The 139658-nt window shown below is 43.2% G+C and overlaps 2 protein-coding genes across 2 annotated transcripts; one reads left to right on the top strand and one right to left on the bottom strand.

Annotated features, from left to right (window-relative positions):
- The first annotated feature begins 29815 nt into the window (after positions 1 to 29815).
- On the top strand, positions 29816 to 61662 carry clic2 (chloride intracellular channel 2). The gene is made up of 6 exons (XM_078547270.1): positions 29816 to 30138; positions 34110 to 34219; positions 38846 to 38971; positions 49050 to 49156; positions 56726 to 56907; positions 58854 to 61662. Exons 1-6 carry the CDS (start codon positions 30085 to 30087, stop codon positions 59013 to 59015), a joined length of 741 nt encoding a protein of 246 aa, XP_078403396.1. The 5' UTR covers positions 29816 to 30084; the 3' UTR covers positions 59016 to 61662.
- A 1616-nt stretch (positions 61663 to 63278) lies between these two features.
- Positions 63279 to 79761, bottom strand: urp1 (urotensin-related peptide 1). The gene is made up of 5 exons (XM_078546250.1): positions 78302 to 79761; positions 68898 to 69047; positions 68447 to 68481; positions 66190 to 66295; positions 63279 to 63506 (listed from the first exon to the last, which is right to left on the bottom strand). Exons 1-5 carry the CDS (start codon positions 78399 to 78401, stop codon positions 63475 to 63477), a joined length of 423 nt encoding a protein of 140 aa, XP_078402376.1. The 5' UTR covers positions 78402 to 79761; the 3' UTR covers positions 63279 to 63474.
- Positions 79762 to 139658: the final 59897 nt, after the last annotated feature.

The raw sequence follows: 139658 nt of genomic DNA, 5'->3' as shown, positions 1-139658 counted from the left end.
AAGTAATACATTTCTTGTATTCTTTTCTTTTGCCTTTTCTTTTCATCACTATACCTTTGGGATGAAAATCATATTTACCTAAAGAAACTAAGTCAGTCTGTTTGATACTTAACAGCTCAGGATACAAGCAGCATAATTGTTACATACATGTCATGCAGGGAGACATTAATATGTAAATTATACCCATGTTCAGCTTATTTGTTCATTGATTTCACTGGGCTGTCACAACATGGTGACAATTAGATTAATTTAGCAGCTGTTAGCTGAGCAGTGGTCCATCTCTATTATCTGATTGGGAGTGTCAGCCTACATTTCTAGGAAAGCAGTTTGCACGCAGATAGAAATTGACCAGGCTTCTGAGTTATCACCTTGGAGACAGTCACTGCGAAACTCAACCATTATCTAGAGCATCCTGTGCATGTTTGACAGAATGCTGCAGTTAGGAGATATGGATATATTTTGATTTCCTTTGTTCACCAGTTGTATTTCAAAGAAACTGGAACATCTGTCTCACGCCACTTTGCATTAGTCAGCAGAGGGAGGGAGAGACAGACATGCAAGAAGCTCAACATAAAGTTAGTCAGTGAGTGGGTGAGCATGTGAACTTGGGTGTGGGTGGGGGCCATTATGTGTAAAAGGCAAGTGTGTCAGGAATGGAGAGGGATTGCAGAACTCTGCAATAAAGATCTGAGTGTTCTGGTACATGAATCACAAAAAGTTAGCATACAGCAAGTGATTAGGAAGGGAAAGAAATGTTGTTTATTGCAAGTGGAATGGAATATAAAAGTAGGGACGTTTTGCTACAGTTGTACAGGGGGTTGGTGAGATTACGTCCAGAGTACTGCGTACAGTTTTGGTATCCTTACTTAAGAAAGAATATAAATGCATTATAAATGGTTTGCAGAAGGTTCACCCGGCTGGTACTTGGGATGAAGAGGTTATTTTATGAGGAAAGGTTGGACCTGTATCCACTGGAGTTCAGAAAAATAAGAGGTGATCTTATTGAAACATATAAGATCCTGGGGGGACTTTACAGGATGGATGCTGAGAGGATGTTTCTCGATGTTGGACAGACTAGAACTAAGGGACACCATTTTAAAAAAGGGGGTCTCCCACTAAAGATGGAGACAAGGAGAATTTTCTTCTCTCAGAGGATTTTAGTCTTGGAATTCTCTTCCCCAGGAACAGTGAAGGCAGGGCCAGTGAATATTTTTAAGGCTGAGTTAGATAAATTCTCGACTGACAAGAGTGTCAAAGGGTATAGGGGGTAGATAGGAAAGTAGAATTGAGGCCACAATCTGATCAGCCATGATCTTATTGAATGGCAGAGCAGGCTCGAGGGGCTGAATGGCCAAATCCTACTCCTAATTCATATGTTCATATGTTTGTATGTATGCTCATTTGTTCGAATCTGTCTCTAAATAACCGACTCCACAATTAACTCCAGAGCATCAGTCCGTGAAGGTGCAACCCGTTTGGGAGAGCTGGGTTTTCAACTTCAGTAGGTCCATTGCTCAATTACGGCAATACTATCACGCCTTTTCCAATTTGATATGGGTTTCCATGGGTTTCCAAGGTTTCCTGGAACTCATTAGTGAAAGCAAGGTGAGAGCAGCAATTTAGGATCTGTGATTGCGCCTATGTCAGGCTGTCACTTAACTAGGCTGTGGGCCAGCCCTGCAAATTTGGCACAAGTCCCCAGATGCTAATGAAAAGGACTTTTCAGGTTTGCCTGGGTTAGCTGTGCCTTTGCTGTTTTTGGTAGTGCCTAGGTCGATCTAGGTGATTTGTTTGATTTTATTCTCATTCAGCTTTATCGTACTAGTTTGATACAATATGAAAACATGGAAATATGCCACTAAGTGCTGACATCTCACAACCGCTTCTTTACCTACGTGTGTGAAAGGTTTTGTCCAAAGTGATATGTGGGAATGGTCGTAAAGTGGCTATGTTACTCGACTAGTAATCTAGAGGCCTGAGATAATTCCGCTACTTGGCATGCATGTAGTCCTTGTAGCTTCACCAGGTTGACATCTGTGTGGGCTGTTTGGTTTTATTTTTATTCAACTTTATTGTAGCAGTTTGATACAGTTTGCTAGGTCATTTCAGAGGCCAGGTAAGAGTCAATCATTTTACAATGGTTCTGGAGTCACAAACCGGATAAGGACAGTAAACTTCCTTCCCTGCCGAGCATTAATGAACCAAGTTTTGCAACAATTCAGTGATCACCAGTACTGATATCACTTTTTAATTTCACTTTACCTGGAGGCACAGGCTCATGTCCCACAACAACAGCTGGAGAATTTAAATTCAATTAACTAAAGTGAAATTAAAAAGTGATATCAGTATGTCCTCCCATCACTATCCTCCATTAGAATTGGTGACAGTGATATACAGTTGGGAGGGAGTGGCTCTGGGAGTGCTCAAATTTGACTTCGAACCCCCATGAAATCTCCTGGCATCAGGTCAAACATGAAAAGGGAAACTTCCTACTGACCACGACCCATTTCACTCCCTCAGCCGATGAATCAGATCTCCTCCATGTTGAAGGTCACTTGGAAGAGTCAATGAGAGTAGCAAGAGCACAAAATGTACTCGAGTTGGGGGATTTCAATACCAATCATAGAGATTGACTCGATAGCACCACTACTGTCTGAGTGGCCAAGTGCTGAAAGACATAGCTGCCAGATTGTGCCTGCAGTAGATGGTGGAAGAACCAACATGAGGGAAAACCTGCTTCACCTCATCAATCTACCTGTCACACATGCATCTATTGATGGCAGTATTGGTGGGAGTGACCATCATACAGTCTTTATGGAGACTAAGTCCTGACTGTACACTGTAGAGTCCCTCCATTGTTTGGTATGCATTACCACCATGCTGAATGGGATAGTTTCAAGATAGATCTAGCAGCTCGAAACTGGGCATCCATGGAGAGCTTTGGGCCATCAACAACAGCAGAATTGTAATTCACCATCATCTGTAACCTCATATTCTGGCACATCCCTCATTCTACAATTACCACCAAGCCAGGGGATCAACCCTGGTACAATGAGTAGTGCAGGAAAGCATGGAGCATCACCAGGTGTATTTATAAGTCAGATGTCAACCTGGTGAAGCTACAAGGACTACATGCATGCCAAGTAGCGGAATTATCATGTTATAATAGAGGTAAGTGATCTCATAACCAATGGATCAGATCAAAAGCTCTGCAATCTGCAATCCTGCCATATCAAGCTGTGAATGGTGGTGGACAATTAATCATAAAGGAGGATAAGACTCCATGAACATCCTCATCCTCAATATTAGTGGAGCCCAGCAGGTGAGTGCAAAAGACAAGACTGAAGCGTGTGCACCAGAAGTGCTAAGTGGTTGATCTATCTTGGCCTCCTCCTGAGATCCCCAGCATCACAGATGCCAGTCTTCAGCCAATTCGATTCACTCCACATGATATCAAGAAACGGCTGAAGGCACTGGAAGCAGCAAAGGCTATGGGCCATGACAACATGCCAAGTTTAGGACCAAAGACCTGTGCTCCAAAACTAGTCACTACCTTCACCAAACAGTTTCAGTAGAGGTGCAACACTGGTATATACCTGACAAAATTGCCCAGATATGTCCTGTCGACAAAAAGCAAGACAAATTTAATCTGGCCAATTATAGCCCATCAGCTTCTTCTCAATGATCAACAAAATGATGGAATGTGTTGGTGACAGTGTTATCAAGCGGCACTCAGTCACTAAGAATCTGCTCACTGATGCTCAGTTTGAACCATTCTGCTCCAGACCTCATTGGTCTTGGCCCAAGCAAGGACAAAAAGAGCTGACTACCAGAAGTGAGATGGGACTGGCTGCCCTTGACATCAAGTGTGGCATCAAGAAGCCTTAGTAAAATTGAAGTGATTGGGAATCAGGGGGAAAACTTCCACAGGGTAGAGTCATACCTTGCATAAAGAAAGATGGCTGTGATTGTTAGAGGCCAATCATCTCACCCAAGGCAATGTCCTAGGCCCAACTTCAGCTGCTTAATCAATGATTTTTCTCCATCATAAGGTTAGAAGTGGGAATATTTGCTGATGATCACACATTGTTCAGTACCATTTTCAACTCCTCAGATAGTGAAGCATTTTATATACGCATGCAGCAAGGCCTGGACAACATTCAGGCTTGGCCTACTAAGTAGAAAGCAATGGCCGGGATTTTCCGTGCCCGTCAGCATGTATTACAATGAGGCCAGGCGTGTTCGGTGGCGTGAGTGGACAATATGGCGAGAAGGCCAGAAATCAGTTTCACAACATCATGAAACCAGCTTGCAATTGTCTGCTCCGCTTGCCATTGGCAGACCGTGTTTCCCACCATCGACGGGCTGAGCGGACAATCGCAAACTGGTTTCACGACATCATGAAATCGATTTTTGGCCTTCTTGCTATATTGTCCGCTCACGCTACCGAACACGCCTGGCCTCAATGTAATACATCAGCATATCATTATGAGGCCAGTCCGCCTTCTCACCCCTACCTGCTGGACCGTTCGCCCACATCGGCAGGAAAACATGGCGACATGTTTCACAACAGCACACAAACGACATGAACTTGGCAAGCTGCATTTCGCTTGGGACTTCAAGGTTTGTTTACCTACCTTGCTTCAGTGAGCACTCACAGTCATCAGCGCCAGGATTCACAGACAGCACCACATCACTTTTAGGGAGCTCACGGGCACGCCTCTACCTACCAGATAAGCCATATGTGGGTGGCTTTTCAATGGTTGCAGGGCAAGATCTTGCTTGGGGAAGGGGGAGAAGTGGCCTCAGGCAAGGGAAGAGGCTGCAGGATGAGAGCTGTACTGGGGAAAGAGGGTATCACACGGTGCCACGGTGTGTGTGGGGAAACATGTTGACCTGTGCAAGTGACCTCAAGATAGTGAGGGATGAGGAGGCAGTCTCAGGAGATGAGGCCAGATGGAGATGTGAGGGTATGTGTGTGAGAATGGGTGGTGATGTCCCTTGAACTGGCAGTGAGTGAGATGTCAGTGAATGTGTGATGGGCTTGAGTGTGTGAGTTTAGAGTGAAGAGATGGTTGCCATATGCTGGCTGCACAAATGAGATCATTCATCCTCTATCTGCATTGGGTGGCCAACCTCTTCTGTGCTGCATTGGCACTGACCACTGCTGCCACTGCCCGCCATGCTGGATTGGTGATGCCGCTGCCCATCCTGCGGCCAGAGCAGGTGTAGAAGACATCATGGCGAGCCTCCACAGTGTCCAAATGGCATTCCATTGACACGGCATTAAACCTGGGGGGGGCTAAAGACTTTTTGCTTTTCGTGGACATCTTCCCTGCAGTAGTCGCGGGCTGGAAGCACTGAGATATGTGCACGTGGCTGGGCTTTAAATATGGTGCCCGGCGTGATGAAGTGGTGGGGTGATGGAGGGCGGGCAAATGAGAGTCCACCCACTATTGAAATGGCGGTTTTCCCAGGAATGCATAAGTAATGTGGCGGATTTGGGACAATACGGCTTGAAAACCTGCCATCGCAGCCGGCTGGTAAAACGTCATTTTACCTGCCTGCTACTGCTCTCAGTGCAAATCTGGGACAATTCCGCCCAATATTTGTGCCATAAAAGTGCCAAGCAATGACCATCCCCAAGATGAGAAAATCCAACCGTCTCCCCTTAACATTCAATGGCATTACCATTGCTAAATACCCCACTATCAACATCCTGGGGTCACCATTGACCAGAAACTGAACTGCACTAGCCATATAAATACTGTGGCTACAAGAGCAGGTCAGACGCTAGGAATCCTGTGGCAAGTAACTTACCTCCTGACTCCCAAAGCTTGTCAATCATCTACAAGGCACAGTCAGGAGTATGATGAAATCCTTTCCATTTGCCTGGGAGCTCCAGCAACACTGAAGAAGCTCAACACCATTCAGGCCAAAGCAGCTCGCTTGATTGGCACCCCATTCACCACCTTAAATGTTCATTCCCTCCATCTGCAGTGCAGAATGTGTACCATATACAAGATGCACTGCAGCAACTCACCAAGGCTCCTTTGACACCATCTTCCAAACCCACAACCTCTACCATCCAGAAGAACAAGGGCAGCAGGTGCTTGGGAACACCACCACCTGCAAGATCCTCTCCGAGCCACACCCCATCCTTACTTGGAACTATATTGCCATTCCTTCACTGTCATAGGGTCACAATCCTGGAACTCCCTCCCTAAAATACCCTAACTGTGGGTGTACCTACACCACATGGACTGCAGCAGTTCAAGAAAGTGACTCACCACCACCTTCTCAAGTGCAATTAGAGATGGGTAACAATTGGCCTTGCCAATAATGCTAACATCCCATGATTAAATAAAACATTTGTGCACAGAGGCTACTTTCATCTACACCTTCAAGGTTTGTACAGCTGATCTGCACTTTGGAGATCTGACCTATCAGAACAACAAGGATGTTACTGCTGCTGTGGCACTTTGGGCTTCAGCTGAGGACCAAGATGACCAAGACTAAGAGCAGGAGCAGCAGGAGCAAGGGCAGCAGCAGCCTGCTGTTCACTCCCTCTAACTCCAAAGGAGAGGAGGGTGCATCAAAGAGGTACAACTTGCAGGAAGCCATACCTGAAACACAGCATCTACAGACAGAGATTCAGCTTCTCAACATGTTAGAAAACCAGTGTCTCAGGGGCTTAGGATGCAGATGTTTGCAACATTCTGGAACAAAACCTGCTGCCAGCTAACCTGGCGGCCATGTTTTACCAATGGCTGTCAAAGCCACCACTGCCCTCAACTTCTTTTCCTCTGGATCCTTCCAAGGCTTTTTTGTCCAGCTGGCAGCCCACAAATGCGTAAGACAGGTGAGTGATGGCTTGTTTGCCAGGACTGCCAATTATGTCAACTTTGCCTGCAATGACCCCAGTGAGAATGAACAGAAGCTCAGGTGTATGGCTTCAGTTGGCCTCCCACAGGTGGAGAAATCATCAACCGCAAGCATCAGGCAATTAGGGGATTCCCCCAGAAATGTTCAACATCCAAAAGGGTTTCCACTCCAACAATGTGCAGCAGCTGTGCAACTACAAAAAGACATTTATGCAAGTGTGCACAAGATTCTCACGCAGCTGCCATGATGCTTTCATCCTGCATGAGTCCACCTTCCCAAAGATCTTTGTATCTGGAAGCAGATTTACCAGCTTGTTGCTCTGAGACAAGTGATATTCATTTAAAAAGTTCCAACAGTCCGCCAATCTGACAACACAAAAACAACATCCCCAACCCTCATGACACTAACACAAATAACCAATCCTTCCTTTCACAGTACCCCCATTGCTCAGTGCTAATTCTGTCACCAGGTATCTAGGAGGCCTCCATCTCCCCATCTCTGACAGCCAAGCATGCCAAGACTCCACTGATGTCCAGCACGTCCTCCTCTGCAGCTGCCAGTTGAAAGGTGGCTTCAGGACCACCTCTGGTTCTCTGCCTCTCCTTTGTGATCCATGCTCTCCTGTAAGAAGTGAAAGAAGAGACTCATGAGTGAGTGCTATGGCATGTGTTGCTGGATGGATGGACAGCATTTATCAATGGTGACTTTGAGGAGGAGGCTCTTGAATAAAGATGAGGGCTATAGACTGTGTTGGATGGACAGATGGAAATATGAGGAAATGAATAAATTGAGAGAGATGGGTGGACCTGGAAGCTGAGTTGGTGCGAGGATGATGTGCAGGAGCAAGCCTGAGAAGGCAGAGTGGCCGGGTGTGATGATAGGCACACCAAGATAAATGTGCCACTATATTCACCTTTTCTGCCATTACCCACTTTTGGTATTAAATCTGTGAATGTGGCACCACTGGTGTTGATTTCATGGGTACATAGGATCATAGGAATATAGGAAGGTAGGAGCATGGGAAGAGGAAATGGGATCCTTAGCTCCTTAAGCCTGCTCTGTCATTCAATGAGGTCATGGATGACCTACGACCTAACTCCATATGCCCGCATTTGTCCCTTACCCCTTAATATCTTTGGATAACAAAAGTCTAACAAACATAGATTTAAAATTTACAATTGATTTAGCATCAATTGCAGTTTACAGAGGAGAATTCCAAACTACTACGATTCCCTGTGCATAGAAATATTTCTTTATCTTCTTCCCGAAATGTCTAGCTCTAGTTTTTAAACTTTTCCCCTTAGTTCTCGACTCTTCAACCAACAGAAATAGTTTCTCTCTATCTACCCTATTCGTTCCCCTTAATATATTGAAAACTTTCTCCAAAAGACCCCATAACCTTCCAAATTCCATGGAGTAGAACCCTAGGTTGTGTAATCTCTCCTCTTACTGCTTGGAGTCCAGGTATTAACCTACACTCCCTCCAAGGCCAATATATTCTTCTTAAGGTATGGTGCCCAGAGCTGCTCACAGTGTTCAGGGCTTAGTATAGCTGTAGCATGACATCTAATTCCGAGTCTTCCAAATATAAAGGTCAGCATTCCATTCATCTTTTTGGTTATTTTCTGTACCTGTTTGACATCTAATGATGAAATGATGAGTATCTGGACTTCTAAGTCTCTTTAGACCTCTACTTGTTGCAGCTTTTCACCATTTAGAAACTTCCCCATTTTTCCCTTTTTATGTCCAATTAGAGCAGCTGATTTCCCATGTGCCTGCACTGAAATTCATTCACCATGGTTTTACCTATTCACTTAGTCTATCAATATCTCTTTGTAATTCTACACTTCCATCAGCACTGCTTATAGCCACCTATCTTTGTGTAATTGGAAAATTTGGATATGTGGCTTTCTATCCCAACATCTCAGTCATTAATAAATACAGTGAGTAGTTGAGGCCCCAACACAGATCCCTGCAGTACACCATGAGCCACATCCTGCCAGTTACCTGCCCATTATCCCAACTCTTTTTCTCCTGTTGCTCAGCAAATTTACTAAACAGGTCAAAAAAATTGCCTTCAAATCTACAGGCTTCAAACTTTTTATGAAGCCCTTTATCAAAGGCCTTTTAGAAATCCATATAAATAACATCTATAGACAATGGCCGGGATTTTCCATGCCTGCCGGCGTTGGGCGTGTTCGGTGGTATGAGCAGACAATATGGTGCAATCGGTTTTACGACGGCCTGAAACCAGTTCGCGATCGTCCACTCAGTCCGCTGATGGTGGGCCGCATTTCCTGCCATTGGACATCGGGAGCCTCATTGTAATACATCAGCATATCATTATTAGGCCTGCCTGCCGGAATTGTCCGTCCATGTCGGCGGGAAATCACGCCAGTGTAGAACACGTCTTGACAAGTATGACGTGCAGAAGTCAGGACTTACCTGCCAGATCTTTGCTCACATCGCGGACAACCGAGGATGCTGGAGCCTGATACCAGCAGCACGCTGGAGGAGCATCCACGACATGCTGGGTGGATTCTCATGGACATGGCTCTGCTACAAAGCAGTGCATGCAAGTTGGATAAACACCGTCGATGCTTACAATGGGTGATGGTCGAGTGGGTGGGAGAGGAAGGGCTAGGATCAGATGGGAGAGGAAGATGTGTCGGGGGCAAGTGAGGTTGGGAGTGGGCGAATGAAGGTGTCAGTAGAGTGAGGTTGGGAGATGGAAATTAGGGTGTTGGGGGAGGTTGGGAAGGGGTGAGGGAGAATGGGGGAGGAGGGAGTAATGGGGGAGAAGACGGTAACTGGGGAGATAGGTCTAAGGCGGGGTGGAAGGCACAAGGGAAAGAGTGCAGAGAGGGGAGGGTGTCCGTGGAAAGGAAGGGGTGCCAAGAGGGGATGGTGTTCGGGGCGGAGGAAGTGGTGTTGAGTGGGGAGGGAGCAAGGCTGGAGGAAGAAGTAAGAGTGGAGGAAGGAGTCAGGAAGGGGGTAGTAGTAAGGCTGGAGGAAGAAATGAGGCTGGAGTAATAGATAAGGCTGGAGGAAGGAGCTGAGAGGAAGAAGGGACTGAGGGTGGCGGAAGAGGTGAGAGTGGCGAAAGGAGTTAGGAAGGGGGAGCGTCTAAGCAGGGGGGAGTCCAGGGGGTGGGAGGACAGATGGGGAAGGTGTTCCGGGGAGGAAGGGGTTCCAGGGGGGAAAGGGGTGTGAAGGGGAGAAGGGGTGCAGAGGGGGGAAGGGTTGCTGAGGGGGGATGTGCAGGTGAATGTGCATGGGAGCAGTTGGATAGGTCCATGTCTGCCTCCTGGAGAGTGAACTGAGGGTGGGCGTGGTGTAAGGGAATGGTGAGAATGACAGAGGGCAGAGTGACGTGGTAGGGTGGGAGGGTGAGAGTTCGATGGTAGCAATAGAAAGGATGGCAAGGGTGGTTGGCAGGGACCCAGAGGCAGACATGGACGGTGGGGGCTGGGAAGGAGGAGGTCGGGGAGGTGAATGTGGATGGGGGTGGGATTTCCAGGAAGAAAGGGAGCATACACGTTCATCTGGGCATCCCCGAAGGAAAAGGGTTGTGGCTGGTAGGTAACAGAGGGGACGTGGAAGGTGATGCTGGGGGAGGGTAAAATACGGGGGAGTGCACAATGCAGTGAAGCCAGACCATGCTTGCTAAATCAAAAGTGGAATGAGAGTCATGGTGGGCGAGATCAGGTGCTACATGGGAGTGTGATCAGTGGGGTGGGTGGAGATGCAGGTCCGCTCAGATGGACAACTGAAAGTGAACCCCAGCAGGCAGCATTCAAAATGCTCAGGACATTGAGATGAGTGTGATGGATTGAAGCTCCCCAGGCTCCAAAAGGCCCTGCCACACACACTTTTCTCTCTAGAATCACTCATGGGCCGGCTTCTCCCTCTACGGTGATGGGTCTTCCGGGCTGCTCATTTCCACCTCTTCACTGGAGGAGGAGTCCTCTTGGCTGCAGATGAGGATCTGGATGGAGCTGAGGAACTGGCTGGCTGAGGGTTTTGGTCCCTTGGCAGAGCTCACTGAGAACCAAAGTAGAGCTAAGTAGTGCATGGCAGCAGAGTCAAAGGCAGGAGAGAGAGCACTCACAGTTGCATTGAGAGAGGGATGATGTGATGCAGGATCCGCAGGTAAGCGTTTGCCACCGACCTCACTGTCGTTGCAGGCAGGGTCCACATCCTCACCAGTCAGCACGATGGCACACTCCTCAAAGTGAGTGAGGGGCCTAATGTGGGCCACTCCACCCCTGGTCTGGGACTTCTCCCTGCTGATGTGAGCAGGCTTCTCCTGCATGAAAGCAAATAGAGAGACTGTGAGCAGGATGCATGGCACTGTGTGGAGTGCTTGTGTGGTGAGCGATGCCATGGACAGTATTGAGGATGTGAGCGTCAGAGGATATGAGCCTGATGGAGATATGAGGGTGTGTGTGAGAGTTAGTGGTGTTGTCCCTTGAAGTGTGAGATCCCTGTTAATGTGTGTTGGGTTTGTGAGCGTGTGACTTGGGAGTAATGAGAAGAGTGAGTTACCCTGGCAGAAAGGATGAGACCATTCATCCTGTAGTGGCACTGGTAGCTGTCCTCTTTTGCAGGGCATTGGTGCTGACCACCACTGCCACCGACTCCCAAGCCTGGTTGGTAATGCCGCTGCCCATCCTGTGGCCAGAGCAGGGATATAGGACATCGCAGTGGGCCTCCATGACATCCAACAGGCCTTCCAGTGACACGTCATTAAATCTGGGGGCTGCAGTCTTCATGCCTTTTGTGGACATCTTCCCTGCAGTAGCCGTGGGCTGGAAGCACTGAGATGTGTGTGTGCAGCTGGACTTTAAATATGGCGCCCGGAGTGATGAAGCGACTCTCTCATTCACCCGCCCGTCATCGAAACGGTGTGTTTCCCAGGAATGCATAAATAATGTGGCGGAATTGGGATAATACAGAGTGAAAACTCGCTATCACGGATGGCGGGTAAAACATCATTTTATCTGCCCACTACCCTACTTAGTACAAATCTGGGACGATTCTGCCCAATAATACTGCTTTATCAGTTATCAGTAAGGAGCCTATATTGCTTCAGACCACCCTCTTTTTTGTCATGTATTTGTAAAGCTTTTGGGTTGATTTTCATAACCCTCCTAAATTTTTTTCATACTCCTTTTTTGTAGCTTTTACTACCTATTTTGTCACAATTTGCAGTACTTTGCATCTTTCCCATTTCCCAAGATTTGAGCATTTTTTTGTATGCTTTTAGTTTTACGTTGTCTCTTTAGTCCTGCATGACCTCCAGCCATGCCTCCTTTGTTTTGCCTGCAAGCTTATTCCTCCTACCTGTAAAGGAAGAGGGTCTCCCTGTTGGCTCTTTCAGCCTCGAGCAGAACTAAAATGAAGCACATCCTCTGAACATCTGGCCTCCATTCTGCTCATTCCTTTTGTTGTGCTCCCAACTCCAAAAATCCATCAAATTGCAAATTTGGATTGTCCTCTTTAATACTTGCGTTGAAATTGCCCCTTACAGCTGGGAATGACTGGGTTACATGAAGTGACTGGATTAAAAAACCACTCAGAAAAGTGCTGCACTTACTTTTGGATTTCCCATTAATTATTGGATCCCACATCTCTCAACACATTGCAAAGTTACAATGCAGTCCTTACTTTCAGGTCAATTTGTACATTGTGTTTAACATAGCAGGCATGGCTGTTTAAACAGGTTAAGTTCTGTATATTATCATAAATCTGCCTATCTATTAATTGAATAACCATGATCTGGTAGAGCGTTTAAGCAAATGCTTTCCAAAGTCAATTGGCTACATTTTGCGAGTCCCTGCCAGGCAGGTTTTTTGCAGGGGGGCACATCGAATAGGGCGGGTGCCCACCCCACCACCTTCTGACCTGCCCACCTCCAAGCTCACCCCCATTATACTGCTGGGGTGTGGTGGTCTGGTGCCGGAATCAGCAGCCTGCCCGCCATATTTAAATAGATAATCAAAGGTCAATTAGATGTTACCAAGCCAATTGACCCTGATAATACACTGCCCACAGCATAAAACGTTTGGCATAGGCAGCTGGACGGGAGCAGGCAACACAATTTTAAAAAATAATCTCTTCAAAAGGGCAGGAAGGAGGGGTGGGGGGATCGGTGGGTGGGGTTGTATCTTCAGGGGCTGCTCTTTGCTGATCAGGACACAGCCCCCCTAATATAGAACCCCCCCTTTCCTTAAACCCACCACTCCTTCGGCCTGCCCAAACCCTCCCTACCCAAGACTCTGGATGTACCTGTTTCCGGGGATCCCTGGGCCTTCTTCCTCCTCCCCTTGCAGTCCCGGCAGTACCCACTAACGAATTCTTGGCACTGCTGGGACCGATGGAGCTGCCGGCCAATCGGAGTGAGGACTCTTGTTTAGCCGGCCCTCAGTATGTCATGGCTGCAGGGTGAGCCAATGTGGAACGGATCAGCTCCACGCCAATTATGCTTCTGGGTTAAGCCCAATGTGATCGCATGTACATCCATGCACTAGCCAAGTTCAACGGCATGGATTTCTGTTGGACTCTTAGGTTTGCTGCAACTACTTACATATTGAACACTCTAGTTTGGTGAAGTCCCGAGAGGATTAATCTCCAACATTAATCATCTTGAACGTGAAACAATGATAATACATGAAGCATTTACAAACAAATTTATGAAGTCAATCTAATATCATGACATGCATGGAACACCATCCAAATGGGCCTAGCGGTGTGAACCAATCCCTCAGGCAGCATTTATTCACTGATAGTAGTTGGTGGTGGGGAAACCCTGTAAAATTTGGAATGCTATCAAATCTGCCAACTTATGTACAATAGCATGGATCTATTCTGCAATCAAGTCAAAATATAGCCTGAGCTCCAGACACTTGTGGTGCACCATGTTTATTTTATGGTCAGCTGATCACACTGAATTCAATAGGATCAGCTAATTTAATGCTTTTTTAAAAAGACTGAACATTCTAGCAAGATCTCAGGACTGAGGAAGAAAGAAAAGCCTCTGAAAGACTTGCATGGAGCATTCAGTTTACACATGGTACAAAATTTACAACGCAGCTGCAAAGCGCAGGCCTAAGGCAGTCACCTCTAACATGCTCTCGGTATCATCTTACTGAAGCCTCAGCTCCAACTTGGCAATAGAGGAAGGCCTAGGCTTTCTTTTTGCTACAAAGATGTGCGTGCTTGTTCACTCACTCACAGCGGGAGGAATGTGGGTGGGGCAATAGAGCCACATCTGGGGCCGGATTTTCACGGAGGAGGTGGGTTCATTTCTGGATCATCAACTCTCCCCCAGTGCGAACTTGGAACTGACTGGCATATGTGTCAATGGGGGGGAAGCCTAATTGGTGAGGGGTCGAGAGTGGCAGCAATTTAGTGGCTGGACTGTTTGGGAATGGAGGCGGGACACCAGGGAAGTGGGTTACATTCTGGCCTGACTCAGCAGGCATTGCTGTGGCTTCTTTCTGTGAATGAATTAAAAAAAGGAAAGAATCTGTATCTTCGACTTGGCCAGGGAAAGCTGGAACCTGGCGATAGGGAAATGTTAGTGTTACTCAGGTTTAGTTGTGGGAATCAATTTTCGTCAAAACTTTCATTTTTGTAAAAGCACATAAACGTTTTTCGATGCTACCAGACCTGTTCCCGATAGGCTGGAGCTGTTAGCTTTATGCAGCTGCCAACAATTGCCTACCCCCCATGAAAATCTCAGGATGTTAGAAGACGAGCTCTTAATGAATGCGCCCAATTAGCGATGTGCGTGACTTCACTTTTCTGCCCTACCCTTGCCCTCGGGAAAATTGGCAGAGTTGGGAATGGAGGTGGCAGGCAGGGACGCAGACAATTGGCGTTGCCTGCCACTATGCCAACCCCTCATTCAGCGCAAAGAAATCTGATCCCCAATCTGCATTGCTAATGAAGAATTTCTATGCACTGTTTTGAAAGTTACACACAACCCTCAGCAGCAGACATTCATTGAGAGGGGGGCACTTAACCTTTTTCAAAGAGCTTGCATAAAGGCCATTGTGGGAGTAAGTGAGGGAATACAAATGGGCCCATGCCAGCTAAACAAAGTTCAGCTTCCTCTTCTTGCCTGCGTTTAGCGCTTCATCAACAGTTAAGGTCAGGCAGCCACATCTTTCCTTCTGCTGCCAGGAACCATTTAGACCATTTTACACCAATCTTTTGTCAATATGCTCCCTTTTCTTCTTCCAAGACTCTGCCCAGATGAGGTCACTATCATCAGAGAGCAGCAGGAAGCAGTCCTGCCACCTAATCACACGTCAAGCATTGCAAACTCTGCAAGCACAGTAACGTCCACTTAGGGAGCAGATAGAAGGGAATCAGCAGGAAACATCTGGTGAGGAACTGAACAACAAAGGGGTGGGCAAGTGGAGTTGGCAGAACAACAGCAGCTTAAGGATGAGGCAAGGGATAAGGTCGGATGGGTTACATCCCGAGCTAAATCATGAATAAGGTGAAACTCTTCATGGAGACCTTGGAGAATCTTTAGGCCTCTCTGCATGGAATGTCCCAGCACATGCAACAGTGTTGCCCAGTCATCCATGTAAGCATTCAGGAGGGTTTGACAGAGTATCCAAGCACTGATGCAGTTTTATTTGTCAACTCTGTGGTCTGTCATGATTGATAACTCAGGTTCCATTGCACAGAAGGTTTTCACTGGTGGCCTACCAAGAGTGGGGGATTTTCTTGAGATATCCTTGTTAGTAGGCTTCACACTTATTAGGAATGGTCAGAGATCCTGACTGTTGCATCAAGCAGTGAGGGTATAACAAGCGAAGAAACAGGCAAGCACCTGACTTTTCAGGGTGTGATGCCGTCTATCCTTCCTAACCAGCAGCTGTCAAGCAGAAGGGGCAGGTGGAGAATGGCAGCCAGATTGGCACAAGATGCTGGCAGCCATGACAGGACCATCTCGTGACTTAGCTGAAAAATGGCATTCAGCACAGGTGAATCACAGGTCCTTGCTGAGGAGCAGCATCATGCCACCACGCCTGCTCCACCTATTGAAGTGACACTGAGAAGGAGATTAGATCCGCTGTGGAGATTGACACAAGTTTCACCTGCCTGAAAGACCATGTCAGTAAAAAGTATTATCATTGCAGAAACCAGTTTTAGTGGAGAGTGTTTAATGAAATACTGTACCGATAAGTCAACAAATATAGAAATCTGATAACAGAAGGGCAGAACTTTGATAACCTTGCAAAATACCTTGGTTTCACCTTGCAGAAGAAGGAGCGGAAGTAAAATCTATGGCCTACATTGTGATAATTAATACACTTCATTTTGTTCAATCCTTTGAGATGTTTTGGCATGAAAAATACAATATAGATGTATAACCAAAATGTATAATGAAGAATAGTCAGCATGGATTTGAAAGGAAGGTCATGCTTGGCCAGCCTTATGTAATTCTTTGAAGAAGGGACAGAAAAAGTAATTCAGTGTGTCATATTGTTACATTATTCCAATATGATTTAGGAACTATGCATATGTATACATAACCAGAGTGCCAGATCACTCACTACTACACTACAGTCTGTGTGTCGAACTAACAATGCATCAGCCTGCAGCACAAGGTGTGATTTGGGAAATACATTTAATGAAGCTCCAACGTTTGAGTCTAACTGTGTGATTATTTTGAACTTCTGGAAACCACAAGACATAACACAGTAGATGTAATAAACTTGGATTTCAAGAGGCTTTCGATGAGATATTGCCTAGTTAACTCATGACGAAGATCAGGGATTTGGGGTCAGGGCAAGTAGCAGAATTGATTGCAAGCTGGCTATAGAACAGAAAGCAGAATCAGCAGAGGTTAAATTTATTAACTCAGATTGGTTGAAGGTGAGAAATAGTGTTCCCACAGGGATCAATGCTGAGGCTATGGTAGTTTACCATTTAATTGTGGGGGGGCGGGGTCTTGTGATGCAGTGGGCAGTGCCCTTGCTTCTGAGACAGAAGCTCAAGGTTCAAGTCCCACTTCAGGACTTGATGGCAAAGGAAGGTGTATTCTTAATGCAATCAAACAGGTTGAGTATCAATCTGCAAATCCTTCCAATTTATGCCCATGCAGGTGGTAAGAGTAGGAGGATTCCTGGTTATCCATGTGATGGAAAGAGAATTGGATGGGATAAAGGTGCATGTGCAAGCAGATGTGCAACTGTCCTGACATTACCGGCTCCATTGTGGAGTGAGCAATTCAGACCTTACAATTTTAAATGATATTAAGGGATATGGAGATAGTGCGGGAAGATGACGTTGAGGTAGAAGATCAGCCATGATCTAGTTAAATGGCAGAGCAGTCTTGAGGGGCCAAATGGCCTCCTCCTGCTCCTATGTTCCTAATGAAATTATTTGGGCTCAGAAATTGGAAGTACAATTTCAAAATTTGCTGATGACACTAAATGGGGGATGGGGTGGGTACAGTTAATACTGAAGAAGACTATGGTAAAATACGAGTACAAACCTTTTAAAATAAACTTGAAGAATGTATATGTCAATGGCAAATTAATTCTAATATTGGTAAGTGTGAGGTGGTGCTCTATGGGAAAAGAAATGAGGAGGTCATGAACACCCTTGAAAAGAAGAGTCTAAATGAAGTACAGGAACAAAAGAGCCTCGGGTTATGAATTCGCAAAGCATTATAAGTGGCAACACAAACGCCATAAAAATATAAACAAAGCATTGGATTGAAAAGCAGAGGGGTTGTGTAAAGCAGATGCGGTACTTTGGTTAGACCATATTTGAGTTACTGTGCAAAGTTCTGAAGTGTGAAATTGCCTCACATATTACCAATTGCAGCAGCACTATGGAGGCCTTATACCACTTCTCCCTTGTTGTCCATGCTGTCAGCCATTCCCTGCTCGGGCCCACGCGCTGTTTTTGAGGATATGGATGCATACAGGTGCGTCTCCTGCATGCAGTGGAAGATGTTTGTTTGGCAATATCCTAATGTTATTACAACCCAACCAGCTGATGTGATAGCAGGGTCCAAAATTTGGGCAATGCATGGGCAGACAGCCTCTTCATTGTTCACTCAAGAGAAAGCTGGTAAGAACTGGAGGATGGGCCTTGCATTAGTGTTATTTAAAGTACCAGTCACCCTAATTACCAGCAAAGTAATTTCTCTGAACTTTTTCTATTGCTAAGTGTCTGGAAGTACTCTGGAGTGTTTTGGGGAATGTTTGGTGAGTTCCTGGATTTGCCAAAGAGGGTTGCCACATCCTCATGGGCGGGGAGTTTAGGGGTGGGGTGGGGGGGAGCTGTTGGCATGTGCGGTGGTGTATGTTTGGGCAGTGGATTAGGCAACCTGTTCTCACAAAGGCTGAAGAAGTTATGGGGACAGCAGTGACAGTGTCCCTGGATCTGCAGCACAACAGAGAAGTGGAGCAGAGGGTGTGTACAGTGCAAGCTCTGTGTGGTGCCCTCTGCCACATTGGAGCCAGATTCTCCCATGCTCCTTGGCAGTGACAGGAGGCTATCTGGCAGGCCAGGCAATGCACCAGGCATCTCAACGTGCATGGCCATTAAGCGTTTTCCTGTATATTGGCCCTTTAAGGTCCCCATCTGAGTCCTCTGCAGCAGAACTCATCAGCCACATCACCCTCTGGTGAGCTGGCAAATAAACCACCTTTACCTCTGGCCTGGTTACATGCCATTCATGCCGAGATAACTCACCATGTGCTGACCCCATTTCTGTACTGGCCTCCAGGGTAAGTGCAGTGCCAGTGTTCATGTTGGTGGCTGTGAGTATCGGTTCAAGTGATGAGGCCTCTTCATTAGTGCTGAGCTGTTACTCCCTTTCTTCTTCCAGTGGATATCATGGCTGGTCAAGTGGCAGTTCTTGGGGTCTGAAAACAGAAAATCAAAAGGGGAAAATAGCTGAGAGGGAAGGGGTTGGGTGGAAAGCAAGAGGCCCGTGGTGACAACACCAGCAGCTAGCTCAGCATGCCAGATAGCAGGATGAATGTCAATTGGGAGTTGAAAAGGGGCAAAAGACTGGAACATACCGTCACTTTAATATTCTGAGTGGCATCGAGTGCCACTGCCCCGTTCCAGCCAGCCAGCTCCATGATGCAGAAAATCATGTCCTCTGTAGAGCTCAGGAGATTTAAGTCTCCTTGCCCCTTTCCTGTTCTACTCTACTGCTTTCTATTGTGTGTCATCTTGTTCAGCAAGACACGTGGATAAATGTTATTGATTGTGTAGCATGGAGTTTGGGTGATGTGCCTGTCATAGTTGAATGGTTGGGGTATGTGGAGACAGTGAGAGGTGGGTACGAGGCTGGCGGCACTGGTAGGTGTGTGAGGGTGAGGTGGAGTATCTGGATTCAGGATGGTATATGTGAATCCTGAGTGCCAGGGACTACTGCTGGGTGAGTGATGGTGGTATGGTGCATTGAGCAGTGTGAGAGATTAGTTGTGTGATGGTTAGGAAATCTCATGTGAATCTCATGACTTTGCACATTCCTGTGAGTCTGTGCTCTTGTGCCACTGCAGCCAGATCTCTCTAGCCACCTGATCCCACTTCCTTTTGTGGCTGGCACTTGGGGGTCTTCTGGCCTCCCGCTGAACAGTGGCATCTCTCCTCCTGCCCACTGCCTCTATCCCTACATTTTTCACTCTAGAACCTCTTGTCTTTCCTAGTGTTCTCTTTGCATAAATTGTATTGCAGCAATATTTTTGTACAGCTTCCCTCACTTACCTTTGAGGAAAGCAGGCTGGTTGTACCATGTGATCGGCAACAATGCTGCCAGGGTCTCCTGCTGTGCACAAAGACCACAGGAAACTTGAATAAACTTGAGGGGAGGAGGGGGTGGAATAAACTTTTGAATAAACTTGAGGTCATCTAAAACTGTCAGCCGTGCCTTAACTTGCAGCAAGTCCTGATGTTCCCCGAACATCCCTGTGCTCACTGACTGACATTGGCTCCAGTCAAGCAATCTTGATATTAAAATTTTCATCCTTGTTTTCAAATCTGTCCATGATTTTGCTCCTCGCTATTTCTAGAATCTCCTCCAACCTCACAATCCTCCGAGATATCTGCGCTTCCTAATCTTTGTGCATTCCCAATCATAATTTCTTTACTATTGGTGGCTTTGCCGTCAGTTGCCTAGGCCCGAAGCTCTGAAATACCCTCCCTACACCCCTCTGCCTCTCTACCTCTCTTTCCTCCTTTAAAACACTTCTTAAAATCTCCCTCTTTGGCCAAACATTTGCTCATTTGTCCTAATATCCCCTTGCGTGGCTCGGTGTCCGTTGGCAAACTGTAGGTACAATACACCTTTAAGAGAATGTGAACAGATTGACCACAGTGTCATACTTTGTTTTATAATTCTCTGTGAAGTGTCTTGAGACCTATGTTCTCTCTAAGGTGTGTGTGCATGTGCACAGCTGCACAGCTACTTGGACTGTTCTGAGCATTGTAATAGACCGCGTAAAAAAACGAGCTCAAGCAGGGGAAGGGCAGAGCTGAACGTTAAACCTCAAATTCAAAAGCTCAAGCAGCTGGAGAGAGAGAGAGCAGGAAGTGATATTGTGCTTGGAGGAGCTTCAAGTGTGGGAAAAATGTAGCCTTGATTGGACAAGCAGCAAGTTTGAACAGAGGGAGAAACAGATGTGTCCTGAAATGAGAAGGCTGGAACACGAGGGGCCAGATTAGGTCTCAGAACCTTCCGTGATAGACTGTGCTTCAGAAGGTGAGGCTACTCCAGGTTCACAGGTCAAGGGTTGTGGGATGGGGAGCGACTTGGGAAAATAGCCTGGTAGTCGATGAGCCTGAGTGGCTCATGAAAGTGATGGACATGTAATTCAGGAGTGCTCAGAGCAGCCTATTCCCATTTCTATACCAATTACAGATGGGGACTTTGGTTGACTTTCCTTCTCTCTTTCCTATAAGTATAGTTGTGTTGCCCAGATAACTCCAGTGGCTGAGATCTGATAACTTAGTCCAGATTGGAGACAGCATTGGGGCTTTGCTGGTCTGCTTTTGTTGTGCAACTATCTTCAGTGTTGAGCATTTTTAAGGAGTTCAGCTTATTTATTTTATGGAAAAGCTAATGGCTTTATCTAAAAAGACTAACAACTTCAGGCCCTGTGCAATGAACCCAACAGAAACAATAAAATTCAGAATATGCAAGTATGCTTTTTTCATATATTGTTCCAGCTCTCTCAGGCATTGCAGTACAGAATCAAGTGGCTGCCAGTAAGCACTATTTCTTGTTACTTCTTATGCCTGACAAGACAATAAGCTTCATCAAGTAAGATTTATCAAGTTGCCTGAGACATTTTCTCTTCTCATTGTGCTTTTATTTTTTTTCTCTTTTATGGGGGTGGGGTGTTGGTGAGGGGAAGGTAAGCATCATTCCACTATTTCAATTTGCGATATGGGGCATTCTTCTCCTCCATTGCAGATAGTCAGGAATCTTTAACAATTAACCTTTAAACATAAGGCACAACACCCAACATTCCCCTCAATGAAAACAATGTTTTACTCAATGTGAGAAGATGAAATATGAATGATGTAAGGAATATTAGCCTGTCGGCAACAAGGTGATTTCTCAGACAATGCTGCGACCTGCAAAAGTCCTGACAAGTTGATAATGGGCATTCCACTGCAAATTAGACTGTATGTAGGCATTAGAGAGGGTGCAGAAACCATTTATGAAAATGGTTCCTGGGATGGACAGGTTGGAGAAGCTGGGGGCTGTTCTCCTTGGAGAAGAGAAGATTAAGAGGTGATTGGATAGAAGTGTTCAACATGATGAGGGATCCAGACAGAGTAGATAGAGAGCAACTGTTCCTGTTGGCAGTAAGGCCAAGAACCAGAGGACATTAAATTAAGTTGATTGGCAAAAGAACTAATGGCGACGTGAGGAAAAATATGTTTATGCAGTGAGTGTTAGGACCTGGAATACACTGCCTGATACTGTGGCGGGTACAGATTCAGTCATGGTTTTCAAAAGTGAATTGGATGATTATCTGAAGAGAAATTAAACTTCTGGCCTACGGGGAAAAAGCGGCAGAGTGGAACTAGCTGAGTTGCTCTTGCAGAGAGCTGCCATGGACATGTTAGGATGAATGGCCTCCTTCTGCGCTATAACCATTCTAAAGAATTTTCATTTATATAGCATCTTTCATGACCTTAGATTGTCCCAAAGACAATTAAGGATTGTTCTTTAGGCGTGGGATATGAGGATTCCTGGTAAAGCCAGCATTTATTGCCCATCACTAATTGCCCTTGAGAAGGTGATGGTGCAGCCACCTTCTTGACAAGTGAATGGATTGCTAGACCAGTTCCAAAGGCAGGTAAGTAACAATCACTTTGCTGTGTGTCTGGAGTCACATTTAGGTCAGACCTGGTAATATATTCTAAGTTTTTATTTCTACTGGTAGAGCACATCAGCACATCACCTTGGAGGATTTTGGTGCACATAACAAAATTCATCCTGCAAACAGATGGAAAAAATTAAAGGGAACACAGCTTGGGACATTTCACTACGTTAACCGTTCTATGAATTTTTGTTGTTGAAGCTTGGAGGCAAGAGAAGCAGTGCTGGAGCTGTTTGGGCCAATGCTACAATCATGCAGATGAGGTGGCACACAAAAATTGTGTAGTTCTGACCTTGACCTGCATGGGCACAGACAGGTCACAAATCACAATGCCCATGCCTAAAAACCAGGGCAAACTAATTTTTAGCCCCAGGAATTAGCAATTTTCATTGTTCCTATGTTCCAATGATATAGAAGTACAGAAGGAGTTCCAAAAAAAATTATAAGCATGATACCAGAAATGAAAGGCTACGACTATTAGGGAAGAATGAATGTGCTGGGACACTTCTCTCTAGAAAACAAAAGGCTGAAGAGTCACTTATTAGAGAACATGAAAATTATGAAGAGTTTTGATAGGTTGAGCATGAGACATTTCCACTAATGGGGAAGTCTAAAACCTTGGAATATAAGATAGATCCAATAAAGGATTCAGGAAAAATGGCTTTTCCCAGAGAGTGGTTAGAATATGGAACTTGCTACCACATGGAGCAGTTGAGGCAAATAACATGAATCCATTTAAAGGGAAGCTAGATAAATATGTGAGAGGGTGAGGTGAAATAGAGTGGAAGGAGGCTCGTTTGAAACATAACATTGCAGAATGGATGTGTACATGACTTGAAATATAGATGAGTTAGACCGAATGGCCTGTTTCTGCACTGTAAATTCTATATAATTCAACATAGATATTAATTAAGCACATATTTATTCAGCTCTTTCACCTATTTTTTGACAAGTTTTGTGCATCTTTTTGTATGACACTAGATTGCATTGAAAATGGATTTGGCACTTTTTCATTTCTAAGCAAATGTTTTCGTAGTTGTGAAGCTTTTGATAGGCGTGTTTTTATAAAACATCCTCCAAATTACAGGAATTATACTTCCTCTGGTTTTCTAAGATTTCTTCATCAGAGTTTCCATTTTCCTGTTGCTAACTCCCAAAGCCTCTTGTCATCATTGTTTCCATTGTCCGTCTTGCTGCTGGGAGACTTGGCAAGTCACCATCTCATTTGTTTGACTGGCTGACTGGTTTGTTATATTTGGCTCCTTAGATCTGTTAAATGCCTTCAAAACTTCAAAATTAGATGTTACAATAAACAATTTTAAATAAGAAATAAGAAGGAATATGGGCATCTCTGGCAAGACTGTCATTTATTGCCCATCCCTTGTTGGTCTTGAGAAGGGGTTGGTGAGTCGTCTATTTGATTGTCGCAGTCTGTGTGGTAAAAGTGCTACAATGCTGTTCCCGAAGTTCTATGATTTGACCCTGCGACCATGGAGGAAGAGTGATATATTTCCAAGTCAGATTCGTATGCAAATTAGAGAGGAACTTGGACATGATCATCTTCCTGTGCATCTGCTGCCCTTGTCCTTCCTTGTGGTAGAGGTCACAGGTTTAGGAGGTGGTGCCAAAGAAGACTTGACAAGTTGCTGCAGGTCATCCCGTAGCTAGTACAAAATATTAGTGGATGAAATGTGGGCAATGCTCAGCAGGCCTGGCAGCTTCTGTGTAGAGAGAAATGGAGTTAATGTTTTAGGTCAGTGACCTTTCATAGAACTGGACAGTACAAGAATTCCATGGAAAGTCAATGTCAAAGCTATGTGATGGAGTGAGAGCACAGGCCAAATAAATCATCACCTGCCTTCAAAATATCTCCACAGCAATTAGGGTGTGCTCTTGGTGAACCCTGAGTGAAGCAATTTACCAGTTCAGTAAGTAGATTAAAAACAACCTTGTCATTTGTCCTGCTACAGTTGCACCTTCTGCTAGGTTACAATGGAATTGATTGTAGTGGTGATTGTGGGAAAGTCAAAGCCATTAATTAAGGTGGAGCATCGAAACTTTTTGCATTTCAAAAGAAATGAATAATTTTTAAATACCTCATTTTGTCTTAGGAACCCTCTCTCTTTGCTGCGGGACAATCAAGGCTGAATTTTGCTGCTAGCATGTTGATCCCATTATTGTAATGAATTCTGGATCAGGAATCCAGAACAGCAAGTGGCAGGAGATCAGATGCAATCTTTTTGGAGGCCAATTAAGAAGCCGCTCCAGGAGTGCCACCCAATTAGGGATGGCGAGTGGGCACTAAATATGGCACAGCCAATCAGAATGACTGAAAGGAAGGGCAGCCGGCAGCCCCACTAAGAATCATGTGTGCTGCTCAGGCTAAAGGACAGGAGAGGGTGTCACAAAAAGGGGGTACATTACTAATACTGGAGCCAGCAGACAAATCCTAAGTCCCAGAACCATCAGATAGATCCATCTTCAGGGGAAACACTTCCACTTGAAAACATTTGGCTGCGGATGTGCTGAATGAAACCTATATGCTCATTTGAAGATAACTCATGTTGCGAATATCTAGTTCGTAGCTCATGTTAATATTTTAGAGGTAATTTTTAGTTCTGGGGAGATTAAAGTTGTAAATGTAAGGAAATTAAAATTCTGAGCTTTAGAGATTGCCAGAACACCTAAAGATATGGCAGTTCAAAAGGTAACCTATGTTTGTTCAATAAAGCCAGGATAGAAGAGATAGAGCTGTAAAACAGTAGGTGGGCTCACTTAGCTAAAGAACTGGAGGCATGATGTCTGCAATCCTTGCAGTAATGGCAGTCCAGAGAGAGGGTCTTTGTTTTGGGAGGTAGAGCTTAATTAGTTTAAGAGCATTCAATTAACCCTGAAAGGTTGTAAAACCCATTTATTTTGTCACATTAAAGAAGAATTTGTAAATGAGGGATGTTTAATCTAAGGGTAAGTTTGAGGACATCCCAGGGCAGGCTACATTGTCATGGAGATGGGTGGATCTTAGGGAGATTCTCTGGTCTCTGTTTTTCTGGGTGTTTGCTAAGGTAGTGAGTTGTAGCTTGGAACTGGTATATGCAGTTTGCAGCTCACTGAGAGAAGATAGTTGAAGTAAATGTCAGTTAGACCTGCACTGTAAGCAAAGTAATAACCAAACTTCACCATTCACCACGTGGATTGCGGGAGAGGCTTAATCTCATTTTGAATTTTGTTAGGGAACAGAAGCTAGAAGATTTCCTGGTTTGAAACTAGTGGAAGAATAGTGGTCCTCACAGTCTTGTGGCAAAGAAAGCAAACAGCAGAGCTAGCTTGGAAGTATTGAAAAAATAAACAGAACAAGGGTGTGAGGTGTCCACATTCAAGAGATGGCAAATGAAGGTTTTATCCCTGAGAATAGCTGGAGCTGAGGAGAATTCTCCAGAGGATTGTGGCATGCTTAGGCTTATACTTACGCAGAAGTAAATAATTTTAAGATTGATGGTACCTCAAGCACTAAATTGTAGATCTTTGTGTTACTGGGATGTTGTTGCATGATTATAGAAACTGTACAAGCTTAAGCCGTGGATTTAACCTAACCCGGCTAATAAAAACAGAGTGGGTTTAGGATAATTATTCAGTTTGACTTCAATGGAGTGTAAAATGGGACGGAGTAGATATGTACATCTGACTAGCCCTATACCTGCTAGCTGGGTGGGGTTAAAATCAAGGGTATAGTTTCTGTTCAAAGTACTCCCCTCCTTTTTACAGTAGAAAAATAATAATTTGAGAAGATATCATTTGATACTTCAATAAATTGTAAAGTTTCTTACTAGTCTGGAAAGCTTTAAGTTGGGGATTTCTTTTTGTGAAGGCACACTAATGACATCTGACTTCAGAACGTACAGTGCTGTACATTCTGCTTTACTTTTTATAAAAATAAATTTGCATCAGTGAAAGTACACTCAGATAGACCCGAGTCATCCCATGACACTATTTCAATGAAGAGCAGGGGAGCCCTGGCCAATATTTATCCGTCAACCAACATCCCTAAAGCTGGTTACCTGGTCATTATTACATTGCTGTTTGTGGGATATTGATACATATTAATTGACGATAGTGTATACTTACATTACAACAGTGGCTACACTTCAAAAATAATTAATTTGCTGTAAAGCCCTTTGAGATGTCCTGCAGTCATGAGAGGTGATATATAAGTTATTTTTCTTTATTCAATCGTTCACGGAATATGGCCATCATTGGAGATGCCAGCATTTATTCCCCATCCCAAATTGCTCTTGAGAAGATGGTGGTGAACAGCCTTCTTGAACAGTGTGGGAAAGGCTGCTCATCCAACAGCACTGTTAGACTATCATTGAAGCAAACATGACATATTTCCAGGTCAGGATAGCTTGTGATTTGGAAGTGAACTTGCAGGTGGGGCCCTTGTCCTTTTAGATGATAGAGGTTGCAGGTGTTTGAGGTGCTGTTGAAGGAGCCTTGGTGAGTTGCTGCAATGCATCTTATAGATGGTAACACTGCTGTCACTGTGTGTCGGTAGAAAAGAGAGCGAATATTTAAGGTGGTGGATGGGAGGCCAAGCAAGTGGGCTGCACAGCATTGAGTTTCTTGGGTGTTGTGGAAGTTGCACTCATCCAGGCAATTGACAGTATTCCATCATACTCCTGACTTGTGCCTTGTAGATCATGATCAGGTTTTGGGAGACAGAATCCCCAGACCCTGACCTGCTCTTGTAGCCACAGTAATTAAGTGGCTGGCCCAGTTAAGTTTCTGGTCATTGGTGGTGGGGCATTTACTGATGGTGATGCCACTGAATGTGAAGAAAAGCTGTTTAGACTCTCTATTGCAGGAGATAGTAACTAATGGCACAAATGTTACCATTTATCAGCCCAAGCCTGGATGTTGTCCAGGTCTTGCTGCACGAGAAAATTCAAATGTTACTGAACACTGTGCGATTATCAGCAAACATTGCGTCGGCTCTTATGATGGAGGGGAGATCATTGATGCAGAAGCTGAAGATGGCTGGGCCTAGGGCACTATCCTGAGGAATTCCTGCTGTGATGTCCTGGGGCTGAAATGTTTGAACTCCAAGAACGACAGCCATCTTCTTTTGAGCTAGGTATGATTCCTTCCTGCAGAGAGCTTTCTCCTGATTCGCATTGACTTCAACTTTATAAAGACTCCTTTGTGCCTAACTGGGTCAAATACTGTTTGGAATTCATTCTCACCTCATCTATTGAAATAAGCTCTTTTGTCCATGTGTGGGTCAAGACTGTAATGAGGTCTGGAGCTGAGTGGGTTTGGTGCAACCCAAACAGAGCATCAGTGATCAGGCTATTGGTAAGTAAATACCATCTGATCGCACTGTTGACAAACCTGTCATCACTTAGCTGATGATTGAGAGTATGCTGATGGGCAATAATTAGTTGGATTGAATTTGTCCTGTTTTTGTGGTCAGAAAATACCTCAGAAACTTTCCACATTGTTGTTAGATGCCAGTATTCTGCTGGAAGACCTTGACTAGAGGAACAACTAGGTCTGGACCACAAGCCATCTGTATTAATAGTCGTTTGGTAGCTCAGAACTTGAGTATTTCTGAAAAAAGAGAAATGTCAAAACTTTTCGTCCTGATCGCACCAGGACACTAAGCAAGAATATCAATATAAGGGGAAAACAACAATTTATACTGTATGGGAAGAGAGTGCTGATTGGCTGACAAGTGAACTCTGATTGGTAGAGGCATTGTCATGGAGAATGCATCAGTGATGGTGACTGACTGTTAACTGTCAAGCATTGTTTGAAATTTAAACCAGGGCAGCTTGACCCTGATTGGTCAAGGCATTGCCCTGAGGAATGAGTCAGCAAATGGCTGTCATTTATTTTGTTTGACTGAAACAGATGTGTGTACATGTTCTTTCTGTCTGCAAAGAACAGGGCCCTGTGTATTCATATATGTAGCTTCCAGTATATGCAAATGCACCACACTGAGAGCCCAACTGTATAAATTGTTTTTCCCTTATATTGGTATTCTTGTGAAGTATCTTGATGAATGCAAGACAAAAGGCTTTGACATGATTCTTTTTTCAGCAATACTTATCAATGTTATCGGAGTTCCTGCATCTATTGTGCTCAACCATTTCTTGTATTACGCGGAGTGAATCAAATTGGTTGAAAACTGGTATCTGTAATAGTGAACACTTCAGGATGAGGCCAGCACTTTTGGCTGAAGATGGTTGTGAACACTTCAGCATTGAATGTTGAACTCACATGCTGCACTCCACCATTATGAGGATAGGGACATTAATAGAGCCTCCCCCTCCCATTAGTTGTTTAGTTGTCCACCACCATTCATGACTGGATGTGGCAAAGTTGCAGAGCTTTGATCTGGTCCATTGGTTGTGGGACACTTGGCTCTGTGTGAAGTGTGTTGCTTCTTCTGTTTAGCATGCATGTGGTCCTCTGCTGTAACTTCTCTAGGTTGACACCTCATTTTCAAGTACGCTTGCTGTTGCTCCTGACATTCTCTTCTGCACCCATTGAACTAGGATTGTTTGACTGTCTCGGTAATAATAGTGGAGTGAGGGACATGCTGGGCCATGAAGTTACAGATCATGGGGTGCACAACTCTGTTGTTGCTGCTGATGCACAGTGACCCATGGCTGGCCAGTTTTGATTTGCTATATCTGTTCTGAATCTATCCCATTTAGCAAAGTGGTAGTGCCACACAAACATGGAGGTTAGTAATCTTAGCATCAACATGGGGCTTCACCTCCGTAAGAACAATGCAGCTGTCACTCTTGCCAATACTCTCATGGACAGATACATCTGTGGCAGGTAGACTGGTGAGGACTAGTCAACAAGGTTTGTCCTATGTGTTGGTTCTCTTTCCACCTGTTACAAGCCCAGTCTTGCAGATATGTCCTTTAGGACTGGGTGAGCTCGGTCAGTAGTAGTGCTAGTGAGGCGCTCTTGTTGGTGGACATTAAAATTCCCCATTCTATCCTCAGTGCTTCCGCCAAATGGTGTTCTACATGGAGGCATACTGATTCATCATCTAAGGGAGGGTGATAGATGGTTTCCTCGACCATGTTTGACCTGATTCCATAAAATGCCGTGGGATCTGGACTCAACATTGAAAATTCCCAGTGCCCTCCCAATAGTATACCACTGTGCCACCACCTATAGTGGGCCTGTCAAGCCAGTAAGACAGGCCATACCTAAGGACTTTGATGGAGTTATTTCTGTCAATTCTGGAGCCAATGTCTATTGACTGATAGGGTATTTATAGACTATGATACAATCAGCCTTAAAAATTCTGAAATTTATATGTTAGCTTCCGTTCTAAATATCTGTGACTGATTATAGAGTTTAGCAATAATACAACACATTAATAGGAATATATTTTTACATTTGTTGGCTTTTTGCATCTGTTTTCTGCTGCTCAAATTTCTTCCTGGTATTTTATTGTAAATAACATTGGGATAATGCTGTGTCATTGTTGTTGCTTTCTGCCTTGTTAAATTAGAGACCACCCTCTGATTTCTACTGAGGGAAGCACAGTGTTAAGACAGGCAGGACGTTACACCCTAACTAAAGAGAAAGCAAACTCTCGTGTGCCTTGTGGAGACTTATTGCTGCTGAGGTGACTGAGGTGTCCTGCGCTTTGAGAAAAGCCCGCAAAACAGTGTGTTAATCAAAGAAGCTTCCATACTTGCTTGGTGCTCCTTGTTCTTTATGAAACTCCTTATGAAGACTTTCCTTACACTTGGTCTACTTGTTTGATTATTCCACTGATCCAGCGATGGCCAAACAAGGGTCTGGCAGGGAAAAGCCAAGCATCGAACTTTTCATTAAGGTAAAAAAACTGATGAAATTTTTAATGTAGAAAATTATACAAAAGCCTTCTCTGTGGTTGTGTCTCAAGTGGATTTTGGTTTTCCTTCATTCACTGAGTTTATGTTTTAAATGTCAACATTCAATTAAGTAAAGATTTAACTGTTTCCTTAAATTCTTTTACAAACTCTGAATTGTGGTTTGATTTAGAATGACACTATATATCAATGAGTATTAAAAGAAATTGAAGTATTGTATGAATAATACATAATAAATGACACCATTACACTATTTATCTTTTAGGGGTGTTCAATACAAAGCTTGAAATTTACTTCATATTCTGTGGGGTTGGGAACTTAACAGCAGCCAGTAGAGAGTAAAATTGCCATTAGTGAGTGTTATGAGGCAAACTGAAGGTTTGACAGGATTAAGTGGAGAGTAATCTGTTCGCCTATATCCTATATTTCTTGTGACTGCATCAATGTTACAAGGAACACAGAACCCGGAGAGCAAATACTGTTAAAACTGAACCGGATCTTGGGTTGTGGCTAGGGGCTGGCCTGACTCCTTGAACCCAAACAGGAGCCAAACCAATAATAAAAGAGCAGAAAATCTCACTGTATTTCATTACCTTGAATGTTTGTAAATTAGCTGATGTAACACTTCTCATAATATAATAACCCTTTCCTGTCTTTGTCTATCATCAGTGGGCATTGATTGCCTCCTAAGATAAAAGCAAAATACTGTGGACATTGGAAATCTGAAATAAGAGCAGAAAATGCTGGAAAAGCTCAGCAGGTCTGGCAGCATCTGTGGAAAGAGAAACAGAGTTAACGTTTCAAGTCCGTATGGCTTCTTCAGAGCTGACTCTTTTTCAAAGCTCTGAAGAAGAGCCATATGCACTTGAAACGTTAACTGTGTTTCTCACTCCACTGATGCTGCCCGATCTGCTGAGTTTTTCCAGCACTTTCTGTTTTTATTATTGACCACCTCCTGTTCTTTTCCAATTTAACATTCCTTGCTAGCTTCGTCATCGTTTAAGAATGCATAAGCCTTCTTGTCCAAGGTGTGACTTGAATTGATCAACTTTTTGAGTCAAGTATTGATCTTCATTGCCTAGAAATAAAATACCTTAAAAAAACAGTGGAGGATGTGGCTTCAACTAAATAAATCGATTGTATAGTGCCCAACAAAGACTCTAAGTTTTAGCTCTCGCATATCGCATGTAAAATAATATGTAGCAAAGAATATACAAATCATTCTATAGATAGTTTCAAATGATGGCCTGACTATGTGAACACTATTGGATCTGAACACTGAGAAAGAATTATTGCTTCAACATTCTGGCAATATGGGTAAAGTTCCTCTGTGCTAGCATATGTGCTAAGCAATATTAGTGATAACTACTCAATTGTTCATTTTTACCCCTTCTTTTAGGCTTGCTGTTTCGTTGTTTCACATCTTGGAACATTTATGCTAAGTTTAGCATTGTGACTTCAACTTTGGATGGATGTTAAATTAACAGCGTAAATTCGGAGTCATGGCCTGAGCTGACTCCCAAGGGAAGTAGAGGCGTCAACTGTGGTTCAACTGGAAGCACTCTTTCCTGTGAATTGCAAGGTTCTGGGTTCAAGGGCTCCAGGGCTTGAGCATAAAGGTCAGAGCTGACACTCCAGTGCCTTACTAAGGGAATGCTGCACTGCTGGAGATGCTGTCTTTTGGATGAGATATTAAACTGATGCCCCATCTGCCTGCTTGAGTAAATGTAGAAGATCCCATGGCCACATAGGAGCAGGGGAAATCTCCCCAGTGTCCTTGCCAATATTTATCCATCAATCAATATCACAAATTATCTGGTGATTATCACATTGCTGTTTGTGGGAGCTTGATGTCTGCACATTGGCTGCCATGATTCCTACACAACAACAGCGACCATGCTTCAAAATGAAGTACTTTGAGATATCTGGTGGTTCTGAAAAGAACTATATAAATGCAAATATTTATTTTTAGAGAGTCATGGAGTGTAAATCTGAGTAACCTGGTTTGAAAAGTACTAAGAGGGTTTCCTGGACACTGTAAACCCACCAACCCTTAAAATAAATGGGGACAATGCTGGGACTTTCCCCTCCTCAACCCCAAATTCATACATTTCAAACTCTTGGGAGTCAGCTGTATGTGTGTATTTAGGTCCAGGTTGTTACATTCAGCGTACGGGGGCGGGCCCGACATGCAGGTGCATAAAATGACGGGCATGCATCCTGACGTCATTGCACGGTCTCACGATGTTTCATTCAGTGGGTGCGTGCCGGAGTTAGCAGTGCGCCCGCCGATATCCAAAAGGCCTATTGAGGCCATTGAGGAAGTAATCAAGGTCAACATTATGCTGCCCGTCCAACCTTACGGATGGTGGGCAGGCTTTAAGGCCAAGCGACCTTTATGTTTTTAAAGAATCCTCATCCACTAGCGGAATGAGATTTCCTAAAGCTTTTATGAATTAAATTCTAAAAATTTCTGAAATATAAAAACATGTCCCATCTCATGTGACACAGTGAGGAGACATGTTTCATTAATTTTTTATTGTTTTTATTTATTTATTTCAAAAGCGGTTCAATCTCCCTGAGGCAGCTCCGTGCTGCGCTCTTTCACGCGCATGCATGAAAGAGCACTGGCCCCGACTCTCCCTCCTCCCCCCGCCCGCACAGGTAGCACAGAGTGCTACTGCTCGCATCTTACGCTGGGCGGGCCTCAATTGGCCTGCCCACATAAAATGGCGGCGCAGAGCTGATCGCGGGCGGCAGTTGGCTCTGCGATCACCCCTGCTTGCTCCCGCCGAACCTGCCTGACTCTAGAAAAATTCAGGCCTAGGTGTGTGCAGTACTCTCTCCTAACTATGGGTCAAGCAATAGAGATTCTCCTTCTGGCTTGGAATCTAATCAACAAATGCAATATAAATGCAACCTCAGAGTGCTAACAGGATAATAAGCTTATTTCTAAATACTGCTGGTTACGTTCCGACAGTGTATATTTGAGAGGTCATCAGTGGACTTTATCAGTTGTTTCCTGATGGTGAAGTTTGGCAGCTACCTCTAAAATGGAGCCTTATCTGAAAAAAACACTGGTGTTAGAAAGTGAAGCTTCAAGCACTTTGAAAATTAAATGTTATTCAGGTATATATTATCACAAGTCGAATAGCAGAAAAATGTTAGAAACTCAAACTGGAGTGTTTAAATTCAAATACTAGAAATTTATTTTCTCCATACGTAGAAAGACATTAAAATAAATTATTAGTACCTCTGTTGCTGTACTGGAGGGATGGATTTGGTGCAAACACATTTGTGAGATAAAATCATCAGCAATAATTTCTACCCTTCTTTGACTGAAATAATCAGTCAATTATTTTCATTTAGAAATTAATATTAAACATTTTTGAATTTCTCAAGCAGTATTTGAATGCCAAATAATAAGAAATTAAGTTTTAATGTGTTTTGCATTTTTGAATTTCAAACACTGTTACCAGTTACTGACTTTGATCACTGAATTGAGACCATTACTTAACCATTTTTACAAGCGATCTAACCCTTAAAAGAATTTATGGTGTTATCTAAGAAGCAGGGAGTCAGAAATGAAACTTCAAGCACTTGCAAATTTAACGTTATTTAAGGTATATATATATTACCAGTCCAAAGATGCTGAAGTCCTGGTTATAATTCATTGACTCTGAAGCACTTTGAAACATCTTGAGCTTGTGAAAAGCACTATATAAATTCAAGTTTTTTTCCATCTTTACAGGACTGCGGGTAGCTAAACAGGAAGTTCTAACTGAGCTGTCCTAGTCATCCCTTACAACTGAAGTTATAAAATCACCCTCAGTTTTCTCTTCAATGTATGATATAATAACCATAATATTCAGCCTCTTACATAATTCTGCTAAAACAGAATACAGTGGACTACTTTACTGAGAACCTAAGATTCTATTATTCCTCTCTTCTCTAGGCTGGTTTCGATGGAGAGAACATAGGAAACTGCCCCTTTTGCCAACGTCTCTTCATGGTTCTATGGCTGAAAGGAGTTGTCTTTAATGTTACAACAGTGGATATGAGAAAGTAAGGTCCACAGAGCTGGGGAGAGCGTTTAATACTTAACATAATTTCAGTGACCCATGGGGACTGATCAATCACATTTTAAGTCAATCTATCATTTAAGTTATCTATAAACTCTATTAGAAACGTTGACCTCTGTGGTTTGTGAGCAAGGGATGGCAGATTAAAAAGAGTGCCTTGTACTGCTCCACTCTCAGACGTGGCTCAGGGGTAGCATGCTTGCCTCTGAGTCTGGGGATTGTGTGTTTAAGGTCTCACTCCATGGACTTGAGCTAACAATGCCAAAGCAGTACTGAGGGAGTGCTACACTGTCAAGTGTGCTGTCTTTCAGATGAGGTGTTAAACTGAGGTCCTTCCTCTCCTCTTGAGTGTTCATAAAAGATCCTAGTTCACACTTCCTCCAAATAAAAAGTGTGGCTATGGGTACCCATACGGGCCCCAGTTATGCCTGTCTCTTTATGGGGTATGTGGAACATTCCTTGTTCCAGTCCTACTCAGGCCCCCTCCCACAACTCTTTCTCTGGTACATCGATGACTGCTTTGGTGCTGCTTCATGCTCTCGTCTGGCTCTGGAAAAATGTATTAAGTTTGCTTCCAATTTCCACCCCTCCATCATTTTCACATGGTCCATCACTGACACTTCCCTTCCCTTCCTTGACCTCTCTGTCTCAATTTCTGGTGATAGGCTGTCCACCAATATTCATTACAAGCCTACCAACTCCCACAGCTACCTCAACTACAGTTCCTCACACCCCGCTTCCTGTAAGGACTCCATCCCATTCTCTCAGTTCCTTCGCGTCCGTCGCATCTGTTCTGATGATACCACTTTCCAAAACAGTTCCTCTAACATGTCTTCCTTCTTCCTTAACTGAGGTTTTCCACCCATGGTGGTTGAGAAGGCCCTCAACTGTGTCCGGCCCATCTCCCGCGCATCTGCCCTCATTCCTTCCTCTCCCTCCCAGAACCACGATAGGGTCCCCCTTGTCCTCCTTATCACCCCACCAGCCTCCGCATTCAAAGGATCATCCTCGGCCATTTCCACCAACTCCAGCATGATGCCACCACCAAACACATCTTCCCTTCACCCCCACCCCGGCGGCATTCTGCAGGGATCATTCCCTCTGGGACACCCTGGTCCACTCCTCCATCACCCCCTACACCTCAACCCTCTCCATGCAACCGCAGAAGGTGTTACACCTGCCCCTTTCCTTCCCCCTCCTCATCATCCAAGGGCCCAAACACTCCTTTCAAGTGAAGCAGCACTTCGCTTGCACTTACCTCGATTTAGTCTACTGAATTCGCTGCTCCCAATGCGATTTCCTCTACATTGGAGAGACCAAACGCAGACTGGGTGACCACTTTGCGGAACATCTTCGGTCTGTCCGCAAACATGACCCAGACCTCCCTGTCGCTTGCCATTTCAACACACCACCCTGCTCTCAAGCCCACATGTCCATCCTTGGCCTGCTACAATGTTCCAGTGAAGCTCAATGCAAACTGGAGGAACAACACCTCATCTTCCGACTAGGAACTCTACAGCCTTCCGGACTTAACATTGAGTTCAACAATTTCAGATCATGAACTCTCTCCTCCATCCCCACCCCCTTTCCGATCCTCCTTTTTCCAATAATTTATATATTTTAAATATATTTTTCTTTTCCCACCTATTTTTAAATCTATTGTTTTATCTCCATCTTTTAGCCCATTTCGAGCCCTTTCCCCACCCCACCCCCACTAGGGGCATCTGCCACTTGTTTGTCCTGCTTTCTACCCTTAATGTCACCATTAGTACATTCCTTAAAAATATCACCACCGTCAACACCCCTTTGCCCTTTTGTCTACAACATCTTTGGCAATCTCTTCTTTGCCTCCACCAATCATTGGCCCTCTATCCAGCTCTACCTGTCCCACCCCCCTCTACCATCTCATATTTCAGCACATTTCTATATTTCTTTAGTTCTGATGAAGAGTCATATGGACTCAAAACGTTAACTGTGTTCCCCTCTGCAGATGCTGTCAGACCTGCTGAGTTTTCCCAGCTATTTTTGTTTTTGTTTTTGATCCTAGTTCACTGTTTTGAAGAAGAGGGAGTTCTCCCTGGCATTCTGGCCAATAGTTATCCCTCATTCAACAACACTACCTGATCATTGTCATATTGCTGTTTGAGGGAGTTTGCTGTGAGCAAATTGGCTGCCCTGATTCATATATTATAACAGTGACTATGTTTCAAAAGTATTTAATTGGCTGTAAAGCACTTAGAGACATCATGAGGTTGTGAGAACTGCTATATAAATGCAAGTCCCTCTTTTCTTTTACATTTTCAAATCAATTCACGGATCTATATATTTTCCTGTTAAGTTTCCTTTTCAGTTGTGGCCAGCTCATAAATCTATACAACTAGGGGGTGTAGGAGGTAAGCCCTCAGAACTATTTTAATAGCATACTGAATGGAGATCAGCTGAGGATACTCAGTAGATGTAGAGACCCCAAAAATATGGATTTTTCGACATAATGGATTTGGAAAAATACTTTTAAATGTGTTTTAAAGCATAATGTATTCTGAAAAGTTTTATAAAGTCTATAAATAGCTTCTATAAAAATGACAGGTGGCGACAGTGTATGGAGACAGTGAAGTGACAAGGTAATATAGTGATTATATTACTGGATAGTCATGCAGAGGTCTAGATTAATAATTTAGAAATGTTAGCTCAAATCCCACCAGGCCAGTTTGAGAATTTGATTCAGTTTCAAAAACCTGTAAAAGCAGCCACAAATCTGTCAGATTGTTGTCAAAGACAAATTGGTTCACCTACGTCCTTTAGGAGAGGACAGCTGCCTTCCTCATCTGGTGTGGCTTATATGTGACTCCAGCCCCACATCAGTGTGGGTGCCTCTTTGAAGTGCCTATCAAACTGCTCAGCAGTATTGAACGATTGCAGCGGTTCAAGAAGAAGGCTCACCACCACCTTCTCAGGGCAACTAACAATGGATAATAAAAGCTCGTCTAGCCATTGATGCCCACAAAAGGTAAAAAAACGTATTTAAGATGATAATCAGTTAGCTTTGATGGTGTTTTCTCATGAACTGAAAATAACTTGTCATTCGTTAACTTGTCTTAGTGATCAATAAACATCTGTTAAGTTATTGGTCCAAGGTACAGGGTAGGGATTTGACAGGTTCCCTTTAAATACAGTGAACAGTGAGAGACTAAACATTGAAGCCAATAGAGCATTTTTTTTTAACAGAATACTGCGAACCGGTCAAGCCGTAGAAAAGTTGGAATTCAGGTGAAAATATTCCCACAGTACTGTCCTGGAGTGTCAAATTAGACCATGCTCTCCAATCTCTGGACTGAGGCTTGAGTTCACAACTTTCTAAGATCAGTCACAACATTGAGCCAAGTCAAATGCTTCATGTTCATTTTCTTGGTGATCATGAGTTTATTTAGGGCACATTTAGTATAACGTTTACACTGTTCATATAGCCACGTTCGAGAAGTAGCATGGATGATCAGGACTGTTAAGGAAATGTCTAGGAACGCCCTGGTAGTCGCACAATTCAAACTTGTGACAAGGAAGTTAGTTTAAAAGAATTGAAGTGTGTTTGCAGTTGGACACCATGCTGACTCCTTGGAACAGAGCCTCACACAGGACGCTTCTGGTGTTAGTTCTGTTATCCTGGTTTTCAAACGCCCTGAGAACTGGACCCTCATGGAGCACTATTTTGCAGGGATTAAACAACTCAGGATTTTGAAATTAGGCATCCCTGACTATCCAGCATCGCTAGTTACTGCCAACAATCAGTGAAAGGAGACTTTCATTCTGTACCTGAGACACAATGCCTTGGATAGTGAAAGTGGAGGGATACAGAGGTCAGAGTGGTGGGCTGGGGGTGGTGGTGGTGGTGGGGTCAGATGAGATACCCAGGTTTCCCTGCATGCTACCGAGTTTTAACCCCACAACACGTGTCTTTTGCCCTTGACAAATGCTTGCTTGGAAATCAGCTTGATTTACAGGCTTGACTGCCAGTTGGCCAGAGAGAGTTCTGGAGGAGGCTGCTGAAGCAGGCAAGGCCGATCAACGACATTGGTGGGTTCGATCCTAGGTGGTCCAATCCACGGCACCTGGACAGGGTCCAATCCCAGGATACGGGGTTTCAGATACCTGAACCTGGGGAGTCTGACCCCCGATGGGTATGATGGGGGAGGCTGTGGGAAGTGGAAGCATTTTTACCCCTCCTGGCAGTACTATAAAGACACTTACCTCCTCATCAAATTTCTCCTCGCCTCCCTTCAACTGCCGGCTTTCATGAGGCCCTAGAAACTTGCTGCCTGCTGTTAAACCTGTAAAACTAGTTAAATAGGAGGCTACGGACCACATTAAACTATTTAGTGGCCAACACATCTCCTGGGAGCAACTGGCTGCCCATATTACCACGCTCTACCCACTTTAAACCCAAAAGTTGGCGGCTTTGTGTCAGGTTTCAGATTTTTAAACTTTTACCATCTGATCTGACCCCAATCCACCCTCTTTTCGATTTTAAAATTCACCCCACCTTAATCTTATTTCTGTAACATGTTGGAGTCATGTATTTCCATTATTTTGCTGACAACAGTTCTCATTCTCACAGGAGACCAGAAGAGCTGAAACATCTGGCTCCGGGCACCAATCCTCCATTCCTTATCTTCAATGGAGAGCTGAAAACTGATTTCATCAAGATTGAAGAGTTTCTTGAGGAAACACTTGCTCCACCCAGGTATAAAATATGGACCATAATAGGAATGTCGCTGTTACTACGATATAGTAATTTGAACTCATTTAGCCAGACTAGTACAGTTCCTACTGGATGGTTTGGGCATTGGTTGAGAGGTGGAACATAGGAATAAAAGTGGAGAAGATGGCAGGAATGGAGAATAAGGATCAAAGAGCAGAACAATTAATGAACAATAGGATTGGTGGAAGTCAGTAATGAGTGGAGTCCATTTCCTAACACCTGGCAAGCCTGAGCGACAAAATCCAGAGCCTGGAGCCTGGTGAAGGGAGTAGAGATGGCCCTAGGGCTGAGAACAGGAGTGGAGATTTTCCTAGGGTTTAATTCAGGAGGAGGAACCTGAGGTTAAGACTGAGATGATTTTTTTAATGACTTAACTTTTACTTTTAAGTTTAACAACACATTTTAAAAGGTTAAGAGAATAAAAGGTTTTTATAGCTAAAGGGAGAGGAGTAGGACCAGCTAAATTGCTCTTCCAGGGGCTGGCACAGGCTTAATGGGCTGAATGGCCTCTCTCTGTACCGTAACCTGTCTACAATTCTATAAAGATAGCGAGACTGGTCATTCATAGAAGATATCAAGAATTTCTTTCCAGCCTGCATGTCCATTAAAGTCAGAATGACGGCGCATCCCCAAACTGCATTTTGGAAAAGTCACCTACCAGATTACTTATGTAGAGGCCCTTGAGGGCATTCAAAGAATCCAATAAAATTAGTCATGTGTGCTATTGGAATTCATGCTGATTATTTTTTATTATGGCCCAGATCTTTCGACCTCTGGATAGTCAGAGAACGGGCATACCCTGTAAGACGCGCAATGGGACCCCCTGGAAGGCCCAACACAATGACTCCGTGGGAATTGCCCAGGAAGTTTGAACTTCTGATGGGCAGTTCTCCTTCTCCCTGGGATCCTCCGAAAAGGTCTCCAACTCTGAGTTACAGTTGGAGACTTTGGACAGCTCCGATTTACTTACTTGAATAGTTACCCAAGAAATTTTAGACCTTGTCTAACACCTGGGTAACTAACAACTGACCCCCAAATCACTCACACTGACTCCCTCCAACTAACCCCGCCCCCCTATCCTGACTGCCCTCTGACCCAACCTGACTAGTCCCAACCCAAACCAACTTCATTCCACACTGACCTGACCTGACTATCCCCCCATCTACCTATCCACTCACCCAACTACCCTACTGTCCCCTACCCACATACCACCCTACCCATTTTCTATCCTGCCATTCTACCCACCTGTTACCCTACCCTCTTATTTGCCCTACCCCCTTACCCCACGCACTTTACCCCCTTACCCACACTACCCTCTTTTCCACCTATGTTACACATTTACCTTCTCTTCCTAGATGTTTTAAAAGCAGTTTTAGGACATTTGGACTCTTCACTTACCGAGATATGGCAGCTAGTGCCATAAAAAGGGGGTGTAGTTTCTGCACGGATTCTCTGTATTGCTCCCTATAAGGTTTGTTGCACGGATGTGAAGGATCCTCCACTGGAAGACTGCCCTGAAATATCGGTGGAAGGTCACTGTGCATTTTTTGTCTAGTTAGGTTGGAAAATAAGGGCCTGAGTTTTCAGCTAGGCAGGTGGGCGGGATCAGTGGGCCTGGGAGCGGTCAGGAAAAGGATCGTCGACCATGATTGGCCCCCGACCACAATTCACCCATCCACCAACAGGTTGGACGGGCTACGTAAAATGACAGACAATTGCGCTGTTAATGGGCTTAATTGCCCTCTTAATTGTCGCCGGGTGCGCTTCCGACTTTTGTGCACGCCCGCCGACCGAAATATCGTGCGATTGCAAGATGATGTTGGGACGCTCGCTAAACACCATCTCGCACGATTTCACGCCCAATTGGGTCAGGCGTGCACCCACCCGATCAGCGTAAAGTTCAGCCCAAGGTTTCCGATCTTGAGCTGAAGCCTGGGCCATATGTTTGATTATATATTCCCATTGGGCAGGATCTTCCGATCGGCGAGCGGGGGCGAGGCCCGCTCACCGACACGTAAAATGACACAGGATGACGTCGGGTGGAGCTCCCGATGTCACCCCACATCATTTCCATTTTCAGTTTGGCGGGAGCTCAGCCGAATCAGCTGTGCGCCCACTGACCTGTCAATGGCCTATTGAGGCCATTGAGAAACTAATTAAAGTCATTAATGGACCTGCCCGTCCAACCTTAAGGTTGACGGGCAGGCTGGGAGCCCTGGCGGGCTTCAGAGAGAGCATGAAACCTCATTCACAGGCGGAATGAGGTTTCATGAGGGTATTTAACTTTTTAATAAAGGTTTCAATAAAACTTATGGGCAAGTCCCAACTCATGTGACAGTGTCATAGATCATGTTGCACTCCGAGGTGCTTCAATACAATTGTGACATATGTAATATTCACGGCATACGTTCAATATGAGTCATACAGTCCAAGGGGTCTATACAATTCCCAGGCCCTTGGTGCACTATGTCACATGAGGGGACACGTCAGGGAAATTTTTCTATCATTTTTATTGCAAATTTTAATTCGGAGCTGATCTCCCTAAGGCAGCACTTAACCTCAGGGAGATCAGTGCTCCCCTATGTGCGCATGCACGCGAAAGAGTGCACTCCCGGCTGAGGGAACCCACCCCCCCCCCCGCCCACCCCGCCCGCACTTCCTGACACACGTCACGCTGGGCGGGCCTTAATTGGCCCACCCACATAAAATGGTGGCGCGCCCACAATTGGGGGCGCCGATCGGAGGCACGCCCGCATTCACCCGCTCCCGCACCTCCCCCTTGTGTATTTCATGCCTATGCATCTGAAAGGGTTGAATAAAATGAAATGTAATAATTGTTACAAGGTAGACCATAGGTTTTACTCCTCCTTCCTATGCCAACCAATCAGCACTCTCTTCTCATAAAGTATAAATTTGTTGTTTGCCTTACATTGATATTCTTGCTAATTGACCTGATGAGTGCAAGGTGAAAAGCTTTGACAAAAAATGTCCCTTTTTTCAGCATTACTCAACTTTTATTTTTATGGATGTATGCTAAAATCAGTGAGCAGCCAAGATGGCCACTGAAAACAATTTGAAAGAAATACTTGAGTGATTTAACTGGTTGATTTTGTGGTGATTGCTGTTTTTTTACTTGTAGCTTTTTGCTACTTTCTGGCTACTCACTTTTCTTTAGGAAAAATATACTTTATTCATAAAATATCTGAAAGAACATTACAAAACATTTCAAAATGGCCATCACAAAAAGTACAATCATACTCAACTTTTCCACGTAGATCATGAGGTGCTTCAACACAATCAATGAACATTACAGACATTTCAACATAGTCATTACAGACAGTCAGACAGCGCAATGGTATTTTTGTTATCTACATAGATCATGTTGCACTCCGAGGTGCTTCAATACAATTGTGACATATGTAATATTCACTGCATACGTTCAATGTGAGTCATACAGTCCAAGGGGTCTATACAATTCCCAGGCCCTTGGTGCACTATGGCTGAAAGGTCTTAGACAGCGACATTTCCCCACTGCGCCTTTGCGGTGGGTGCCCCAAACTTTAGTGCATCCCTCAGCACGTAGTCCTTTGGAATGAGCCAGTCTGCAACACTCGGGTCGGGGACAACACTTTGCACAAGGCCAACAAGTTTTGAGTAGACCAAAGAGCGCCTTTCACCGAGTTGATGATCCTCCAGCTGCAGTTCACAGAATCACAGAATCACACAGTGCAGAAGAGGCCCTTCGACCCATCGAGTCTGCACCGACACGTGAGAAACACCTGATCTACCTACCTAATCCCCATTTAACAGCACTTGGCTCATAGCCTTGAATGTTATGACATGCCAAGTGCTCATCCAGGTACTTTTTAAAGGCTGTGAGGCAACCCGCCTCCTCCACCCTCCCAGGCAGCGCATTCCAGACCGTCACGACCCTCTGGGTAAAAATTTTTTTCCTCACATCTCCCCTAAATCTCCTGCCTCACCTTGAACTTGTGTCCCCTCATGGCTGACCCTTCAACTAAAGGGAACAGCTGCTCCCTATCTACCCTGTCCATGCCCCTCATAATCTTGTACACCTTGATCAGGTCACCCCTCAGTATTCTCTACTCCAACGGAAACAACCCAAGTCTATTTAACCTCTCTTCATAACTTAAATGTTTCATCTCAAGCAACATCCTGGTGAATCTCCTCTGCATCCCCCCAGTGCAATCACATCCTTCCTATAATGTGGGGACCAGAACTGCACACAGTACTCCAACTGTGGCCTCACCAAGGTTCTATACAACTCCAACATGACCTCCCTACTTTTGTAATCTATGCCTCAATTGATAAAGGCAAGTGTCCCATATGCCTTTTTCACCACCACACTAATATGTCCCTCCGCCTTCAGAGATCTATGGACACACACGCCAAGGTTCCTTTGTTTCTCAGAACTTCCTACTGTCATGCCATTCATTGAATTCTTCCTTGTCAAATTACTCCTTCCAAAGTGTATCACCTCACACTTTTCAGAGTGAAATTCCATCTGCCACTTATCTGCCCATTTGACCATCCCGTCTACATCTTCCATTAGCCCAAGACACTCAACCTCACTGTTAACCACCTGGCCAATCTTTGTGACATCCGCAAACTTACTAATCCTACCCCCAACATAGTCATCTATGTCATTTATATAAATGACAAATAATAGGGGACCCTGCACAGATCCCTGTGGTATGCCACTGGACATGGGCTTCCAGTCACTAAAGCAGCCTTCTGTCATTACCCTCTGTCTCCTACAACTAAGCCAATTTTGAATCCACCATCCATTTGAATCCATTATCAAATTACCTTGAATCCCATGTGCATTTTCCTTCTTTATAAGTCTCCCATGTGGGACCTTGTCAAAGGCTTTTCTGAAATCCATATAAACTCCATCAACTACACTACCCTCATCTACATACCTGGTCACCTCCTCAAAAAATTCAATCAAATTTGTTAGGCATGACCCCCCTCTGACAAAGCCATGCTGACTATCCCTAATCAAACCTTGCCTCTCCAAGTGGAGATAGATTCTCTCCTTCAGAATTTCCTCCAATAGTTTCCCTACCACTGACGTGAGACTCACTGATCTGTAGTTCCCTGGCTTATCTCTACAACCCTTCTTAAATAGCGAAACCACATTAGCTGTTCTCCAGTCCTCGGCCCTGTACCCCACTGTTTGAGAGATACCCTCAGTCCATCCTGTACCCTTGTATCTGAGAGACCCCCTCAGACCACCCTGTGCCCCACTATTTGAGACCCCGTCAGTTGGCCCTGTACCCCACTATTTGAGAGACACCCTCAATCCGTTCTGTACCCCACTATCTGAGAGACCCCGTCCATCCTGTTCCCCTCTACCTGAGGGGCCCTCTCAGTCCACCCTGTACCCCACTATCTGAGAGATCCCCTCAGTCCGCCCTGTACCCCTCTATCTGGGAGACCCTCTCAGTCCGTCCGTTACCACTCTATCTGAGTCACTCTCAGTCTGCCCTGGGCCCCTCTATGTGACAGCCCCCCCTCAGTCTGTCCTGAATCTTCTATCTGAGAGACCCCCTCCTTCTGCCCTTCACCCCTCTATCTGAAAGACCCCATCAGTCAGCCCTGTACCGCTCTGAGAGGCCCCTTCAGTCCATCCTGTATACCTCTATGTGAGAACCCCCTCAGTCTGCTCTGTACCCCACTATTTGAGACCCCCTCAGTCCACCCTTTACCCCACTATTTGAGAATTGATGTTTGTCTCGGTGTGTGTCCCTGGTTACAGCCTGTAGAGCACAGAGCCCTGTGTCACAGAACTGCTCGGGATGAACCTTGACAGAAACCACTGCATCCCTCTCCAGACCTTCTTTGCAAACGCACATTCCACAAGGAGGTGAACAACGGTCTCTTCCTCACTACAGCCACCTCAAGGGCAGCATGCGGAGGGTATGAGACTCCTGGCGTGTGGGAAGGATCTGATAGGGAGGGCCTTTCTCACCACCAGTCAAGCTACGTCTTGATGCTTGTTAGAAAGTTCTGGCGATGAGGCATTCTGCCAAATGACTTTGACAGTCTACTCGGGGGAACCATCCGACAGGATCCACCATCTCCTTTTCCCGCAGGGCCTCTAGGACGTTAAGTGCCGACCACTGCCTGATGGGCTTGTGGTCAAAGGTGTTTCTCTGCATAAATTTTTCCACGAGGGACAGGTGGTACGGCAGGGTCCAACTACTTGGAGCATTCCGGGACAGCGTGGCCAGATCCATCCTTCGCAACACCGGGGTCAGGTAGAGCCTCAGAACATAGTGACACTTGGTGTTTGCGAAAGAGGGTCTACGCACAGCTTGATGCAGCTGCACACAAAGGTGGGCATCAAGATGAGGGCGATGTTGAGCACGTTTTTTCCCCCTTTATCTAAAGATTTGTACATCGTGTCTCTGCAAACACGATCCATTTTCGACCTCCAGATAAATTAAAAATGGCTCGGGTAATCACCACCGCGCAGGAGTGAGGAATGGGCCAGACCTGCGCCACGTACTGCAGCACCAAGAGTGCCTCGCACCTGATGACCAGGTTCTTACCCACAATGGAGGGGGAGCATCGCTCCCGCATGAGCAGTTTTCTTTTCACCATAGCCACTCACTCCTTCCAGTTTCTAACGATGCCCTGCTCTCTCCGAACCATATCCCCAGCACCTTCAGGCAGTCTGACCTGACAGTGAAGGTAATAAAGGATCAGTCAGCCCAGTTCCCAAAGAACATGGCCTAGCTTTTGCCATGATTTTCCCTGGCTCCTGAGGCCAGTTTGAACTGATCGCAGATATTGATCAGTCTGCGCACCAACAGAGGATCTGAGCAGAAGACGGTGACGTCGTCCATTTCTGGCTGCTTACTAATGCTTCGATCATGAATGGTAACGATTATTACCCACATTTAATTCAGACAAGATGCGGATGCTGGAAATCTGGAATAAAATTAGAAAATTCTGGAAATACGCAGCAGATCCAGCCGCATCTGTGGGGAGAGTCAAACTGTTGGTGTTTTGTTCACAATCACAAAGTCAATCTACAATCTACAAAGTCAAAGTCAAAGTACAAAGTTACAGTTCAAGAATTCTCTGAGATGTGAAACAATTCCGGTTAGAGGAAGGCTGGAGAGAAGGAGAAATAGCCACAAGAGGATCCTTACTTCATTCAATCATTGATGTGACCATCCCGCTACAGCCACAAGCAGTACCGACACCTCTCTTCTGTTCTTGCCTGGAGCTCGCTGTACTGCAACAGGAAAGCAGAGAACTGCAGCAGTTTACATAGTCCCAACTCCTGGGACTATTTAAATATGATGCGTCAGTCAAGGGAGACTTTTTGCTCAGATTCCTGCTTGGTAGGAAGTGGGGGAAAGGAAAATATCCATTGGCAAATTTAGGAGTGGGGAATTCAGCTGTTCTCCAACGTGAGAAGTAAAATAGAGAAAAGTGTTTGCACACAAGGACACATAAGATAAGGGCAAGAGTTGCCAAATGGCCCATCGAGCCTGCTAAAAGACCATAAGACATAGGAGCAGAAGTAGGCCATTCGGCCCATTAAGTCTGCTTCACCATTCAATGAGATCATGGCTGATCTGATAATCCTCAACTCCACTTTCCTGCCTTTTCCCCAAAACCCTTGATTCTCTTACTGATTAAAAAATCTGTCAATCTCAGTCGTGAATATACTTAACAACCCAGCCTCTACTGCCCTCTGCGGTAAAGAATTCCATAGATTGACTACCCTCTGAGAGAAGAAATTCCTTCTTATCTCTGTTTTAAATGGACAACCCCTTACTCTGAGATTATACCCTTTGGTCCTAGACTCTTCCTCAAGGGGAAACAACCTCTCAGCATCTACCCTGTCAAGCCCCCAAGAATCTTATATTTTTCAATAAGGTCACCTCTCATTCTTCTAAACTCCAATAAGTACAGGCCCAACCTACTCAACCTCTCCTCATAAGAAAATCCCTCCATACCCGGAATTAACCTAGTGAACTTTCTCTGGACTGCCTCCAATGCTAGTATATCTTTCCTTAGATAAGGGGACCAAAACTGTTCACAATATTCTAGGTGTGGTCTAACTAGTGCCTTGCATAGTTTTAGCAAGACTTCCCTATTTTTGTCCTCCATTCCCTTTGAAATAAAGGCCAACATTCCATTTGCCTTCCCTATTACCTGTTGAAATTTATGTTAGCTTTTTGGGATTCATGCACAAGGACTCCCAAATCCCTCTGTGCTACAGCCTTCTGCAGGCTTTCTCCATTTAAATAATATTAAGCTCCTCTATTCTTCCTGCCACAGTGCATAACCTCACATTTTTCCACATAATATTCCATCTGCCACTTTTTTGCCCGCTCACTTAACCTGTCTATATCCTTCTGTAGACTCTTTGTGTCATCCTCACCACTTGCCTTCCCACCTACCATCCCCAAATTTGGCGATAGTACATTCACTTCTCTTATCTAAGTCACTAATATATATTGTAAATAATTGAGGCCCCAGCACAGATCCCTGTGGCACTCCACTAGTTACAGGTTGCCATCCTGAAAATGTCCCCCTTATCCCAACTCTCTGTCTTCTATTAGTTAGCCAATCCTCTATCCATGTTAATATACTACCCCCAACACCATGGGCTCTTATCTTATTAAGTAGCCTTACGTGCGGTACCTTATCGAACGTCTTTTGAAAATCCAAATATATTACATCTACTGGTTCCCCTTTATCTACCCTGCTAGTTACCTTCTCAAAGAATTATAATAAATTTGTCAGGCATGATTTCCCCTTCATGAAGCCATGCTGCCTCTGCTTGATTAGATTATATAATTCTAAATGCTCTGCTATTACATCCTTTACACCCTTTTCCCAATGACAGATGTTAAGCTAATTGGCCTACAGATACCTGTTTTTTGTCTCCCTCCCTTTTTGAATAAGCCTGCTATAATTGGCTGTTTAATACAATCATGGCTGATCTTGGGCTTCAACTCACCTTTCCTGCCCATTCCCTATATCCCTTGATTCCCTGAGAGATCAAAAATCTGTTTATATCCCAGCCTTAGATGTATTCAATTATGAAACATCACAACCCTCTGCAATATGGAATTCCAAGGATTCACAACCATTTGAGTGAAGCTATATCTCCTCATCTCAGTCCTAAATGATCCTCCCCTGATCCTGAGGCAGTGCTCCCATTTTTTGGATTCCCCAGCCAGCAGAAACAACTTCTCAGTGTCTACCCTGTCAAACCCCTTCAGAATTTTGTAGGTTTCAATAAGATCACTGCTCATTCTTTTAAACCCTGAAGAACAGGGACACAATTTACTCATTCTCTCATCATAGGATAAGCCTTTCATCTCAGGGACCAATCTGCATCAAATGCAAATATATCCTGATGCACGTAGTATTCCAGGTGTGGTCTCACCAAAGCCCTGTACGATTGTGGCATGACTTCTTTATTCCTGTACTCCATATCCCCTTGCAATAAAGGCAACACGCCATTTTGCCTTCCTAATTGCTTGCTGTACTTGCAGGCTAACTTTATGTTCATTATACAAGCACGCCCAAGTCTCTCTCTCTTAACATCAACATTTACAAGTTTCACGCCTTTAAAAAAATCTCTGCTTTTTTATTTTTGCGACCAAAGTGAATAGCCACACATTTCCCCACATTATACTCCATCTGCTATCTTGTTGCCCACTCACTTAACCTGTCTTTATCTCTTTGCAGCCTCTTTGTGTCTTCCTCACAGCTTACATTTCCACCTAGCTTTGTATAGTCAGCAAACTTAGATACATTACTCCCTGTTTCTTCTTCTAAGTCCTTAATATAGATTGTGTATAGGTGAGACTCTCTGAACCAGCAGTGCAAACATTTCTGGATTTTATTCCTGGAAGATAAAAATTGGGCCTCAAATTCATGTCATAAATTAAATAGGTCCTTTGGAACCATAGAATTTTCTTAGGAATCTGTGGCCTGAATGTTTTACACAAAATTGATGTGCATATACAGAAGAGAGTTCATGTTATCCTCTTTCCGTCAGGTACCCACACCTCACTCCACGACAGCCAGAATCTTATGCCGCTGGCAGTGACATCTTTGCCAAATTTTCAGCGTACATCAAGAACACAAGTAAAGGTGCCAATGAAAGTAAGTTCTGTTACAACAATGAATTAGTGGTAAACTCTCCAGCCTGTGTTTACAGACAGGATGGAAAATGACTTCAATTGGTCCTCGTGGGTTTGGTTTAATCTAAATAAATTAATTGTTGGGACACTGTGTCCTGTCATCCTGGCCCTATTAGAGTGTCATTAATTTGCATCATGTAATTGAAAACCTATTCCATTTGGAATCAGTCATTCCAAAGATCAGCAACCTTGTATAATAAGAAGACATTAAGTTTTGGAGCCCAAGCATAAAAGCCTTCACGTCTTTATGTAATGATATTCTGAGAATTTGGAAGTAGTTATAGTAGAGTTAAGTTATATTATGAATGGTAACATAGGAGCACAGGGACAGGAGGACATTCAGCCCCTCAAATCTTTCAGTATTTCAGTTTGATCATGGCTGATTTGTATTGTAACTCCATCTACCTGCCTTAGACCTATATCTCTTAACACCCTTGGCTAGCAAAAATCTATTTGATCTCAGATTTAAAATTATTAATTGAGCTAGCATCTGTTGCTTTTTGTGGGGGGTTATATGGTTTTGGGTTTGATGGTGCTCACTTATCAAAGCTGGAGGGTGGGGAGGGTGGGGGGAGGAAAATTTCCAATGGCAAATTCAGGAGTGGGGATCGAGTTGTTGGCTTCTTGTACCATTTTCCCCACTGCAATATTGACTGTATTTCCAGAAAGTTCCAGTCTGCATCAGCTTCACAATGGCAGGTTCACACAAGTTACCTAACTCCCACTGCAAAAAGATAACAAATGTCGTCAGGTGCTCATAAGCAACTATTTGCATCACCTTTAATGTGAGCAGTAAAATACAAAAAGTGTTTTCATGACCGCTGAACTGGAAATGTAAATATTTCTGGATTTGATTCCTGGATGAATGGGAAGATAAAAATTCTTGTTTAGTTGAATGGGTCCTTTTGAAACTATGGAATTTTCTTAGCAATCTGTGCTGTCATTTCTTTGTTCTTTGGTTTCCATTCGTTAGCAGTTAGTGAGATTGTATCTTTTCATGATTTATCTTTCCAGATGCTTATAAAGAAGCAAAATGACATATTTCAGAATCATTAGTATTGGCTGAGTGAAGATTTCCCAGAAACTTGATTTTTTTTCTATTATTAAAGTGAAGCAAAATGTGTGCTGATACGTCAGTGAAATGACAGCATTTAGCAAAAATATTCTTTTCTGTCAAATATATATGATGCAATTAGCTCAAAAGAGCGTGTGAAATGATTATTAAAAGAATGTCAATACATGTTTTGGATTCCTGATTAAAGTAAACTTGTTTTTACGGGGAACTTTGAGGACAGACTGAATTCCTGAGAGAGCCAGCACTGAAGAGACCAACGTAATGATGCTTCAAGAGCAGCTCAAACTGTTCTACATGCTGTCTCTTCTGCTGCTTGAATTCCTTACACACACACACACTCACACACACTCACACATGCACACATGCACGCACGCACACATGCACGCACACATACACACATGCACGCACACACATACGTGCACACACACACACACAAGCACACACACGCACACGCACGTGTGCACATATACACGCACACGCGCACACGGGCATACACACACATACACACACACAAACACACATGCGCGCACACATATTCACGCACACGCATGCACACATACACACACATGCATGCACACACACAAGCAGATGTGCGCACACACACATGCACACACACAATGCACATGCGCACACACTCACGTGCACACACACACACACACAAGCACATATGCACAAGCACACACACATGCACGCACCACAACGCACACGCGCACAAGTGCACACACACATGCGCACATGCACATATGCACACATGCACATACAAGCACACACAGTACACAGACACAGACACGCACACACAAAAACGAGGCTGAATAAAATGATCCCAGATTGGGAGGGTTCTCTGCTTCGCAGAGCCGTTTACAAAGTCATCATCCTAATAAAACGATAAGCGGACAGGTCCAAAAGTTAGGAACCCGCTTCTGTGATTCAAATAGCAATTGAAAACCCAATTAAGGTAATTAACTACTTATCTCACTGCCATAATACGGTCAGAAGGCAATAATATGCCTTCAGGGTGAGATTCATGACAGATGGGGCTGCTCATTTGAGTGGGCAGAGTAACCTTTTGGATTCTTTTTCATGAGGAGGACACTTCTCTGATTCAGAGGTCTCTGTTGATTGTATGTTTTCCTATCCTTTACCCAGGGGTGAGTGGTGACAAGTATCTGAGACAGATGAGGATTGTGGGCTCAGTTGGAGACACAACCTCCAGTGAGGAGGAGAGAAGGATTAGGGGGAGTAGCTACGAGAAGGGAACACAGGGAGTTTTATGTTTTTGGCTATCAGGTTCGCCTTGTCCGGTGAATGCTAGCTGCAACCTTGATATTAACAGCTTAGTTGGTACTTGAGAAACAATAAAGGCTGAGAGGCTGATTAACTGAACAAACACTGTTGGTTTATTGGAACTAAGAACAGAGCACACCATGTGTGCTTCTTCAATCGCCTCCAGACTTACAGTTACCCCGCACTGTACAGCAATTGGTCAATACAGGAACATAGTTGGCCAATTAACTACATTCTCTTCAAGGTACATAGCACTCCACTTTACCACAAGGAGGCTCAGGATGCTGTAGTTCCTCACAAAGGGGACAGAGCATCACCAGATCCCAAGGGTCAGGAGGAGCCCAGAAACTCTCAGCGGAAGTGCAGATGAACCTATTACATATTTTTTTTAATTCGTGGGATGTGGGCATCACTGGCATTTATTGCCTAATTGGCTTAGTTCAGAGGGCATTTTTAAAGAGTCAACCACATTGCTGTGGGTCTGGATTCACATATAGGCCAGCAGATTTCATTCCCTAAAGGGCATTAGTAAACATTTTATAATCATGACATCATTAAACTTTTAATTCCAGATATTTATTGAATTCAAATTCCACCATCTGCTGTGGTGGGATTTGAACCCAGGTCCCCAGAGCATTACCATGGGTCTCTGGATAACCAGCCCAGTGACAATGCCACTATGCACTGCCTCCCTTTAACTACCTGCAACTGAGCAAGACTCAATGCAGAAGAAGACTCAGGCTTTCGAGGGCAGCTGTGACATCAGTATGTGACATGTTCACAGGGGAGATCTCATCCAACTCTCTTGGGGACATCTGACACCTGTCACATTGAAGCTGACAGTGGCACATTCCTTCTTCACAACAGGCTTATTGCAGACAGGAGGCTTCAGTGGGATAAAACAGCCTGCTGCACACTATTGCATCAAGGTGATCACAGATGCCATGTCCTGAAGGGCTGGAAATTACATCTCCTTCACGCAGGATGTCCAAAACCAGATGAATAGACCCTAAGGATTTACATCAATTGCAGGTTTTCTGAGGGTGCAGGGAGCCATTGCCTGCCTGCATGTAGCAATTAAGGTTCCTGCTGGACAGCCAAGTGCCTTCATCAACAGAAAATGCTTCCACTAGATCAATGTGCAGCTCGTGCGCAACAATAAGCAGCTGGGCATTCAGTTGTGTGCCAGCTACCTGGGCAACAGTCACGGCTCATGCACCCTTACAAACTCACAGGTTCCAAATCTTCTCACTTGCCCGGATTTCTTGGAGGGATGGCCACTAAGTGATAAGGGCAATCCACTGAAAAGATGGTTAATGATGCCTGTGAGGGTACCACAACCTGATGCAGAGAAGATGTACAACAAGAGCCACACCAGCACCAGTGCCATGGTGGAGCCAACCATCGGACTCCTAAAAGTACACTTCAAATGCCTGGACAGATCTGGATGTGCGTTACAGTACTCCCAATCACATGTGTTTTTGATGGATGTGGTTAGCTTCACACTCTGTAACATCGCTATACAAAGAGGAGATGCCCTGCAGGATGACGATAGGCCAGATGGAAGCCATTCCTCTCAGGCCGATGGCGATGATGAATTGAGGGGTCATGGCAATGCTCCTGCAGATGGTCCTGGCCGCAATTGAGTGGATGACCGTGACACCTGGGATGCCTTAATACGGCCTTGGAGCTTCTTGCCACAGCTACAGAAGGAGTTCAGTGAAATCTCAGTCTTTGTTTTCCCAGTTGCAATGAGAGAGTCCTGTAGCCCTTGTGTCCAAACATTCCCCATCAACCCACATGAGAACATGATTCCTCCTGCCCTCCCTCAACCTTTGATTTCCTCCCTCTACCTTCAGACACAAATTACACAGCCACAGCAATCAATAAGAACATCAGCATGAAGGATTGTGTGTTTGATGTTTATCCACAGGCTTTCAAGGCATAATAGCGTCAATAATTAAGGACCTCACCCATGTGCCCTTACTTGTGACTAATGTGGATATTTACTAACATGTTTATGGATGCTCCGGTGCACTGCTCCCCTCTTACTTGTGGCTTTACTGGAGAGAAGCGTCTGATCTGCCACCTTCCTTCCCTCGATGACTTTGGCAGGTGTCCTTTGTGCAGCTGTGGCCTTGAGTGGCCAGCCACTCCAGGAGACTCTTGCTGAGATGCATGTGAGTCTTCGGTTGCCATGGTAATGGTCAAGGCCTATGTCAATGGCTGATGGACAGAGGAGATGCTGCCCCCATCAGAAGTGCCTTGCGAGGAACTTCCAGATGGAGGCAGCTGCTGCTCACCCCTGCCATTAGGGCCAATGGGGTTCCTGGGGCTGGGTGGGTGACCAAGCTCCCAGTTCCCCTGTCACCCTGGGCGTGAGCCCCTGAGCTCACAGCCAGGGCAATGGTGTGCAGGTCACAGCACATCTTGACAATTGTGCGTGTAATACACTCAGTTTGCCCCTCCAGGACAGTCTGTCTATAGAGGAGGCTTGATGCTCCGAAGAGTCGGTGATTGCAGTGCACAGGCCTGGATGGACACCTCCATGATCTGGGCCAGAGCACGCAACCCCTCTGGTATATCTGCCAAATCTTCAGGGACCTCCTGCTGAACATCCAGCATCTGCCGCCTTACGGACAACTCCAAAGGCTGATCATCCGACTCGGAATCAGTTTCTGGATCATATCGGATAATCCTCCAACTGCCCGAGGTCTGCTCCACCACAATCTCCGGCAGCAGCATGTGCGAATGTGAAGTGCCCTCACCAGTGTATGCATGTCCCCTGTCTGACGTGCTAAACCCTGCCAATCTGCCAGTATCTGGATGGTGCTGGGTGCAGAGAGAGGATGGGATGCTGCATCCTTCAAGTGTTCCTCGGAGGAGGGGGGAGGTCGCTGGACAGCTTCTCATGCAGCTTGCGCTGAAAAGGCTTCTCCTGTAACAGAGAAATCAGTGAGGGGGTCATCCGGTATCCAATCACTTGACACATCAGCCCAGTCACACGACGCACATGAACTGTTTCACGGTCTGGCACGAGTGAATAAACTCTACATACACAATGAACCCATGAATGATAATCTGAAGCTCCAGATCATGAAACTTTGTCAAGGTTCCAATGTGTGAACTCTATTCATCGGACACACTGCATAGTCCCTATCCTCCACTAGACCACCACTAGCCATCTCCTCTTATCATCCAACCTGATACTTTTGCCATCTCACCAGAACCAGGCATCCCTCCAATCTCACCACTGCCTATACTCCTGGACAGGTCGGGCTCCAGCAGGGCCTGCACTTGCTCCTCATAAGGCGTCAGGAATTCCATGTTGGGTGTACCCCTGCCTGTATAGGGTCTCTTGCTGGTGTTGTGGGCTCGCTTCTCCTGAAAAGGTTTGACCCAGAGATTTCATCACAAATTTAATACTTGCCTTTGTGATGTCTCAAACCCATCAACAGATCAGCATGTGCCCAACTGAAGCCTATGCTTATGTGTCATAAGGTAGTCCTGCCAACCACCTGCATATAACTAGACCATTGCTTGACATGCACAATGGCATGGTCTAGCACAGCAGTGTCCTTGCGGAATCATGCCACCTTTGAGGAGCAACGAACCTCAATTACCTCTTGCATTCATTAGTGAGGCGTAAATCACACTGAAGCAAGATTGTTTATACTGATGCCATACTCATCCTTGCCACCTCATGAGGTCATTGAGCCTTTTGTGGCACTGGGACAAAGCCCTCCTCATCATGCCAACACTGTTGACCTTGTTGGCCACCCCCACCCTCGCAGCACAAGTCTGCCTGGACTTCCTCCTCTTCCCAGCGCTCGGCGTGAGCTGGCCCTGTCTGTCATGTACTGCACACAGGAGGGCACCAAGTGCGGTCTCACTGTATCTGGGGGCAGCTTTGCTCCTTGTACAACACCTCTCTCCTCACTCCAGTGGCGCAGATACCTATGCATGAAATTATGTAATAAATGTACAACTCCTTAATGCCAAAAGGTGCGAGACTTGCTGATTTTTAAAAAAAATGTGCCACCTTTGAAAATTGACATGCTTGGCAGAGATTAGCCCAAATTTAAATAGATTTACCTGGCCAGACTAGAAAATTCACAAATCTTCACAATATACAGTTTCTCATGAGTGAGCATCTGGTGGGTCACCTGACACTGCCCCATGCCAGGTTGTTCCGGGTCACGACCTGCAGCCACTAAGACTGGACACCCTGCCCTCCAGCGCACATTGGGCGGGATGACGTTCTGTAACCCGCCCTTGCCATTAATTGACGGCAATTCACGTACTATTGACAGCAGACCCAGAAGTTAGATCACAGCCAACTTGCGGATGCGGAATCCACCGTTGGTGCACGTGTATTATTCAGCCATACACACACACACACACAGAACTTTCTTATAAGTTTACGATTTATTTAACAAATGCATCTTTGAACACCATGGGCAGAATTTTGCCCTCGTCGGGCTGGCTTGGCGGGGTCGGGCGGGAGCAGTCAGGAAGCCGTCCACCGCCCGCGATTGGGGCCGGATCGTGATTTCATGCTGGTGGGCCAAATAAGGCCCGCCCCATCCTGCCCAGCACAGAGCTGCCTCAGGGAGGTGAGCAGTTTTGAAAATGAAAAATAAAGCATTGTAAGATGTTGAAAAACATGTCTCCACATGAGCAGGGACATGTTAGGAATTAGTACAAAAAGTTTTTTTTTTAATGACGCCAACCATAGGGTTGGACGGGCAGAGAAAAATTTAAATCAATTGGATTGTTAATGGCCTTAATATGCCTTTTAATTATCGACAGGCGCACTGCCAACTCCTGCTCGCGCCCGCTGACCAAAATATCGTGTGAGCCGACGTCATCGTATTTCATTTTACGCTGTTCGGGTTAGGCACGTGCCCTCACCCTGAGCGTAATATTCTGCCCTTAAGTTTCCACACAGAAAACAAATTGTCTTAGAAGTATTGTAACATGTGTGTGAAGCTTTACATTAACCTGAGAGTTAAACTCAGATTTTTAAGGTGTCAAATATATCTTAAACAAAGGAGTCATGAGATATTCCAGGCATTATTTTCTGACAGTTAATTGACTTCCAAAAGTTCAATACATTGAGAACTGACATTTGGCGAATGTGAATTATGCAACGTGATTATCACCTTCTAGAATTTGAGAAGGCCCTGCTGAAGGAGCTGAAAAGATTGGACAACTATCTGAAAGAACCCCTTTCTGATGAAATTGATGCTAATAGTTCAGAGATGATTCTTGTTTCCAAGCGGAAGTATCTAGATGGAAATGAACTGACACTGGCGGACTGCAATCTGCTACCTAAGCTGCACATCATCAAGGTATCATTTATTTTAAATTTCTTGAAAATATATAGTTGGTAGGAGGGATGAAGGAGGCCCCATATTCTAAGAAGTAACAGGAACAGCTCGGCCCAATTCCTAATTGTCAGAGTAGACCTGGTGCCCTGGAAGCTTTCTGCGATATACCACTTTAATTTCACAACACACAACAACTGCATCTGGACAGCAAACACAAGCAGCATATAATAGATTTATCTTGGGTGGTTTATTTTTTTCTAATTTTGTTCCACAAACCGGAGCGTCATATAGTTGCAACCCATGCACTTTTTAAAAAAATAGGTAGACTGTATTGAAATACATAGAAACATAGAAAATAGGAGCAGGAGTAGGCCATTCGACCCCTCAAGCCTGTTCCACCATTCAATATGATCACGACTGATCCTCTTTCTCAACGCCATACAACACCAAACAGGCTGTAGAATATCTTGGCAGTCATGCACAAATAGTTTATTTATAAAGTCACAGTAAGGTTTTAATAACCTTCTGGCTGTCCCTTGTTTGAACCCTTCTATATTATGAATTAGATTTTCTGAACTGAGGAATTAATTTGGCTTATGTTTCCTGGACTGGGATCAGGAGCTAATGAACAAAGGTCCCGCTTCGGATCACTATCCAGTGATCCCTGAAGGAAACATATACATGTTTATACATCAAGTGAGGACAGGACAAGTCCAAGTTGCCTCCCACAGTTGAATAAGTCAAACAAGCCCTCACGGTTTAAGAAAACATCGGAAGGAATGCTACTTTAGCAATGGGAGCTGTCAGTACCTTAATGAGTTGTTACCCTCAAGAGAAAAGAGGAAAGACTTCAGCAACCATATCTGAAAGAATCAATGCATAAAATTTTGTCTGTTGTATATTCTGCCAGCATTAGGTTATTGAAAGAATGATGTCTAACTGGAATCATAGAATAGGTTTGTTTTAATGTAATGTGTAACATAAATACCCAGTTGTGTGGAAGTTTAGGATTTTTTTCCATTTGATTATCTAAATGAATTACAAATATTTCCAAGGGACATTTGATGGAATTTTATCAGATAAATAATTTTAAAACCTGGAAGTGTATCCCCCTGATCATACTATCTATCATATCGATAAACAAAGATCTTGGCCCTGAAAGTGCACAGTATCTAGTCCCATCAAACATCCCTGCCTTACAATGTTCAAGGCCTCATTATAAAGGAGACTACTCTGCTACAGGAGTAAATGCGTGTGAGCTAGTGATGCAGGCTTCTGACTGAGTAATAGCTAGTTTTGTTTTCCCCACCCTGCCACAACTCCTCTAGCAGATGTCTAACGTGGATCTAAGGCTATGGGTTAGGTGCCCACCTAAATTATCATATTGAGGTAACCTCCCTTGACCATGGTTATTTACTCAGGTGCAGGAATAGGGGTCACAGTTGCACATTTGTCTGGGTGTTTGTGTTTGACAGATCTGATGATCAGTCTTTTTAAAACAGGACCTCATCTGACCTACCATGAGCAATATGAGAGATCTGTCAATAAATATTTTTAAAGCATTTAATGAATTCTGAGATCAGCCGTCATACTCAAATCAATTGATGAGCCGTAGAAGTTTTAATTTAGTTTATCTTCTGCTTGCTGATGTCTGATGGCTATATAAACCCGATCTTTCACCCAATCTGCTGGGCAACAATTGTCAACGGAGTGTAAAATCTGGTGGGGCTTAAATTGGGTGTCTGACTCCAACTCACCAAGTTAAAATTGGGTCTGCAGTTCTTTCTATGCATATGCTGAATAAATTGTGTAGATTAGCACTGCTGGACAACTAACATTATTCAGACACTGTGAGCTTCCAAGCCATACTATAGTTGGCAATGTAGTGCTCATGCACCTCACTGTTTTCATATATTTTCTTCAATGTTCAAGTAATATTGGATATGTCTGTCTGGCCTCTTTTGCAGGTGGCTACAAAGAAGTACCGAGATTTTGAGATTCCTGCAGAAATGTTTGCTCTCTGGCGTTATCTGAACAATGCATATAAACGAAATGAGTTTAGCCATACCTGTCCAACGAAGGAAGAGATTGAACGGGCCTACGCTGATATTGCCAAAAACCTGCAATAAAGATAATCTGACTCTCACATTGCACTGAAGATTTCTAATGTAATTGCTCAAGCACCCATACATTGTTTGTTGGACAGAGAAGTGACAGAGAAGTTTGTTTCACTTCTGTTTGCTCACAATGAAGTTCTAGCGAAAAGCCTGTTCAGTGCAGCTTGTTTATTGCTAGCCATTGCTACCTTATTCTTCATGGTGCCTCAGTAGTAATGGGCCATCTAACTGTTAGTTTTGTATCTAGCATCATATTTCAAATTAATACACTTTGTTACAGATACAAAACATTCTTAAAAATAAGAGTAGAAATAAAGACAGTCATCAGCCTAGATCCTCAAAATCATAAACAATATCCAGACTGCATAGTTTCCTCACCAAGCAACACCCAAACTCTACTTGGCCTCAAGCTTTGTTTATTTAACAGCATTTAGAGTTTGAAGCTTTAAAGATTTCACCTTAAGCTACAGTAAAATATATTTGCGCTGCATAAGAAAATCCCCTTGTCTTTATAGAATAACAGATTGACTGATTTAACATGAGCAATTCATGGAGGGTGAAGTTTTGGCAACACACTTCAAAAATGGCACTGTTCACAAATGTTTTAACTTACTGGAATTCCTCCTCATTTGACCACACCATCTTCTTCCAATGCCTCTACTCTGTCCCCAGGTGGGTGGAACTGCCCTAGCATGGTTTCATTCTTATCTTTCTAATCATAGCCAGATGAAAACCTGCAATGGCTTCTCTTCCCACTCTTGCATTGTTACCTCTAGAGCTCCCCAAGGACCTACTCTTGTCCCTTGCTATTTTTCATCTACATGCTAGTCCTAGGAGATAAATACAAAAACAAAACATAAGGTTCCACCACTAAGAACCCTCAGTTCTATCTCACCACTGCCTCCTTAAACCCTTTAACTGTCTCTGATCTGTCACACTACTGATTCAACGGCCAACATTGAATGATTGAATGAACAGAAATTTCACCAACCAACTATTGGGAAAGCTGAAGCCATTATCTTTGGTCCCCAACAGAAACTCCATTCCCTGCCCACTGTTTCTACCCAATTGACCAAGACAATTTGCAACCTCACTGCTGTGTTTGACCCCAAGTTGAGTTTCTGACCACATACCTGCACAATCATTAAGACTGCCTGCCTCCACTTCTGTAGTATTTCTCGTCTCCAACCTTCCCTCAGCTCATCTGCTGCTGAAGCCATTGCCCATGCCATTGTTACCTCTGAACTTGATTATTCCATTGCCCACCCCCCCCCCCCCCCCCCCCACCCCCCCTGGCCAGCTTCCCATCTTCCACTAACCTAAACTTGTACTCAGCAAAACTCTGCTGCCTGAATCTTAACTCTCTCCAAATCTCATTCACCCACCAGCCCTGTGCTTGCTGACCTTCACTGGCTCCCTGTCCAACAACACCTCGATTTTGAAACCCTCAGGCTTTATGTCATTTTTCCTGACTTCTCCTTCGATGGCTCAGTGTCAAAAATAACAAAAATATTTTTTTATTGACATCACTCCTGTAAAGTGGAACTTTTTACAATGGTAAATGTGCTATATAAATGTAGGTTATTGTTATTGTCTACTGGGGGAACCGAACCCAATAAACCACAGGAATCCCTTATCATATATTTGCTGGCAGCTTATGAATAAAATTTGGTCAGCAACCATGTATTGAATATAGATACATCTGCACACAATGAGACCCTGCTGTAGTGAATCTGGCTCCAACAAACTCTGCTTACAGTAAAAAACACAAAGCAGTTACAAACACAGTGGCAGTTCCTTATATGTTGAAATGGTTCCTTAAACAATTCCGCTAGTTCTTTGTACTCATCAGAAAGAGAATTAATCCAGGTTGGTGACTTTTTAAATAAAAATCTCCTCATCTACTCAAATACGAAAAACTCGTCCAGCAATAGATTTAAGTGGAAGTGGTTTACGCTGAACCAAGGGCTGGACAAAGCACTATTGTAAATGATCTTCTAAATTCAGAATACAACCCCAAGTTCAGAATACAACCCACAGAGAATCCTGGAACACTGTGGTATAGCACCAGACTGTACTATAACTCAACCCCACAGGTTTGCCACGCCGCCATCTCTAAAGCAGGGCTATGCATGTGGGACAGTCAGATTGTACTTGGCCAGTAACCGGCCAACCTCCAACCTGAAAGCCCCTATCTAATCCAGTGCTCCCCACCCAAATTAATCCCCCACTCTAGGCTCACAATACTCAAACAGACAAAACCAACTGAGCAGAAACAAGAAAGGCAAACTTCTAATTTGCGACACTTAAAATGTGTATTTTTAATTTGCGCTAGCAACATTCTCTGCATCAGAAGGCAATTTGTTTGACCTTGAATGTATGGTTGAGTTGATAGAGAGGTAAAATTCTGAATTCCTGTAAAAATAAATCAGTTTTAGATTGACATGTCAGATGATCCTGACTTTCTACCCAGGAATGTGATGAATGTATGCAGCACAAAGATTGTTCATTTATTGATAGTATTATCTGAATAAATGTTGAGAAATCATAAACATATATAATATTTTGATAATATTGTGCAAATATGGAAAATCGGCATTGACCTGTAGCATGCCCTTTAGAACTATCTTGTTGAACTACATTAAAGAATTGTATTGTCCTCTTGTTTCTAAGTTGGCTGATTTGTTTATATGCTTTGGATGTCCCTTGTTGATGTACTAATTCACCTCATGCTCAACTACATTCTTATTTCTTTTGAATTAAATGTTTCTTAGTTCCATTTCCAATTAATATTTGATCTAAAAGATTTTAGCATATTTTCAAACATTAAATAGGCAATTCAAATACTTAAGCATTTATGTATGTATATATATATATTATATATTATATATATAAAATATGTTGATTATCCAGTTATTAATTAAACTGCTTCACTGACATTGGGTTGGGTGGGGGAGGTGGTGGGGGGTTGAATTTATCCTTGTATCTGAGTGTATGTTAATGTGTGCTCGTTTTGCCAACCAGAATAAGGAGCAATTGTGTGCAGTTCTGGAATCCGCATTATAGGAAGGACGTGACTGCACTAGAGAGAGTGCAGAGGAGATTTATCAGGATGTTGCCTGGGCTGGGGAGTTTTAGTTATGAGGAGAGATTGGATAGTCTGGGGTTATTTTCCCTGGAGCAGAGGAGATTGAGGGGGGACATGACTGAAGTGTATAAAATTATGAGGGGCATAGATAGGGTAGACAGGAAGGAACTTTTCCCCTTGGTGGAGGGATCAATAACCAGGGGGCATAGATTTAAGCTAAGGGGCAGGAAGTTTAGAGGGAGAATTTTTTCACCCAGAGGGTGATGGGAACCTGGACTTCACTGCCTGAAAGGGTGGTAGAGGCAGAAACTCTCATAACATTTAAGAAGTATTTGGATGTGCACTTGCATCGCCATGACATACAAGGCTATGCGCCTAGTGCTGGAAAATGGGATTAGCATACTTAGGTATTTGTTTGACCAGTGCAGACTCGATGAACCAAAGAGCCTTTTTCTGTGCTGTAGACCTCTTTGACTCTATGACTCAATGTTGCATTTTTTTCACATCAGTAGCAACTCGCTGGTCGATATCATGTCGATTAGGCACTAGGTAATGGGGAATTATCATGGGTTGAGCAAAAAAGTCTAATGGTCAAAGTCTTCCTTTCTTTCTTGGGAATCTTTCTGCTGATGGAAGTGAAGGCTGTTTGTGATGGTAATGGTACACTTTGCTACATTAGGTGCCCAGAGGCTAGCATTTCCAGCTCCTTTACTCCATTGAAACAATGCTCCAAACCTCATTCCCTAGTGCATTTGTGTGACATTTCCATTGCCCACATCAGCTACCCCTGAGGGCTATCTCAGTGAGATTGTTACTTTTGTGTACATTAAAGCCAAGCAAATTCAAAGTCACAGAGCCACACACACAATTAACTGAATTCAGATGGCCTCTAATTCATTTCTCATAGATGAAGCTTTCATTCCCTTATCCAGGATTGTATTTAAACCCATATCCCTTTGAAAGAACATTGCATTAACCCATTGTAGCACCCAAGCACTCTTAAGCTATCCACATAACACGAGTCAAACAATTCCCAAAAACTAAATGCTAGTCCTTTGTTGCCACTTTTATTTTATGACCATTTCATTGACTCTGGATGTTCTCTAGTTGAGATTGGCAAACAAGTCACAACTTTGCAATCTTAGGTGAGATACACCCTCCGATTCACAATGAGAAAAAAAGCTGATGTCAGTACAAAAGTGTTGTTTATTCACATTGTGTTATAGATGTTTAACTACAAAAGTATTTACACATCCTCTGGGCTGCAGCTTCTCATTGGATGAGGCAGGGCCTGCTTGATAGGAATTTTATTGAGAGATTGGTTCTAGCATTGTGTAGAGCAGACTGCCAAGCGGTTGGATGTTAAGGTGTTGAGTCTGTCAGTCAGTCGGTGACACAATACTTCCAGAAACAGGCTGAGGGAGAAAAGAGAGACAGCACAGTCACCTATTGATCACAGCAGTGACTCTGACTTAGGAAGAAAGAAACAGGATGGGGCCATTAAGCTCATTGAGCCTGTTCTGCCTTGACTACTTGAATTCACACTTACGCCTGCTTATATACAAATCCAAATAGTATCAAAAAAATCTAAAATGCAAATATCCACATAAAGTTCTTTCTCTTCATGGGAGCCTAATTAATGCCTTACTGCATTAGGAAGTGAGCTGCGATGGATCAGAACTTTGTAAGTGTTTGAGGGAGTCAATGAGGGGGTGTCGGTGAGAGGGTGGGGGCCAGGGTTTGAGAGGCCATGGAGGAAAGACAATCTGGGAGGTAGTTACACCTTGGGAGGGCCCTCTTATGGACCCAGGGGGCCAGTTAAGTAGGGACACCCCCTGCCCATGACCAACCTGAGAGGGGAAACCTGTCATGCTGGCCACTTGGCTTGGGTCTCTCTCCAGTATATGGACTGCCAGCTTAAGCCTAGGGAAGAGGTTCAGAGTGAAGGTGTAAATATTACGAATGAAGACTTGGAGAAAATGAATAGTTTCAAGTGCCTGGGGTCAGTGGTGGCAGAAGATGGAAGTATGGAAATGGAAATCAGGCAACAGATTGGCTCTGGTTGGAGTAATTGGAAGAAGTGCAGTGGAGTGTTATGTGATAGAAAAGTATTGCTGACACTGAAGGTTGCTAACACTAAAGAGCATTGGAGTCTGACGACTAAAAAATAATAATAGCAATATTTATTTATTGGTGCTGTGTAAAATTACTGAGAATGGCAAATAGTTAAACCTATTTAACCACATTAATGCCAGGCTACCTTACCAATTTTTAACTAAACACAGAAGTATGGTGGAAATCTAGCCCTTCACATATTAACAGATAGAATTTAGCAGGTTATACTTTATAATAGTAAACAGTTTTGGATTACCATCATTCATAGCTGGTTACACAGATTTAGGTGGAAATTACAGCACAGAAACAAGCCATTTGGCCCAACAAGTCTATACCAGAGTTTATGCTGCACACAAGCTTCCTCCCAACCTCCTTCATCTAATCCGATCAGCGCAACCTTCTAATCCTTTCTCCCTCATACATTTATCTAGCTTCCACATAAATGCATCTATACTATTTATCCCAATTACACTTCATGGTAGCAGGTTCCACATCCTATTCACTTCCTGGGTTAATAAATTTCTCCTGAATTCCCTGTTAGATATATTAATGACTGTCTTCTATTTACAAACCTGAGTTCTGGCCTTGGCCACAAGTGGAAACATTTCCTCTATGGGGAGGATTTTCCCCATGTCGGGTGGGCGCAGTGGGTGGGCCTGGGAGCAGCCACGCAACGGTCCGCCACTTGTGATTGGGCTCCAGCCGCAATTTCACGCTGACTGGCCAATTAACGGCCAGCCAGCGTGAATCGCACGCTGAAACATTGAGTGCTGCCTGGGTGGGTGGTGGCTGGGGGGTGGAGGTTGTGGTAGGGGGGGAGGAGGGTGAGAGCGGCAGTCAGTGCATGCGCGCAGGTGTGCTCAGTGAAACCTCCCTGAAGGCACAGAGCTGCCTCAGGGAGTTGAAGACTTTTCACATTAAAAATACAGTTTTCAAAAAAAGGTGACTCTGTCACCTGAGCAGGGACATGTTGAAAATGAGTTCTAAAAATGTTTTTTTTTATTTTTAACTAACATCGGAAACCTCATCCTGCCTGTGGGTGAGGTTTCCTCAAAAATCCAAAGGCCGCTTGGCCTATTTGCCGCCTGCCAACCATAAGTTTGGACGGGCAGGGAAAAATTGTATTTAATTAATTGATTAATGGGCTTAGTAGCCCTCTTAATTGTCGCCAGGTGCACTGCCAACTCCCGTGCGCTATTTCACACTCATGCGTGTCTGGTGCGCGCCTGCACTCCGAGCTCAAAATCCTGGCCTACGTCTGCCCTACCAGGCACCCTCAGAATTTTCAATTTTCTATCAATTCACCCCTCAGTCTTCCCTTTTCTAAAGAAATGAACCCCAGCTCGTTCAGTCCTCCTTGATAGTTACAATTTCTCAGTTCTGGTCTCATCCTTGCATTCTTTTTTGCTCCTTCTCCAAGGTCCCCACATTCTTTTTATAATATTCAGCAAAATGAATGATTAAAAGGGCAGGTGATACTTGATATATTTGAACACTGAGATCAGTAAAAATCCGTGGTCACTAGCACCTTACGTTTATATAGCACCTTTGACATAGTAAAATGTCCCAAGGGCATTTTCATCAAAATTTGACACTGAACCACCTAAGAAGGTATTATAGTGGATGATCAAAAACTTGGCCAAAGTGGTAGATTTTAAGGAGTGTTGTAAAGGAGGAGAGAGGTAGAAAGTCGAAAAGGATTAGGAAGGGAATTCCAGAGTTTAGAGCCTTCACAGCTGAGGCCACGGCCACCTATGTTGGAGTGAAGAAAATCAGGGACGCACAAGAGGCCAGAAATGGAAGAATGCAGAGATCTTGGGGGCTTGAAGGAAGAAGCTGAGGTTGGGAGTGGCGAGACAATGAGGTCGCTGGAGAAAGCTTAAAGCAAATGGTAGGCTTTCTCATGAATTCAGTGAACTCCGAAGTTTTTGAGGCACGGCCTGGGAGAACCTGGCAGTTGCTTCTGATTGCTCAGAGCCTTACCTCTCTTACTGGACTTCAGAGCAGCTGGAGCAGATTTTGTGTATCTACGTTGTTGGAGATTTTGAGCATCAGTAAGCTTCAACAATAGAGCCATCATGTTATCAACCTGCATGAGGAAGGTGCGACAAAAACAATAAAACAACATTGTCAGTGAGATAAAGAAATAAAATACAACTCAGTAACAGATTTATGCAGTGTATTGAGAGTGATATTTATATTTTATATTTTTAAAATTTATATTTCCAACATGCTTGCCAAAGTGATGAAGTGTTCCATCAGCACAATTGGTATGAGTCCCACATTAAACTATTTATTTGTGTTTATCGAGGTCTAGATAATTACGTCACAGTGTGTTCGCACTGATGACTGACAATGCACAGTAAAAAAAGCAGGAATTTGTATTTTAATTGTGCCTTATCACATCTTCAGGTTGTCTCAAAGCATTCCTCACCTATTAAACGCATTTTGGATTGCAATCGCTGTTAATATTTAGTGATGTGCAAAGCCAATTTATGCATAGCATCGAATTAAAAATACTGCACCTTCTCCAAACACTGCACCGAAGCATCAGCTTGCATGAAATGTTCAATTCCTAAAGTGGGTCTGAAACTCGAGTCATCTAGCTGAGATAAACATTCAGCTAAACAGACAATGATTGAAACATATAAGATACTGAGGGAAAAGGTGAATTTGAAAAAGATGTTTCCTTTTGTGGGAGAACCTAGAAAAGGGTTCACAGTTTAAAAATAAGGGGTTACCCATTTAAGACAGAGATGAGGAGAAATTATTTCTCTAAGAGGGTAGTGAGTCTTTGGAACTCGCTTCCTCAAAAGGCGGTGGAAGCAGAATCTTTGAAAATTTTTAAGGCAGAGCTAGATAAATTCTTAATAAGTAAGGAGATGAAAGGTTATCGGGGGTAGGGGGGAATGTGAGATTGAGATTACAATCAGATCAGCCATGACCTTATTGAATGGTGGAACAGGCTTGAGGGGGCCAAGTGGCCTACTCCTGCTCCTAATTTGTATATTCTTATGATTAGATAGGTTGAGAATCCTGGGAAATAGGTTAAGGGTCTTCATTATATTTTGATCAGATAATAACAAATGAACATCTACCGACATGCCAAACTGATGAAGGCAGACAGGGCCTCAGTTTAACATCCCATCCGCAAGTCAGCACCTCTGACAGAGCAGCACTTTCTGATTAATGCACTGAAGTGCCACCCTACACTGTGTGCTCTGATGTGGGGCTTGACCCAACCAACAACCTGCTGGTTCAGGGACAAGAATAGCCGGGATTTTCCGGCCCCAACGTGGTGAGACCCATCGCGGGAGATTCGGCAGCCCCGTCAATAGACCATTGACTTTCGGCGGGACTGGACGATCCCGGCGGCAAGTGAGACTGGAAAATCCTACCCATTGTGACTACTGAGCCATGGCTGCCACATGCATTGTTTTATTTTATTCAATCACTCAGTCATATTTCTTTAGTCACATGCTGATCTGCTTTTGATGCACTTTCCCAAACAGATTCAGCTCCTGATCTTTCTGGACATTTAAACTATGGCTTTCTGTAGACAGTAAATAACTGATTAAGCAGATCCCCAAGTTCAAGCGGTGTCGAGTCAGTCAGTGAAACAGTGCCACAGTACCATCTACTGGTCATTCCAGAAGCAGCATTTTTTTATTGCAAGCAATGCTGATTACATACTATTGGTCACATAACTGAAGGAGGCAATATTAAAAGGAGTTAATTTCAAACACATGGTTTTTCAGATGATGAATTTGAAGGGAGATCCCACTGTGCCTCACAGCAGCATTATCAGGCAAAATTTGACACAAAGCCTCAAAATGACATGTTGGGACAGGTGACCAAATACAGAGGTAGAACTAAGTTGCGGATCTTAAGGCATGATATAAAGGAGGAGAGAGAGATAAAGAGGTTTAGAGAAGCAAGTCCAGAGCTCAGGTCCTAGACAGCTGAAGGCACAAACAGCAATGTTATGGCAATTAAAATAGGGGGTGTGCAAGAGGTCATAATTTGAGGTTTGCAGAAGTCTTGGAAGGTTGTAGGGCTGGAAAGAGTTACAGAAATAGGGAGGGACAAGCCCATATAGGGATCTGAATGCAAACATGAGAATTTTAAAATCAAGTTGTTGCACAGGCCAATAATGCCAAGTGGACTGACCAAGAAGATAACAGGATAAGAAGGGGAAAAAACAACTTACAAAAGGTAGTGAACCTATCCTAACACTTACCAGGTTGGCATTATCTCCAAGTGAGTCTACAGTATCTGCAAACAATTAAAGCAATGTATTAGTTCAGGGTTGTCAAAGCAAGGTTTATCATCAGCAATTCTGAAATCATGGCAGCCAACCACACAGCACAAGTCAACACCAAAAATAATAGAGGTGGGACTTAATTGGGGAAAGGATGTGCTAAACAAAAGAGTTTTATTAGCTAAAATAAATCATAACTTTACCAAAATTATACAGAGGAGCAGAACTCGAGTCAGTCTTGGGTTTAATTTAGGTATTCATAAATACTCAATAGTGAGCTGTGCTTGACTTTGTTTACCAGTTTCCAGCCGTTGTTAAATAACAAGACTTACTTCTGCAAGAGCAGTTGGCAAAAGAAAGAAACAGAAAGTGCCATTAGGTCAAAAGGCCGAACCACGCAATACAGAATTGGTAGGAAGGCATTTCTTACCTTCCTGTGGACCAGCTCCTCCCAGATTGAGCACTGTCTCCTCTTGCTTTGGGAATGCAGAATAGAAGTCAGCCTTTCTCCTAGCTCCAACAGAGGAAATGTCATTCGACAGGAACCCAACTGCATCCTCAGCCATTCTGGGGTCAAATTCTGTCAAATATTAATGCAAAATGAGTCTAACAGTTAGCCAACTGCATTAGCTGCATCCTCTTTGTACAGTTTCACATCTTTCCAGTGCTATTAGCAATTCTATTTTCAGCAAGTGCTTCATGCTGACACTTAACATTTCAACCCAGATATCAACTTGTTAATGTTTCATTGGAAAATTCATTTGTTTTCAGCAGGTTGGGAGATTTGACTAAAGGCTGTCAATCAAATCAATTGGCAGGTGGGGCTGAAGGCTGTCAGTCAAATCAGTTGGTGGGTGGGGCTGAAGGCTGTCAATCAAATCAGTTGGCAGGTGAGGCTGAAGGCTGTCAATCAAATCAGTTGGCAGGTGAGGCTGAAGGCTGTCAATCAAATCAGTTGGCGGGTGGGGCTGAAGGCTATCAATCAAATCAGTTGACAGGTGAGGCTGAAGGCTGTCAATCAAATCAGTTGGAGGGTGGGGCTGAAGGCTGTTGAAACCAATCAGGCGTTGCTTACTCTCATTGTTGGCTGCACACAAATTAGCATGGATAACCTTACAGCGAGTTGTTGGTTTATAATTGTCCTTATTAGTTGTTTTGAAGTCTCTTCAGGCCTCATCCCACCCTATCTCTTGCAGAATGATTCTTGTTGAAAAATTAAAAGTTTTTAAAGCTACATTTTAGTAGTTTATTTGTTATGTATAACTTCTTTAGAGAAGGGAAAAGAACATCACCAACAACAACAATTTACTTATATATAGTGCCTTTAGCATAGTAAAATGCCTCAAGGTGCTTCACAGAAGTGTGATCAAACAAAATTTGACACTGAGCCACATATTTACTCCAGCAGATGAACAAAAACTTGGTCAATGATGTTGGTTTTAAGGAGCATCTTAAGGAAGAGGAGAGAGAGGTTGGGAGGCAGAGGATTATTGAGAGGGAATTCTGAGTTTAGGGCCTTGGCAGCTGAAGGTTTGATCACTAATGGTGCAGCAATTAAAATGGGGCATGTCAAGAGTACGGAATTGGAGGAGCACAAGCATCTTGGAGAGTTGTAGTTCTTATCTTAGTTCTGATGAAGAGTCATTCGGACTCGAAACGTTCACTGTATTTCTCTCCGCAGATGCTGACAGACCTGCTGAGTTTTTCCAGGTATTTTTGTTTTTGTTTTGGAGGGTTGTAGACCTGGAAGAAGTTACAGAAATACGGAGGGGTGAGGCCATGGAGGGATTTGGACACTGCCAAAAACTGATTTTAATTGCTCCAGCACTGGTGGCCATGCATTAAGCTGCCTAGAATCTAACTGCTGGATTTCCACCCTTAACCCTCTCTGTCTCTTGATATCTCTCTCCTCCTTTAAAACTTATCGCTATGATCAAGTTTTCCTTCATCTTCCCTCATATCTCCTTATGTAGCTCAGTATCAAATTATGTTGTGAAGCAGCTTGGGTCATTTTACCATGTTTAAAGGCATTTTATAACTCTAAGTTATTATTGGTTGTTTTGCTTATTTCTTCATAGAATATATACATTAAAAATGAGCTGTTAAAATGTAGCTTTCAAAAAAATGTCCATCTACTAAAATAATCTTTCAATGACATGCTGAATGCTCACTAATGTGAAGTTTTATTCCCTTCAAGGCTTGTCGCAGCTTTACCTTTGAGGGGTGGAAGCTGTTCCCTGATGTAAGTCCATTGTCTGGTTTTAGTTGAGTATTCATGTCACTGCATTTCTAGAATCATCAGGGTTTGGAAATGAACTGTGTGTTAGACACCCCCCACTCAGTACCCAAGACTTGCCAGAATGGAAATTTGTGAGATTTCCTATGGAAAGACTCACAGATGTCACATGCATAATAAGAATGTTGTGGCTCAGTTGGTAGTGCCCTTGTCCCTGAATCAGAAGGATGTGGATCAAGCTCAGCTCCAGGACTTAAACACAAAAACCTCAGCTGCTGACACATCAGTGCTGCACTGTCAGAGGTGCTGTCTTTTACAGAATGGTTGCAGCATATTTGCCCCATGCTGGCTCTCTGTAACAGCAGTTTAACTAGTCCCCAATAACACGGCAAAGTTTTTCTCTTCAGGTGCTTGTCCAATTCTCTTTGAAAGTCACAATTGCATCTGCCTCCATCACAATCTCAAGCAGCGCATTCCAGATCCTAAATACTCACTGCATAATAAAGTATTTCCTCATGTTGTCTTTGGGTCTTTAGTCAGTCACCTTAAATCTGTGCCTTCTGGTTCTCAACCTTCTGCCCAATGGGAACAGTTTCTCTCCATTTACTCTGTCAAGATCTTTCATGATTTTGAACACGTTTATCAAATCTTCTCTCAACCTTCTCTTCACTGAGGAGAACAACCTCTGTTTTTGCAATTTATCCACATAATTAATGTTCCTCATCCCTGGTGCCACTCTTGTAAATCTTGCCTTCACATCCTTCTTAAAGTGCAATGCTGAGAATTAGGCACAATACCTCAGTTAAGGCTGAACCAATGTTTTATAAAGGTATAACTACCTCACTTTTGTACTCTTTGTCTCTATTTATAAAGCCCAGTATCACCTATGGCTTTTTAACCACCATCTCAACTTGCCTAGCTGCTTTCAATGATTTATGCACCTATACGCCAGACCTTTCCTTGCCTGCATTCAATTTAGAATTGTACTCTTTATTTCATTTTGCCGTTCCTTGTTCATCCAACCAAAATATACCACTTCACACTTCTCTGCACTAAATTTAATCTGCTAGTTGCCCATCCATTCCACCAGCCTGTCTATGTCCTCTTGAAGTCTATTACTGTCATCCTCACAGTTCACAATAATTCCAGGTTTTGTATCATCTGCAAATTTTGAAAATGCACCATGTACATCCAATAAATCAGTCATTAATAAATGTCTAGAGAAACAGTTGTCCGAGTACTCACCCCTGAGGAAGCCACGGTATACCTTCCTCCAGTCCGAAAAGCAACGGTTCACTACTACTCCCCGTTTCCTGTCACTCAGCCAACTTCACATCCAAGCTGACATTGTCTCTTTTATTCCACAGATTTCAACTTTGCTAGCAAGCCTGTTGTGTGGCACTTTATCAAATGCCTTTTGTAAGTTCATGTATACCAGATCAACCAGACTACCTTCATCAAACCTTTCTGGCACTTCTTTAAAAAAACTCAATGAAGTCAGTTAAACATGATTTGTCTTTAACAAATCTGTGCTGACTTGTCCAAGTGTCCAAAAGTGTTACTTTTATCTCTCCTCACCATTTCTAAAAGCTTTCCCACCTCAAGGTTAAACTGATAGGCCTCTGGTTGCTGGGTTTATCTTCACACCCTTTTTTAATCAAGGGTGGAACATTTTCAATTCTCCAGTTTTCTGTCAACACATCCCACACTTTACATAAGGAGGATTGGGAGATTATGGCAAAAATTTCCACCCTTACACCCTTCCACCCCACCCTAAGCATTCTGAAATATATCCCATCCAGTCCTGGGACTTGTTAGCTTTAAGTAGAACCAGGCTTTCTATTACTTCCTCTTTCATAACTTTTAGCCTATCAAGTGTCTCAACAACCTCCTCATTCAGCCTGATTCCAGCAGCGTCTTCTTTCTTAGAGATAGATACACAGTACTCATTTAGCACCGCAGCCCTTTGCCATCATGAATGGCCCCACCCCTCCTCTTACGACACTTTTAATATTTTTATGCCTATAGAAGACATTTGGATTCCCTTCTATGTTCACTGTCAGTCTCTTCTCATACTTTCTCTTATTAGTTCCTTTTCACTTCCCCTCTGAACCTTCTATATTGACCCTGGTCCTCCCTTGTATTATCGGACACATGCACACTTTTCTTGCTTCATCTTACTTTCTATTTCTTTCTACATTCAGGGAACTCTGGCTTTGCTCGACATACCTTTTCTTCTCATTGGAATGTACCTCAACTGTACCTGAACCCATCTTCTCTTAAGCCAGACTATTGTTCCTTCATAGTTTTGCCTGCCAATCTTTGATTCCAATTTATCTGGAACAGGTCTGTTCTCAACCCAATGAAACTGGCCCTCCTCCAATTAAGTATTCTTGCTCTAGATTGCTCCTTGACAGTTTCCATAGTTAATCTAAACCGTATGACACTATGATCACTGTTCCCTAAATGTTCCCCAACTTAATTCTCTTGACCCACCTTATTCGCCAGAACCAGATCCAGCAATGCCTCCTTCCTCATTGGGTCGGAAACATACTGGTCAAGAAATTCTCCTTAACACATTTGAGAAACTCTTGTCTCTTTCTGCCCTTTACATTGTTTCTAGCCCATCTATATTAGGATAATTGAAGTCTATTACTTTATTGTTCTTGCAATTCTCTGTAATTTCCCTGCAAATTTTGTCCTCTATAACTTTCTCATTAGTTAGTGGCCTAAAGAATACACCCAGCAATGTAATAGTACCTATTTGTTTCTTAACTGTAGTCAATTATGTTCAGCTCTTGACCCCTCCCGGACATTCTCTCTCTCCAGCACTATAATATTCCCCTTAATCAATACTGTCAACCCTTGTCCTTTCTTTCCTTCCCTAATTTTCCCAAACACATTAGATCCAGGAATATTTAGTCCTCAGTCATGTCCATTTTTGAGCTAAGTCTCTGTTTTTGCCACATCAAAATTTGTCCAAGTGGCTATTTGTACCTACAGCTCACCAAACTTATTCAACACACTTTGTGCATTTACATAAATGTGCTGTAAACCAAATTTAGAATTTATTCTATTTCCTTATTATTATTATTAGTTTTTTACTCTAGTGTTATCTGCTTCTCCCAATCCTTTGTGCGCCTTATTTATCCTTTCTAATACTAGTTCTCATTCCCCTGCCAAGTTAGTTTAAATCCTCTACCACAGCACTAGTAAATCACCTTGTGAGGACACATCTCACCTCCCCAGGACCGGTCCAAATATTCATCAGCTCTGACACCTGGCACCAGAAGTAATTGAGAGATTGCGACCTTTAAGCGCCTGCTTCTTCGTCTCTTTTCTAGCTGCTTAAAATCTATCTGCGGGGCCTCATCCCTCTTTCCACCTATGTCTTTGGATCAATATGGACCATGACCTCTGGTTGTCACCTTTCCCCCTCAGAATGATCAACAGCCACTCAGTAACATCCTGGACCCTGGCACCAAGGAGATGCAGCAACACCTGTCAATTCCCCCAACAATAGAATCCCCCAGCACAGATGAGCTATCTGTGATGCCATAGACATGGCTCTGGCTGCATTCCCTAGAGGAACCATCACTCTCATCAGTTCAGGACTGAATACCGGTTGGTGAGCGAGATGCACTCAGGGAACTCCTGCACTACCTGACTGGTCCTTTTTGAGTGGCCAGTGGTCAATCATTCTCTTTCATACATCCCCTCAAGTTGTGAATAACCATCTCCAGAAAGGCACCATTCTTTCTTGAGCCTGACAACCATAAAGATTCCGAGCTTCAAGCTATAGTGATTTAACTGGGCTCTGTAAGGGGTGTAACAATTACTGTCAGCATCTTCTGGCTTGAGAGGGATAGATAATCTGGCATTCGCACTCGTTGCACTACAATGAACCTTGCTGAAAATGTATGGCTGTAAATATCGGACCTAGATCAGATGAAAGAAGACTGCGATGGCCTGCACTATGATACAGGCCCTAAATTAACACGCGGGCCAGGTAGTATGGAGCTATGTGCACCCTTGGGATCACATCACAGAAGAGTCACTGGGCAGGATTTTTGTTTTGGGGTCAGAACACTGACCTTGGGATCATTTCCAAATGCCAATCCCGTACAGTGTGGGTGTGGATTGACCAATTAGTGGCCAGAGGGCATGCTGCACACCTAATTAAGGATGACAGGTGGGCTCCCAATGCTGGATGGCTAATAGGAGGTTCCCTAGCAGTGAGAAAGCTGCAGCCTGCCGATGAACGTAAGGGAGAGAGAGGACACCTCTCTCTTAAAATACTTGAAATTAAAACCATTTACAGCTGCCTGACCACCATCGTTGAGGGGGAGTCCCTTCACAGGCCAGCCTGCACCCACAACTACGGCCATTTTTCTGCATCAGATGAATTGGGGGTGGAGTTTAAGTTCCTCAGGAGCGCTAGACTCCTGGGCTGGGGTGGTAGACCAGCTCCTCTCACAAACCATGTTTCAGCCACCACAGGAGGTCCACCTGCTGATGGGAGATTTCCAGTCAGCATGGGAAAGGGACCCTAATAGCTTAATGGCCCCAGTTGGCTATCGGCCATTTGAGGTAGCCACTTCACCCTGAAATGGGCTCCTTAAAAATGGTCTGGAGGCAGGACTGTGGCAGGAAACCAGCTTGCTGACTAACACCTGGAAATTCCGGGCCCATCCATCTCCATTCCTGTCTCTGGTGCGGTTCCAAAATTCTGCTCACTGTCTTTGTGATGGAGAAGACAAGGGGGAATTAAAAGTGAAAAGCAACAGGCTTGAAAATTAATATGAAAATCACATCATTTCCTTTGAGTTGCATAATACGATGAGAGAAATGCTTAATGTCAAGAGATCTCTTCCTTCTTTTTTGTGTGTTAAACGTGATGGATGTTGACAAAGATTTATGTTGCTCAAAGCGAGACAATACTTATTAACTTCAAGTGGCTAGTGCCAGTATCAAGTATTCTCAGATAACAGAAATAACACCATCTCAACCGCAATCTCAGATAAGAAAAAGTGTCAGTCATTTCCAATACACACAGATACTTTCACATCAACAGAAAATACCTTCTAATTGACTTCAGGCATCACCCTTTTTAAGAAGTGTATGAGAAAGGAAGGGACCATGATCAACACTTAACCTGAAGTCAACTAATTGACTGAGGAAGGCACAGCAAGTGTGTTGCGTGGCCTTATAGGGGTATTTTAAATTTAGATGCAGCTGCACTTTCGCAGAATAATTATGCATCCCACTGGTGCATTTTCCATGGAAACGTCTCTACCAATCAGAATCCACTTGCCAAACAATCAGCACTCCTTTCTCATACAGTATAAATTTGTTGTTTCTCCCGACATCGGTATTTTCTTGCGAATTGTCCTGATGAGTGCAGAAGAAAAAGCTTTGACAAAAAATGTATCTTTTTTCAGCAATACATTCTATTTTGTAATAGAAAAGATGGTCATTTATCTAGCGTCTTTCATGACCTCAGCATATCCCAAGTGTTTCAGAGGCAATGATTTACTTTTGAAGTTTAATCATTGTTGTAATGAAGTTAAACAGAGCAGCCAATTTTCATACAGCAAAGTCCAACACAAAGTTATGAGAGAAATTATTAGATAATCTGTTAAGGTAACGTTCGTTGAGGGGTTGGTATTGGCTTAGACATCAGGGAGGACTAGCCTGCTCTTTTTCCAATCGTGCCACGAGAACACTTACATCCATCCAAGAGGCAGACTAGGGGAGAGGGGTTCTGTTGAAAGTCTCATCTGAAAAATGGTACCTCAGGCAGTGCAGAGCCCCCTCAGTACTACAGATTGTCTTACCTTCCTGAAGCTGGTCATTGGGGCAGCACCACTGATCTGTTAGCTCCATTAAAAAGTTGAGACACAAGTATGAAGTGACAGAATCTATTTTATCATCGCATCCACTCCTCATTGATGAAGATGAAAATACAATCCAGAAGCGTAAATCACTAAATTTATCAGCAGTGCTCCGATATCAGTTTGCTGATTATGCTGTGTTGCTTAACTTGTATTGAAGAAGATTAGCAGTCATACATTTAGAATATTAAACCTTTGAGGACTTTTACACTATAAATCAAAGAGCAGATTTAGAACTGTTCAGTATATCCCTAATTGTGAGCTGAGCAATGTTCTGTGCACATCACCTCAGTTCCTCTTAGCACCACCCTGGAACTTCACAGATTCTGTCAGACAACATTATGTAAAATAAAAGGTAATTTGAAGGACAAAATCAGCTTTCAAATGATTCAGAAAAGGAATGAACAGGTCTATCACAGAATATGTCCTTCTAAGCGTATCTGGTGATTAGATCTATCAAAGATAGCAGATATGGTTTCATGACTTGTGGGGTAAACAATTGGTGTGTGAAAGTGGTGTCAGCGTGAAAGGTGATTTGAAAATTCCAACATCTCTACCAAGAGTGTGCAAGTGTAAGAAATATAATTATTTATATGAGTTAATTCTCCTACAGTACAACCAATGCACATTTTTTACATCTAACTTATAGTTAGCAGAGGGACAGAAGACATCATGAATGTCTGCGAGGTTCAAGAATAATCATCCTAAAATAATGAACAAAATGTTTGAGGGCGACACGACATTTAGAATGGCACCAGGAAAGAGCGAATTCAGTTATGTGGAGAAATTCGAGACATTGGAATTATTCTCTTTAAAGCAGTGAAAGTTAAGGAGAGATTTAATAAAGATGTTCAAAATTTTGAGAAGTTTGAATAGGTTACATAGGGATGAACTGATTCTGTGTGAGAGCCGGTAAGCAGAGGACACAGGTTCAAGGTAATTGGCAAAATAACCATATAGGGGGAGATGAGGAAACACTTTTTTTTATGCAGCAAGTTGTTACACTCTGGAATGCATTGCCTGTGTGGGTGGAAGCAGATCCCACCGTAACTTTCAAAAGGGAATTGGATAAATACTTGAAATGGGAAAAATTAAAGGGCTATGAGGAAAGATCAGGGAATTGGGACTAATTGAATAGCACTCTCAAAGAGCTAGCACAAACATGATGAGCTGAAAGGCCTCCTGTGCAGTATGATTTTTAAAATGTTTTTTAGAGTGTGGTGCCTCACAGGTAATTACTGGGGAAAGACAATTTGTTTTGATGCTGCTTTCCCTTATAAGAGGCACATTTTAACCTTGGTCTGTTGATGATTTCTTCCATTTGTTTTATAAAAGTCTATCTTCTCACTGAACTACAATTTCCAGTACTTAAATCATTAGATCTGTTGTGACATTATCTGACACCAGTCACTCAAATGAAGTATGTCAAATTTATAACATTTGAAGAGATGATATAAATTTGACATACTTCATTTCCACTGTGTGGCCATTTCCAAGGCTTGGGCTCCCATTCAGCCTATAGACATTGGATGAAGCTCAATTCTTTGCTAGGTAGATGTTGGTGTCCTGAGTTTAGCCAATCTCATCCTAGTTTCCTATGGACATGAATCACAGGATTCACAGGACATAACAGATGCACAAAAAAAGGTTTGCAAATATTAAATTTATCTTCTACACTAATGGTACTGTAGATGTTCCACTTACCTTCTTGTATCCTCGAGTTCTCAGGAAAGACTGGAAGAGCTTTCAATCGACTGGCTGTTGACAGTAAAGCCACAGCACAGATGACCGTCCAGATGTACATGATGTCTCTGCTGTCTCTCAGCTCCTCCGAGTGCAGTTTTAAACTCTTTGGTGCCAATCAATCTTCTTCCAATGGCTACTTTGTCATGTCACCCTTTGCCACTTGCTTTCGCTCCAATCCTCTCAGTAATTGATGTTAGTGACAGGATCAGACGTCAGAACCTTCATGGAAGGTGATGAATGCTCTACATCTCTTGTTATCACTGCTTAAACAGGAAGAGTTCACAAACGTTTACTGATACATACAATTCTTATCTATGTTCCGACCTGTATTGGAAACTTTTTCAAATTTTCTTAATGATAATTTATCTGGTAACAAAAGACCTGAATACACAGTGCAGAATATGTGAAAGCAAAAGAGGAAAAGCAACTTTTTTCCTAGAAAGTGGACAAGGAGTTTGATTATTAGGATTTTTAATGTTTTTACAGGATTTCCATTCAGCAACACACATTTACAAATGGATTTTGGCCCAATATACTGAATTACAAAATAAAATATAATTGAATAAATGAATATAACTTAAACACAATAAGACCAACTGTTAACTATTAAATACATATTATAGACTAAACATAGGTTGTACTATGATATGGTTATCTGAACAATATCCAGGCCTCTATTGTACAGTTTATATAATTATAGAGCAATGTCTGTATGTCAGGCCAATTGAAGTACTCAGGTTTTACCCCCATATTAATGCATGTGCAACTTCAATGAGACAATACAGATTCAGATATTTAAGGCCAGGTTATATGTTGGGAACATGTTTAATTCCAGGGCCTCTTTTCAGTGTCCCAGGTTGGATTCCCACCTGATCCTGGTGGCAATCCTTATCTGGCCAGTGGGTGGGAGTAGGATTTCATGTGACAGTTGTGGGGGGCTACTGTTGAAGTGGGGTGGTTGGAGGGGGGTCTCAAGGAAATGATACCCGGATGACTTTAAACAATAAGATGGAGTAGGAGAGGGAGGAGTTTCTTCTGCTTCTTTTGGCCCACAGGAAAACCATAAAAAAATTGAGATTTTACTAACTTTTCTATGCTTCTTCTTGCCTTTATCCTGTTGGCCATCATTTTTCACTGGCAGTTCTGGTTAAAAAGGATTGGGACCTGAATCGCATATTACAACGCTGACCTTTGTGTATTTATGAGGCGCTCAACTGCCCATTGCTGAAGTCTCCTAAAACCTTAGAATTTAAAATAGCGGTGGGGTGGGAAGCAGGGTGCAATAGTTGTCTCAACACTTTATTTTGTATTTTCATTGTCAAAGAGAACTTTAGCAGGACACATAACCACGAAAAGTTAATTTAAACTTTGAAATTACTGCTTGCTCTATCACTGGACAGAGTCTCTGCCTTTTTGTCTGACATTCCTCTCTCTGCCAGCCATTACAAACCCTAATAAATAGGCTAAGCACTGTATTAAAGCATCAGAGAGAGGAATATTCTACAAACATGCTCTGTGTCTGTCTACCAATAGTGCAAGTTGTCATTTGTAGTTTCAATCTTTCCAAACTGAGAAGTCTTGAAAAAAACATGGAAAATGCTGGTGTACCAATCAGGAGTGTGGGGAAAGATGGGCTAACTTTCTGGGTGTAAGATCCTTCATCAGGCCAGAAAGACTGAAAGATATGCATATAACTTAGAGAAGCTGAAAATAAGTAAAGAAGAAAGGAAACAGCAGATCCTCCAATCACAGAGAAGTCAAAAATAGGTAACTATTAGATGATACGAAGGAAGGCAATAGAAAGACATTAATAGGTCAAAAGAGTGTTTAAATAGGTAAAATGGTAGAAAGGCATTGGAGGAAAAACCACATGAGGATAAATGGCCAGAACTTGGAGGAAATTTTAAAAATCCCTGCAGACACAGGAGTGCCAAAATGAGTACAGAAATTGCTGGAAACAGGCAGCCTATCCACTAGCCCTGAAGAAGGGGATAAAACTAAACCTCCTTTTGAGGGAAATAGCTAAGGTCAGAAGTGACATAAATCAGTTATCAGACCAGAGCACCCAGGAGTGGGACGAACTATTTCTCCTGAAGGACCAAAGTGAAGGCAATCATAGAAACTTCAAAAGAAGCAAAATAAAAAGGCAAACAGCAGAATGGCATATTGAGACATGGTACTCTTGTTTTCAGCTCTTCACATGTCTATAGTTTTATTTTATTAAGAAAGACTTTTGTTTATTTATACATATTTCATCTCCTCAGGTATCCCAAACCACTTTGCAGTCAATAAATTACTATTTTTTGAATAAATGCCATCATTGTTGAAAACAAGGCAGCCATCACGCACACCATAAACTCTCACAAAAGGGAGATGAGTGAATGATCGGAAAATATGTTTTTGGTTGAGGGGGAATTTTGCCAGGCAACAGGAGAGCTCCCTGCTCTCGTACAAGAAATCCTTTTATTACTTTACAGCTTCCTTTCTCATAACTCATCCAATTCTGTTAAGTGTAACTCTTGGCAATAAATATTGAAGTCCAAGTTCTTCAAGTTAAGCCCCTCCCATTGTTGTAAATAATGAAGTAATGCATTCGAGTTAGTACAAAAGATTTTGTCGATGTAAGAAAGATTATGGAGTATTCACTCAAAGAAATATAGATGACTACTAACTGACGTGTTATACTGTCAATGGGCAATACATGCAAAGCCAATGTATATTAACAGAACTACTGAAATACTGCAACTATATCTTGCTAACATTTATGGTTCACACACAGTATAAAATGCAATGCACATACAAAATTTACATCACCTGTGTATTAAACTATACATGCTAGAACACTGATAGCTCCAAGAACTTTGCTTTCCTCCACTTTTAGCCTCTGCGTATGCCCAATTTTCTTTGCCCTCACATATGTGGCTGTGCTTTCAGCTACTGAGGCCCTAAGCTAAGTAATTTCCTTCTTAAATATCTACATGTCTCTACCTCTTCTCTTTTAAATGCTGTTTAGAACCTCTCTTTGACCAAAATTTTGTTCACCTGTCCTAAGATCTCCTTATGCGAATGGGAACATGGTTTGCCACCTTCAATAGCATGACAGTTATCTTAGCCTTAGTCTTACAGTGCCACAAGTATCTGCATCATAACATTCCACAGCACAATGGCATCAGTGAGATGTGGCTGAGCTATGACAGGGATGAAGGGTGAAAGTGATTGCGCAAGTATGGACTCCACCCAAAGTGTTTTCAATTTTCACCCATTGTCCCAACCACCCCCAACCCCCAGGTCAGTAACTGACATGCTGCCTAGATTCCCAAAGGCCAATTCTACCCCTATAAAGGTGCAGGTGAAAATTTTTGGTGGGGCCCTACTGAGCTTAAAAACCCAAATGTCTTTGGCTAAGAGATTCTCAGAAGTCAGAACCTGGTTCTGAGCAACCTATCTCTATCCCTGCTTAAGGTACAGGGGTGGCACCATATCGAAACATTAAGGAAAAGGAGAGGAAAGCTTTGTAGATCACAAGTTTGGTGGTTCAGTTAAAGCACATGAATTTTAGTTTTTTGCACCACTTACCCGTGTTGCCCACTGGGTTGCTAGTCATCTTTTAAGTTGCTTGACAATGAATGGGATGGTACTAATTGACAAGGACCAATGGAGAGGATATGCAAGGGGTGGCTGGTTTTTTGCAGGACTGGTTTGTGTCAGTGATCTGTTGGGGGTGAAGAGATGGCAGGGAGTCGATGCTGGAAAGAGTGGCATTGGATATGCTTGTGACATTGGCCCTGGTACAAGCTTAAGGGAACCTTGCATTAATTGGGGGTCCTGTGAGAAGCCAGCTAGAGATGCAAACCTGAACGGCACTAATTCTGACTGCCATCTTTGCAGGCGATGGTGACATAATTACTGGCCTTGCCAAACAAAACATCAGTGACCGATCCAATGCATTTATGAGCTGCTGACTGGGAGATTCTGGATATGTCTCCATCAGAGCGCTGGAAGAATCCAGAGGCTAAAAGGTTGGGGCTGGTGGTGACTTTGACAGTTACTGGTAAAGTGTGATAGCCAGGTCTAGGTGTCTGTAAAAACCTAACATGCTAACTTGAGGCTCCTGAAACACTGCTATTCTGACATGAAAACTCAGCCTCTGTCTGTAGACCCTGTGTCACACGCAGTGCCTCCAGCGAGCTACTCCTGTGCTGCTCCCCTCATTGCTGCCCCCCTTTTTGCTCACCAGCTGTAGCGGGGCAGGTGGGCGAGCCCTCGGCGTCCATACTTTCGGCTTCCAACTTCGGAGCAGGGCTGGAGGCTGCCCACCCACTGCAGGGCATTCCCTGCGGGCCACTAGATCCTGGCCAGTGAAGGTCATCAGCCTGGGAGTACGGCATGCAGGGAATTTGGTCAGCCCTCAGGGCTCCCGTTGGAACAAGAGCCGAAGACCTCGGAAAGAGTTGGATTCTGGAACGTGGGCTGAAGAGAGTGGGGTGAACTTGAGCCAAGAGCAAGAGCTAAAGAAGAAGGATGGACCAGAAGCTGCATGGAGAGAGAGAGAGTGAGAGAGAGAAAGAGCAGGGCTACAGCAAGGAGCTGGACCAACAGTTCATGGCTGGTGAGTCGCTAGTTGAGGAGCTGAGGCCATTAATAGGGCAGACCATAAGACCCCTGATGGTGTCTAGAGAGTCGTGAAGTGGCAGCGGACTGGGAGAACAGCTATTGGAGACCTAGGTAGACCACTTGGACAGCATCTCTGAGTTTGAGAGGCCACGAGGAGAGGAAGACCCAATTTGTATCTAGGAAATCGGGTTCACTTGGTCACAGGGAGTTAGCAGTACGAACTCCACCAATTCCATCAGCTCTATCCAGCTGATCAGAGATCAGGAGTTAAGCTCTCAATGGCATCCAGGTGGATCTGGAGCATCCGTGAATGTCCATTGTAAATAATTTGTTCATTTAATTTAAGCTTTACCATTAATGTTTTTAATGGTTTTATGCCAGTTGGACAAAGGATCCCTGTTTTATAACCTTTGTGCAGTCTGTGTGTTTGAATCTCATGTTACACACCTATAGGTCCTGAACAGCAGATTGCTGCTGCTGTTGGTCATATTCATCCCCATCCCAAGGTCCCAAGGTGACTAAAGCACCACCCTTCCTGATGTGATCAGAAAACCTCCACAATGTAGAAAACAACTCTCAGCAAAAGCATTGTAAACAAACCCATCAGTCGGTAAAAAAGAACTGTCAGTGTAGAGTATTTCTCGCAGTACTTCCTTGCGATTGATTCAGCTCCCACAATTGACACTTTGTCCTCACCTTGCTTTTACTGGCAAGTTTTAGTGAGAACAAGAAACCCATGGGTGCACTGTTAAATTTGAAAGTCAGTTGAAATATAGGCATGCGTGCATTTTCCCAGCTACTTTTCCCCTCACACTCATCCAGAGCTACATGCTCCTCAAGGTTAAAATTCTCATCAAAGAGAGAGAAGGAAAGATCAGGCTAAGAGAGAGAGATAGAGAAAGCGAAACAAAAGAGACAGAAAGGAAAAGTAAGAAAGAATTTCATTTAGAATAATTTACTACATGAAAGAATGAGACCCAATAGTGTAGATGGTTCTCTGTTTATGCTGAAGAGATTAATTGGCATTGCATTAACAATTATGTCCTTCAAAAAATACTTATGCTATTAATTATGTGCCGTAACTTTCTGTGGTGAGTTTAATGATCAACTAATATGCAAATTCAGCGAGTCCTTGCAAATACCCAGAAGGTTAAGGATAAGATGCTAGTTGTGCAAGGCAAATGGAAAGTGGCATAAACCAGCCAGCCAATCCTGGAGATTCGCAACTCATGGGATATCGATTAACTTTCTGGCTGATTTGTGTATTGATAATATGCAGCATTAATGCAGTAAGGGACACATGAGGAGATAGGCGACTTTACCAGAGTGAGACGGAGACCGTGTGAGTAGTAAATTAGGTTCATGTGCTAAGTTCTGGGAAGTCCTTTTCAGGTTTTAACTATAGATTAAGAATCAAGATCTGACATATTACTAACCTTCAAGTTAGTTAGGTTAGCTTGTTAAGTAGAGGACTGCCTGGAGTGGCAGCTATCTGTCAATCACCTGAAAGCAGTTCGATCAAATGGTGTTAATTACTGTAGCAGGAAGCTAAACTAGCAAGTGACTCATCAGAGGGTCTATAAAAGAGACAGGCTTTTCAAAACACCTGGGGCAGAACCTTACGGCCCCTTTTCGGTGCGGACGGGGCCATAAAATGTGGTGGGCCGATATAAATCCCATTGACGACAGCGGGAACATAAAATCCCGCTGTCGTAAAATTCTGCCCATGATCAGTGAGGGGTGCAAGAGGAGACAGGTGACTACATCGGAGTGAGATGGAGACTGAGTGAATAGCGAAGTAGGTTCACGTGGGAATTCACTGCATGGAGAAAGAGGTGCAGTATTCATAGGAATGATTCTGAGTTAATTAAGTGAGTAATTAAATTAAGTTAACTAAAAACATAAGTAAAAATGGCAGGATAGGTGTTATGTTGCAGCTGTGAAATGTGGGAACTTTTAGATGCCAAGGCAATCCAGGACTAACACATCTGCAGAAAATGTAAGCAGCTAGAGGAATTACGGATCAGGATTACTGATTTGGAAGCTGAACTGCAGACACTGCGCAACATAAGGGAGGGGGAGAAATACTTGGGCGCTTTGTTCCAGAAGACAGTCAAGCCTTGTAGAACAGAGTCATCTGTTTGATCAGCAGTGAGAGGGACAGGAGGGTATGACCGTGAGTGAGGCAGGTAATGGAACGAGCAGACAGTAGTGGAGGAGCTGCAGACTTTGCAATTGGAAAACAGGTTTGAGGTGCTCACGACCTGTGTGGACAAAAGCGAGGTCTGCAAAGTTGATGAGCAGGCTGGCCATGGCACCATGGTACAGGAAGCTGTTCAAATGGGGGGAGCAAACAGGAATGTAGTGGTAATAGGGAACAGTATAGTGAGGGGGATTGACACTATTTTCTGCAGAAAAGAATGAGAGTCCAGAAGGCTGTGTTGCCTGCCCAGTGCTAGTATTTGGGGCATCTGCTCAGGGCTGCAGAGGAACTTGCAGTGGAAGGGGGAGATCCATTTGTTGTGGAAGGTAGTGGCAAAATGGTATTGTTGCTGGACTAGTATTCCAGAGACCCAGGATAATGCTCTGGGGACCCGGGTTCGAATCCCACCACGGCAGATGGTGGAATTTGAATTCAGTAAAGATTTGGACTTAAAAGCCTGATGATGACCATAAAGCCATTGTTGATTGTTGTAAAAACCCATCTGGTTTACTAATGCCCTTTAGGGAAGGAAATCTGCCACCCTTACCTGTTCTGGCATACATGTGACTCCAAACCCATGTGACTCCAGACCCACAGCAATGTGGTTGACCCTTAAATGTCTCTGAACAAGGGCAATTAGGGATGGACAATAAACGCTGGTTTAGGCAGCGACACCCACATCCCATGAACGAATCTCCTTCTGACATAGGAAGGAAATTCTGCAAAATCAGTATGAGAAGTTAGGTACCAAATTAAGAAGTAGAACCTCAAAGGTAATAATCTCTGGATTATTACCTGAGCCATGTGCAAATTGCCATTGGGCAAATAAGATTAGAGAGATGAATGTGTGACTGAAAGACTGGTGTGGGAAAAGTGGGTTCCAGTTCATTGGGCACTGGCATTAGTACTGAGGGAAGTGGGGGCTGTACCGTTGGGACAATCTACACCTGAACCTTGCTAAGATGAGTGTTCTTGCGAATCACATAACTAGAGAAGTAGAGAGGCTTTAAACAAAACAAGGGAGGTGAGGGATCAAGCTTGGGTAGATGTGGCAAATCAAGGGTAGATTAAAGGCAGAACAAAATAGTAGTATGGGAAATGAGGGTCATAGAATAGCAGAAAGGGGCAGGGAGACAAAATCTAAGAATACACCAATAATCAAGACTAGATACTAAAATATAACAAAAAGACAAAGCTAAAGACTCGGTATCTGAATGCATGTAACATTCATAACAAAGTAAATTAATTGATAGTGCATTTTGAAGTAAATAAATTATGATCTGATAGCCATTACGGGACATGGATGCAGGATGACAAGGATTAGGTCCTAAATATTGAGGGGTATATGACGTTCAAGAAGAATAGGAAGCTAGGAAAAGGTGGAGAGGTAGCACTGTTAATCAAAGATGGCATTGATGCATTAGTTAGAGATGACTTTTGTTGAGGAGATCAGGATGTAGAATCGACTTGGGTGGAGATGAGATGGAAATAAATCACTAGTGGGAGTGGTCTACAGGCCCCCTAACTGTAACCACAACATAGGGCAAAGTGTACAAGAAGAAATATTGGGTGTTTGTGATAAAGGGCCAGCCATAATCATAGGTGATTTTAATCTACATATAGACAGGAAAAATCAGATTGGCAGCAGTAGCCAGGATGAGGAGTTCATAGAATGCTTTTGAGATAGTGTCTTAGAGAAGCACATTCTGGAACCAACCAGAGAGCAAGTTATGTTAGACTGGGTATTGTGTAATGTGACAGGGTTAATTAATAACCTTAAAGTGAAGGCACCCCTGGGTAGCAGTGACCACAATATGATTGAATTTTACATCCAGTTTGAAAGGGAGAGGAGTGGGTCTAAGACTAGTATTGCAAACTGAAATGTGGGCATGAAATCTGAACTAGCTGAAGTGAACTGCGATACTAGGCTAGGGGATAGATCAATAAAGAAGCAATGGCAGACATTTAAGGGGATACTTCAGAATACTCAGAATAAGTACATTCCTACTATAAAGAAAAATTCTAATGGGAGGACCCACCATCCGTGGTTAACTAAAGAAGTTAAGGAAAGCATCAAACTCAAGGAAAAAGCATACAACTGCGCAAAGATGAGTGGCAGGTCAGATGATTAGTCAGAATATAATGAACGGCAGAGAATGACTAAAAGGTTAATCAGGAGTAAGTAATTGGAGTATGAGAGGAAGCTAGCTAGAAATGTAAAATTGGATAGCAAGAGTTTCTACAGATATTTAAAAAGGAAAAGAGAAAGTAAAGTGAGTGTTTGTCTTCTAGAGAGTGACAATGAGGAGTTAATAATAGATAACAAGGAAATGGCAGATGAAATGAACAAATATTTTGCTTCTGTCTTCACTATAAAGGATAGGAAAAACATCTATAGGAGCAGTGAGTCCAAGGATGAGCACACACAGGGAAATACTGAGAGGGTAGACGCTGACCCGGGCATATTCCAGGGAGGCAGGGACATCTGGGAGGCTTTAATCCAGCAAGCACACCACATATGGACTTCCAGGACAAGCCTGGGTTGCAGGCTGTATACTCAATACCTGAGTGCAAAATCTGCCTGGTTAGGAACATTAACTAAGGGCCTTGTCAATAAAACTGAATGTCCCACAAATCACTCATAACATTATTGGTAATCATCCACCTGCAGAAGAAAAAATGCACCCTCAGTCATGGTGACATGTCTTAATTTAATGGTATAACAAAAGGAACTTAAGAGAACAAAATGACAAAGGTGTACAACATCACACCAACTCATAATGACCTCATTGCAGGCCAACACTGATTGATAGATATCAGACGAGAGTGCTGATTAGTTGGTAAGTGGACTCTGATTGATAGAGGCATTGCCATGGAGCATGCACTAGTTGATGGTGACTGACAGTTAACTGCCACATTGTTTGAAATTTAAACCAGGTAGCTTGACTCTGATTGATGAAGGCACTGACCTGAGGAATGAATCAGCAAGTGGCTGTCACTTATTTTATTTTGCTGAAACAGGCACAATGTGTGTACATGTTCAATCTGTCTGCAAAGAACCGGGCCCTGTGCATTAATATATGTAGCTTACAGTACACGCACATGCACCATACTGCGAGCTTGACTGACAATCTTAAATTGGTTGTCAACGTACTTCTTAGCACACTGAGGATTATTTAGCAAATGTTGTCCAATCACAGAATCACATATAATGTTGGACACTGTGTTTTGAGTTTTGCAAGCATGGGCTGGTTGGGTATAGTCTGTACCCTGCCCATTGCGAACAGCGGAACAGACATGCTGTTTGATGCAATCTGCCAGTCTTTGGGACTTGCAGCCTAGCATCACATTGACACTGAAATTCATATGCCACATTACTCATTTGTGTGATAGGCAGGATATCTTTTTGGCTTGACAACAACATCCTGTTGGTGGCGACTACCAAATTCCTTTCAGTTCTTGTTAATGACACAAGGTGGCCTTCCAGCACTTTCAGTATTTAGTTCACTGGTTGAGAACTTCAATGTCTCTCACAGTGGTTTTCCCCTTTTCTTTTTTACAGGGGTTTCCTCAGAGAGAGAACAGGTTCAAGAGATATGAGGAAAAGAGATTTTAGATGTTTTCTCTTTGCAGGCCAGGAGCTTTCTGCTCTGCTTCCCAAAACCCTGGTCACCTGGTCAGGAATTAAAATGCTGTTGTCAGGGAGCTCCCTTGGTGCAGGACTGCTTTCCAGCACCATCCTGCCCTTCATGGCACACTCTATTCCAAGACTGCAACATTGTATATATCTCTCATCCTGTTCCAGTGGACATGTCCTTTAAACAGCAGCCATTGTAATTCTAATCCACAGTCCAACAGAAAATAAAAAGATATGTTCTTTACAACAGTCCAACAGAAATAAAAAGATCGGTTCCCTAGATGCCTCCACCCTTAAAAGAGATGAAACGGCATTTCAAAAATGCGTTTCATCACAAGGTATATTACACATGGACAACAAAATGCAAAACTTACTTTTATTCATCCTTTCTCCCCCTTATACAATCTTATACAATCTTCAACATTTCTTACCCCTTTAACTTAATTTAGTATTTTACACTGCGATCACATTATCTTAACCAGCAATGTGAACAATCTTTATATTGAGTGGTTGAAGCAATAGACTTCATGTAAACAGTCTCGCATTTCGAGTTTTAAACTTTTCAATAAATGCCAGCAGATTATGGTCAGTGTAGATTAGTGTTTCTTTGTTATTGTGTCAGACATAAACTTCAAAGTGTTGAAGAGATAACAACAATGCTAAGAGTTTCTTTTTCTCCTGTGGAGTACTTGCTCTGATATTGATTCAATTTCTTGGAAAAGTACCCCACCGGCTTCTCTACTCCTAATTTATCATCTTCTAATAGGATTGCATCTACCCCCAAGTCGCTAGCATCAATTGCCATTTTAAAAGCTTTGGTAAAGTTAGGGGTGACCAACACTGATTCATTTATTAAGATTGCCTTCAGTTTTTCAAAGGCTGTTTGGCATTCTGCTGACCATACCACGTTTGCCTGTTTTCTTAATAAATTGGTGAGAGGTACAGCTATTGTGCTGAAGTTAGGCACAAACTTCCTATAAAACTCACACATTCCAAAAAAATCTCAGGATTTCTCTTTTAGTTTTAGGAATGGGAAATTCTATTAGGGCGTTCACTTTTGCTGTTCTTTGCAACACTTGCCCTTGTCCAACGATGTGACCTAGGTACGTTTCCCTTGCTTTTGCAAATTTGCATTTGGCCAGATTTATGACTAAGCCAGCCAATTGCAATTGCTTAAACAGGTCTTCTAATTGTTTACATGTTCTTCCCATGTGTTACTATATATTACGACATTATCTAAATAAACCACACAGTTAGGTACTTCAGCTATGATTTGGTTCACATGTCTCTGAAATGTAACTGGGGTGTTTTTAAACCCAAATGGCATGACTAGACATTGATACAACCCACTGGGCGTAACAAAGGCGGCTATTTCTTTAGCCCTTGATCTAAATGGCACTTGCCAGTACCCCTTCAATAGATCAATTTTAGAAAGAAAGGAAGCACTGCTAACCCGATTGATGCAATCTTCTAAACGGGAAATTGGGTATGAATCTGTCCTCATTACTACATTCACTTTCTGGTAGTCCATACAAAATCTAGTGGATCCATCCGGCTTAGGAACCAATACTACCAGTGAACTCCAGCCAATTTGGCTAGGCTCAATCAATTGATTGTCCAGCATATATTGGATCTCTGTTTCTAACTGAGCTTGTTTTTCTGGGCTCAACCGATAATTAAGTTATTTTATTGGCACTGAGTCTCCTACATCCACATCATGTTTAGCTAACATAGTATATCCTGATGTATCGCTACAAATTCCCTTATACTTCCTAAATAACCTTATCAGATCTTTCCTTGGTCCTTCCTCTAAATATGAGAACACAGTGTCTAACTAATTGGCTATTCTAATTGGAGGAGATTCGCTTTGGTCACTGTCTGCATCCCCTTTTACCTTGCCCTCACTGTCTCTGTCATCTTCCACTACTCCTACCACCTGGCACACTTGCTCTGTCTTATCATCTTCTCTGCAATGATATTGCTTCAGCATCTTTATGTGCCATAAACGTTTCTTCTTCCTACACTCAGGGCTATCTATCAGATAAGTCACTTTACTAACTCTCCTAATTATCTTGCAGGAGCCACTGAATTTCGCTTTCAGGGGTTCACCCTGCAAAGGCAACAATACAAATATTTAGTTTCCTGCTTGGAACATTCTAGTTGTAACATGTTTGACTGCCCACTCGTTCATTTGGCTTGGAGAATTTTGAAGTGCTCTCGTAGTACTTTACATGCTCCTGTGAGTCTTTCTAGAAACATGTACGCATAATCCAACATGGAGGATTTGTCTTTCTGCTTTAGGAACTTTTCCTTAATCTTAACCTTTAATGGGCCTTTTACTTCATGGCCATAGATCAATTCAAATGGACTAAATCCAATAGATTACTTCAGAGAGTCTCTGGCAGCATATAGTAAGAAATCTAAACCTTTGTCTCAATCCTTTGGGTATTCATGGAACTAGGTCTTAATCATGGTTTTGAGAGTTTGATGATATCTCTCTAAAGCTCCCCGTGTCTGTGGATGATGGGCGGTAGACTTTAGTTGTTTCATACCCAAATTGCTGATTATATCCTGGAAAATTTTCGATGAGATGTTAGAACCTTGGTCAGATTGTACTTCAATTGCTGGGCCATAACGAGTGAAAAATTTAATTAACTTTTCCACTACCACCTTAGCTGTAATTTTCCTTAAAGGAATAGCTTCTGGAAGTCAGGTTGTCATATCCATGATTGTAAGGATATACTGATGTCCTGCTTTCATTTTGGGTAATGGTCCTACACAATCTACTAATGCCCGACGGAATGGCTCTTCAAAAACTGGTATGGATATTAAAGGTGCTGGTTTGATTACATGTTGAGGTTTACCTACTACCTGACATGTATGATACATTTTACAAAATTGCACTATGTCCTTGTGGAGTCTTGGTCAGGTAAAATGCCTGCTTATCGATGCTTGGGTTTTCTATATTCCTACATGTCCTGCCATAGAGATTTCATGTGCTACTCGCAATATCCCCTTACGATATTTGGGCGGTACTACTATCTGATGAACAATCATCCATTCCTCATCCGCAGGTCTGTGAGGGTGTCTCCACTTCCTCACCAGAACTCTGTTTTTAATGTAATAGCACTCTGGAACTCCTTCAGCCTCAGCTTCAGTGTGAGCTGACTGTGCTAACTTGTATAACTTTGGATCTGCTTTCTGAGCCTCAATTAATGAAGACATGCCAAACACTTCCTTTGAATTATCCTCATCCTTAAAGAAAGTTTTGGCTACTCTAACATCTGCTTATGGTATTGCTTTGACTTCTGGTGATGGATTTTGTTTAGCCGTTGCTCTGGTTGCTACACATGATGGAAAAATACCAGGAACTTGTTCTTGTAAATGTTCCGTCTCTTTAGCCTCTCTCGGACTTTCCATAATTATGGGAGAAGCTATAATCTTCACTCCTGCCAAATCATTCCCCAGGAGTAAATCAACTGCATCCATGGGTAATTTCTTAACCACTCTTACAACCACCGATCCAGACAACAAATCACACTCCAATTGCACTTTGTACATTGGAACTGGGATGAACTCTCCACTTGTCCAGTTTATCAATACTTTAGCTTTCATTGAACTCGCTGGAGGGAAAACTAGGTCCTTTCCCAGCAAAAGAGTTTGAGTAGCTCCTGTGTCCCTTCATATAGTTATAGGTTTAGCTGCATCATTTGATGAAGAAGGGGTTATCTTTCCTTTGGACAAAAACACTTTATATCTCTCATCTACCTTATTTACCTCAACTGCATTCAGAGCAGTGGTTACCTCCAGACCCTTACTTGTAGCTAAAGCTACAATTTGATCCGTGGCATTTTCTTTTTGAGTTCCCTTTTCAGACTCACCCTTACGAACCCCAATAAGTCCCATGGTCTTCTCTTACAACTTTCACACATTCTGAACGAATGTGTCCAACTTTATTACAATGGAAACACTAGGCCTTTGAGTTTCACCTCCACCCTCAGTACCTTCCTTCCTGATGTGGAGAGGAGATCTCAAAGTATTCCCAGTTATCCATTATTTACCCTGGCTACTTGCCTTCCTTTCACCCTCCCACTTTCTTTCCTTTTCAAATTACGGGGGTGATGGAAAAAGGTTTAGTTTTATGGATCAGCTCATAATCATCAGCGGTTACTGCTGGCTGTCTAGCAGTTGCAACCCTTTGGTCTTCAACATGGGTTTGTATTACAGAGGGTAGGGAGTTTTTAAATTCTTCTAAGAGAATGGCCTCTCTGAGAACGTCATAGGTAGTTTCAACTCCTAATACTTGTATCCACCTGTCAAAACTATTTTGCTTAATCATTTCAAATTCAATGTAAGTTTGCTCAGTCTGTTTCCTTAAATTTTGAAACTTTTGTCTGTATGCTTCAGGGACCAACTCATATACACTCAAAATGGCCTTTTTCACCACATCATAAATCCTAGAAACCTCCTCTGACAGTGAAGCATAAATTTCCTGTGCTCTACCTGACAATTTGCTCTGCATGGGCAATGTCCAGTTTTCCTTTGGCCAGTTCAAATGTTTAGCTATCTTCTCAAATGAAATCAAGAGTGCTTCAACATCCCTTTCCTCAAATTTTGGAAGAGCTTGTACAAATTTAAACATCTCCCCACTGGGTTCTGATCTGGAAATTAGTCCTGTCTCATCTACTGGCGTCTCTTTTTTAACTGTCAGCATTTTAAGCTGGAATTCTCTCTATTTTTCTCTTTCCTCCGTTTCTAACTTTGCCATTTCTAACTCCCTTTGAAATGCTCTCTCTATTTCCTTTTCTTTTTTATTTCTCTGCCCTTTCTGCCAGTTCTCTATGAAGTATCTTTTCTCTTTCCTTTTCTTTTTCTTTCTTTGGCCTTTTTCTGCCACCTCTAGTTCCAATTTTTTTAATTTGCTACTGAATTTAAGCCCATTTCAATGAACCACCCCTTGGAGAACTCAATCTCTCGGGTATTCTTTCCAATTTCAAATGTTGTACCATGTCCTTGATTATCTCTGCCTTACTAGCTTTGGCAGGCAATCCTACTCTTAATTTACTTGCCAATTTGATTAACCTGGCTTTTGGGATCCCTTGTAAAATTGTCAGGGACATCTCTCCCACTTGCAAGAAAGCTTTAGCAGTTTCCAGTGACATCTTATTTTTGACAGTACAAACCTGGTGTTTCCTTTCCGCTTTTATTACTTACTAAATCTACACCCAGTCAGTTGTTGCCTTTGTTCAAAAATTTCCTGGAAGAGCTCCCAAATGTTGTCACGGCCCACTGGGGATAGAGCACTATAATATCAAGCCCTACTGTTCCCTGAACCCCGACAAATGTGAAAAGTTTGACCAAGCCACCAGATTGCCCCAATTGTAGTTTACTGTTTAATTTAGGTTAACAGACTACAAGCACCAGGTTTGTAAACTTAATAAGTAAATAACTGTTTATTGAACAAACTGTCGTTAACCAGTGGCTAAAAAAAGAAATATGAACTGCTAACTTCTAACATTACAACTTAAACTCTAGCCCCTTCTTAAATCCCTATACACACACACACAAGACACACAAAGCATGGATTTTAGGGGTGAGATAAAACAGCTCAATAGTGCTAATCTGGAGCACAGGATTCAATGTGTTGATTTTGATCAATGTCTTCCAAATTATTTTCAGTCCTTGTTGATAACACAAGGTGGTCTTCCGGCACTTTAGCTGTTTTCAATGTCTCTCACAGTGGTTTTCCCTATTTCCTTTTACAGGGATTTCCTCAGAGTGAGAACAGGCTATAGAGATAATAGGAAAAGAGATTTTAGATGTTTTCTCTTTGCAGGCCAGGAGCTTTCTGCACTCTTCTTACATAAAACCCTGGTCACCTGGTCAGGAGCCAATTAAAATGCTGTTGTCAGGGAGCTCCCTTGGTCCAGGACTCCTTTCTGGCACCATCCTGTTTTTCATGGCACACACTGTTCCAGGACTGCAACATTGTATATATCCCTCATCCTGTTCCAGTGGACAGGTCCTTTAAATTGCAGCCATTGTAATTCTAATCCACAGTCCAACAGAAAATAAAAAGATTGATTCCTTACACAATAACCCATTGTATTAATATCCTCTCCTGCAAATAACATCTGACAAAACTGTAAAGGGGTGTCAAAAAATGCTTTTCTGACTGAATATTTATTTAATCTTCTATTTTTCCCTCATTTATTAAGTAAAATCCAGTTATATTTGCTTGTACAATGCATTTTTGTAAATGCTATTTGATACAAAAATGTGCAAGTGCAGCTAACGCTCACAAGTCCGAGATAAATAATTTCCAGGGTGGAAGATATGGTCCAATGTTCATCAATCTTTATCATCAGAATTGTTCAAAGATACCAATCTCATCACTTGACATTTAAAGTCATCCAGTTTTAATATCTGTGATGGAAGTTATTTATAGAAACTAGAGGCCTGAGGCATAGAAATACTGAAATCAGTTATTTGATATTCGCAGAAATTTATCATTTGATATTGTTTCCAAGTTTTGAAATGAATCATTGTCTTTCTGTAAGTCATTTCAAAAGTGTAACAAAAATGATTACCTCAAGCCATTGTCAATTGTCCTTGAGGCCAGTTTGATTGATGACATGAAGCTGCCATAAATCTCTCCCAGAAAGTAATGCTAACAACTCCACTTCAATATAACAGTTAATGGGATTTGTCTGGTCTGTAGCATTTCAGTGTGATTAAAAGTCATTATTGGTATGGCTTACGTGTGACTTTAAGTACAAAGGAATCGTGTTACAACAGCACTTCCCTCTAAATCTTTGTGACATGGACTCAAGACAGCAGCATGTCAAGGTGTGTTCCTTTGACTTATCAGACAGATGCACTCATCTTTCTTTGTAAAGAAACTTTTGTCAGTCAGTGATAGTTCTATGTGTTATATCTTACAGGTCAGGTTACAGGTACGATTGGGCTATTTGAAATGTTTATTCTTTAATCGTCCAAGCTAAGGGAAGTTTAGTTTTCTATTGAAACACTGAGGGTCCAGAGCTCCCAATGCCAGGAAAGGCTTGGAGTAAGATTTATGATCCGGAAGATGGTTACAGCTCTTTCACACTCCATTTGCACGAGGGGGAATTGTACAATTTGTGCTCCCCATGTAGATGGAACCCTGCAAAGATAGACCAAAGGTTCAGAATCAAACATATGTCCCCTATGATTTTCTATTGATTATATGGGTGAATAACTGTGGGGAGTGCACCCATTCCTCCACTGAAATCACATTGTGCACTCCCGGTGGCCAAGGCTGTGGTCAAGAGTGTCATTTTGTAAAATTACTAGAATGGAATGGTGTTTATTTTTCAATCTGAGAAATATCAAATAGGTTCACCTTTTTAAACTAAACAAGACTCACTCCAAATAGATGAGAAGTGGCAGATCCCAATAGATAAGAAACAGAAAAATCTTTGAAAGAATGCAAAAGCAAAATTCCATCACTGATATGCATTGTAATGCTCTACGGTGAAGTATCTACAGAGCAGAATAATTAGAGTTTTGCAATTGCTATTATCCATTTAGTCCAAAGTGTATAGTGTAGTCAGTTCTTCAGTAAGAACATATTCAACTTAAAGTCAGCTGGCATTTAAAGTTTAAGCGATGATTTTGGGGAAAAATAGGCCATTTGTAATTGAAGACTGTCAAAAATTGACCAAGTTTCATTTCCCAGCATTCCATGGGGCTTTGGAATTGGACTTAAAAACAAACCTTGAAACAAAACAAAGTGAAGTGGCTTCTTTAATATACTAGTCAAGGAATGGCGGAGGGAATCACACCACACATTGCATCTATCAAGGTTTAAATGATTTTTCCCAGCCATTGAACTCCTGGTGGCCAAATTGTAGAATTATAAATACTACTTCCACACTAATGAACTGTGGGTTCCAGTGTATCTCGGTGTGCACCCACACCCCTTGGAAATGCTAATCCCCAAACTGTTTAATAATAGAGTGAAATTCATTCATCAATCTGATGGTACTAATAAGACAGAATCTATTCCATCGAAACTCCATCAAATTTTAGTGAACTGTTCACGAACCCAGAATTAGGGATTGTTGCAAGATGTAAGAAGGTACAATCAAAAGTGGGAGGGGCAATCATTATCACGGGTGTGATTTTTGAACGATAAGATTTGTGTGTTTAGGGACAAGGGCAGCTACTTACAAAGTGAACAGTGAGCAAGATTGATCAGCCACACACCTGGGGTAATAATCCTCTGAGTGATCAGCAGGGTTGTGGCAGCTCAGATGATATGGAAATAGCGCTTGCAAGTATTGATTTCACTTGAAGGGAGCAGGGTACTGATGTTTGTAAGTTACCAGAGGTATAAGTTACTGGAGGGTGCTGATATTTGTAAGTTACCAGAGGTATAAGTTACTGGAGGGTGCTGATATTTGTAAGTTACCAGAGGTGCTGATGTTTGTAAGTTACCAGAGGTGCTGATGTTTGTAAGTTACCGGAGGTGCTGATGTTTGTAACTTACCAGAGGTGCTGATGTTTGTAAGTTACCAGAGGTGTAAGTTAATGGAGGGTGCTGATATTTGTAAGTTACCAGAGGTGCTGATGTTTGTAAGTTACCGGAGGTGCTGATGTTTGTAACTTACCAGAGGTACTTATGTTTGTAAGTTACCAGAGGTGCTGATGTATGTAAGTTACAGGAGGGTGCTGATGTTCGTGAGTAAACGGAGGGTGCAGATGTTTGTAATTTACTGGAGGGTGCTGATGTTTGTAAGTTACTGGAGGGCGCTGATGTTTGTAAATTACCAGAGGTGCTGATGATTGTAAGTTACTGGAGGTGCTGATGTTTGTAAGTTACCAGAGGTGCTGATGTTTTTAAGTCACTGGAGGGTGCTGATGTTTGTAAGTTACTGGAGGGCACTGATGATTGTAATTTAATGAGAGGGTGCTGATTTTTGTAAGTTAGCGGAGGTGCTGATGTTTGTAAGTTGCCAGTGGTGCTCATGGTTGTAAGTTACCAGAGGTGCTGATATTTGTAAGTTGCCAGAGGTGCTGATGTTTGTAAGTTACCAGAGGTGCTGATGTTTGTAAGTTACCAGAGGTGCTGATGTTTGTAAGTTACCAGAGATGCTGATATTTGTAAGTTGCCAGAGGTGCTGATGTTTGTAAGTTACCAGAGGTGCTGATGTTTGTAAGTTACCAGAGGTGCTGATATTTGTAAGTTGCCAGAGGTGCTGATGTTTGTAAGTTACCGAAGTGTGTTGATATTTCGAAGTTGCCAGAGGTGCTGATGATTGTAAGTTACCGGATGTGCTGATGTTTGTAAGTGACCAGAGGGTGTTGATGGTTGTAAGTTACCCGAGGTGCTGATGTTTGTAATTTACCAGAGGTGCTGATGTTTATACGTTACTGGAGGGTGCTGATGATTGTAAGTTACCAGAGGTGCCTATGTTTGTAAGTTTCCAGAGGGTTCTAATGATTGTAATTTACCAGAGGTGTTGATCACTGTACGTTCCTGGAGGTGCTGATGTTTTAAGTTACCAGAGGTTGCTGATGATTGTAAGCTACCAGAGGGGCTGATGTTTGTAATTTACCCATGGTGCTGATGACTGTAAGTTACCAGATGTGCTGATATTTGTAAGTCACCAGAGTTGCTGATGTTTGTAGGTGGCCAGTGCTGCTGATGATTGTAAGTTACCAGAGGTACTGATATTTGTAAGTTACCAGAGTGGCTGATGATTGTAAGTTGCCAGAGGTGCTGATGTTCGTATGTTACTGGAGGGCGCTGATGATTGTAAGTTACCAGAGGTGCTGATGTTTGTAAGTTACGGGAGGGTGCTGATATTTGTAATTTACCAGAGGTGCTGAAGTTTGTAAGTTACCAGAGGTGCTGATGTTTGTATGTTACTGGAGGGCGCTGATGATTGTAAGTTACCAGAGGGTGCTAATGATTGTAAGTTACCGGAGGTGCTGATGTTTGTAAGTTACCCATGGTGCTGATGCTTGTAAGTTACCAGAGGTGCTGATATTTTTAAGTCACCAGAGTTGCTGATGTTTGTAGGTTGCCAGTGCTGCTCATGATTGTAAGTTACCAGAGGTGCTTATATTTGTAAGTTACCAGAGTGGTTGATGATTGTAAGTTGCCAGAGGTGCTGATGTTTGTAAGTTACGGGAGGGTGCTGATATTTGTAAGTTACCAGAGGTGCTGATGTTTGTAAGTTACCAGAGGTGCTGATCTTTGTAAGTTACCCATGGTGCTGATGATTGTAAGTTACCAGAAGTGCTGATATTTGTAAGTTACCAGAGTTGCTGATGTTTGTAAGTTGTCAGGGGTGCTGATGATTGTAAGTTACCAGAGGTGCTGATATTTGTAAGATACCAGAGTGGCTGATGTTTGTAAGTTGCCAGAGGTGCTGATGTTTGTAAGTTACCCATGGTGCTGATGATTGTAAGTTACCAGATGTGCTGATATTTGGATGTTACCTGAGTTGCTGATGTTTGTACGTTGCCAGTGGTGCTGATGATTGTAAGTTACCAGAGGTGCTGAAATTTGTAAGTTACCAGAGTGGCTGATGTTTGTACGTTGCCAGAGGTGCTGATGTTTGTAAGTTACCGGAGGTGCTGATGTTTGTAAGTTACCAGAGTGGCTGATGTTTGTAAGGTACGGGAGGTGCAGATGTTTGTAAGTTACCAGAGGTGCTAATATTTGTAAGTTACTGGAGGTGCTGATGTTTGTAAGTTACTGAAGGGCGCTAATGTTTGTAAGTTACCGGAGGTGCTGATGTTTGTAAGTTATGGGAGGGTGCTGATATTTGTAAGTTACGATAGGTGCAGATGTTTGTAAGTTACTGGAGGTGCTGATGTTTATACGTTACTGGAGGTTGCTGATGATTGTAAGTTACCAGAGGTGCTTATGTTTGTAAGTTACCAGAAGGTTCTAATGATTGTAATTTACCGGAGGTGTTGATCATTGTAAGTTCCTGGAGGTGTTAATGTTTTAAGTTACCAGAGGGTGCTGATGATTGTAAGCTACCAGAGGTGCTTATGTTTGTAAGTTACAAGAGGCTGCTGACGTTGGTAAGTTACCAGAGGTGTTGATGTTTGTATGTTACTGGAGGGCGCTGATGATTGTAAGTTACCAGAGATGCTGAAGTTTGTAAGTTACCAGAGGTTTCTAATGAGTGTAAGTTACCAGAGGTGCTGATATTTGTAAGTTACCAGAGTTCCTGATGTTTGTGATTTGCCAGAGGTGCTGATGTTTGTAGGTTACCCATGGTGCTGATGTTTGTAAGTTACTGGAGTGTGCTGATGTTTGTACGTTACCAGAGTTGCTATTGTTTGTAAGTTACTGGAGGGCGCTGATGAATGTAAGTTACCAGAGGTGCTGATGTTTTTAAGTTACAGGAGGGTGCTGACATTTGTAAATTACCTGAGGTGCTGATGTTTGTATGTTACTGGAGGGCGCTGTAGATTGTAAGTTACCAGAGGTGCTGATATTTGTAAGTTACCGGAGTTGCTGATGTTTGTAAGTTGTTGGAGGATGCTAATGTTTGTAATTTACCGCAGGTGCTGATGTTTGTAAGTTACCGGAGGTGCTGATATTTGTAAGATACCAGAGGATGCTGATGTTTGTAAGTTACCAGAGGAGCTGATGTTTGTAAGTTACTGGAGGATGCTGATGTTTGTAAGGTACCAGAGGTGCTGATGGTTGTAAGTTACTGGAGGGTGCTGATGTTTGTAAGTTACCACAGGTGTTGATGTTTGTAAGTTATTGGAGTGTGCTGATGTTTTTAGGTTACTGGAGGGCACTTATGATTGTAAGTTACCAGAGAAGCTGATGTTTGTAAGTTACCAGAGGGTGCTGATGATTGTAAGTTACCGAAGGTGCTGATATTTCTAAGTTACCAGAGCTGCTGATGTTTGTAAGTTGCCAGTGGTGCTGATGTTTGTAAGTTACCGGATGTGCTGATGTTTGTAAGTTACCAGAGGTGCTGATGTTTGTAAGTTACCGGAGGTGCTGATGTTTGTAAGTTATTGGAGGTGCTGATGTTTCTAAGTTACCCATGGTGCTGATGATTGTAAGTTACCAGACGTGCTGATATTTATAAGTTACCAGAGTTGCTGATGTTTGTAAGTTGCCAGAGGTGCTGATGATTGTAAGTTACCAGAGGGAGCTAATGTTTCTAAGTTACCAGAGGTGCTGATGGTTGTAAGTTAATGGAGGGTGCCGATGTTTGTAAGTTACCGGAGGTGTTGATATTTGTAAGTTACTGGAGTTTTTAGGTTACTGGAGGGCACTTATGATTGTAAGTTACCAGAGAAGCTGATGTTTGTAAGTTACCAGAAGGTGCTGATGATTGTAAGTTACGGGAGGTGCTGATATTTCTAAGTTACCTGAGATGCTGATGTTTGTAAGTTACCGGATGTGCTGATGTTTGTAAGTTATAGGAGGGTGCTGATGTTTGTAAATTACCAGAGGTGCTGATGTTTGTATGTTACTGGAGGGCGCTGATGATTGTAAGTTACCAGAGGTGCTGATGTTTGTAAGTTACCGGATGTGCTGATGTTTGTAAGTTATAGGAGGGTGCTGATGTTTGTAAATTACCAGAGGTGCTGATGTTTGTATGTTACTGGAGGGCGCTGATGATTGTAAGTTACCAGAGGTGCTGATGGTTGTAAGTTACTGGAGGGTGCTAATGTTTCTAAGTTACCAGAGGTGCTGATGGTTGTAAGTTGCCAGTGGTGCTGATGTTTGTAAGTTACTGGAGAGTGCTAATGTTTCTAAGTTACCAGAGCTGCTGATGTTTGTAAGTTACCCATGGTGCTGATGATTGTAAGTTACCAGACGTGCTGATGTTTGTAAGTTGCCAGTGGTGCTGATGTTTGTAAGTTACCGGATGTGCTGATGTTTGTAAGTTACCGGAGGTGCTGATGTTTGTAAGTTTTTGGAGGATGCTAATGTTCGTAAGTTACCAGAGGTGCTGATGTTTGTAAGTTACCCATGGTGCTGATGATTGTAAGTTACCAGACGTGCTGATATTCTTGAGTTACCAGAGTTGCTGATGTTTGTAACTTGCCAGAGGTGCTAATGATTGTAAGTTACCAGGGGTGCTGATGATTGTAAGTTACAGAAGGTGCTGATATTTGTAAGTTACCAGAGTTCCTGATGTTTGTAATTTGCCAGAGGTGCTGATGATTGTAAGTTGTCAGGGGTGCTGATGATTGTAAGTTACCAGAGGTGCTGATATTTGTAAGATACCAGAGTGGCTGATGTTTGTAAGTTACCAGAGGTGCTGATGTTTGTAAGTTGCCAGAGGTGCTGATGATTGTATGTTACCAGAGGTGCTGATGTTTGTAAGTTGCCAGAGGTGCTGATGATTGTAAGTTACCAGAGTTGCTGATGTTTGTAAGTTGCCAGAGGTGCTGATGTTTGTAAATTGCCGGAGGTGCCGATGTTTGTAAGTTAGCGGAGGTGCTGATGTTTGTAAGTTACCAGAGGTGCTGATGTTTGTAAGTTACCGGATGTGCTGATGTTTGTAAGTGACCAGAGGGTGTTGATGATTTTAAGTTACCAGAGGTGCTGATGTTTCTAAGTTACCAGAGGTGCAGATGTTTGTACGTTACTGGAGGGTGCTGATGTTTGTAAGGAACCGGAGGTTGCCGATGAATGTAAGTTACTGAAGGGTGCTGATGTTTGTAAGTTACATGGGGTGCTGATGTTTGTAATTAACCGGAGAGTGCTGACGATTGTAAGTTACCATAGGTGCTGATGTTTGTAAGTTACCAGAGGTGTTGATGTTTTTAAGTTACCGGATGTGCTGATGTTTGTAAGTTACCAGAGGTGCTGATGTTTGTAAGTTACCAGATGTGCTGATGTTTGTAAGTTTCCAGAGGTGCTGATGTTTGTAAGTTACCGGAGGTGCTGATGTTTGTAAGTTACCAGAGGTTCTAATGATTGTAATTTACCAGAGTTGTTGATCCCTGTAAGTTCCTGGAGATGCTGATGTTTTATGTTACCAGAGGGTGCTGATGATTGTAAGCTACCAGAGGTGCTTATGTTTGTAAGTTACACGAGGGTGCAGATGTTAGTAAATTACCAGAGGTGCTGATGTTTTTATGTTACTGGAGGGCGCTGATGATTGTTAATTACCAGAAGTGCTGATGTGTGTAAGTTACCAGAGGTTGCTGATGATTGTAAGTTACCAGAGGTGCTGAAATTTGTAAGTTACCAGAGTGGCTGATGTTTGTACGTTGCCAGAGGTGCTGATGTTTGTAAGTTACTCATGGTGCTGATGTTTGTAAGTTACCAGAGTGGCTGATGTTTGTAAGGTACGGGAGGTGCAGATGTTTGTAAGTTACCAGAGGTGCTAATATTTGTAAGTTACTGGAGGTGCTGATGTTTGTAAGTTACTGAAGGGCGCTAATGTTTGTAAGTTACCGGAGGTGCTGATGTTTGTAAGTTATGGGAGGGTGCTGATATTTGTAAGTTACGATAGGTGCAAATGTTTGTAAGTTACTGGAGGTGCTGATGTTTATACGTTACTGGAGGTTGCTGATGATTGTAAGTTACCAGAGGTGCTTATGTTTGTAAGTTACCAGAAGGTTCTAATGATTGTAATTTACCGGAGGTGTTGATCATTGTAAGTTCCTGGAGGTGTTAATGTTTTAAGTTACCAGAGGGTGCTGATGATTGTAAGCTACCAGAGGTGCTTATGTTTGTAAGTTACAAGAGGCTGCTGACGTTGGTAAGTTACCAGAGGTGTTGATGTTTGTATGTTACTGGAGGGCGCTGATGATTGTAAGTTACCAGAGATGCTGAAGTTTGTAAGTTACCAGAGGTTTCTAATGAGTGTAAGTTACCAGAGGTGCTGATATTTGTAAGTTACCAGAGTTCCTGATGTTTGTGATTTGCCAGAGGTGCTGATGTTTGTAGGTTACCCATGGTGCTGATGTTTGTAAGTTACTGGAGTGTGCTGATGTTTGTACGTTACCAGAGTTGCTATTGTTTGTAAGTTACTGGAGGGCGCTGATGAATGTAAGTTACCAGAGGTGCTGATGTTTTTAAGTTACAGGAGGGTGCTGACATTTGTAAATTACCTGAGGTGCTGATGTTTGTATGTTACTGGAGGGCGCTGTAGATTGTAAGTTACCAGAGGTGCTGATATTTGTAAGTTACCGGAGTTGCTGATGTTTGTAAGTTGTTGGAGGATGCTAATGTTTGTAATTTACCGCAGGTGCTGATGTTTGTAAGTTACCGGAGGTGCTGATATTTGTAAGATACCAGAGGATGCTGATGTTTGTAAGTTACCAGAGGAGCTGATGTTTGTAAGTTACTGGAGGATGCTGATGTTTGTAAGGTACCAGAGGTGCTGATGGTTGTAAGTTACTGGAGGGTGCTGATGTTTGTAAGTTACCACAGGTGTTGATGTTTGTAAGTTATTGGAGTGTGCTGATGTTTTTAGGTTACTGGAGGGCACTTATGATTGTAAGTTACCAGAGAAGCTGATGTTTGTAAGTTACCAGAGGGTGCTGATGATTGTAAGTTACCGAAGGTGCTGATATTTCTAAGTTACCAGAGCTGCTGATGTTTGTAAGTTGCCAGTGGTGCTGATGTTTGTAAGTTACCGGATGTGCTGATGTTTGTAAGTTACCAGAGGTGCTGATGTTTGTAAGTTACCGGAGGTGCTGATGTTTGTAAGTTATTGGAGGTGCTGATGTTTCTAAGTTACCCATGGTGCTGATGATTGTAAGTTACCAGACGTGCTGATATTTATAAGTTACCAGAGTTGCTGATGTTTGTAAGTTGCCAGAGGTGCTGATGATTGTAAGTTACCAGAGGGAGCTAATGTTTCTAAGTTACCAGAGGTGCTGATGGTTGTAAGTTAATGGAGGGTGCCGATGTTTGTAAGTTACCGGAGGTGTTGATATTTGTAAGTTACTGGAGTTTTTAGGTTACTGGAGGGCACTTATGATTGTAAGTTACCAGAGAAGCTGATGTTTGTAAGTTACCAGAAGGTGCTGATGATTGTAAGTTACGGGAGGTGCTGATATTTCTAAGTTACCTGAGATGCTGATGTTTGTAAGTTACCGGATGTGCTGATGTTTGTAAGTTATAGGAGGGTGCTGATGTTTGTAAATTACCAGAGGTGCTGATGTTTGTATGTTACTGGAGGGCGCTGATGATTGTAAGTTACCAGAGGTGCTGATGTTTGTAAGTTACCGGATGTGCTGATGTTTGTAAGTTATAGGAGGGTGCTGATGTTTGTAAATTACCAGAGGTGCTGATGTTTGTATGTTACCAGAGGTGCTGATGGTTGTAAGTTGCCAGTGGTGCTGATGGTTGTAAGTTACTGGAGGGTGCTAATGTTTCTAAGTTACCAGAGGTGCTGATGGTTGTAAGTTGCCAGTGGTGCTGATGTTTGTAAGTTACTGGAGAGTGCTAATGTTTCTAAGTTACCAGAGCTGCTGATGTTTGTAAGTTACCCATGGTGCTGATGATTGTAAGTTACCAGACGTGCTGATGTTTGTAAGTTGCCAGTGGTGCTGATGTTTGTAAGTTACCGGATGTGCTGATGTTTGTAAGTTACCGGAGGTGCTGATGTTTGTAAGTTTTTGGAGGATGCTAATGTTCGTAAGTTACCAGAGGTGCTGATGTTTGTAAGTTACCCATGGTGCTGATGATTGTAAGTTACCAGACGTGCTGATATTCTTGAGTTACCAGAGTTGCTGATGTTTGTAACTTGCCAGAGGTGCTAATGATTGTAAGTTACCAGGGGTGCTGATGATTGTAAGTTACAGAAGGTGCTGATATTTGTAAGTTACCAGAGTTCCTGATGTTTGTAATTTGCCAGAGGTGCTGATGATTGTAAGTTGTCAGGGGTGCTGATGATTGTAAGTTACCAGAGGTGCTGATATTTGTAAGATACCAGAGTGGCTGATGTTTGTAAGTTACCAGAGGTGCTGATGTTTGTAAGTTGCCAGAGGTGCTGATGATTGTATGTTACCAGAGGTGCTGATGTTTGTAAGTTGCCAGAGGTGCTGATGATTGTAAGTTACCAGAGTTGCTGATGTTTGTAAGTTGCCAGAGGTGCTGATGTTTGTAAATTGCCGGAGGTGCCGATGTTTGTAAGTTAGCGGAGGTGCTGATGTTTGTAAGTTACCAGAGGTGCTGATGTTTGTAAGTTACCGGATGTGCTGATGTTTGTAAGTGACCAGAGGGTGTTGATGATTTTAAGTTACCAGAGGTGCTGATGTTTCTAAGTTACCAGAGGTGCAGATGTTTGTACGTTACTGGAGGGTGCTGATGTTTGTAAGGAACCGGAGGTTGCCGATGAATGTAAGTTACTGAAGGGTGCTGATGTTTGTAAGTTACATGGGGTGCTGATGTTTGTAATTAACCGGAGAGTGCTGACGATTGTAAGTTACCATAGGTGCTGATGTTTGTAAGTTACCAGAGGTGTTGATGTTTTTAAGTTACCGGATGTGCTGATGTTTGTAAGTTACCAGAGGTGCTGATGTTTGTAAGTTACCAGATGTGCTGATGTTTGTAAGTTTCCAGAGGTGCTGATGTTTGTAAGTTACCGGAGGTGCTGATGTTTGTAAGTTACCAGAGGTTCTAATGATTGTAATTTACCAGAGTTGTTGATCCCTGTAAGTTCCTGGAGATGCTGATGTTTTATGTTACCAGAGGGTGCTGATGATTGTAAGCTACCAGAGGTGCTTATGTTTGTAAGTTACACGAGGGTGCAGATGTTAGTAAATTACCAGAGGTGCTGATGTTTTTATGTTACTGGAGGGCGCTGATGATTGTTAATTACCAGAAGTGCTGATGTGTGTAAGTTACCAGAGGTTGCTAATGATTGTAAGTTACCGGAGGTGCTGATGTTTGTAAGTTACCCATGGTGCTGATGATTGTAAGTTAACAGATGTGCTGATATTTGTTAGGTACCAGAGTTGCTGATGTTTGTACGTTGCCTGAAGTGCTGATGGTTCTAAGTTACCGTAGGTGCACTTGTTTTTAAGTTCCCAGAGTTGCTGATGTTTGTAAGTTACCAGAGGCGTTGATGTTTGTAAGTTACCAGTGGTTGCTAATCATTGTAAGTTATCGGAGGGGCTGATGTTTGTAAGTTACTCATGGTGCTGATGATTGTAAGTTACCAGAGGTGCTGATATTTGGAAATTAACAGAGTTGCTGATGTTTGTAAGTTACCCATGGTGCTGATGATTGTAAGTTACCAGAGGTGCTGATATTTGTAAGTTACCGGAGGTGTTGATGTTTGTAAGTTACCAGAGGTGCTAATGTTTGAAAGTTACCGGAGGTGCTGATATTTGTATGTTACTGAAGAGCGCTAATGTTTGTAAGTTACCGGAGGTGCTGATGTTTGTAAGTTACGGGAGGTGCTGATGTTTGTAAGTTACCAGAGGTGCTAATGTTTGAAAGTTACCGGAGGTGCTGATGTTTGTAAGTTACTGGAGGTGCTGATGGTCGTAAGTTATCAGTTGTGCTGATGTTTGTAAGTTACTGGAGGTGCTGATGTTTCTATGTTACCAGAGGTGCTGATGTTTGTCAGTTACTGGAGGTGTTGATGATTGTAAATTACCGGAGGTGCTGATGTTTGTAAGTTATCAGAGGTGCTGATGATTGTAAATTACCGGAGGTGCTGATGATTGTAAGTTACCAGAGGTGCACATGCTTGTAAGTTATCAGAGGTGCTGATGTTTGTAAGTTACCTAAGGTGCTTATGTTTGTAAGATACCAGTGGTCCTGATGTTTGTAAGTTACCGGAGGTGCTGATGTTTGTAAGTTACCGGAGGTGCTGATGTTTGTAAATTACCAGAGGTGCTGATGTTTGTAAGCAACTGGGCGGTTCTGATGATTGTAAGTTACCGGAGGTGGCTGATGATTGTAAGTTACCGGAGGTGCTGATGTTTGTAAGTTATCAGAGGTGCTGATGACTGTAAATTACCAGAGGTGCTGATGTTTGTAAGTTACCGGAGATGCTGATGTTTGTAAGTTACCTGAGGTGCTGATGTTTGTAAGTTACCAGTGGTGCTGATGTTTGTAAGTTACCGGAGGTGCTGATGTTTGTAAATTACCAGAGGTGCTGATGTTTGTAAGCAACTGGGCGGTTCTGATGATTGTAAGTTACCGGAGGTGGCTGATGATTGTAAGTTACCGGAGGTGCTGATGTTTGTAAGTTATCAGAGGTGCTGATGACTGTAAATTACCAGAGGTGCTGATGATTGTAAGTTACCAGAGGTGCTCATGCTTGTAAGTTATCAGAGGTGCTGATGTTTGTAAGTTACCGGAGGTGCTGATGTTTGTAAATTACTAGAGGTGCTGATGTTTGTAAGCAACTGGGCGGTTCTGATGATTGTAAGTTACCGGAGGTAGCTGATGATTGTAAGTTACCGGAGGTGCTGATGTTTGTACGTTACCAGAGGTGCTGATGTTTGTAAGTTACCAGAGGTGCTGATGTTTGTAAGTTCGCAGAGGTGCTGATGTATGTAAGTTACCGGAGGTGCTGATGTTTGTAAGTTACCAGAGGTGCAAATGTTTGTAATGTACCGGAGGTGCTGATGTTTGTAAGTTACTGGAGGGTGCTGATGTTTGTACGTTACCAGAGGTTCTCATGTTTGTAAGTTATCAGAGGTGCTGATGATTGTAAATTACCAGAGGTGCTCATGCTTGTAAGTTATCAGAGGTGCTGATGTTTGTAAGTTACCGGAGATGCTGATGTTTGTAAGTTACCTGAGGTGCTGATGTTTGTAAGTTACCAGTGGTGCTGATGTTTGTAAGTTACCAGAGGTGCTGATGTTTGTAAGTTACCAGAGGTGCTGATGTTTGTAAGTTACCAGAGGTGCTGATGTTTGTAAATTACCATTGGTGCTGATGTTTGTAAGTTACCCGCGGTGCTGATTATTGTAAGTTGCCGGAGGTGCTGATGTTTGTAAGTTAGCAGAAGTGCTGATGTTTGTAAGTTACCAGAGGTGCTGATGATTGTACGTTACCGGAGGTGCTGCTATTTTGAAGTTACCAGAGGTGCTGGTGATTGTAAGTTACCAGAAGTTCTCATGTTTGTAAGCTACCGGAGGTGCTGATGTTTGTAAGTTACCGGAGGTGCTGATGTTTGTAAGTTACCGGAGGTGCTGATGTTTGTAAGTTACCAGAGGTGCTGATGTTTGTAAGCAACTGGACGGTTCGGATGATTGTAAGTTACCGGAGGTGCTGATGTTTGTAATTTACCAGAGGTGCTGATGTTTGTAAGTTACCTGAGGTGCTGATGATTGTAAGTTACCGGAGGTGCTGATGTTTGTAAGTTACCAGAGGTGCTGATGTTTGTAAGTTACCAGAGGTGCTGATGTTTGTAAGCAACTGGACGGTTCTGATGATTGTACGTTACTGGAGGTCGCTGATGATTGTAAGTTACCGGAAGTGCTGATGTTTGTAAGTTACCAGAGGTGCTGGTGATTGTAAGTTACCAGAAGTTCTCATGTTTGTAAGCTACCGGAGGTGCTGATGTTTGTAAGTTACTGGAGGTGCTGATGTTTGTAAGTTACCGGAGGTGCTGATGTTTGTAAGTTACCAGAGGTGCTGATGTTTGTAAGCAACTGGACGGTTCGGATGATTGTAAGTTACCGGAGGTGCTGATGTTTGTAATTTACCAGAGGTGCTGATGTTTGTAAGTTACCTGAGGTGCTGATGATTGTAAGTTACCAGAGGTGCTGGTGTTTGTAAGCAACTGGACGGTTCTGATGATTGTACGTTACTGGAGGTCGCTGATGATTGTAAGTTACCGGAAGTGCTGATGTTTGTAAGTTACCAGAGGTGCTGATGATTGTAAGTTACCGGAAGTGCTGGTGTTTGTAAGTTACTAGAGGTACTGATGATTGTAAGTTACCAGATATGCTGAGGATTTTAAGTTACCAGAGGTGCTGATGATTGTAAGTTACCAGAGGTGCTGACGTTTGTATGTTACCAGCGGTGCTCTTGTTTGTAAGTTACCGGAGATGCTGATGTTTGTAAGGAACTGAACGGTGCTGATGATTGTATGTTTCCAGACGTGCTGAGGATTTTAAGTTACCAGAGGTGCTGTTGCTTGTAAGTTACCGGAGGTGCTGAATTTTGTAAGTTGCCAGAGGTGCTGATGTTTGTAATTTACCAGAGGTGCTGATGTTTGTAATTTACCAGAGGTGCTGATGTTTGTAATTTACCAGAGGTGCTGATGTTTGTAAGTTACCAGAGGTGCTGATGTTTGTAATTTACCAGAGGTGCTGATGATTGTAAGTTACCGGAGGTGCTGATGTTTGTAAGTTACCAGAGGTGCTGGTGATTGTAAATTACCAGAGGTGCTCATGCTTGTAAGTTATCAGAGGTGCTGATATTTGTAAGTTACAGGAGATGCTGATGTTTGTAAGTTACCTGAGGTGCTGATGTTTGTAAGTTACCAGTTGTTCCTGATGTTTGTAAGTTACCGGAGGTGCTGATGTTTGTAAGTTACCAGAGGTGCTGATGTTTGTAAGTTACCAGAGGTGCTGATGTTTTTAAGTTACCAGAGGTGCTGATGTTTGTAAGTTAGCAGAGGTGCTGATGATTGTAAGTTACCGGAGGTGCTGCTATTTTTAAGTTACCAGAGGTGCTAATATTTGTAAGTTACCGGAGATGCTGATGTTTGTAAGTTACCAGAAAGTTCTAATGATTGTAATTTACCGGAGGTGTTGATCATTGTAATTTCCTGGAGGTGCTGATGTTTGAAGTTACCAGAGGGTGCTGATGAATGTAAGCTACCAGAGGTGCTTATGTTTGTAAGTTACGAGAGGTGCTGATGTTTGTAAGTTATAGGAGGGTGCTGACGTTTGTAATTTACCAGAGGTGCTGATGTTTGTATATTACTGGAGGTGCTGAAGTTTGTAAGTTACCAGAGGTATCTAATGATTGTAAGTTACCAGAGGTGCTGATATTTGTAAGTTACCAGAGTTCCTGATGTTTGTAATTTGCCAGAGGTGCTGATGTTTGTAAGTTTCCCATGGTGCTGATGATTGTAAGTTACCAGAGGTGCTGATGTTTTTAAGTTACAGGAGGGTGCTGACATTTGTAAATTACCTGAGGTGCTGATGTTTGTATGTTACTGGAGGGCGCTGATGGTTGTAAGTTACCAGAGGTGCTGATGTTTGTAAGTTGCCAGAGGTGCTGATGTTTGTAAGTTACCCATGATGCTGATGATTGTAAGTTACCAGAGTTGCTGATGTTTGTAAGTTGTCAGGGGTTCTGATGATTGTAAGTTACCAGAGGTGCTGATATTTGTAAGTTACCAGAGTGGCTGATGTTTGTAAGTTGCCAGAGCTGCTGATGTTTGTAAGTTACCGGAGGTGCTGATTTTTGTAAGTTACCGGAGGTGCTGATGTTTGTAAGTTACCGGAGGTGCTGATGTTTGTAAGTTAGCGGAGGTGCTGATGATTGTAAGTTGACAGAGGTGCTTATGTTTGTAAGTTACCAGAGGGTTCTAATGATTGTAATTTACCAGAGGTGTTGATCACTGTAAGTTCCTGGAGGTGCTTATGTTGGTACGTTACAAGAGGGTGCTGATGTTTGTAAATTACCAGAGGTGCTGATGTTTGTAAGTTACAGGAGGGTGCTGATGTTAGTAAATTACCAGAGGTGCTGATGTTTATATGTTTCTGGAGGGCGCTGATGATTGTAAGGTACGAGAGGTTGCTCATGATTGTAAGTTATCAGAGGTGCTGATGTTTGTAAGTTACCCATGGTGCTTATGATTGTAAGTTGCCAGAGGTTGCTAATGATTGTAAGTTACCAGAGGTGCAGATGTTTGTAAGGTACCGGACGTGCTGATGTTTGTAAGTTACTGGAGGGTGCTGATGTTTGTACGTTACCAGAGTTGCTTTTGTTTGTAAGTTACTGCAGGGCGCTGATGAAGTAAGTTACCAGAGGTGCTGATGTTTAAAAGTTACCGGAGGTGCTGATGTTTGTAAGTTACAGGAGGGTTCTGATGTTGGTAAGTTACCAGAGGTGCTGATGTTTGTATGTTACCAGAGGTGTTGATGTTTTTAAGTTACCCATGATGCTGATGATTGAAAGTTACCAGAGGTGCTGATATTTGTAAGTTACCAGAGTTACTGATGTTTGTAAGTTGCCAGAGGTGCTGTTGGTTGTAAGTTACCAGAGGTGCTGATATTTGTAAGTTACCAGAGTGGCTGATGTTTGTAAGTTGCCAGAGGTGCTGATGTTTGTAAGTTACCCATGGTGCTGAGGATTATAAGTTACCAGAGGTGCGGATATTTGTAAGTTACCAGAGTTCCTGATGTTCGTAAGTTGCCAGAGGTGCTGTTGGTTGTAAGTTACCAGAGTTGCTGATGTTTGTAAGTTACGAGAGTGGCTGATGTTTGTAAGTTGCCAGAGGTGCTGATGTATGTAAGTTACCGGAGGTGCTGATGTTTGTAAGTTACTGGAGGGTGCTGATGTTTGTACGTTACCAGAGTTGCTATTGTTTGTAAGTTACTGGAGGGCGCTGATGAAATAAGTTACCAGAGGTGCTGATGTTTAAAAGTTACCGGAGATGCTGATGTTTGTAAGTTACCAGAGGTGCTGATGTTTGTAAGTTACCGGAGGTGCTGATGTTTATATGTTACTGGAGGGTGCTGATGATTGTAAGTTACCAGAGGTGCTGATGTTTATATGTTACTGGAGGGTGCTGATGTTTGTAACTTACCAGAGGGTTCTAACCATTGTAATTTACCAGAGGTGTTGATCACTGTAAGTTCCTGGAGGTACTGATTTTTTAAGTTACCAGAAGTTGCTGATGATTGTAAGCTACCAGAGGTACTTATGTTTGTAAGTTCCAAGAGGGTGCTGATGTTTGTAAGTTACCGGAGGGGCTGATGTTTGTAGGTTACCAGTGCTGCTGATGATTGTAAGTTACCAGAGGTGCTGATATTTGTAAGTTACCAGAGTGGCTGATGATTGTAAGTTACCGGAGGTGCTGATGTTTGTAAGTTACGGGAGGGTGCTGATATTTGTAAATTACCAGAGGTGCTGATGTTTGTAAGTTACCAGAGTTGCAGATGTTTGTATGTTACTGGAGGGCGCTGATGATTGTACGTTACCAGAGGTGCTGATGTTTATAAATTACCAGAGGTTGCTAATAATTGTAAGTTACCGGAGGGGCTGATGTTTGTAAGTTACCCATGGTGCTGATGATGGTAAGTTACCAGAGGTGCTGATGTTTGTAAGTTACCAGAGTGGCTGATGTTTGTAAGTTGCCAGAGGTGCTGATGTTTGTAAGTTACCGGAGGTGCTGATGTTTGTAAGTTACCCATGGTGCTGATGATTGTAAGTTACCAGACGTGCTGATATTTGTTAGTTACCAGAGTGGCTGATCTTTGTAAGTTACCAGAGTGTTTTGATGATTTTAAGTTACCGGAGAATGCTGATGTTTGCAAGTTAATGTATGGTGCTGATGATTGTAAGTTACCAGACGTACTTATGTTTGTAAGTTACCAGAGGGTGCTAATAATTGTAAGTTACCAAGGCTGCTGATCATTGTAAGTTACAGGAGGTGCTGATGTTTGTAAGCTACCAGAGGTGCTTATGTTTGTAAGATACCAGAGGGTGCTAATGACTGTAAGTTACCAGAGGTGCTGATGTTTGTAAGTTACTGGAGTGTGCTGATGTTTGTACATTACCAGAGTTGCTATTGTTTGTAAGTTACTGGAGGGCGCTGATGAATGTAAGTTATCAGAGGTGCTGATGTTTGTAAGTTACCAGAGGTGCTGATGTTTATAAGTTACCAGAGGTGCTGATGTTTATAAGTTACCAGAGAAGCTTATGTTTGTAAGGTACCAGAGGTGCTGATGTTTGTAAGTTACCGTAGGCGCTAATGTTTGTAAGTTACCGGTGGTGCTGATGTTTGTAAGTTACTGGGGGGTGCTGATGTTTGTACGTTACTGGATTTGCTGTTGTTTGTAAGTTACTGGAGGGCGCTGATGAATGTAAGTTATCAGAGGTGCTGATGTTTGTAAGTTACCAGAGGTGCTGATGTTTATAAGTTACCGGAGGTGCTGATGTTTGTTAGTTACCAGAGGTGCTAATATTTGTAAGTTACCGGAGGTGCTGATGTTTGTAAGTTACTGAAGGGCGCTAATGTTTGTAATTTATCGTAGGTGCTGATGTTTGTAAGTTACCGGAGGGTGCAGATTTTTGTAAGTTACCAGAGGTGCTGATGTTTGTAAGTTACCAGAGGTGCTGATGTTTGTAAGTTACCGGAGGTGCTGATGTTTGTAAGTTACTGAAGGGCGCTAATGTTTGTAATTTACCGGAGGTGCTGATGTTTGTAAGTTACCGAAGTGTGTTGATATTTCGAAGTTGCCAGAGGTGCTGATGATTGTAAGTAACCGGAGGGTGCAGATTTTTGTAAGTTACCAGAGGTGCTGATGTTTGTAAGTTACCAGAGGTGCTGATGTTTGTAAGTTACCGGATGTGCTGATGTTTGTAAGTGACCAGAGGGTGTTGATGGTTGTAAGTTACCGGAGGTGCTGATGTTTGTAAGTTACCAGAGGTGCTGATGAATGTAAGATACCGGAGGATGCTGATGTTCGTAAGTTAGTGGATAGTGCTGATGATTGTAAGTTACCAGAGGTGCTCATGTTTGTAAGTTACCAGAGGGTGCTAATGATTGTAAATTACCAGAGGTGCTGATGTTTCTAAGTTACCAGAGGTGCTGATGTTTGTACGTTACTGGAGGGTGCTGATGTTTGTAAGGAACCGGAGGTTTCCGATGAATGTAAGCTACTGAAGGGTGCTGATGTTTGTAAGTTACTGGAGGGTGCTGATGTTTGTAAGTTACCGGAGGTGCTGATGTTTGTAAGTTACCTGAGGTGCTGATGTTTGTAAGTTACCAGTGGTCCTGATGTTTGTAAGTTACCGGAGGTGTTGATGTTTGTACGTTACCGGAGGTCGCTGATGATTGTAAGTTACTGGAAGTGCTGGTGTTTGTAAGTTACTAGAGGTACTGATGATTGTAAGTTACCAGATGTGCTGAGGATTTTAAGTTACCAGAGGTGCTGATGATTGTAAGTTACCAGAGGTGCTGACGTTTGTATGTTACCAGCGGTGCTGATGATTGTAAGTTACCAGAGGTGCTGATGATTGTAAGTTACCGGAGGTGCTGATGTTTGTAAATTACCAGAGGTGCTGATGTTTGTAAGCAACTGGACGGTTCTGATGATTGTAAGTTACCGGAGTTTCTCATGTTTGTAAGTTATCAGAGGTGCTGATGTTTGTAAGTTACCAGAGGGTGCTAATGATTGTAAATTACCAGAGGTGCTGATGTTTGTAAGTTACCAGAGGTGCTGATGTTTGTAAGTTACCAGAGGTGCTGATTATTGTAAGTTGCCGGAGGTGCTGATGTTTGTAAGTTAGCAGAGGTGCTGATGTTTGTAAGTTACCAGAGGTGCTGATGTTTGTAAGTTACCAGAGGTGCTGATGTTTGTAAGTTACCAGAGGTGCTGATGTTTGTAAGTTACCAGAAGTTCTCATGTTTATAAGTTACCGGAGGTGCTGATGTTTGTAAGTTACCGGAGGTGCTGATGTTTGTAAGTTACCGGAGGTGCTGATGTTTGTAAGTTACCAGAGGTGCTGATGTTTGTAAGCAACTGGACGGTTCGGATGATTGTAAGTTACCGGAGGTGCTGATGTTTGTAATTTACCAGAGGTGCTGATGTTTGTAAGTTACCTGAGGTGCTGATGATTGTAAGTTACCGGAGGTGCTGATGTTTGTAAGTTCCCAGAGGTGCTGATGTTTGTAAGTTACCAGAGGTGCTGATGTTTGTATGTTACCAGAGGTGTTGATGTTTGTAAGTTACCGGAGATGCTGATGTTTGTAAGTTACCAGAGGTGCTGATGTTTGTAAGTTACCGGAGGTGCTGATGTTTATATGCTACTGGAGGGTGCTGATGATTGTAAGTTACCAGAGGGTTCTAATAATTGTAATTTACCAGAGGTGTTGATCACTGTAAGTTCCTGGAGGTACTGATTTTTTAACTTACCAGAAGTTGCTGATGATTGTAAGCTACCAGAGGTACTTATGTTTGTAAGTTCCAAGAAGGTTCTGATGTTTGTAAGTTACCGGAGGGGCTGATGTTTGTAGTTTACCAGTGCTGCTGATGATTGTAAGTTACCAGAGGTGCTGATATTTGTAAGTTACCAGAGTGGCTGATGATTGTAAGTTACCGGAGGTGCTGATGTTTGTAAGTTACGGGAGGGTGCTGATATTTGTAAGTTACCAGAGGTGCTGATGTTTGTAAGTTACCACACGTGCTGATGTTTGTATGTTACTGGAGGGCGCTGATGATTGTAAATTACCAGACGTGCTGATGTTTGTTAGTTACCGGAGGTGTTGATGTTTGTAAGTTACCGGAGGTGCTGATGTTTGTAAATTACCAGAGGTGCTGATGTTTGTAAGCAACTGGACGGTTCTGATGATTGTAAGTTACCGGAGGTTCTCATGTTTGTAAGTTATCAGAGGTGCTGATGATTGTAAATTACTGGAGGTGCTGATGTTTGTAAGTTATCAGAGGTGCTGATGTTTGTAAGTTACCGGAGATGCTGATGTTTGTAAGTTACCTGAGGTGCTGATGTTTGTAAGTTACCAGTGGTTCCTGATGTTTGTAAGTTACCGGAGGTGCTGATGTTTGTAAGTTACCAGAGGTGCTGATGTTTATAAGTTACCAGAGGTGCTGATGTTTGTAAATTACCATTGGTGCTGATGTTTGTAAGTTACCCGCGGTGCTGATTATTGTAAGTTACCGGAGGTGCTGATGTTTGTAAGTTAGCAGAGGTGCTGATGTTTGTACGTTACCAGAGGTGCTGATGTTTGTAAGTTACCAGAGGTGCTGATGTTTGTAGGTTAGCAGAGGTGCTGATGATTGTAAGTTACCGGAGGTGCTGATGTTTGTAAGTTACCGGAGGTGCTGATGTTTGTAAGTTACCGGAGGTGCTGATGTTTGTAAGTTACCAGAGGTGCTGATGTTTGTAAGCAACTGGACGGTTCGGATGATTGTAAGTTACCGGAGGTGCTGATGTTTGTAATTTACCAGAGGTGCTGATGTTTGTAAGTTACCTGAGGTGCTGATGATTGTAAGTTACCGGAGGTGCTGATGTTTGTAAGTTACCAGAGGTGCTGATGTTTGTAAGTTACCAGAGGTGCTGATGTTTGTAAGCAACTGGACAGTTCTGATGATTGTACGTTACCGGAGGTCGCTGATGATTGTAAGTTACTGGACGTGCTGGTGTTTGTAAGTTACTAGAGGTACTGATGATTGTAAGTTACCAGATGTGCTGAGGATTTTAAGTTACCAGAGGTGCTGATGATTGTAAGTTACCAGAGGTGCTGACGTTTGTATGTTACCAGCGGTACTGATGATTGTAAGTTACCAGAGGTGCTGATGATTGTATGTTTCCGGACGTGCTGTTGCTTGTAAGTTACCGGAGGTGCTGATGTTTGTAATTTACCAGAGGTGCTGATGTTTGTAAGTTACCAGGGGTGCTGATGTTTGTAAGTTACCAGAGGTGCTGAAGTTTGTAAATTACCATTGGTGCTGATGTTTGTAAGTTACCTGAGATGCTGATTATTGTAAGTTGCCGGAGGTGCTGATGTTTGTAAATTACCAGAGGTGCTGATGTTTGTAAGTTACCAGAGGTGCTGATGTTTGTAATTTACCAGAGGTGCTGATGATTGTAAGTTACCGGAGGTGCTGATGTTTGTAAGTTACCAGAGGTGCTGGTGATTGTAAGTTACCAGAGGTTCTCATGTTTGTAAGTTGCCGGAGGTGCTGATGTTTGTAAATTCGGAGGTGGTAATGTTTGTAAGTTACCGGAGGTGCTGATGTTTGTAATTTACCAGAGGTGCTGATGTTTGTAAGTTACCAGAGGTGCTGATGATTGTAAGTTACCGGAGGTGCTGATGTTTGTAAGTTACCGGAGGTGCTGATGTTTGTAAGTTACCAGAGGTGCTGATGTTTGTAAGTTACCAGAGGATCTGGTGATTGTAAGTTACCAGATGTGCTGAGGATCGTAAATTGCCAGAGGTGCTGATGATTGTAAGTTATCGGAGGTGCTGATGTTTGTAAGTTACCAGAGGTTTTGGTGATTGTAAGTTACCAGATGTGCTGAGGATCGTAAATTGCCAGAGGTGCTGATGATTGTAAGTTACCAGAGGTTCTCATGTTTGTAAGTTATCAGAGGTGCTGATGTTTGTAAGTTACCGGAGGTTCTCATGTTTGTAAGTTATCAGGCGTGCTGATGTTTGTAAGTTACCAGAGGTGCTGATGTTTGTAAGTTATGAGAGGTGCTGATGATTGTAAGTTACCAGAGGTGCTGATGATTGTAAGTTACCAGAGATGCTGATGTTTGTAAGTTACCCGATGTGCTGATATTTGTAAGTTAACGGAAGGTTCTGATGATTGTATGTTACCGGAGGTGCTGGTGTTTGTAATTTGCCAGGTGTTGCTGATGGTTTTACATTATCTGCAGTACAATAAACTATCAAAAGAATACCAGTGTGTACTGAGTTGTGAGCCTCGACTATTTTCTCCACCTGGACAGATTAGGCCGGACTTTAGACTTAAGAGTATAAGAGGGGAGTTGTGGGTTCACCTATCTGCAAAAGTCACAAATCTACATGAAATGAGAAAAAAATGAGAGAATATCATGTGAAATGAGACATTAACTGAAATCCAGTTTACTTTCCTTTACTATGTAATTAAATGATTCCAATGACTCTGATATATAATCACATAGGGCTGCATCTTCTGGTTGGCGAGCTGGGGTCGGGACCCGCTCACCGACGCGTAAAATGACGCAGGCTGACATTGGGCCTGTGTCCCGACTTCTCCCTGCGTCATTTAGATTTTCAGTTCGGCGGGCGCACAGTCAAGTCGGCTGCCCACCTGCCAAACTGTCAATGACCACTTATGGTCCTTAAAAAAGTAATTAAGGTAATTAATGGACCTGCCCGTCCAACTTTAAATTTGGCGGGCAGGCCAGGAGGCCAGGTGGCCTTTAGAAAAAACATGAAACCTCATCTATGGGCGGGATGAGGTTTCATGAGGGATTTAAAATGTTTATGAAATGTTGAAATGAATGAAATTGACATAACCCAGCTCATGTGATAGTGGCACATTAGTGGACATGTCAGTATTTTTTTTACCCTTCTTTATTGAAACTTTCAAACCTGAGCTGATCTCCCTTAGGCAGCACTTAGCCTCAGGGAGATCTGTGCGTTCTCTCATGCGCACATGCGAAACAGCGCACTCCCGGCTCAGGGAATCCCCCCCCCACCCGCACAGAGAGCGCATAGCACTTCCTGGCAGATGTCACACTGGGTGGGCTTTAATTGGCCCTCCCACGTAAAATGGCGGTGAGTCCCCGACCGAGGGCACCAATCAGTAACCTGCCCGCTTGTGCCTGCTCCCGCACATCCCCCACAACGGTGGGAAGATCCTGATAGTCTTTTATTTTCCAGAGTTTGGGAAGTTTATTTGGAAGGATAAAATACCAGCAGGTCTAATATCAGCAGAATGTGGATGCTGGAATTCTGAATTTTAAAAATAAACTGCTGGAAAGCATTCAGCAGGTCAGGCGGCATCTGTATAGAGAGAAACATTTCAGGCTCTGAGTCAAGGTCATTAACCTAAAATGTTACCCCTGTTTCTCTCTCCAAATCCTTTGCTCTCCAAAATTTTCCATTTTATTAAATGTGTAAGTGCATGTCCAGTATCCCTTACCAGCTAAACTTCTGTTGTGTGCCGGTATCAATACCCATACTGTCAAAGGTGACAGATAGCTTACAACTTCTGCTGCAAAAAACGATCTACAACAAATGACTGTGAGTGGGTTTTGTTCCTTTTCCATCTGGAAAACATAGGAGAAGACCCAAAGGAAGAAATGATGTTCTCGCCCCCATCCTTGCAAACACTCTATAGCTTATCGAGGGTGTTTTTAGGGACAGAGAGAAGAGCACCAGTCAGTAATCCAGTAAACAGGAAATGTAAACACTGCTTTTCATTGAATAATGCATTTCTTGGGGAATTTGCACATTTTATTATTGCTTAGAGAACAGAACATAATTGTAAATTCCATTTAATCATTGTAAATTCAATCTTTTAATTCCTTTTTTTTAAAAGTGCCCAATTGTGTGCGTTTCCCATGGCAGAAGCTGCACAATGTTTAGCTACAGAAATTTTACCCATCTTCTTCTTCAAAGCTATTCACAGGAAGTTGCACCAAATCTAATTTTGGAAATGGGCAACGAGAAACATTGAGCAATCTTTACCGTCTTATTCTAATGAAGGATGCAAACACAACACAGCACAGAAGATGCATTTGGCCAGTTGCCAATCCTTCAGTTACAGCTATTTGCTCTCATACTGGTTTCCTGCCCTACATTTTTTTTTATTAATTGAAAACAACTTGAAACCTGGACCAAAGAATTGCCTCAAGAGCTGCTCCAGCTCTACCATCATAACTTGGCCGGTAGCATCAGAGTGACAGGGCATCTGTTGCAATTCCAGCCAAGTTGAGTAAGAGCAGTTCCAAGGAGGCTCCCAGTCAATACTCTTTCAGACCTATCAAAGCGACACAACTGAACTTCCTTGATATTGTTCTTATTAAGCTTCATTAACTCATTCATCCTTGATACTGTTCCTATTAAGCTTTGATTGCAAAAGGAGAGCATCAGAAAGAAATTTGGATGGGAAAAATTGCATTAATTTAGTTTTGTTCCTGATGGTGATTGAGATCTTAACAATCTCAAAACCCCATTCATTTCCCGTTCAAGCACTGTCAGGAGTAACATACTTATGATAGCAGTCTCTGGATACTTAGCTAAGATTTTAAAGGAACCAGCATCCCCAAAATGGCATCGGTGAGTTAATACTACGGTGTGATGGGCTAATATATCCTTTCACATAATGCTGGACATTATGTAAATCCATAATTCCCAGGAGACTATAATCACTGGGTTGTATTTAATGGGACTCTGCTCTGTGTTCTTTTAACTGGTGCAATGTGTACACAACTTCATCCCTACTCACCCTCACCACCAGCCAGCAATCACTTGTAGGAGGCAAAAAAAACTCCTCAAGATTCAATGTTGACTTAGGAGAGATATCTCTGGAAAATCCTTCCCTGATCAGTGTTGCTAATGAAAAAAGTTGCAGGAGTTCACAGTGAGTGGGGGAGGCATTCCCCAATTCTGTACGAAGGGATGTCAGCCACAGTCAGGAACTCGTCCAGCTCTCCTTCAATGTTTGCAGAAAATCCAGAATTACTGTACAAGCTGACGACTTGGCCTACAAGTCAAAGACTCTTAGTGCAAAAAAAGTGTCTCTGGACTTTTAACCAAGTACAATGCTTTTCGAACTTATACTTATGCCACCCTGTCCCTCCTAACCTATCTAAATCAAATAGTCTATCCATACAGACTAAAACTAAGTCTGTCACTCTCATAAGCAATATAAATGTCTAACTATATGATGGGATAATACAGGGTATAACAGTGTGTCTGGCTGGTGATCTGAACTAGATATTCATGCCTTATGCACATTTTTCCAGATGCCTCTCTAATTCTTTTAAATGCAGAGCAAGAATGCACCTGGTCAAACGAAGCCCAATAAGAATCATTTTGCTCCTGTATTTCAAAGCAAGTGAATGTACAGGAGAACTGTTATGATCAGACTTATTTAAATCAACTTGTAAAAAATGGTCTTTGTAATATTACAAAATAATTCAGAAGTTATGCCTCCTTACATTGGTGAGTGGACATTCTTTACTTAATGAAAATAAGCTAACTGCCTCCTGCATTATCCTTTTCACTATGACAAGTTTGTCCTTTCAGTTTTCTATTTTGGTACCTCTGATCCCTGTAACAAGTACAATTTTTTATGACATGTCCCCTCATGTGAAACTGTCACATGAACTGGGACATGTCCATTAATTTCAATAAAAATTTGTGAGAACATTTAAAATCATTCCGCCCGTGGATGAGGTTCCATGAAAAATGCAAGGGCTGCCTGGTTGGACACCTTAAGCTTGGACAGGCAGCTCCGTTAATTATTTTAATTGTTAGTTAAATGTCTTTAATAGGCTTTTGACAGTTCGGCAGGTGTATTGTGCGTACCCCAAAATGGCTGGGCATCCCTTGCAGCAAAACCACTATATACCACCAGTTTCATTCCAGGATGTTAATGAAGATGGTAAAAGAAACAATTAAATAGGTAAATCTAGTCTTATTAAAAGGTTGCATCATTTTCTTACAAGAACAGCTTAAGCAGCCTTGTGGATGCCAACAGCTGGTAGATTTTCTGAATTTTCATACACATCCCAGGAGATCATTTTATAATATGTCACGGCCAGAAAAAGCATTCAATTATGTTGAATCATTAAAAGTTAAAGGATGTGTTGCTGAAATGTGACATTGACAGTGAAGATGTAAGAAATATCCAGAGCCTATATTGGGACCAAATCAGGTTAGAAGACGGACAATCAAATATATTTCAAATGAAGAGAGGAGTACGACAAGACTGTGTACTGCCACCAAAACTATTCAATCTGTACACAGAACAAATATTCCAAGAATTAGATGTACTTCCAGTGGTAAAAATTGGAGGCAAGACATAACAAACTTAAGATATGCTGGCTGCATAGTGCTACTTGCAGAATCAGAAGAGGCCCTAAAAAAATATCATAGATCAAGCAAAATCTATAAGCTTAGAATATGGATTGAGCATGAACACCAAAAAGACAAAAACAACGATAGAAGGAATACATTAGAAGAAGTTAGAGTGAAGATTGAAGTGAATGGTGTCACACTGGAACAAGTAGGTAAGTTTATATATTTAGAACAAATGGGGGTGAATCTTCAGCTCGGCGAGCGGGAGCAGGGCCCGCTCGCCGAGGCATAAAATGACGTGGGGTGATGCTGGGTGTGCGTCCCGATGTGACCGCGTGTCATTTAGATTTTCAATTTGGCGGGCGCACAGATGAGTCGGCTGCACGCCTGCCGAACTGTCAAAAGCCTATTAAAGCCATTTAACTAACAATTATTAATAATTAACGGAGCTAAGGTTGGCAGGCAGGCAAAGAGCCCAGGCGGCCTTCGCATTTTTCATGGAACCTCATCCACGGGTGGGATGAGGTTTCATGAATGATTTAAAATTTTCTCACAAATTTTTATTGAAATTAATGGACATGTCCCAGCTCATGTGACAGATTCACATAAGGGGACATGTCATAAAAAAAATTTCAACACTTTTTTGAACTGTTAAAACTTAAAACTAATCTCCCTGAGGCATGTCTAAGCCTTAGGGAGATTTCTGCGCTCTTTCACGCACATGCGCAAAAGAGCGCACACCCGACTCAGGGAACCCCCACTCCCCATGTGCACAGGGAGCGCTCATTGCTTCTGGGTGCGCGTCACGTTGGGCGGGCCTTAATTAACCCACCCACGTAAAATGACGGAGTGGACCCGATTCGGGGTGCCGTTCGGGTCCCCATCTGACCGCGCCCACCCCTGCACAACCCCCCCCCGACAGGGGGAAAGCTCTACCCATGATGACAGAAGATGGCAGATGTGAAGCAGAAACTAGAAATAGGATAGAAGTAGCCAGAATTAATTTTATGAAGGTGAAGGATGTCATGAAGGTATAATAATTTTCATAATATTTTTCAGGTTTATTGTGAAGAAGGTTTATGTGGGTAAGTATAGTTGGGTCTATCTGTGTGTGATTTAATTACATTTGGCGTCAATTAGACTGCAAGCTTTAACTCATCAAAAGAAGCAAGTGCTTGACATGCTAATGAGTAAATACGGATGGTGGTTAGCACGTAAGGTGTGAAGGGAATTTGCATTTTTAGATAAATGGAGGGATATTTGGATTTCAAGGGGATTTCAGTCTGTTCACAACTATTCAGATAAGCAAGGCTAAGGAATGTGTTTATTTTTTCCAAAGGTTACTGGAAATAGTGGCAACATGAAAGTTCTTATATTGTGAGTAAGATACAGTTTCAAAGACATATGGGACAATAGAATTTATATATTAAAAAGAGAGAATAATACATAAAGGAGAATAAAAGGCTATGTGTCAGGAGAAGGCCATGTAAGAGCTAACACAAGCGTATAAAATAGCCATAATGAAGCCTCCAGCATTTGTGCATAAGTCTGTTGTCTAGCTAAATGGAACTGAAGCTAGAGAAATGCCATTTGGAATTGCACTGTCCAGGGTATTAAGTTAACTTTCTGAGTCTGTTTTAAAACTAAAAGCTATTCTGGGCAGTTGCCTTAAAGGGAGTGTAATTGGGTCCAGGTAAGTTAGGAATTTTAGGAGTTATTATAGTAGTAATTGTAGTTTTATTTATGCCCTTGACATCTTTTATTTTGTTAATACATATTTTTATTTCAATTTTTTTAAATTTCTAAAGGTCTTGGTGGACTTATTACTTCTGAATTCAGTGCATGCATCTCATAATAAATAGAAATTGCAAAACAATTGTGATAGCATGACCAGGTTTTCCTCATGGATTTGGTCCGCCTGGCATACATCAACTGCTGCGTCATAACAAGAATGTGTTAACAACAAAAAACTCAAGCTTGTAACAGCAAAAAAAGCTCATAAGATGCTACATCCTATTCACTTTCCCATATGCCTCAGAAACCTGGGGCAGAATTTTCAGCCTGTCGGGCGGGCGGAGCTGGAGCGGCCGTGGGAGGGCACAGACCCGATCGGCGTCCGCAACCGGGTCCGTGCCACCATTTTGCGCAGGCGGGCCAATTAAGGCCCGCCGAACGCATTTGCCGACTCCCATGAATAGCGGGAGTGTGTAGACTGCGGCGGGCGTGCACAGACCGCCGGGTCCAATGGCAACCTGGCAGTCTGTTTAAAGGATGGCCTGGCAGTCTCCTGTAGGCTGCTCACAATGGCTACTTCCAGGTCACACCACAGGGGGTTGGCTGAGCAGAGCACGCTGGAGGGAAGGGCAGAGGAGCAGGGCAGGCTGCAGGGTAGGCCAACGGGGGACCAATGCGCCCCTCGCTTTTCTGATGACTGCCTTGCTGCCCTGCTCAAGGAGGTGGCAGCACGGCAAGAGGTGTTAGTCCCCCAGGATGGGAGGAGGAGGCCCCCCTACATGACAAAACGTGCCTGGGAGGAGGTGGCGGAGGTGGTGAGTCCCGCGATGTGGTACAGTGCACCTGGATCCAGTGCCGTAAGCGCTTCAATGATTTGTTGTGCTCTGGAGGGGTGAGTACCATGTTGGCATTGGGTGTTTAACCCAGCAGGTAAGCCTTAGCCTTTGAGCGCCCAGCTCCCACCCCCCCCACCCCCCCCACCCCAGCCACCACCCAAGCCTTACTGTCATGACTGCATTGAATCATGTTGAGCATTTCTCACATGCTGGGTGGGCAAGCAGATATTGCCCATGCTTAGATCAGCTTGAGTGGTTCATGAGGAGATGAGTTCTCCTCCACGCCATGTGTTGCTCTTAGTCGCACATGACTAGTATGGGGGCAACCTGCAGGAGATGCAGCTAGGCGCATACTCAGGACTCCAACACATGTCCTATTCACAGTAATGAGATTGTGGAAGGGGAGCCTCAAAGTCTCCTGGCCAAGAACCACCTGCTGCCCTCTACGCTGCACGTAGTTGTGCCTCCTTGCTTTGGGAGCAAAGACTATGTGTTTCCTAAAGTGATGTACGCAGCATGTTTCCAAGGTGGCCGATGGAGGGGGGGTTGTGAGCAGGCGTACTACCTTTGTGTGACTGATCAGCAGTAGCAGGGGGAGGAGGCACTAGAGGCCTGATATGGCCCACTGTGGTTGGGGTGCGGTGTGCGTGTGCAGAGTCAATGTGCAAATTGCTGCAATGAATGGTGTTCTCTGTTCATCAGGAGAAGAATGCTCATAATGCGTCTGAGCGTTCAAGGACTGGAGGCGGTCAGGCTCACCTGATGATGTTAAGCTGCTTCGAGCAGGAGGCCCTTGAGCTGGTGAGGCGGCATACACCCAGGTCAACTGGTGCCAATGAGGCTGGGGTGGAATTTGAGGCCAACAGTGAAACCTGCAATGTCCTCCCAACATCCATCGCACTGATGATTGTTTGATTTGTTATTGTTGCAACATTGTTCGGTCACAGAGTGATAGAGTCAGAGGTGTGGGTCATAGAAAAAGGTCCTTTGGCCCTTCGAAGGTGCACGTGTCAAACACCTTACAAAGTCTCCTAATCCCATTTCCCAGCACTATGCCCATGGCCTTGTATGCCATGGCATCGCAACTGCACATCCAAATACTTATTATATGTTAGGAGGATTTCTGCGTCCACCACCTTTTCAGGCAGTGCGTTCCACATTCCCAACACACTCTGTGTGCAAAAGTTGCTCATCACATCCCCTGTCAACCTCATGCCCCTTATCTTAAAGCTATGTCACCTGGTTACTCATCCTCCGCCAAGCGGAAAAGTTCCTTTCTGTCAACCCTATCTATGCCCCTCATAATTTTATAAACCTCAATAATGTCACCCCTCAATCTCCTCTGCTCCAGGGGAAATAACCCCAGTCTAGGCTATGCCTTCTCATAACTCCAACTCTCCAGCCCAGCCAGCATCCTGGTCAACGACCTCTGCACTCTCTCCACTCCTATCACATCCCTTCCATGAAGTGCATTCCACAAGTGCACGCAGAACTATAGCTGTGGCCTAGGCAGCGTTTTCTGCACTTGGAACATTACCTCCCTGTTCCTACATTCTATTCCTCAGCTAATAAAGGCAAGTATGGCATTTACCTTCTTAAACATCTTGTGTACCTGTCCCGCTACCTTAAGGGTAGACATGCACAGCAAGGTCACTCTGATCCCCCTTACTTTCCACGGTCCTACCATTCATCATGTATTCCCGTGCCTTGTTTGTCCTGCCCAAGTACATCACCTCACACTTATCCACATAACATTACATTTGGCATTCCTTAGGCCATCTGAAAAGCCTGTCTATATCCGCCTGTAATGTAAGGGTATCCTCCTCACTATTTACCACCCCGCCAATATCCGTGTCCATACATTTTGGAAGGTTGAGTGCATAATGAGCCAGGGGGAAAAGGATGAAGTGTGTCATTATGTGCATGCTAACTGATCCCCTGTCCTTGTTGTTAATTTCAGCATCATCAGATCATGGCTGCCAGGAGGAATTGCCCCCTCTCACACCTGAGGGCCCTCAAGTGTCACCTGCGTCACACCATTTCTGCGAGGCAGGCACCAGCGCAGATACTAGCACATCGGTGGGCGTTGCAATATTGGCTAGTGTCCCGGGGCACAGTGGAGAGGGCACTTCACAATCACTGGAGGAGATGGCAGAGACAGAGAGTGCCGATGGCGCCAGCAGTCTGAGGGCTGCAGGGGACCAGGCACATGCTCAGTCGGTGCCTGATGATGTGCCTCTGGAGTCATCCGCGACGCAGCAAATGCAGGAAATGCGGCCGGGTGTGTGGGAGTTTCTGGGAGTGTTGCATGAGACGATGCTTCGCTTGGTGTCCATGGTGGAGAAGTCCCCACGGAGCATCATGCTTCCTCCATGGAGAGAGGACCTGCAAGCCCTCACAGCACCAGTGGCCACATCTGGTCAGTGCCAATGTTGGAGATGGTGTGAGCTTCAAGCTTCCCAGCTCGTTGCCCATCCATCTGCGGTGAGCATGGAGGTCCGGGGCGACCTCACGTCGGTGCAGCAGCTGCCTGTCATATCTGCGGGCTCCTCTCACGGCACTCCGGATGAGGGCACCAGCTGCTCTGCCCCTCTCCCAGTGATCGCCTCATTGGGTGAGGCTGCGATGACTGGGGAGATGCCAGCTGTGGAACTGGCAGCTCCCTCCCAGGCAGGCCCAGCACAGACTCCATGGGCCAGAGGATGACTGCCAAGGTCATCGAGGCCAACTGGACAGCAGAGTCAGCTGCCTCAGGTGCCACTCCTAGCGATGGGGCGGCGCCGAGATGTAGCACCCATAAACGAAAGCATAAGACACCTTAGGCACACCACGGGTTTCTCACTGGTGCTTTTTGTTGGCCCAAGATTAGGTACTTATAATTTTTTTCTGCTTGATTAACGTTTTGTTTTGGATTTGTGAGAATTTCTGATGGTTAAATTAAAAACCAGATGTGTTACCATGTCTAAGGGTGCCTCCTTTGTTCTGCATTGGTATGTTTAAGTTAAATGTCATGAGTGTTTGATTCGACATTGAAGTTTATGCCCAAAACCTTTAGTTGCAGCTGATGACCTGGCAGATTTTGCACTTAGGTGCCGAGTATGGAAGCGCCAGGCAAGACTGGTCCTGCTGACCCATTTGTGTTGAGCTAGCTGAAGGTTCATTGGATTAAAGTCTCCCAGGTGTCCCTGCCTCCTTGGTCAGCATTTAGCCCCTCAGCATTCCCCTTTGCTTCCTCATCCTCAGAATTAGTGCTGGACTCATCGTGTGCAGCCGCCTCCACTATGTCGACATCTGCATCGTCCACTGCATCCCCCTTTCCAGCGCAAGATTGTGGAGAGCGCAGCATGCAACCACTATCACCGACACACGATCTGGGGGGTACTGGAGTGCGCCCCCGAGCGGTCCAGGCATCAGAAGCGCATCTTGAGAAGACCGATGGCTCTCTCCACCACAGCCCTTGTGGAGGCGTGGCTCCTAATGTACCACTGCTCAGCTTCTGATATTGGATGGCGGAGAGGTGTCATGAGCCACCTTCTGAGGGGATAGCCCTTGTCACCCAGCAGCCATCCATCCAGCCGGGCTGGAGCACTGAAGAGCCCCGGCACCTGGGAGTGTCTGAGGATGTAGGCATCATGGGAGCTGCCTGGGTACCTTGCACAGACTTGTAGAATCAGCATCCTGTGATCACACACTATCTGCACGTTCATGGAGTGGAAGCCCTTCCTGTTGACAAAGGCACTGGGCTCACCTGCTGGCGCCTTGATGGCCACATGTGTACAGTCTATTGCACCCTGGACGCGGGGGAAGCCAGCAAAGGCTGCGAAGCCTCTGGCTCACTGTGCCTGACTTGCCTGGTTGCAGCGGAAGTGGATGAAGGTCAATGCCCGTCTGAACAGAGCGTCTGTAACCTGCTTGACACAAGTGTGGACAGCTGATTGGGAGACACCATAAAGATCACCCACCGAGCCCTGGAAGGAGCCAGAGGCATAGAAATTGAGGGCAACTGTGACCTTCAGAGCCACTGGCATAGGATGTCCGCCCACACAATTAAGAGAGACCTCAGGGCCAATCATCTGACAGATATAGTTGACTGTCTCCCTTGACAGTCGGAGCCTCCTTCGGCACTACTCCTCAGTCATGTTGAGGTAGCTGCTTCTCCGCCTGTATACCCTGGCAGCAGGATAGTGGCATCTTCTGTGGCCCCTTCCACCTTGGACAACCTCTTGGCCCTGCGCCCCTTGTGCCTGCGCCTGGCCTCCCAAAGGTGGCTCCCCTGGAGGCTGATTGTCCACTCCTGGCCTCCTCCTTATTCTATCCCTCCCTTCCTCCTCAGAGGAGCTGCCTCCAGTGGACCTTTCAGAACCCATACTCAGGCTAATGGGAGGCCTCCAGAAAGCTGCAGGCCCGATAAAGATTACTGACTGCATAGCGCTGACCTGAAGGTTCAAAGTACACAGAAAGCTGCTGGAATTCGTGCTGAACTGCTACAGATCACACAGGGAAGTTTAAAAACCTTTCTGCAATAAATACTCACAGACCAGATTGACAACCCCACTGAGCCCCCTTATCCCGCCCGTGGATGCGTTTCATTAAAAAGCCTCTTACCAGTCTGCCTGTTGTGCCCGTGCGCCGACCCGAAGATTGCACGGGCACCTGAAAATTGCCGATGCTTGACGATTTAAGGGCCTTAACTAGCCCGTTAATTAATGGCGGGCGCGCGTTCGACTTCATTGTGCGCCCACCCAGCGAAATATCGCGATGGCGCGCGATGACGTCAGACGCTCACCCGTCCCCCACACGTTAAGCAGAAAGTTCTACCCCTGGACAATAAGTAAAGATCTGTGGATGAAAATAGATGCCTTTGAAATGTAAATGCTAAGGCATATGCTAAAAAATTCCATATACAGACCATAAGACAACTGAGGGTTGCTTGAAATAGCAAGAGTGAAAAGAACTTTAGAAAATGACATCCAGGTAAGAAAATGTCAGGTCATTTTATCAGAGCTGAAAAGCTACAGAGATCTCTTCTGGAGGGCAAAGTAGAGAGCAGCAGAAAGAGGGTTGACCTAGGCGTAGTTGGATGATGGATATTGCAGAGTGTTTGCATAGAGCTACATTGGATGTGTGGTGATGGCGCAAGGCAGCCGAGCATGGCATACTACGGCAGCAGATCTCCTGGCAAGAGTGGCTACTTGCAGCAGTAACAGGGCTGAAGGGCAACATTGTTGGGTGCTAAGTGCAGGAAGCTCTTACGAATGAAGGGGGGTAGTAGATGCAGTTAAGACAGCCTCTTTCATGCCAAGGACAGCCATAAAGTGCCAGAAGAGGGTTAATATTCCCAGAAAGGTGGCTAAGTTAACTTTATCATTTCCTTCCTTCCTGTACCCTTTCTTATTCAGCATGTGGGCATCAGTGCAACCTCTGCCAACTTTTAAGAACCTTCTTACTCAAAAGCACCCTGCCAACTCACATTACCTACAGCCAGTCTTCAAGTGCACTTCAATGTGGGGGGCACTGTCAATGCCACTCAAATGCCTTTAAAATTGTGTTGCCCCCTCCAAAGGAAAAGATGTTCTAATACTGGTGCCAGAGAGTGGAAGAGGAGGTACAGCAGCAGTAAAACCCTGAATGCAAAGAAATAGGAGCAGCTACACAACCTGGCACAAAAACCTGTGGGAGAGGACAAGGTTGGAAGTGAGCTGACAGCAGAAGGCTGGATAAAAAGGGAATGGTAAACTTAAATAGTCTCGTTCCATGTGTTTAAGCACATAGGAGTGTAAGAAATAGGGTCAGGAGTAGGCCAGACAGCCTCTTCTACTTCAATTCTACCTTCCCACCTGTCCCTAGATCCCATGAATCATTTAGTGTCCAAAAATCTAATGATCTTCATATGAATATGCACAATGACTGACCATCTACAGCCCTCTGTGGTAGAAAATTCCAAGATTCGCAACCCTCTGAACGCAGAAATTTCTCCTAACTTCAGCTCTCTATGCCCTACCCTGACTCCCTAGACTAGTTTTAGACTCTGTAGCCAGGAAAACAGCATAAAAGTGCTGCAATGCCTTTACATTCAGTGCGATTTTTTTCAAGTTCAATGCCATGACCAACCTAGCTAAATAAGCTCATCTGAGCATGTTTCACATTGTAGCACTGGTGGGGTTTGGCCTTCCAAGAGACAGGCATCAATGATGACCATCCAGACAGTTCCACTGAGGAAGGGGAGAGCCATGCAATGTCAAGCCATTCAAAAGGGATGGAGTAAACATCAGGATGGACTTAAACGATGAATGCCTTTTTGATAGGATAATTCAAGTCCAAATTTCATGCAGTGGATTCAATACAGCCGCATCTAAAAATCTGCTTTGCTCCATTTGTCACCCAAATACACACACATGGTACAGAAATTCAGAGAAAAATCAGATGTTACAAGAAATAACATTTATGGACAGGAAGTATGCACCATATCCAAAACTTTTAATAAAATATAGATAAGTAATAACCAACATAGCTACCGAACAAACTTCCTCAAAATGAATTACTTTGCATGCACACAAGTGAAGTTGGCATGCATGATATTTCCTTAAATTGTGTTCTCAAAAAGCCTGTCCTTTCTCCTTAATGATGCTGATAGCATTGGAGAAGGATGAATATCAGAACCAAAGGCTGTAAAGACAGGCAGATACAAATATTGAGCTTAAAGAGTTCTAAGATTGAAACATGGACTTTTCAACACAGCAGGGGACAGTGCATCAGAAAGAGGTTGCTGCAATATGGAAACTAATGCGTTGCTATGGATCATGCATCAAATGTCACTTACAATAAAACTTCGACTTGGAGGAAGCAGTGAGAGTAATAGTATGGTATGGGGCTTCTAATTTCTATTTGGCAATCTGTTGGAGCAACCTGGTGATCATAACACATCAGGCAGTGTTCCATTCAGCAGCAGGCAGACCATAAAGAAAATGACAGAAAGATGCTATGTTTTTACCTCGTTAAAAAGACAGAAAATCCTCTTGCTACCTCCAAGATCCAGTAGTATGAATAGGCTTGGAAAAGCCATGTTCACAGATTCTCATTTAGTCTACATGTGTGAATGATCTTATGGCACAGCTGATGATAAATGCTGAACTGCTCAAATCCCAGAGGGAAACTTGAAACAGCTGCCACAACTGTTTTACAATTTGTATTTTATTTCAAGATGCGTGTCTTGAATTCAGTAGTAATAAGTCTACCCAGTCTTAGTTTCTTATAAAACTAAATTAAACATTAATTAATAAAAGAAAATATTTTAAGCACATACATAGGTCTACAAATTACTACTATGATAACTCCTAGCTCCCCTCATTAACCTGACTCTCAGTTACACCTCTTTAAGGCAACAGCAAAACAAAATAAATTTCAACAGACCCAGACAAAGCGCACAATACACTGGACAGTGATATTCTCAATGAATTTCCTTAGCTTCAGTTCCTGTAGAGAGCAATTTGATACCTAGAGGCTGGAGGCTTTTCACACTTGTTACATATTAGAATTCCTTCCCCTTACACATAACCTCAGCTCCTTTTTACATGTTTCTCCCTTTTTGATATAAATTCCATTGTTCCAAGATGCCTTTGCAATTTTACTTTTCTCATAAATCTTTCATAGTACTCATATTACATTTGGTAAAAATAAACACACTGTTTGGCTTAGCCTCTTATGGCTAGGTGTAACACCTTACCATCTCTCTGAAATTCACTATTCTGGCTTATTTAAAAATGGAAATGTTCCTTACACCTCACATTCTAAGACTTCAACCATGTTTACGTATTTAGCTTTTCAAACCTAGCTTCCCTTTTGAATACTCAAAAGCTCCAGACTAGCTGTCTTCAATTCAGTTAAACCCCTCTCACACACACATACACACAGAGAAAGTAATCCAAACCCCACTATTAACCAACTTTTACAATAAATCACAATAACATTATGAAAATTATATTTTCATGACACCCCCCTCCTTACTGGAAAATGAACCATCATAATTTTAAAAGACGGCTTCATTTTCTTAACACATCTTACACTAACTCCTATACTTATCTATATGCTCCAACTATTACATTACCAGGTTCATGCATTAACATAATAATATATAAATATACAAATCCTTTGTAACAACAGGAATCATTTCAGTCCAGTGTCCAGGTTTTTAAATGTCAAATTATCCCTTTTAGCTTTAAACAATGCATCTGCAATTAGATTTTCTCATCCAGCCACATGTATAATCTGTAGGTTAAATGGTTGCAGTAATAAACTCAATCTGAATAGCCTTGCACTTCTGTCTTGAAATTTGTCCAGAAACTTTAAAGGATTGTGGTCTGTATAAACAATTGTTTCTGATTAATTGTTTGCAACATAAATCTCAAAATGCTGCAATGCTAACACCAGACCCAGAGTCTCCTTTTCGATCATTGAATATCTTCCCTCTTGTACATTCAACCTCCGTGAAAATACCCTATCGGTTTTTCAATTCCAGTGTCGTCTTCTTATAACAGTAAGGCCCCAATGCCTATATAGCTTGTATCAACGGCCAACTTAAATTGCTTGGCATAATTGGGCACTGCCAAAACTGGTGTTGTAATCAACACAGTTTTCAAACTGTCAAATGCCTTTTGACACTCCTGTGTCCATTGAAACTTCTTGTTCTTTTTTAATAGTTCAGTCAATGGAACAACCACATTGCTCAAATTTGGTACAAATTTCCAGTAAAGCCCACTCATGCCTAGAAATCTCAAAACTTCTCATTTTGTTGTAGGCGCAGGGAAATCCACGAAAGCTTTGACTTTCACATCTCTCGGAGCCACCTTAGCATGTCCAATGGTATGGCATAGATATGTAACTTGGGCTTTTGTAAATTCACTTTTAGCCAAGTTCATCACCAAATTTGCTCCTTGTAATTGACAAAACAGTTCTTCTAGATGTTGTAAGTGCTCCTCCCATGTTTGATTGAAAACTACCAAGTGCTCAATCCTGTAATTACTTCATTTGTCAGTCTTTGAAATGTTGCAGGTGCATTTTTCTTACCAAATGGCATGACTTTAAACTGATGTAGCCCACCTGGCATCACAAAAGCCGATATCTCCTTTGCTCTCTCCAATAACGGTACTTGCCAATATCCTCTCAGCAAGTCAATCTTTGTGATAAATTTTGATTGTGTCACTTTCTCAGTGCAATCTTCTAACCATGGTATAGGATATGAATCCACTTTTGTCACTGCATTCACCTTTCTATAGTCCACACATAGGGCAGAATATAGCCCTCGATGGGCAGGTGGGCCCCACCGGCTTGGCGGCAGGCGGGCAGACGAACTCCACCGCCAAAACGGGCCCTGCCGCCATTTTGAGTGGGCGGGGGGGGGTGGAAGGAACCCACCGCTCCCTGAGACTAAGTACTGTCTCAAGGAGAGCGCTGAAAGTTTAATAAACCTAAAAAATAGCAAAATAAAAAAATTATTAACATGTCCCCCTCATGTGACAATGTCACACGAGATGGGAAATGCTAATAAATATTACATAAAGTTTATTAAAGTTTTTAAAAACAGACATGAAACCTCATCCCACCAGTGGATGAGGTTTCATGTTTTTTCAGAAGCCCGCTGGGGCTCCTGGCCTGCCCGCCAACCTTAAGGTTGGACGGGCAGGTCCTTTAATTTGGTTAATTATCCTGTCAATGGCCTTAATTGGCCATTGACAAGTCGGCGGGCGGACAGCTGATTTCGTTGTCTGCCCGCCTTCCTGAATATTTAAATGGGATGGGATGACATCGGGTGTTCCTCCTGACGTCATCCCACGTCATTTTCACGTTGGCAAGTGGGCCCCGCCCCCAACTCACCGACGAAAAAATTCTGAACATAGTCTTTGTTTTCCATCCGGTTTCGGTACCATCACAATAGGTAAACTCCAGTTACTGCAACTAAACTCAATGGGCAGCATTCTTCGATCAGTGAGCAGCAAAACTTCCACACTCACATCATGTATAGCTAAATTTGTCCTCTGCAGCTTATTCCCATAAATAGTGCGGTATGACTGTAATAGTTTCTCCAAATCACTTTGACACTGGTCTGGAAAGTAACTCAGTATTACATTTAAATTTTCAAGTACCTCCTCATAATCTAGTTTGATTGGAGGAAAATCAATTTCAGAATCCTTCATTTCTACCTCTTTTTCCTTATCTACCACTGCAAATACCTCCTTCTGTTCCTCTTCCCTGTCAAAATACTTGTTAAGCATATTTACATGACGCACCTTTTGCTTCTTTCTTCTATCTGGAGTATTTATTAAATAATTCTCTTCACTCAGTTTCTTTTCAATTCCCTTTCCTGATTTCTTTCTCTCTCTCCTGCCTTTCTTTTTCCAGTTCCAGTTCCAGTTTTTGTTCATTTCCTTTGCTTGCTCAAATTCAAGTCACATCATTTCTAACTGAAGTCTCACTACCTCCAGTGCTGTGCTATCCCTTCAACTAGATCTGATTTCCTTACCCCTGCAGGTAATCTTAATTGTAACTTATCTGCAAATTCCATTAACTTAGCTTCGTTTACCTTTAGTAAGCCAACCAAAGTTATAACTTCAACTCCCAGGCAAGTCTTAGCAACTGCCAAAGTCATATTGCAGTCTCACCACTTAAAAAAAAAATACCCCACACCAACTCCTGAATTCAAAGTGCTTCTCATATTCATAACTTTAAGATTCACCAACTCCAAACCAATCAAGGAATTTCAAATAAATCCCAGACGAGTCCCCAATTATGTTATGGTACAGCAGATGGTAAATACAGAGCTGCTCAAATCCCAGGGGCAAACTTGAAACAGCTGCCACAACTGTTTCGCAATTTGAATTTTATTTCGAGATGCATGCCTGAATTAGTAGTAATAAGTCCACCCAGTCTTAGAGGTTTTTTACAAAACTAAATTAAACATTTATTAATAAAAGATTTTAAGCACATACATAGGTCTACAAATTACTACTATGATAACTCCTAGCTTCCCTAATTAATCTGACTCCCAGTTATATCTCCGTTAAGGCAACGATAAAACAAAATAGACTTCAACAGACCCAGGCAAAGCACACAATGGCCTGTACAGTGATATTCAAAGTGAGTTTTCTTAGCCTCGGTTCCTGTAGACAGCAACTTGATACCTACAGGCTGGAGGATTTTCACACTTGTTTGATTTTAGAATGCCTTCCCCTTACACATACCCTCATCTCCTTTATACATGTTTCTTCCTTTTTAAAGTAAATTCCATTGTTCCAAGATGTCTTTGCAACTTTAATTTTCTCACAATATAAATCTTTCATAGCACTCATATTATCAATAATCTTTGGGAAAAATAAACACACTGTTTGGCTTAGCCTCTTATGGCTAGGTGTAACGTCTCATCATCACTTTGAAATTCAAACTACTCTGGTTTATCTAACAATGCAAATGTTCCTCACATCTCACATTCCAAAACTTCAACCATGTTTACGTATTTGGCTTTTCAAACCTAGCTTCCCTTTTGATAACTCAAAAGCTCCAGACCAGCTGTCTCCAATTCAATTAAATCCCCCCCACCCCACCCCCCGCCCACCCCCCACCCACACATACACACACACATACACACAGAAAAACTAATCCAAACCCCACTATTAACCTATCTTTACAATAAATCACAATAATATTATGAAAATTATTGTATTTTCATGATAATGATGCTGTGTGATTAATGATTAGACATGTGCTGCTCTGTATGGGTGTTTAGAGTTCATGTTTTATCAACCATAAATTAAGTAAATTATCAGACATGTTTCTGTCTCTAGCTTTTCAAATCTGTTTAAAGGATAAAGAACTTATCCAACAATTGGCATTAGAAACATAGGGAAGAATTTGCCCCCCATCAGGGTGGTCGTGCGGGGGCAGGCAGGAGCAGGCGCGAACCCGATCGGCATTCTCAATCGGGTCCACGCCGCCATTTTACGATTAAGGCCCACCCAGCGTGACGCACACCCGGAAGCGCTGTGTGTTCCCTGTGCGGGCAGGGGAGGGAGCTCCCTGAGTCGGGGCCTGCGCTCTTTCGCAGGGAGATCAGTTGAAGTTCAGAAAAATTTAATAAAGGAAAAAAAAAATTAAGGACATGTCCCCTCATGTGAAACTGTCACATGAGCTGGGACATGCCCATTAATGTTTCCAAAAAATTTTATTTAATTAATAAACCCTTCATGAAACCTCATCCTGCCCATGGATGAGGTTTCATGAAAAATGTGAAGGCCGCCTGGGCTCCCCACCTGTCCGCCAGCCTTAAGGTTCAATGGGCAGCATTCTTAACAACGTTAATTACCTTCTTAATGGCCTTAGTAGGCCTTTGACAGTTCGGCGGGCACGCAGTCGAGTCAGCTGCACGCCCGCCAAACTGACAATCTAAATGATGCGTGGTGATGTCGGGACGCATGCCCGATGTCACCGCACGTCATTTTACACGTTGACGAGCAGGCCCAGCTCCCGCTCGCCGACCGGAAAATTCTCCCAATAGAAACATAGAAACTAGGAGCAAGAGTAGGCCATTCGGCCCTTCAAGCCTGCTCCGCCATTCAATATAATCATGGCTGATCCTCTATCTCAGTGCCATATTCCTACTTTCTCTCCATACCACTTGATGCCCCTAATATCCAAAAAATTACCAATTTCGTTCTTGAATATACTCAGTGACCCAGCCTTCACAGTCTTCTGTGGTAGAGAATTCCACAGGGTGATCACCCTCTGTGTGAAGAAATTTTCCCTTATCTCAGTCCTAAATGGCCTGCCCTGTATCCTGAGACTGTGGCTCCTGGTTCTAGATTCCCCAACCAGGGGAAACATCCTTCCTGCATCTAGTCTGTCTAGCCCTATTAGAATTTTATATGTTTTAATCAGATCCCCTCTCATTCTTCTGAACTCTAGTGAATACAGACCCAGTTGAACCAATCTCTCCTCATACGACAGCCCTGCCATCCCCGGTATCAGCCTGATGAACATTCACTGCACTCCCTCTATGGTAAATATATCCTTTCTTAGGTAGGGAGACCAAAACTGCACGCAATACACCAGATGTGGTCTCACCAAGGCGTTGTATAACTGCAGTAAGACATCCCTACTTCTAAACTCAAATCCTCTTGCAATGAAGGCCAACATACCATTTGCCTTCCTAATTGCTTGCTGCATCTGCCTATTTACTTTCATTGACTGGTGTACAAGGACACCCAGATCCCTTTGCACATCCACATTTCCCAATGTATCACCATTTAAATAATATTCTGCCTTTCTGTTTTTCACACCGAAGTGTTTAACTTCACATTTATCCACGTTATACTGCATCTGCCATGTGTTTGCCCACACACACACACACACACAACTTGTCTCAATCACCCTGAAACCTCCTTGCATCCTCCTCACAACTTACAACCCCACCCAGTATGGAAATATTGCATTTGGTTTCCTCATCCAAGTCATTTATATATATCATGAATAGCTGGGGCCCAAGCACTGTGGTACACCATTAGTCACCACCAGCAATTCGGAAAAAGACCCATTTATTCCCATTCTCTGGGCAGAATTTTTCCGTCGGTGAGCTGGGGGCGGGGCCCCACTCGCTGACGCGAAAATAACGCGGGATGACATCGGGAGGAACCCCCGACGTCATCCCACCCCATTTAAATATTCAAGAAGGCGGGGGCACAGCGAGATCGGCTGTCCGCCCGCTGACCTGTCAATGGCCAATTGAGGCCATTGACAAGGTAGTTAAATCAATTAAAGGCCCTGCCCATCCAACTTTAAGCTTGGTGGGCAGGCCAGGAGCCCCGACGGGCATCTGAAAAAACATGAAACCTCATCCACTGGCGGGATGATGTTACATGTCGGTTTTAAAAAACTTTAATAAAGTTTCTGTTATATTTATTAACATGTCTCATCTCGTATGACATTGTCACATGAGGGGGACATGTTAATAATTTTTTTATTTTTCTATTTTTAAACTTTCAAAAACTTTCAGCGCTCTCCCTAAGGCAGCACTTTGTCTCAGGGAGATGTGCGCTCTTTTGCACTCTGGCAGTTGGGGAATACCCTCCACCTACACAGGGAGCACATAGCGCTTCCCGTCGGGTGGCCCGCTGTGTGGGCCTTAATTGGCCCACCCACTTAAAATGGCGGCAGGGCCCGTTTCAGCGGCAGCGATCGGCTGCCCGCCCGCTGCCGAGTCGGTGGGGCTCGGTGGGGCCCGCCCACCCATCAAGGGCAAAATTCTGCCCTCTGTTTCCAATCTGTCAACCATTTCTCAATCCATACCAGTATATTACCCCCAATCCCATGTGCTTTAATGTTGCCCACTAGCCACTTATATGGGACCTTATCAAAAGCCTTCCTGAAATCCAAATACATCACATCCACTGGTTTTCCCTTATCTATTCTACTAGTTACATCCTCAAAAAACTCCAGTAGATTAGTTAAGCGTGATTTCCCTTTCATAAACCCATGCTGACTTTGTCTAATCCTAATTACAAGTGTTCTGTTACCTCATCTTTTATAATACTCTAGCATTTTCCCCACTACTGAT

Source organism: Cetorhinus maximus, chromosome 8 (genome assembly GCF_964194155.1).
Source record: "Cetorhinus maximus chromosome 8, sCetMax3.hap1.1, whole genome shotgun sequence".
NCBI classification, from domain to species: domain Eukaryota; kingdom Metazoa; phylum Chordata; class Chondrichthyes; order Lamniformes; family Cetorhinidae; genus Cetorhinus; species Cetorhinus maximus.
Note: the sequence above shows the minus strand (reverse complement) of the source record. Positions and strands in the feature narration are given on the sequence as shown.

Bases quoted from the DNA above. Each gene is read 5' to 3' on its own strand.
- clic2 (XM_078547270.1), top strand. From the start codon at position 30,085: ATGGCCAAACAAGGGTCTGGCAGGGAAAAGCCAAGCATCGAACTTTTC. The intron at 30,139-34,109 runs GTAAAAAAACTG...TCTCTTCTCTAG, and splicing joins GCATCGAACTTTTCATTAAG to GCTGGTTTCGATGGAGAGAA. The intron at 34,220-38,845 runs GTAAGGTCCACA...TCATTCTCACAG, and splicing joins ACAACAGTGGATATGAGAAA to GAGACCAGAAGAGCTGAAAC.
- urp1 (XM_078546250.1), bottom strand. From the start codon at position 78,401: ATGTACATCTGGACGGTCATCTGTGCTGTGGCTTTACTGTCAACAGCC. The intron at 69,048-78,301 runs GTAAGTGGAACA...AATATTTGACAG, and splicing joins GAACTCGAGGATACAAGAAG to AATTTGACCCCAGAATGGCT. The intron at 68,482-68,897 runs GTAAGAAATGCC...AATTGTTTGCAG, and splicing joins AGGAGCTGGTCCACAGGAAG to ATACTGTAGACTCACTTGGA.